At 43.0% G+C, this 131328-nt stretch overlaps 2 protein-coding genes across 3 annotated transcripts; both read left to right on the plus strand.

Annotated features, from left to right (window-relative positions):
* Positions 1 to 2779: 2779 nt before the first annotated feature.
* Positions 2780 to 50708, plus strand: TFE3 (transcription factor binding to IGHM enhancer 3). Its single transcript, XM_089484382.1, has 10 exons — positions 2780 to 3165; positions 26691 to 26804; positions 37416 to 37629; positions 38884 to 39165; positions 39301 to 39378; positions 40223 to 40340; positions 40471 to 40527; positions 45879 to 45954; positions 48253 to 48400; positions 48508 to 50708. Exons 1-10 carry the CDS (start codon positions 3056 to 3058, stop codon positions 48814 to 48816), a joined length of 1506 nt encoding a protein of 501 aa, XP_089340508.1. The 5' UTR covers positions 2780 to 3055; the 3' UTR covers positions 48817 to 50708.
* Positions 50709 to 55946: 5238 nt separating this feature from the next.
* Positions 55947 to 120573, plus strand: GRIPAP1 (GRIP1 associated protein 1). Of its 2 annotated transcripts, XM_089484396.1 has the most exons (26): positions 55947 to 56266; positions 59556 to 59622; positions 61327 to 61388; positions 62033 to 62059; positions 63139 to 63246; positions 65360 to 65525; positions 66402 to 66640; positions 67679 to 67726; positions 67842 to 67873; positions 69533 to 69580; positions 73127 to 73226; positions 74516 to 74593; positions 79806 to 79898; positions 80428 to 80562; positions 83739 to 83834; positions 84053 to 84265; positions 84474 to 84587; positions 84929 to 85006; positions 86219 to 86314; positions 88066 to 88122; positions 89529 to 89628; positions 99677 to 99804; positions 100938 to 101066; positions 102089 to 102182; positions 113675 to 113829; positions 119073 to 120573. In XM_089484396.1, the coding sequence occupies exons 1-26, from the start codon at positions 56225 to 56227 to the stop codon at positions 119163 to 119165; spliced, it is 2598 nt and encodes an 865-aa protein (XP_089340522.1). In that variant the 5' UTR covers positions 55947 to 56224; the 3' UTR covers positions 119166 to 120573. The 2 variants fall into 2 exon arrangements, with proteins under 2 accessions (XP_089340522.1, XP_089340531.1); XM_089484405.1 differs by lacking the exon at positions 79806 to 79898.
* Positions 120574 to 131328: the final 10755 nt, after the last annotated feature.

Consider the following 131328-nt stretch of genomic DNA (forward strand, 5'->3'; position numbering starts at 1 on the left):
TGAAGTCCTTTCAGATTTATGGCGACCCTTAGATGGCCCTATCATGGGGTTTTCTTGGCAAGATTTGTGCAGAGGAGGTTTGCCATGCCCTTTCCCTGAAACTGAGAGCATGTGTGACTTGCCCAAGGTAACTCCCTGGGTTTACATGGCTGAGCTGAGATTCAAACCCTGGTCTGCAGTCATAGTCCAAAGCTCAAACTGCTACATAAGTGATGTCCAAACTCTGGCTCTCCAGGTGTTGGACCTCAGCTCCCAGAATCCCAGACCATTGGCCAAGGTGGCTGGGGCTGGCTGGCTCCAAAATACATTTATACACATTGATATGTGTGTTTTTGAAAGTCATAGTCGAACGTTTAAACCACTATCCCATCCACGCTGGCTCTCACTTGTTGTTTACCTACATATTTACTTATATATCCCAGTTTCATAGTCGACCAGGTGTTACTAGCTGGAGTTTGTAACCATCAAACTGGAATTCCATCAAAAATTTAAGAATCTTTGGGCAATATGATGTGTTCCAAGTAGAGTCACTTTTTGTAACTCTGCTATTGTTGTATCTATGGGCTGGAGCAGACAGATGGGGAAAAGAAGCTCAATCTTGCATTTTCCGAAAGTGGGTCAAAACCCTGTTGTCCACATGGCCCACTCCCAAGCAGGCTGAAGACCCATGGGCTGTCTACACTGAGGGGCATCAAGCCATGTTGTGCGGTCATATATGGGGTTTTTTTGCCACCTGCTCACCCTTCATGCACACCATTGCACAAACACACTACCAGCGACTTCTAGTTACCTCCCTCTTCCCAACCAAATGCCATTCCATTCAACGTCTGTCCATATGATCTGTACAGTGCATCGGTGCACTGATGTGTCTAGTGATACATTGGCAAAGCACAATCATGGAGGCCCCCCGTACATACCCCTTTCAGCCCATGCCCCCCTGTTGGACTATCTGGTAGATCCATTGCACTACTGGCAATCTCCTTTTTGCTTTGCTGCAATCCTGCATATATCCCTGGCCGTTTATATGCCGGTATAAGGATGGTCAGACATTCAGAAAAAAACCATAAACTTAAAAGGGGAGAGGGTGGAATAAATTCAGGTTGGGAATTCTGCCCTTCCCTTATATTTCGGCAACATCTGGCCAAATGTTCCAAGCCTAAAAATGAGAAGAATCTAGCACAGTGGTTTGAGTGTTGAACTGGGACTCTGGAAGATTGGGGTTAAAATCCATGGAAGGCAAGTGGGTGATTTTGAACAAGTCACACTCTCAGCCTCCAAGGAATGCTATGGCAAACGTCTTGAGAAATCTTGCCAAGAAGAAAACCTTGGGTCAGGGTTGCGATAAATCAGAGTCAACGTGAAGGTACAATACATAGCACACAAGCACCAGCCAGGCTTGAAAGTGCTGCATCCTGAGACTCTGTAAAGCCTCAGGTATCTCTGGTGGCCATTCTGCATTGGCTCAGAGGCACCCTTGCAATGCACATCACATTCAAGACTACATCTACACTGTACAAATAGTATGGTTTGACACCACTTCTAAGTGCCATAGCTCCATCGTGGTGTAGTAGTTTGAGTACTGGACTGTGACTCTGGAGACCAGGGTTTGATTCCCAGGTTGGACATAAAACCTACAGGGTGACCTTTGACAGGTCACACTGTCTCAGCCTCAGAGGATGGCAATGGCAAACCTCCTCTGAACAAATCTTGTCAAGAAAAGTCTGTGATAAGTTTGCCTAAGGGGCTCTATAACTCGGAAACAACCTGGAGGTACACAACAAGATCAACCAAGATATATGTATGTTTATTATTTATACTTATTGCCATTTATTTCATTTTATAGAAGTAGATTCATAGTACATATATTGTGACAAGGTTGCCTTAGGGTCGCCATAAGTCGGAAATTGCTCGAAGACACAGAACACAGACACACACACACACAGAGCTCCATCCTAGGGAATAACAGGGTTTGTAGTTTCACAAGGTCTTTCCCCTTCTCTGCCAAAGGTCCTGTTGCCTCGCCAAACTACAAATCCTAGGATTACGGCAGATGGAGCCCTGGCTGTTAAAAGTGGTGTCTAACTGCATTATTTCTACAGTGTAGAAGAACAGTGAGAGATCAGAGGGTTGAAATATATGATATTTATTTATTTTAATGCTTTTTAAAAAAAATTTGGAAACAATAATAATTTTTTTTATTCAGTGCATCTTATAAAGATCATATATATATATATATATATATATAATAAAATTGTTTTAAAAACCACATTCAAATAAATACAGATCATATATTTCAACCCTATTATTGCTCCCAAAGCCCTCTTAGTCCCTCGTTTCCCCCTTGGCAATATTTTTAATATTATATATATATATATATATATATATATATATGCTCTTTATAAGAGGCATTTTGTAGAGTGCATCTTATAAAAACATATATATTAAAAAGGTTTTATATATATATATATATATATATTTAAAATATATGCTCTTTATAAAATGGCCTTTATGCAATGCATCTTATAAAGATCACACACACACATATATAAATTATTGTTTCCAAAAAAGAGACAAACATTGCAATAAATGCAGAGCACCTATCTCCACCCCTTTATACCTCCCTCCTCTGATGCCAGAGCCCTCCCAGTCCCTCCCAGTCTGCCCCTTGCCCCCTTCCCAGTCCTTCCCCAGTGGGTGGATCCCAGGCTGACGTCATTTCCCGTAGAGATCCCCCCTTTGCCTTCCTCCCCCCCCTTTGCCCCCCTCCTTGAGCCGGAAAATGAAGCAATCTCCCTTCTGGATGTTTTTCTCTCTGTGTCTCTCTGTTTCCCTGGGAGGAGGAGGAGAAGAAGAAGGGGCTCCTAGCAGCAGGGAGCCCTTCTGCTGCAACATTGCTTCCTCTCCTCCTTCCTCTCCTTCTTCCCAGTGAAAGAGAACATTGTTTCTTCTCTATTGCCACTCTTAGCCTCTCCAGCTGATCAAGGGAGCCAGCCCTCCATTGCAATCCAGGGAAAAGGGGGCTCCAGTGTTTTTTTTTTTGGGGGGGATCCTGGGGATGATGTCCCATGAGAGGAGTGAGAGACCCCCCAACCCTGAGCCACCCCCTGCTACTGTCTACGTCCTCCTGGAGGACCCAAGATCCTCAGAGGCCATCCAACTCCTCAGGTAGGGATGGGGGATCAAGGGAGGATTTGGGGGGATCAAGGCTTAAGGGCTGGTTGGGGGGTCTCCATTGGGGGAACAGAGACCCTCCTTTTCCCATATGTTTTGTGTGTGTATGTATATATATATATATATATATATATATATAAATATTTTGTAGCTTTTATTTGGTCATGTCTATGTTTGACTGGAGTGTCCTCCATTTTGAGCAGGGCCAAAAAGCATAGATTTATGTTTATATAAGTGTTTTGTAACTTTTGTTTGGTCAGGTCCTAAAATATATATTTTCTGTTTTGTAGCTTTTATTTAGTCATATCCAACTACGTTTTTTTTTTTTTTTTGGAGTGTCCTCCATTTTGAGCAGGACCAAAAAGCATGGATTTATATTTATGTAAGTGTTTTGTAACTTTTATTTCGTCATGTCCTACTATATTTTTCTGCCATTTTGAGCAGAACTAAGAAGCAGCATAAATTTATCTTTCTATTACGTGTGTTTAGCTTTTGTTTGGTCATGTCTTACTACATTTTTCCTGAATGTGCTCCATTTTGAGCAGGGATAAGAAGCAGCATAAATGTATCTTTCACTTATAGGTTTTCAGCTCTCATTTTGTCATGTCCTCTTACTACATTTTTCTTGAATGTTTTTCATTCTGAGCATGACTAAGAGCCCATACGCACTGCAGAAATAATCTGGTTTGACACCACTTTAACTGCCATTGCCCAGTGAAGTAGAATCCTGGGATTTGTAGTTTCTTGTGGCACCAGAGCTCTCTGACAGAGATGGCTCAATGTCTCATAAAACTACAGTTCCCAGAATTCCCTGGCATTGAGCCCTGACAATTAAAGTAGTGTCAAACTGGATTTGAAGCATGGATTTATATTTCTGTGAATGTTTTTTTTAAACATGTATTTGGGCATTTTCTATTTTTTTCTCTAGTGTCCTCCATTTTGAGAAGGACTAGGAAACATGGATTTATATTTATATAAGTGTTTTGTAACTTTTATTTGGTCATGCCGTACTATATTTGTCTTGAATGTCCTCCATTTTGAGCAGGACTAAGAAGCACGGATTTATATTTATATTAGTATTTCTAGCTTTTATTTTGTAATGTCCTTTATTTTTCTTGAATGTCCTATATTTTACAATGCCTTGTCCTTCTTTGTAGTGCTGACAACCTGTCACTCTGCCATGGCTCCATGCTGTGGAATCCTGTGATTTGTAGTTTAGTGAGCTACTTAGCCTTTTCTGGTGCCACAACAAACTGCAGATCCCAGAATTCCATAGGATGGAGCCATGGCAGGTAAAGAGATATCAAAGTGCATTAATTCTGCATTATGGCAGCAGCCCTAGTACACAATGCTTTGGCATTTTCACTAGTGTGTGAATGGCTGCAGTGGGGGATGTTCTTGTGCAGTGTGATAATCTGTGATAAAAGGATGGGGAAGGGGTAGAGCACAAATACCTCCCCCCTCCTTAAAAAAGCCTCCCTGGCTTCTATACCTCCAATAACAGTCTCCTATCTTTAGAGTTCAGTTTAGTGCCCTGGCACCTGTAAGTGAAACATTTTAATAATTCTGTATAAATGTGTGGAATGGCTGTTAAACTGTGCCTAGGTTTGCCTTAGAAACATCAGGGGTCCTGGTAGTCCTGGAAGTAATGCAAACAAGAAAGGAGACTGTGCCTCTGAGCATGTGCCAAGAGCATTTCTTTAAGCAGCCCTCGGACAGATGTGCCGGCAGCTCCAGTGTCCTGGCATTAACTGTCATCCCAGTTACATGATTCAATGCTTAAGATGAAATATACAGATAAGAGGAAGACTTGAGACTCTCCCCTGGGAAAAGTAGGAATTCCCCTACGGCAGAGGCCTAATTCCTGCTTGGTTTCAGAAGCCAAGTTCAACAGGGATTTGGAACAGGAGCACAAAAGCTCAGTGTGTCCCAACTCCTGGTGTTTTCCCAGCCCCGTGCTTTGCATTTGCAGAAAACCGCAACATCATCTGTGTGGATGGGGTGCTGAGAAGGGTGGTGGAAGGAGACATGCCTTCATGACTCAGTTTCCTTCTGTTTTTCTGACAGCTGTGCAGTTTTCACTTCTTTTTTCCCCTTGGTTTGCTTAACAAAACTTTTTGCTGAGCTCAACTTTTACCTGAATCCCTTACTTATGTTTTTTTGCCTTTCTTTGTTGATGATAAAATCCTTTCCTTCGGCTCCCTGGAAGACATTTTCTCTCTCTCTGGTTGGAATAGTGGACTTCTAAGATGTACATTTTGGATATTCTGGAGTTCGAGTGCTCCTCAATATAATGAGACCAGTTTTTCTGCTCCAACAATATACAGTGGGTCCTTGGTATCTGCTGGGGTTTGGTTTCAGGAACCCCTGTGGATACCAAAATCCATGGATGCTCAAGTCCCATTAAATACAATGGCAGAATAAAATAATGTCCCTTATATAAAATGGCAAAATCAAGGTTTTCTCTTTGGTATTTATATTTTTCAAAAATATTTTCAAGTTGTGGATGATTGAATCTGTGGATAAGGAACCTGTGGATATGGAGGGCCACCTGTATCATTCTAACCAGAGCTTTTTAAAGATTAGCCCAGCATGGCCACTAAGGATGTTGGCAGCTGTTTTTAAATATAATACAGTAACTCCCATTTTTGTTTCTAACTGAGGTCTCCATTGATTGAAACAAGAAAGGAGGATTAGTTTGGGAGAGTACCATTATATCCTCTCCCATTTTCTTATGCCAGGATGGTTTCCCCTGGATAAGCCTCAGGAATTTGTGAACACTCACTGATGTGTGGGAAGAAGGGGGGAAAGTATGGATTAGGACATATAGATATTGACAGCTGGGTGTGGAACTGTGAGTCATGGGTTCGAGCCTCATTTCTCTCACAGATGTATAGCCATGGAAAAGTCATTGGCTGCTGCCACACTGCAGAATTAATGCAGTTTGGCACCACTTTAACTGCCATGGCTCCATCCTGTGGAGTCCTGGGATTTGTAGTTTGTTGTGGCACCAGAGCTCTCTGACAAGGAAAGCTGAATATCTCACAACACTACAAATCCCAAAATTCCATAGCATTGAACCATGGCAGTCACATCAGTGTCAAGTTGCATTAATTCTGCAGTGTAGAAGCAGCCACTTTTACGTATTTTACAGGCAGTTTCTCCTGCCTGTAAAATAAGGATGGGCACATATCCTACTTCAGTGGGCCTTCCATATTCTTTAGGGTTAAGGATACAGAACCTCCCTCCATGAAAATGGAAAAAACACAAATAAAATACCACTATTTTTTTTTACTTGAGAGAACACCTCTCTAGGAATCTCTGTGTCCTCCTGAGCAACTCTATGCTTAACATCCACCAGACACTGATGGCGGACCTATAAATGCCTAGAAAAATATTTTCTCTAGGAATCTCTAAATCCTCCAGCTGCACTGGAGGCCTAGAAATTCCTAGAAAGAACATATTAATCAAATCCACAAATAATCTGTGAATACTCAAATGCACAAAAGTCAAGCCGCAAATGTGAAGGGCTGACTGTATTTATTTGATATTGGCACTTCATGGGGTGTTTTAGCTATGGGGGGAGATGGCACAAAATAAGATAGTGCCTTCCAAAAATAAGAATTCTGCCCACTCCAAATGAAGTTTTCTTTCAGTTCCCCAACTTTCCAGCATTGCTGGAAACTTAAAAACTTTATGTGAAGTCGAAGGCTTTCATGGCCGGCAAAAACTTTAATCGAGCATTGGCACCTCACTTGAATCCCAGTTTGGCCATGTAAACCCACTGGGTGGCCTTGGGCAAGTCACACTCTCAGCCTCCGAGGATGGTAACGGCAAACCCCCTCTGAAGAAATTTTACTAAGAAAACCAAATGATAGGGTCGCCATAAGTTGGAAACATCTTGAAGGCACACAACAACAATAAAGAAAGGGGCAGGCAAAATTACTAAGGGGATGCAAACATTAAATAGAAGAGTTCTGGATGTGGATGATTTTCCACACCTTGCTCTGCAATGGTAGAAATTTGGGGGTTGAAAGAAAATTTTATTAGAGGGGACAGAATTTGTGCTGGAGGAGCAATGCCCTCATTTTGCTCTCTCTGTAGCTATTGCCTTGTCATTCCCTTTAATAGCATACTCAGCAGGTGAAATGTGCAAGTGAAGTTGCTCCAGAGAAGGGTGCATGATGATGATGATGATGATGATAGTCTGAAAAGGGTTTGGGGTCTAGTCAGTGCCGGGATGTGAGATTGCTTCAAACCCGTCTCTGCCTACTTTGAGTCTCATGTCAGGAGAAATGTGTTAAATATATTGTAAAGCAGGATCAGGGGAAATGTGCTGTTGAACTGCAGTTCCCAACAGCCATAGTCAGTGTGGAATGATAGCTAGGAGTTGCAATTCCATAGCATCTGGAAGACCACAGAATTCCCACCCCAAGTAAAATGCACCTTATGGGTGAATGAACTGGATGGTTACCCTGGGTGCTGAGCAAAAGGGTGTGCTGTGCTCAATTTTTTTGGTGCCTTGTTGTTTTTGGAGTGCACTGTCTGCACAGTCAGCAATCCTCCCCATTCCCACCCCTACCTTAACTTGCTTTTCAAAGTTCAACATGTTGTTTGGGCAGAAACTACAAAAACAAACTTCCATTAGTTTAATTTAAACTATGCTTCAGTTCAGCTCCCAGCTAAATTTCATTTGCTTTTAATAAAAACCAGCAAAATAATTATTGACTGTGCAAAAATGTTGCTGTTCTTCACAAACCACACTGCTTGACCTGTTAAACAATTAAACGGACAGTGAAAGGGTTGTGAAAGCACACACTTTTAAAAATTCATCCATACAGAAGTAGGATAGCCTGGAATCAACCAGAATTTTTGTACAAAAATCTGAATACTTACGGCTTAAAGATGTGCCATCATATTGCTAGAATGTCATACCTGTGATGAACAAATTGATAGCTGAGAATATAAGAACCAGTCTTATTAAAGATTATTTCTTTAAAGGCCCTAAACCATTTGCTCAGAGAAGGAATAATAAGTCCTGTTCAACATAGGGGGAATTGTTTGATAAACATGCATAGGAATGGAGCACTGCTTGGCTCCAGTCCCAGACACATTTGCTTGGAAGCTTAATTAGAGAAGCTTCATCTGCACTGCACAATTCTGGGATGTATAGTTTTGTGAGATATTTAGTCTTTCTTGTCAGAAAGTTCTGGTGCCACAACAAAATGCACATCCTAGGATTCCATCACATGGAGTCTTGGCAGTTATAAAGTGGTATCAAACTGCTTTAATTCTGCAAAATCCATAAAAAGAGTGATACCTTTATTGATCAACCAAAATGCATGTTGCAAGCTTGCAAAGCTCCACTGGCTTCATCATCAGGCAAAGATGTTAAAAATCATACTGGAATACTCACATGATCAGAGAACTGGTCTGCATGAATGTCTCTCCAAAAACACCTGAACTGAGAACAGCAACATGTTTAAAAGGCAGGCTTGTGGCTAACATCATCATCATAATTATTTTCACCAGTATGATTTTTAACACCTTTGTCTGATGAAAAATCCGATGGAGCTTTGAAAGCTTGTAACATGCATTTTGGTTGATAAATAAAAGTATAACTCTTTTTGCAGAATTAGTGCAGTTTGGTACCACTTTATAAATGTCAAGACTCCATGTGATGGAATCCTGGGATTTGTAGTTTTGGTTGCATTTTGGTTGGTCCAACAAAGGTGTCACTGTTTTGTGGATTTTGGATGTTATTGTACTTTGATACATGGCCAACACGGCTACCCCTGGAATCAACCAGAATTTTTTTTTAAACAAATCTGAATAGTTATGGCTCAAAGATGGACAAAAATTATAGACAAGCATATAGGAATATGTATCATTAAAGATTATTTTGTTAAAAGCCTATCTAAACCATTTGCTCAGAGAAGGAATAACAAGTGTGGCAGCAACTGTTGGTCTTCATCTGTCTGAAGTTCCAACCAATGTTATTTTTATTTTTTGAGAGCTGAAGTACAAAGCATCTGGAGGCCTGGAGTCTAAGAACCACACATTTAGAGGTCTGGCTGCCCCAAACTGCAGCATCCTGATCTTTGGCAAGGAGTTTTGCAATCTAGAGTCACACAGAGTTTAGTGGGACTTCCTTCCTTCCTTCCAAGTAAGAATGTCTGAGATTGCAGCTTTCAATGGCTTATTGTGTACTCTCTTGCCTATGCAACCTAAGAATTATCTTGGGAATATTTAGCAATGCAATCAAGGCAGTGTCCACTCAGAAATAAGCCTCACTGGCGAGTGTGTAAACCATGGGATGGCTTTGTTGTTGTTGTGTGCACCTTCAAGTGCTTTCTGACTTATGGTGGTGCTAAGGTGAACCTGTCATGGGGTTTGCTTGGCAAGATTTATTCAGAGGAGGTTTGCCTTTGTCTTCCTTTGAGGTGGAGGGAGTGTGATGATATGAAATGAAACTGTTATAACTTGCGTCCTTCCACATAGTAATTGTATTATTTAGATCATGGTGGGCAAAGTGGGGCCCAAGGCATATATGTACCCTACTGGACAGCTTTCCTACCTACCCTTTAAGAGTCTGCCCTCCTGACTTTAGTTCTCTATTGAGGGCTGTTGTTGTTGTTGTTGTTGTTGTTGTTGTTGTTGTGTGCCTTCATGTCATTTCTGACTTATGACAGCCCTAATCATGGGGTTTTCTTGGCAAGATTTGTCTATGGGGGGCAGGTGCTGTTCTCATTCTCTGAGGCTGAGAGAGTGTGACTTGCTCAGGGTCACCCAGTGGGTTTCATGGCTGAGCCAGGAATCAAACCGTGGTCAGAATCCTAATCCAGCACTCTATCACTACGCCACACCGGACTAAATACCCAGAAGGCACCAAAATATATTTCAATCTTGGAAGCTAAACAAGGTCAGCCCTGATTAGTAATTGGATGGGAAACCCTGCTGTAGTCTCTCTTTCAGAGGAAGGAATTGGCCAAACCACCTCTGGGTATCCGTTAAGTAACCTCACAGGGTCAGATGGCTTGAAGGCACATAACACTCATCCAGGATGCAGCACGGGGATATTAAAAGAGCCAGTGTGGCATAGTGGTTTGAATGTTGGACTGTGACTTTGGAGACTACAGTTCGATTCCCAGCTCGACCATGAAATCTACTGGGTGACCTCGGGCAAGTCACACTCTCTCAGCCTCAGGGGAAGGCAATGGCAAACCACCTCTGAACAAATCTTGCCAAGAGAACACCATGATAGGTTCTCCTAAGGGTCGGCATAAGTCAGAAAAGACTTGAAGGCATACAAGCATCATCATCATCATCATCATCATCATCATCATCATCATCATCCAGATGTAGTTCCTTTAAGCAGTTTCACTTCTAGAGATGTATAGATGGGGGGAACACTAACAAATCAGTGCTGCCCCCTGGAGGTCAAGGAGATGCAATGCTCCGGAGCGCATCTTTCCTTCCTTTCTGCTCTGGCTATTAATAGCTTCAAAACAAGGGCGCCTTTCCTGATGTTCTCTGCGTTTTGCTTTTGCAAATCGAAGGAGATGTACACATAGAGAGCCATTGACTCATTTTCTGGAGAAGAACAATCAAGGGTTGTGAAGAAGAAGAAAAAGAAGAAGGAAAGAAGGGAGGAAGGAAGGAAGGAGGCGTGTGAATGCTTGCCAGTAATCCAGGGCAGCATTCAGTGATGCTGGGTTAAAATGCAGCTCCAGAACGGCCCACACTAGGAAATCCAAGCAGCCCAAGCCTAAAAGGGGACAAGGAACCGGATTCGCCTCCTATAGGAGCCAAAGCAACTAGGGTCCCTGTGGGACCCAGAGTCACGCACACCCTCCAAAAACACGCGTGTCGACCAGATTGGGACAAAAGTCCGGCTGGTGGTGTTGAGGAGAAGGAGGAGGAGGTGAGCCAGCTCTGGGCTTGATCTGACTTCTTTCCCACTTTTTAGGAAACTTTTCTCTTCCTTTCTTGTTGGGTGCCTTCAAGTCTTTCCAACTTAAAGCAACCTTAAGACAAAAGCCTGTCATCTTGAGGTTTTCTTGGCAAGTTTCTTCACAGGGGGTTGGGCATGGCTGTTCTCTGAGGCTAAGAGAGTGTGACTTGCCCAAGGTCACCCAGTGGATTTACATGGCCACATTGGCATCCCATCACCTAGTAACTCATGTTGTCATGGTGTCATCCCCTCCCCATTGGCCTCCTCCCATCCCACACCATACAGAATCTTTAGTCATGTTTTTTGGACGAATGTTACTCATCAATCCTAATTCTCATATATCACTGAATGTCATGGCAGTCATTGTGACGTAAACAACTAGTGCACCGAAAAATTATAGTTTTAATTTACAATATTGCACACATAGCCTAAATGTATATACATATCCATAGTTTCATGTGCTTAATTAAAGTGAACATTTGGTAAAATGTGATGTTTTAAAAGATTTTAAAAATATATATATTTTTAAAAAATTAATATTAATTTTTTGAAATTTTCATTAAAACAACTGGGGCTTCTCCTTTCTCCTCCTGCTGAGTCTGACTTTACCCACACCATTTCTTCAGCATTTAAATGGGACACAGGTGAATGCCACAGCAAATGTTTGAGGAGCAGTTATGGGTCACCCCCTCTTAGGTTGTCACCTGGTATATTATGCACCCTCAATGACGCCACTGCATGGCTGGAGTGGGATTCAAACCCCGGTCTTCAGAGTTGTAATCCAGTGCTCACGCCACTACACCAGGCTGTCTGGCTTTCTCTTTCCTCCACCCCCCCCCAAAAAAAAAACCCCAAAGCAAACACCCAGCCCTCTGTCTGTGTCTCTGTCCGGTCTTGTTTTGACTCCTTGGAAGGGAAAAGTCAACAATAGTCTTGAGTTGGAATTATGCTTTAAGACCAAATCTTTGACAACTGTCTTACAAAGAATCCCAGGAATAAAAACACTGAACTTTAAGAATTGGAAGGGACTGCCATCTAGAACATATAACCATCTTACATCTCCTAGCTGTCTGCCCCAAAAGTATAACTCAGCAAACAAAAAGTTAGGAAACATGTTCAGTATTTTTGTTTCTGCATCATGTATTTTGCTCATTTTGGTTGACTGAATAAAGATATCACTGTTTTTGTGGATTTTGGATGTTATTGTAAAATGGAAAGTTGGTGGTTTGTTTTGTGCCTTCAAGTAATTTCTGACTTACAGCGACCCTGTCCCAGGGTTTTCTGGGCAAGATTTGTTCAGAGGGTGTTTGCCATGGGCTTCCTCTGAGGCTGAGAGAATGTGACATACCCAAAGAAAGTTGCAGAGGGCATGGTGATCTCACAGCTTTGAGGTACCCTTAGAAATATAAGCAAGTATCAAGAATGATGGGAAAAGTAAAATAGGTTCTGTTTTACACAACACCCCCTCCATTGTTATTTGGGAAGTTCAGATTATTATTATTTTTAGTTAACGCTTTCTCCATTCATTCCAATAGGCTTTCCTTGTGCCAAGTTTGAAGGAGCCCCAAGCAGGAACTTCATGTTGCAAGTTTTCAGTTCTCTCCTCCCAGCTCTTGTGCATGGGTTGCATGTGTTGCTAGTCCTGTTCGGATGTTGTACAGGTGTGATCTCCGGCATGGAGGACTTTTGTAACTCCTTGGCACCCTGGGAAATGCACAGTTCAAATTCCCCTTTAGCTCCCAAACCACTTAAGCCTAATGCAATCCTGGGCCATTTACCTGGGAGTGGATTCAACAGAGGGTGCATCTGCACTATAGAAATATAGTCAGCCTTCCATATCCATGGATTTTTAGCCATGGATTTAGGCATCCAAATTTCCATTTTACAAAAACAATGATTTTGCCGCTTTATGTAAGGGACTCTATTTTATTAATGCATTATATTTAATGGGGCATGAGTAGCCACGGGTTCTGGTATCCACGGGGGATCCTGGTGCCAAACCCCAATGGATACCAAGAGCCCACTGTAATGCAGTTCGACACCACTTTAAGTACTGAAGGGTCATCCTATGGAATCCTAGAATTTGTAGTTTTACAGGATTTTTAGCCTTCTCTACCAAAGAGTGCTGGTGCCTTACAAAACTCGAAATCCCAGGTTGCTATAGGATGGAGCCACCATGTTAGTTAAAGTGGTGTCAAACTGCATTGTTTCTACAGTGTAGATGCACCCTGAGTTGAGTGGGACTTAGTTCTCAGTTAACTTCCATAGAATTGTAATAGTCTAACCTCTGGAGTATGGAGATGACAACTCATAGCACCTTAGTTGGACTACAGCTCCCATTATACCCACCCAACAGCTGCCCAAGTTAGCTGGGGTTGGTGGGAGGTAAAAGTCCAACAGGCAGCAGGTTGGGGAAGGCTACTTCACAGGGTTGTTGGAAGGAGTACACCAAGATAACATATACCAAAGATTGTGGCTTCTATAAAGTGCTGTGTTAATGTGGACTTTTATATGATGATGATGACTGTCATTATAGACTTCTAGTTACCTGCTTTTTAATAAGATGATTAACTGATGAGCATATTGCCAAAGCCTGGACATAGATCATGTTGCGCTGTTGTTGTTGTTGTTGTTGTTGTTCTCATTGCTGAATTTGCCTCTGCAGCTTTAATCAAACAAAAGCTATTGTTTATTACCAGTCACAAAGGCTACTTCTATTATCTTTTAAGTGCCTTCTTACCATCAGCTAACATGAACCTTGTTAATGTGTAGCCTCTGACATCTTCCATCCCTAAATTGAGGCATTCCATCCCTAAATATAGGCATATAGCAAAGCCTTTGGGAAAGAAGCTTCTTTTTATAAAGTCTTTTTGGTCTTCCCAGCCCCCTTCCTCCTTGTCCTTTGTTGAGCTGGAAGTTTTTTTATCAGCATTGGCTCAGGGAAGATGGTGAAAGAGGACTGGAGAAACAGACTTTTGACAGCAGCATGTTTGCAGTAAACAATGCAATAAACCTTGAAATGAGAAAGAATGGGATTCTACTCTACCTTATCTTACTATAGCTGGGTGTGTTGGCCTACAACAGGTAGCTGCCTCCAGAAACCTTTATTGAATGTGTGTGAATAGCAACATAGTGGGGAAAAGGGAAGAAGAGATAAGCCTGCCTCACTAGCTTTTTCCAACACACACAAAAAGGACAGATCTGTAAGTTTGGCCACCAAAATGTAAACCATAAGAAAAGTGAAGTTTGGTGAAAGAAAGAGAAGGAATGTTCCTGGATATAAGCTTTCATCTCTAGAAAATTCAATGTATTTCCGTTGACCTGATCTGGTTGTTTTGTTTCACATGTACTTATCTTTAGTTCTGAATAAAGAAAAATCTACTGAAACATGCTGAAGTTACTCGTCTTTTCTGTGATGCGATTCCTATTCTTTCCACATTTCTTTTGTTTTTGTTACCAAAGTTTCCTTTTACAGAAGTCATGCCCAGGGACATGTATACTTTGTTAACTGAAGTATACTTGTATTGCTATTATTAGCAAATACAAGTGATGAATAATTGTTTCAAAACTTGTGTGTCTGTGCATTGTGGCGCACCTCTTGTGAAGCACATTTCTCATAGAAACCAGTGAGATAATTTCAGGTAAGAATTTTGTAGGATTAGTGTCGAAGGGTTTTTTTATTTGTTGGGCTGTCTGGTGTGCTCTGGTATTTGTTTACAGGTCTGTATTTGTAGGAGTAGTAACCATGGGGATTTCCTTGGAGGTTTAGAGCTGCTGTTTAAACTTTGCATCAGAGGGAGGTAGTTAACTGTTTCATGTTTCGTGTTGCGTCTTTAGAATTTGTACGATGTCAATTAACAAATAACAGCTTGTGTTGTGTTAAGTGTAGGTGCTTGTGCCACTTTCACAGCCTCAAAAGAGACCAGGACCCTTTGACATTACACAGTTATGGTGTTATCATTCCAGTTTGATAGCAGTGGCTTCATCCTATGGATTTCTGGGAAGGTTGAAGGGGTACTTTGAATTCTCAGCCACAGAGCTCTAATGGTTTGTTGTTGTTGTGTTCCTCCAACTTGTTTCCAGCTTATGGCAATCCTAAGGTGCCACTGTGGCATAGTTGTTTGAGTGTTGGACTACAACTCTGGAAAACAGGGTTCAAATCCCTGCTGAGCCATGAAACCCACTGGCTGACCTTGGGCAAGTCATACTCTCTCAGCCTCAGAGGATGGCAACAGCAAACCTCTCTGAAGAAATTTGCCAAGAAAATCCCATGACAGGTTTGCCTTAGGGTCACCATGTTGTAGAGGCACACACCAACAAAAACAAAGTGAGGGGGTTTGCCTTCGCCTTCCTCTGAGGCTGAGAATACATGCTTTCAGCATCTCTCATCAGCATCTACCTCTAGCACACACTGATCCTTCAGATCTTTTGGTCTTCAGCACAGTATTGGGATCTGTCCATAGCAACTTGCCATAAGTTGGAAACTACTTCAAGGCACACAACAACAAACAACAGCCATAGCAATTCTTCTACAGCCCGTAGTTCTTTGGCTGATTGCATGAATACTAAAGAGTGGGCATTGGGTGCTGTGTGATGTGTGTTGGTGAAATTAGTTGTGCTGTTGAGACAGTTAATGAGCTGTATATCATATGGTCTGTGATGGCTATTCTTTTTTGTAGTGTTTTCAGTTGTATAACAAGTAACAAGACCAGCAACAAAATATCAGAATGGGGAGTGTGTCTTCTTAAGGGTTCCTTCCATCCAGCCATGTCCCTTTCCCAGATACTCAGTTTCATACCCCTTCTCATTTATTCATCATTCCCCTCACCCCCAGAATCTGTCCTCTGTGGGGTGCTTTTGCTCCATTTATTTTCCTAAATGGTTTTGGGGGAGGGATTTCTGAAATCCTTAATCCCCAGGACATGGTTTCAGGGCAAATGATGCAGCCACTTAGAGGTTTCCTCATGCCTGCTGATACTTCCCTGTTTTGTGGAGATGCTGCTGCCTAACTGGATGCTTTGATTGTGATTTCCTGCATGGTAGGGGGTTGGATTGGATGGCCCTTGCGGTCCCTTCCAACTCTATTATTCTATGATTCTATGATGAATAGAATGAACTTGCTATATAAAGGGTATACACAGAGCAGCGCATCTGAAGCTCTCTGATATGGCACACTGGCCATTATTTTTTCAAATTTGCCATTGACCAGCATCATATTTATGCCCATTGGCTACAAGTATTTGTTTCTTTTCAGTTATCAATGGTTTGGGGACCACCTCAGTCCATGGATCAGCCTTTGAGTAGCACTGATAAAAAGTTACTACACATCTGGTCCTCTTTATCCACGGATTCCTTACCTACTGATTAAACCATCCACGACTTGAAAATATTGTGTGTGTGTGTGTGTGTGTGTGTGTGTGTGTGTATTCCAAAAAGTAAAGTTTGATTTTGCCATTCCATATAAGGGACACCATTTGACCAGACCATTGTATTTAATGGAAGTTGAGCATCCATGGGTTTTGATATCCCCAAGGACTCTGGAACCAAATCCCAGTGGATAACAAGGGTCCACTGTACTAATAATACATAGTACTTTATGTTGCATTTCACAGAGGGCATGAAATACAGTACAACCCCTGTATCCATGGGGATTACATTCCAAGGCCTACCATGGATACCTCAAACTGCAGATAATAGGGAATCCTTTTATTTTCAGCGAGATGAACAACTTCTAGCCCAAGTGTACCATAGAATCACACTGGAGGCCCTAGAAATGCCTAGAGAGAACATTTCTGTAGGCATTTCTAGGTCTTCCATTGTGATTCTGTGGTATCCTTGGCCTGGACGTTGCCCATAGAATCACACTGGAGGATCTAGAAATGCCTGGAGAGAACATATTTTTTCAGACTTGGGTAAGTGAAACTGTGGGTACGGAGGTTGTACAATACTTCACTTATACTGCCTCCATAGTCTTTTCCAACATAACATATCAAGCAAGAGTGGGGACCCTTTGATCCTCCAGGAGATTTCAGTTATAACACTCACAATGCCTTATCAGTGGCTCTGCTGGTAAGGGTTTGTAATCCCAATTATCTGTTCCCCACCTGTGTTGTGAGATAAATCAGGAATTTTATTCCAGTATTCCAGCAGGTGAGAGCTACAGCTGTGAGGTGGTTGGCTTCTTGTTGTTGTCTGCTTTCAAGTCATTTCCAACTTATGGTAACCCTAAGATGAGCCTATCACAGGTTTATTTCTTTGGCAAGTTTCTTCAGAGGGGGTTTGCCATCCTCTGAAGCTGAAAGAGTGTGACTTGGCCTTGGTCACCCAGTTGGGCCCCCATGACTGAGTGGGGATTTAAATACAATTTGTAATGTACAGTGGCTTGTATTCTTATCCAAAGGGAGCTTTAAGGTTACTTCCCCTCACACAGTTCTCTTATGCTTCTGTACAGCTTCAAACCTCTCCCCAGAGTCATTGTCCAATGCTCAGATCACCACATCACACTAGTACTCAGATGTCTGGCTTACCCAGGGCCAACTGGGAATCTGTGCCAGAAGTCCTATGCAGTGCTGGACGGTGACCTCCCTTTGCAAGTGGGCTGGTGAACCAATTCCAGCTGTTAGCCCAGATGTGAAAGGAGTTATCCAAGGTGCTAAACCTATTTTGGGAATTTATGGCCAGTTTAGATAGCTCCTTTAATGGTAAGACCTGCTGGAATAGATCCACCAGCACCACTGTCATGGCAGCCACCTTCCACTGCTGCCGCTGCTTCCTGCTCAAGTCTCTGCCCTTTGTGTTATGCTGGAGTGTCCTTTTGTAGGTAGAGTTTGCTCTAGACACACTATGGTGAAAGCTTTGCAAGGGTATCTACAAGGAGATGGCCTTTTAGCTAATCTTATTTGGATGATTCACAAGTGTGTTGCCTCACACATACAGCCCATGGAAGTTTGTGTAGTCAGTTGCATATAGTGTAGTTAGTGTGAAGAATGGGCTACCTGTGAGAGCAGAAGTCTTTGGGAATCTCTTTTCTTTTTAATTCTTGCATTTTTGCAGGGGTTGTGTGATGCAGTGGTTCCCAAACTTTGGTCCTTCAGATGTTTTGGACTTCAGAATTCCTGATTGTTAACAAAATTGGCTGGGGCTTCTGGGAACTGAAGTCTAAAACACTTTGGGGACCAAAGTCTGGGAGCCACTGGCGTAGTGGAATCTCCCTAAGACAACATATCTTATCTTTTCTCCCACTCTGCTTTCCCCCATGGGTCATAGATTTTACTTCAGAAGAGTACATTAAGGGAGTCTTCTTGTCTCCCTCAGCATGCACTAAGATTACCAGAGTGATTACATTGTTAGTAATAGAGACAGAAGCATTTGACTAGCATTCTTCCTTAATGGAATTCATATCACAGATGATTTAAATCAATGGATCTCAGCATTTCAGATGTTTCAGACTTCAGCTCCCCGAAGCCCAGCCAGCATGGCCAATGGCAGGGGATTATGGGAGATGAGAGCCAAAGGCTGACAACCACCAATCGAGACTCCTTAATATCTAGGATAGGCATATTTGGGGTTGGAGACATGTGGTCCTCCAGATGTGGTTGGACTGTAACTGCCAGCATTCCTCACCAACAGCTGTGTTGATTAGGGCTGCTGTGAGTTGTAGGCCAACAATACCTGAGAGTGCACAATTCCCAGATGTATTACACAGGACCATGGGATAGGGCCTCCTCTGCTGTGGCACCAGTATTACTTTCTTTTAGCCACCATAGATTTTGGTTATTCTGTGGAGCTTAATCTCTCTGTTTGGTAAATGCACATTTACATGGTTTTAACTATAGTTTTTTGTGGGGTTTTGGGCTATATGGCCATATTCTAGAAGAGTTTCTTCCTGACGTTTCACCAGCATCTGTGGCTGGCATGTGTATTGCTCTGTGGCTAATGGCAGGCCTCAGGCTGGGAGGGTCTGCAAAAGAGGATTAGGGTCTGACTGATAGTGCTCATTGTTTGCTGGGAGATTTCTCATTTGTATTTGTTGAGTTTTAACTGTTTAAGTGGTTTTGGTTCTTTATAACTTGGTGGTTTGTTTAATGTGCCTTGGTGATTTGAGTGTTGGGCTAAGATTCTGGAGACTGGGACCGTGAAACCCATTGGATGGGCAAGTCACATGCTTTCAGCCTCAGGGGAAGGCAGTAGCAAACCTCCTTTAAACAAATATTGCCAGGAAAACCCAGTGGCCTTAGGGTCACCATAAGCTGGAAGAGACTTGAAGGCACATAACAACAACAATAATCCTATTTAAATTATTTTCTAGTTTTTATCTGGAATTGTTTTAAATTGTTTTAACTGTACACAGCCCTGAGGATGGGATGGAAATATTTTAATTAAATAAACAAATACATCCATAGTGCCATCACAATGTTGCTGTGTTGGATTTATTTGATGGAGCAGGGCCCATAGCCCATTGGCAGAGTCCTTGGTTTCAATCCTTCCTTGGACAAAGAAAGATTCAGTCCAGAGCAACTCCAGGTAGGATGTACTTGGGTGAGAGATTCCACTCTGAAACCTTGGAGAGCAGCAGCTGCTGCTGCTGGAATAAGGGTGGCCAACATGTGGCCTTCCAAATACTGTTGGACTGGAACTCCCATCATCCTTCATCAGTGACTGCTGGCTAGGGCTGATGAGAGTTAGACTGGAACAGCAACTGGAGGACTACCATTTGCCAATTCTGCTTTACTAGACAGGACTGAGATGGCTGGACCAATGGCCTTACTCAGCATGAAGTAGCTGGCTATGTCCTTACGGTGAAATTCTTCATTCTATGCAAGCCAATGTCCTTCTTGTCTCTGATGAATTAGACCAGCATTTCTCAATCTTGTTATATTGGAGGAACCCTTGAAATAATTTTCGGCTTTCAAGGAACACTGTAATAAAAATTATATCTGCGGCTCAAAAACAAAAAAAAGAGGTCCCTCCCAATTGCAAACTCATAGTTATATGTCCTGGAACTTTGGGATTCCATGGAATCCTGCTTGAGAAACCCTGAATTAGACCCTACCTAATTGTCTGTCCATAGTCTAACACTAGATATCATCTGAACTTGGAAGCTAAGCAGGATCAGCTCTGGTTAGTATTTTGATTGATTAATTAATAAATACCAGGTGCTATAGGCTACATTTCAGAGGAAAGAACTGGCAACACATCTCTGCATATTCCTTGCCTCCTGTGAAATTCATAGGGTCACCATAAGTTGACAGGTGACTTGAAGGCATGTACATACACAGTGTCATAAATAAATATTCCAGTTTTTAGGCTTTTCTTCAGCCATGGCTATTTGAGCCACATATAATGTAGAGCATAAAATAGAATCAATGTGATAAGTGTGATTAAAACAACAGTTTGCAACAAAATTTAAAACTCCAGCATAAAATCAAAACAAAAACTTAAAGGGGTCAGAAATAGGGAAGTTATCATCTGGAACAGTATTTGTGCTGGACTACAACTTTCATCATGCCTCTCCATTGCCCAAGCTGGGACTGATGGGAATTGCAGTACAGTAACATCTGGAGGGCTACAGGTGCCCCCAGATTTGGCTTTTGTGTATGTTAAATTCTTTGAAAGCTTGAAATATGCTTTTAAAATACTGAGAATTATTATTTGAAACATTGTTGATCTCCTCCTCTCCCACAAAAAAAGAAAAAAAAAAAGAAAAGAGACTTACCCTTTTAGTGTGATACGAAAACAGCAGGAAGCCAAAAGTGAAAGGCAATAACTGTATGTACTAAATGTAGAGCACAGAGAAACTGGCTTCTGAAAGGCCTAAAAAACCTACTAAAGTCCAGTGCAGTTTGGATGTTCTCTTTCCATTTATTAAGGTCCAGGGCACTTCCTAATTAGAAAAATGAAGTTTACTATAACCACTTTTTAATAATGCTGTATCCCTAAATTGGTCATTCTTACCAATAAACAGTTTTGCATCAGTTTCTAACATATTTCAAATGATTCAGCTTTTGTTTTGTTTGTCAAAGTCTATCTTTCTATACCTTCCTCTGAGGCTGAGAGAATATGACTTTCGTCAAGGCCACCCAGTCGGTTTCCATGGGTGAGCCGGGATTCGAACCCTGTTCTCCAGAGTCCTAGTCCAAAACTCAAAGGCAACCCCCCCTGAACAAATCTTGTGGCACGCAACACTACTTTTCTATGTGTTTTTATGCATTTTCATTAAAGGTTTTAGAATTTCCCCTGTGGAAGGAATTTTTTCCTAAGCACTTCAGGCTTTTTTAAAAGAATAAAATGGGTTTGTTAAATGGGCCTTGAGGAAGCTGGTAAGAAAAGGCCAAGCGTAGCCTTGTCGGCTAGGGAAGAGTGTCTGTACTCCCTTATTTGTCAGTTCCTTTGGGTGGATTTCTTCCTTTCTCCCAGGCTAAAGAACCTGAACAACTTAGTTCTCAGAGGTGTGCAATTTTTGCAGTCTCCTGGCAGTGAAAGCATGCCTTCCACTTCCTCGTAGTTGGGACACTGGTAGAAAAGTGTTCCTTCTTCTTTCCCAGCCCCTCACCTGGTCACATCAGTGACTTATTCTTTCTTCTCTGTGATAAGAATATTGCACTCACTTTCCCCATTGTTCATTCTTCCATTTTGGGCTGCCGGTTCCTGCAGCTTAAGGTTCCTCCTGTTGTTTTATGCTTTGCGGAGTCAGATGTCCCTCTGGCAGCGGAGTTTGTTCTCTAGCAGCTGGCTGTCGCTCGGCTTCTCCGGCTCTAACTTGGCTGCTGTCATTGTTGTGAGAGAAGGTGTTGTGGAAACCCTCTGGCTTTCCATGAAAGCTACTGAGATGTCAGACCAATCTAGAATGTAAGTGAATATGACATAGGTCTTAAACTGTGTGCATTCATTTCTGGTACCTTTGTCTGGAAACGCGGAGACTAATGAAAGGGTTTGCACTGACAGATTATTTATAATATATGATGACCTACATAATTTCCGTATTTTAGGAACCAGAACTTGGAAATGTTACTTTTTGGACTATGCTTCCCAGAATCTCACAGCCAGAATGCTGTTGGAAGATTCTAGGAGTCTGGGTCAAAAAAGTAATATTTTCAAGCATTGTTGTTATTATTGGGTTTGTGTGTGTGTGTGTGTGTGTGCCTTCAAGTAGTTTGCATCTTATGGCTATCCTAAGGAGAACCTATCATGGGATTTTATTGACATGATTTGTTCAGAGGAGATTTGCCCTTGCTTTCTGCTGAGGCTGAGAGCATGTAACTTGCCCAAGGTCACCCAGTGGGTTTCCATGGCCAATCTGGGAATCGAACCCTGGTCTCCAGAGTTGTAGTCTGTGATCTGTCAGATATTTCTTAGGAAGGATACAGAATGCATTAGGGGGGGGGGGAAACCCTCATATAATTCCTAGCAGTTTGAGATATACTAATGCTGAATATGGAGGCTTCATTAGCAGGTGTTATGTCTAGATAATATCAATATACACCTAAATGAAAGAAGGCCTCATCTGTTTTTAAAACTGCCTGAGTTAGGTTCCACGATTTTGTGACAATTAAATGAATTCCATAGGAAAGGAAATTAGTTTATGTCCTTTATCTACCATGGAATACCACTGGAGCACATATACATAATTGCTTATGTCCTTCTGTTCTGGTGTTCTGAGGTAGACTAATTCCTCATTGTTTCTTCTCTCTACACTGATCATAATCATATAAATCTTGGTTGTCATTTTTTTTGCCTCTTAGTCCAGAGGTGACAACCATGCAACCCTCCAGATGTTGAATTTCAGCTCCCAAAAGCCTTAGCCAAAATAACCAATGATGAGAAATTCTGAGTTTTAGTCCAACAAAACTGAAGCATGATTCTCACCTCTGTGTTAGTCTTTCTTACTCTCTAAATAAAATAGTTTCATCTGAGGAAGACAGTCTTCCCTCTATTCCTACCCATCAAATCATTTTACTATTTTATGCTATGTATTTTCCAGTTTTCTGTTATTTTTGTTTTGTTTTGGTTTTGTAGTGATAGGCTATCTGGAATGTAGAGATGCTGTAGGTTTATACAACACCAGTAGAATGCTTATCTTATTTTTAACCCCTCTTCTAATATTTCATGGCTCTTTTCAGTTTACCTGCTTACATCTGTGAAGGTGATGCTCGGTGAACTTTCCACTATGATCTTTCTGATCAAAACAATGTTTTTCCCTCTCCTTTCCTCCCTATACCAGTGTACACCATTTTACATTAGATTTATAAAAGAGTCTGGTATGTAGTGATGTCTGTAATTGCCAGGTTTTCTGTTCCTGTTTTAAGAGCAGCTTGGAGGCCAAGTTGCTCTAGTCACAGAGCTGTAATTATCTGGACAATCTCTGACATGATGCCAAGACAGTAATGGAAGATTATTAGGGAGATGCAATAGGAGTGCTTTAGTTAAAGACAGGTTTTCTTTTTATAACGTGCTCAATCAATATGAACTTGGTCATGAATGATCTCCTTGTTACGCTGTGGATAAACTAACCAAACTAGCATGGATTGTTGTTACCAGGTCAGCTTTGACTTATGGCAACACCATGAATAAGAGACCCCCAAGAGCCCCATTTATCAACCTAGCTGCTCAGGTCTTGCAAACTCACGGCTGTGGCTCCCTTGATTGAATCAATCCTTCCCTAATGCAGTCTTCCTCTTTTCCTACTCCTTTTTACAATGCTGAATTAAAAACTGCCCAAATGAGCAACTATCCTTGCTTTTGACCATTGAACATTGCTGATAAATAACATACTTCCCCTTCCCAATCAATGTTGTGTTCAAACCTGTAAACCTTTTCTCCACAGCTTCAGATCTGTGGAATAAATGAGTTGGGCTCAGGGTAGCATTTCGATCTGGCATTTACTAGGGGTTATTTGAATGATCTCTTACCCCAACACCTGATCATTGGAGGTGTAATGCATTTGTCTGTGATGATTTCATTCCTATCTCTTAGGTCTGCATCAGCTGAAAAGCTTTATTCAGTTTGCCCTCTTGCTGTTGTTTGCATTCAAGCTATTCTCATTTTATGGCAACACTTAAACAAACCTATCATGGGGTTTTCTTGGCAAGATTTGTTCAGAAAAGGTTTGCCCTTGCCTTCCTCTGAGGCTGAGAGTGTGTGACTTGCCCAAGGTCACTCAAGCTTGGTTTTGTGGCTGAGCTGGGAATCAAACCCTGATCTCCAGAGTCATAGGCCAACACTAAACCACTATGCCACGCTGGCTCTCACCAAGAGATTGATAAAATTATTTTTGCAATGAAGGGGCAATCTTCCTAGTGACAAGGTATGCTTTATCTGTTAATATAAGTTACCCCTTATGGCATCAGAACTATGTCTACAGTAGGGATATAAACGTTTACTTATGAATCATTTAAAACGTTTTCTCCCCACTCAGTGAGATCATTGGAGGAGGAGGGTAGATTTTGATTGAATGTTAGAAGGACCTTCTTATTCCCTAGAGAGATGGTGGGGTCTTTTTCTATGGATAACTTCAAAAAGAGGCAGGGATTCTCTTGCTGGAGGTTCTGCAGGGGGTGGACTTGGTGGCCGTCTATGAGACCTCTTCCAACTCCATGTTTCTATGATTCTGTTTGATGATGCTTAGGACAATTTAACAACACAATTTTTTTCAAAGAGCTTACAATGCTTGAACCCCTTCCCCTCTTCCCTATTCATGTTTTATTTGTGCAAAAATGGTGAAGTAGGTTAACCTGAAAGATGGCCCAGTCCCAGTCCGAGTCAATGAGCTTTATGGTTGAGTCTGGGTTTGCACTCAGGTTTCAAGGGCTCCAAGGATGTAGCCCTGGGTGGCGTGGGGAATGAAGACACTGGCTCCCTCAAGAATCTCCCCCCCCCCCATTAGACTTGAAATCTTCTGACTTGGAAATCCACAGAGGGGTGACTGCCATTAACCTTAATGCAAGCCTATGGGGCTTTGAATATATGTGAGATTTGGAAATCATGGGGTGGGTGGGTCCAGAACAGATCCCCCGCAAGTTCCAAGGGGCGACTGTAGTATCACTTTAAAAATTAACATAATAACCTGTATTATCATTTTTCCTACTGCAATATGAAGCATTTACTCATTCCTTCAAAATGTTACTTTGGGGGGGGCATTCTCAGGTAATTCTTGGAAATGTATGAATATTTAATCATTTTTTAAAAATAAGATTAAAAAAACCCCCAAACTACAAAGTAACTTGCTATAATCACATTAGCTAAACCCACATGGGTGTAGCATCAGTTTGTGAAATGGCCTTCTGCAGACAAAATCTGTAACTTATGCTTAAGTTACAGATATAAGGAAGAAGTTTTATTCTGAATGTGCAGCCCACAGTATGAGGTAAGATGCTGTGTCAAGGAAGTCAAGAGGAATTGTGTTTAATGTAGCATATAAACAATAGTTACTCATGAGGTCTGGTGGTTTCCCAAATAAATCAACAGCAGCTAACTACATTAAAATCAACATCCAAAACAATAGTCATTGATTCTCAAAGCAGGCAATAAGTAAAATGGCAAGGAATGTTTTAAAGAAGCAATCACATGGAAGTCATAGTTCAAGTCCATCAAAATAATAAGTGAGTATAGCTCAGATGGTGTCACTCTGTCATGGATTAGTCAGAAAAAGAAAAATTAAAACAAGTACAGGTGGTACCAAATGCCTCTGAAAATCAGTATTTTGGGATGCATCTGCACTGGAGAAATAATGCAGTTTGACAATACTTTAAGTGTTGTAGGTCTATCCTATGAAATTTTGGTATTTTTAGTTTTAAAAGGTCTTCAGTCTTTTCTTTTAGAGTGCTGGTGCCTCACAAAACTACAAAATTCCCAAGATTCTGTAGGATGGAGCCATAACAGTTGAATTGCTGTCATAGTGCAGTATTTTTACAGTGTAGATGCACCCTAAGTGCATCTTCCTGTGAAGGTTTTTACATAAGGATGGAACCATAGCTGAGAAGGTCTTGCTCACTGTTCATAACTCTATGAACCTAAGTTAGTGGGAGAATACAGAGTAGACCTCTGTTGTTGAATGGAGCACATGGTAGGAGAAGTTGGGTACAGTATATGTAATATGCGAATCCCAAGTCAGAAATGGCTTTCAGCATAAGACCTGAAATTGGTAACAGAGATAAACCAGTATAGATTTCATCTGAGCTATACTCACTTTTTAAATAATTCTGCCTCTACTTTTATGAATAAGACTAAAACGTGTCTTCTAAATTGCCCTGTCCCAGGTGACAGTCTTGCAGTAGCACTTGCTACCAGTTAAAGTATTAAGGTATCACTTCCAGACAGCCCCATGTACAGCCTGTAATGGTAGTCCAGTCTACAGGCTATGACAGCATACATGAACATGAGAGGTTTGATTTTTCCAAGGAAAGGGAATGCTGGTATGGTTGTTGATGATGACGAAAGTTATGTCTTCTGTTGTCTTGAGAGAGGCTTAGAGGGGCTTAGTCTTGCTTTATCAACTGAGATAACAGCTTGTAGAATTGAAAGATAATAGAGCATTGTGACTCAATCCTTTATGTGTTTCTTCAAACAGCCTCAACTCCGTGCTTCCAGAGTCTGGGATTGTGGCCGACATTGACTTGGAGAATATTCTCTCACTGAACAGCGACAGCTTCTACGAACTCAAGAGCCAGCCCATTGGTGTCAGGTAGGGAAGCAGAGGAGTAGCCATCTTGTAAGTGTGAGCAACTATTTTGTGAGGAACCATCTTATCAGCTACCTGTGAGTGGTCTGGAAGAGATTTTCTGGTCATCCCAGTATCTGAGGAGGGCCTTAGGATTACTTTCCTCAACTGTTTCTTCCTCTTTTTGTGCCAGTTAACAAGGAATGAAAGAACAATAATTCCTTCAGTAGTTTTTTTCTTAAAGGATTCCAGTAAATTAGCATTCAGAGACCTAGCTGTTAGTCTGAAAAACCAGTATGCAAAGGGATCTTGCAGCACCTTTGAGACTAACTGAAAGAGAGAAGTTGGTAGCATGAGCTTTCATAGCCTTGAGCCTACTTTCTCAGACACATTTACAAATAGGCTCAAGTCTACAAAAGCTCATGCTACTACTATCTTTCAGTTAGTCCCAAAGATGCTGCAAGTTCTCTTTGAAATAAATCAGTATATTCTGTTCTGTCTGTTGGAGATGACAGATACATTCTGCAATACATCAAGAACTAAGTGGTGGTAATTTCAGCCTCACAGATGGAGCGTTTCTACTACTTTTCATTGCAGGCAGGTCAGAGACCCTGGGATAATGATAGGTGTAGGTGTCTTGTTTGCTTATTACATAGGTGAGCCTTGGCCTCTGATTGTTAGGATAGTGCTATGCCCCATTTGAGGGCTGTGACCTTGTAGGGAGAGGAAGAGAGGTAAGACAAGATTTAGATTGGACTTAGAGTCATAGTTCTTCTTTACTGCTTTAGTTCCTTTCTGCAGTGAGTACTCCTATTTTCCTCACAGGGCAAAGGCGCAGACACAACTAAAGTTTCTTTCTATTTACACAAAGAGACAAATGCACAGAGTGTTCAAGGAAATGATTGACACTTCTGCTGGCACAGCAGCTTTTAATGCATGTTTGTTAAGGTCAGAATATGAGCTATATCTCCTCCTTTATTTGTGATAACCTTGGCATTTTTTTCAAGGCTGCTGTGGTAAATACTGATGGTAACTCATTGTTTATTTGGATCGTGGATATTTATTTATTTATTTATTGCATTTTCAAACTCCCTCCTTTGCATCGGTGGGCTGACAGTAATGCTTTGAATCGTGTCCCTCATTTGCTTATCCCTGCTCTCTCTTCCCCCTTCTCAAGCCCTGTCCACGTCTCAGACTTTTTATACAAATGTCTTTCAAGACAGCAGGACTAGAGAACTGGTAGCACTCCAGATGATTTGGATTTCAACTTTACAGAAGTCCAGCTAGAATGGCTTGTGAGAGGAGATTCTGGGAATTGAAGTGTAAAATGTCTGAGAGGACAACGGTTGGCAGTCACTTGTGTAGATCACAGCTTAAACATTCCAAAAAGCAAACCTTGATTTTTCCATTTTATATAAGGGGCATCATTTCCCTCTACCATTGTATAAAATGGAACTTGAATATCCACAGAATTTGTTATCCACGGGGGTGGGATGGGCGGTTATCCTGGAACCAAACCTCAGCAGATGTCAAAGGCCCATTGTACTAAAACCTGGAGTAGATTCACTGCCTCATAGCCTGGGGTCAGCTAGCTGTACTAGTAGCTCATGGTTTTTAATGAATAGTTTTTATGAATGTTAATGCTGTTACTGCTTTATTCTTTCAGCTGTTGTTTATTGTATCTATCTGTATTGTGAACTGCTTAAAAGATTTAAGATTTAACTTCCTTCAGACTTAGCCAATGGCCAAGTAGTCCAACAACATCTGAAAGGCTATATGTTCCTTACTATTGTTGTACAAGAGAGGTGGGCAGAATGTAGCTTGCCCGTTGCTGTTGACCTGCAACTTCCATCGTTCCTTATAATTAATTCTGCTGGCTGGGTATAGGCCTGATGGGAGTTGCAGTCCAGCAAAGCACCGCACTCTCTCCACCCCTGCAGCAGAAGCTATCTACTGATCTCTGATGGATGTTAACCTTTGGACTTTGCAAGTCAGCCAGTTATCTAATTCATTACAAACAATGGGAAGCAAAGCAAAAGAGGCAAGGGGAAATTCCCATTCTCTATGAATCCATTGCCGTCTCCTGCATCCAATTCCTTCAGGTGTTTAGGGCCTGATACTGGGTTCACCCAAATGATTTCCCTGTAACATAGGGTGCCTTCATACTGAAGGCTGGGCAACCTGGTGTTCATGAAGTTTGCCATGCATAAAATATGTGTGTTGGTATATTCTGGGTGACCACAGCATTCTAGGACATAACATGCATGCAGTGTGACTGTCCCTGTGTTGGAGTTGATGCAAAATTCCCCACTCAGCTCCATTTTTTCCCCTGCAGTCAGCAAATAATTGTTTTTGCATCATTTCCAGTCACAGAGTAACATAATAAAAAGACAGGTCTCTGCCCCAAGGTGGTTACAGTTGAAATTTAAAGAGGAAGAAGAAAGAGGTAATGGGGCAGGTACAGCCACAAAACATGAATGTGAACCAGTGAAGCAATTTGTGCTCAGATATCATTTTAGTTGGAGGGTAAATATGATTCCAGTCCTGCAGATGGAAGAATGTTTAACTCTTAGGGCAATTCTACATCCTCTTTTTATCAGCAGATAGGAGATATGTGCTTATAAAGAAAAACTGAGTTTATTTGCTACGGATCTGGGAAAGAGTATGCTATAGGGCAGGTATGGAGAACTTCTGGCCTTCAGGGGTTCCCTGCCCTTCCTGCAAAGTTCTTCTGCTCTTATCTCCCATTGGTGATTTGAGATAAGAGGCCATTTAAAGCTTGGAAAGCTCTTTTATAGAACTAGTTCTCAGTGCCAGGGAGCCCATTGCATTGTTAGTGGATTAGAAGTGTAGAAGGAGCAGGATTTGGTTGCTTTAGTAAAAGGACAGTGATCAATGAGTGAAGATATCTCCTTAAACAAAGGAATCTGCCTCCTAAGCCATTCTTGCTCAGTGTGTTTGGGTGTTGACTGCATTTTTAATCCACTCACTAATAAAGTTCTCTGGGAAGTGTACAGCCTCAGCCTCAGAGGATGGAAATGGCAAATTTGTTCTGAAAACACTTGTAAAGAAAACTCTGTGATAGGTTCGCCTTTGGGTTGCCATAAGTTGGAAACAACCTGAAGGCACACAACACACACACACACCAGTGACTAAACTCTGTTAAAAGGGAAAGGAAAAAGTAGTCTTGTGAAACTTTTAAGAATAACTAATTGATTTTAGCCTAAAAGTATGTGTACCACAGCACACATTTTGCATCTGAAGAAGCAGGCTGTAGGCCAGGAAAGCTCCTGCTGCAATAAATGGGTTAATGTTAAAGGTGCCACAAGACTCCTTTTTGCTTCCCATTTTTAATTCTAAAGCAGTGCAAATCTTTTCAAAAACAGATGAAAGTATACTTAGCAGAAACTGCTGACCATACATGCTAATTTTGAGCATGCATAGGGAGTACATTGAGTCCTTTTCCCCTCCAAGAAACAAACATGCCCTGAGCTCTGGGAGCAAGTCTTCTCTACTATTGCTGCTGATCTTAGGGGAAAAACCTATTCATATTATTGTTTCTAGCTTTTATTATGCAATGCTCTACATTTTTCTTCAATGTCCTCCATTTTGTGGTGCCTTGTCCTCCTTTGCAGTTATGACATCTCGTCACCCTTCACTGGGGTATTGAAAATTCGGTCAACAGTGTCTGGCCCGGATACAGGTCGGACTCAGAACAACCATATAACATACATCCCTTGGTAATATTTGCAAGTAATGATAAATGAAGAATGTTGGCTTAAGAAATCAAAATGTGAAACTGTTTGTGTGCACAGCCTATTTGCTTCTTTGTTCCCAAAGTTGGGTTCCTAGGGGTTGCTGTACTCTCTCTCCCAAAAATCCTAGCCAGTGATGGTCAGGACATCTGGGAGTTGTAGTCCAACAGTTTCTGGAGATCCAGGTTTGGGATAACTTGTACAAGCCCCTGTGAAAAATATGGCAGTGTTGATACCAAATGGGAAATCCTGTTGGGAAATTCCTCCTTTATATGTTATGTTCCTTAGAGCAGTTCTTCTCAGGCTAACTGATATGGGGACTCACAGTTACTGTTTTGCAGTATGCCAGGGACTGGCACTAAAATTGTGCCCATTGGTTATTTTTTTTCCTTTCCTGGAAATTTACCAGGGACTGGCACTGGCCCACAAATCAGTCCCTTGAGTAGCAGTGTCATAGAGAGGGCCATGTAACGATACTACCACCTGCTGGTGGTTATTAAATGGACTATCATTTATTGAAAAGTTTGTATGTGCCTTCAAGCCATCTGTGGACTTATGGTGACCCCATAATGTCATAGTGTTTTCTTAGGGCCGGAATACTCAGAAATGGTTTTCCCAGGTCCTTCCTCTGAAAAAAATACCCTACAGCACTGAGTATTAGTTGGCAGATTTCCATCCAGGTATAACCAGGACTATCCTTGCTTAGCATCCAAGATCAGACAGGATCTGGTGCCTTAGGGTATGTAGGTCTCATCTGATACTATACTGACATTGAATTTATAGCAGTGGTTTAATCTCAGGTGGCAGTTTAGTCCAGTTCTATTTACTTACATTATATACAGTATTTAGTTTCATCAAGTGCAGTTTGTCAGTGACCACCCCGCATCTTGATTCTGATACTTTCCTAAATTAATCTGAAATGCTACAAAACAAGTTTCACATCAGTTCGTTCAACCTCACATTTAAGATTTTTATAAACTAACATTTATAAATTAAAAATTAAAATTAACAGGCCTTTTTATTAAAAAAAAAATAAAGCCACCCAACATGATTGTACACTTAGTAATGATCAAAGCCTGATTATACAATATCAGATGGCACAGTCTGCTGCTTTTTCCTAACAAAGAGAGTCAAGGCTCTTCCCATTTTTGTTACTTTCAATGAAACCTCCCCCTCCAAATATTAGACTTGCCATCTGATTTCCCCTGGCTTGAGTGTAAAGCTGCTGTCCTATATGTGCTCACTTAGAAGAAGGCATTCGTAAACCTAACTGAACTAAGATGGATATCTATCTGGACTAAATAGTATGATCTATACCAAGTTGAACATGTTGGTTAAATGCTATCAGCAGGGGTAGGCAACCTGCGGCCCGCGGGCCGGATGCGGCCCGGCGAGGCCTTGGGACCGGCCCCAGCCTGGTCCTGCCGCCGATTGCCGCCGGGGCCTTTGGCCTCTCGTGCGCAGGGGCAAGGGGGGCAATTGTCTATAGATGCCTCAGAAACATGCATTTATATTAACATTTTTTAAAAAAATCAGCAATTTTTTTTTGCGTGTCCTCCACATTTTTTTAAAAAGTGTCCACCATTTGAAAAATGTTGTCCTACATTTGTCCCGGTTTATTTATTTATTTAAATTTTTTTAAAATTGTTTCATTATTTATTTTTTGGTTTCGGCCCCCCAGTTGTCTGAGGGACAGCAACCCGGCCCCCGGCTCAAAAAGGTTGCCTAGCCCTGGCTATCAGTGTCGATATCAGACTCGAAACAGGTGCTTAGTTTTCTCCTTGTGTGTTTGGGGAAGGTCATGAAGCATAGATTATAATAAAGTTGTTGCATTACCACTCCCATCATTCCTCACTATTGGCTGTGCTGGTTGCAGTTGCTTGGATCTGTAGTCCAATAGCATCTGGGGGAATGCATTATACCGCCTGTGATTTCAAAGCAAAAAGCTAGTCTCTAGTCTTCATAGATCTGAAGACAGGAAAATGCACAACTGCTATTGGCATTGGTTTGCTTCGTGAGTCATTGGCTGTTGCCAGCTTTCCATGTTTATAGTGTTCAAATAAAGTCATAATCATGACTAACGTTTCCACTTTCTGGAGGATTAACTTTCTGTTCATTTTTAAAGTAGGGACAGGATTCCTTAATGGGAAAGTATTGCTGATCTGTTGAAAAATGAGAAATTCAGGATTTTACCACAGGTATACTTCAGCTAATGAAGTAGATACATTTCAGGGTAGGGCCGTCATTAGGATGTACTGGGTGTACAGATCACACCACATGATACTTTATCTATTTTATTGTTTGTATGTACAGTGCTTTGTAAATCTACAGCGCTATATAAATAAAGCATAATAATAAATAATAATAACATGATACCCTAAGGGGTGTGTGACACCACTGCTTCCCAAACATCTGTCTTTTGGCAGAAATGGGATTTGGCATTTGCCTGCATCCCTTTAAAACTTTGGAGCTCAGTGAAAGCAATGGCATGAGTGGGGCAACACTCAGTGGGAGGAGAAGGGAGAGGTACCAGGATTTAATTTTTTTACATTATTTTTTAAATTAAATTCTTTTATTTTTTTCTTTAAAAACATCACATCTTACCAAATTTTCACTTTAACCACATGAAACGATGTACATGTAAATTTTGTATGGTGCGATATGGGAGAAGGTCAATGGTGGGAGGGGTGGTGGTGGGATGACACCATGGATTACAGCACCGGGAATGCCAACTCTAGTGACACCACTGTTTTAGGGCATTGCTTCTTTAACAGAAAATGTGTTGGCAGAGGTAGAAACAACATGGAAAGAATAGGAGTATGTTACTACATGAATCAGTTCATGTTTCAGAAAATGTTTTATTCAAAATGTGTAATACAGTATGCACATATGCAATGAAATGACTAAATCAGGTAAACCTTATATAAGTAAACAAAAGACATTCTGAATCTTTTAAAGACCACTTGAAGACTTCTTCCAATTGCATTCTTTCCCAGCTCAAGCTTTTATTGCATTGCTTACTGCAGACATGCTGCTACCACCCAACATTGAACATCTGTGTTTCTCTACTCCTCCTTCACTATCCTCTTAATGCTGCTAAAAAATGTCCAGCTTGACAGAGGATGAGGAAGAAATGGGAGGTGTAAACAGACTGTAAAAAAGAGATCCACTTTCAGAGGATTTGTTAAGTGTAGTATGCCTGCGTGGCTGTGATTGGGTAATCATGTGTTTGTCCCAAAGCAAAATGTACCAGCAAAGAATGGGGTTCTTGAACTCAAGTAGTATTTGAAACCAAAATCCTATTTAATAATGTGTGTGTGTGTGTGTGTTGGGGGAGGGTTCCTGAACTTGTAAATATTTTAAAATTACCCTTACAATCCTATGGATAAAATTCTTTAATTGTATATACCCATATTGCAGGGAGCACTGCTGCAGCTGACATGGATGCAAAGAATACTCACAGATTTTCTCATCCTTGGTGAGAAGGTGTGGCTCAACACACTGAGAAAATGGTTCACTTCTACAACAGCCTTTGTTGTGAAAAATTCATTTATGCCCAAAATGGTCTTGTACGGGAAAAAATATTTATGCACAGAAAGCTGTATTTTACACAAAATACAGTTTTTGCACAGAACATTTGTGTGTTTGTGTGTGCAAACAAGATAGGTCTGGGGCTGTTTTTTGTCTGGTTTTTATTTTTGTGTGTGCAGTTGAGTTTTCCATGGAGTCCTATAGTGTGAAAAATATATATTTTTAAAAATGCACAGAGCTCTTACACTCACACCCAGTGTGTGTGTGTGTGTGTGTGGGGAAATCCTTTGAAATCATTTGGTCTTGTGTGTGAGGTTTACGTAATTGAAGGTTTACCTCCCTTGTGATTCAGAGAGTGTGGGTTATTTCTGCAATCATATCTTCCAACATTTCTCAGATAAAAACTGGGATATGTGTGATATAGCAAAATCAGAGTGTAATAAAGATGGCAGATGTTATTAATTAGGAAGGACAAACAACCTAGGAGATTCTGCAGCGGTTTGCTTTTGCTTGAGGCTACTGGAAAGGTCAAGAGTCCATTCCCTTTCCCCTTGCTGAGTCAACTGAGTGCAAACTACTTTTTCATTCTGAACTCAGTTTGCAGCAACTGAAGTAAGCTGAAGACAAAGGGGGAAGTGGGAGATGGAGAGAGAAATGGGGACATTTTAAAAGCAGCTGGCAAACTGGGATGTACACAGGATTGATCGGGACTGTCCCTGCTAAACTGGGACACTGGAGGCTATATGCAATATCTTACTGTACTGTTATGGCCATTTTTCTAGTGAAAGCAGAGCAGTGTGTGACAACTTTGCAGTAAATGAAGTGTAGCAACTGTACCATTTTGTGAGTACTGTATTAGAGAGGGTTGTGGTGCATGTTATTTGTGAATATAGCTTTAAGAGAGCGTACAGGTTTTTAGTTTCTCTTCCTTCTAGAGATCTGGGAGAGTATTCTTCCTCTCCTTGTGCCTGGGTGCTGAGCTAGTATGTCACACAGCTCTTCAGAAATTAGTGTTTTGCTCCTGTATTGTAGAAAAAAAGGACTCTGTTGTGAAGGCACCTGAGTCTCTCGCATGTTATTGCCAGGAAAGCAAAGCATTGGAGTGGACAGCAAGTTGAGCAGGTAATGTCACTTCCGATATTATCCCAGCTCAGGGCCCCATACAGGGGAGCCATAGAAAGAACAGAAGGAGTATGGATGCGAGAGGACAGGTGTTGTCCAAACACTAGATCTATCCATTGAGGAACAATAGTGGGGTATATGTAATATAGAGGCCATGTCTATCTATCCCGGAGATACTTATCTGAGATACCTGTTTCAGGTATCTTGTTACAGCCCAGTCACTGGATCTACAGGAATGCCCAGCGATGTCTGGTGGTATTGGAGTTTTTTTAATATATGCACCAGACACAAAAGGTGCAGTTTCGGGGGGGGGGGGGAGTACATTCATCCCCCCACATTTGCAACTTTGACTTTTGCAGATTTTGGTTATTCATGGATTTCATTAATATGTTCTCTCAGGGAATATCTGAATCCTCCAGTGCAACTCTGTGGTCGACTTTAACCAAAAATTGCACTGAAAGACCTAGAGATTCCTAGAGAGAAGACCCCATGAGGCATCTGTAGCTCCTCCAGTGCAATTCTGTGCTTAATGTCTGGCAGATGTTGACTACAGAGTTGCCCTGGAGGACCTAGAGTTTCCTAGAGAGGTGTTCTCTCAGGTAAAAACATAGTGTTTTTGTTATTTCTGGTTTTTTTCCCCACATTGACAGGGGTCCTGTGCTAAGCCCAGCAAATATGGAAGGACGAATGTAGCCATGAAGGAAGCACTTCAGAATCAAAATAATGACAAAATTGTCTAAGATTAGCAGGTGTAAACATTGGTAGCAATTTGAGAGGTAAACCAAAGAGTCCAGGCCACTCTAGAAACTACAATCATGGTCATCTATAGCTATTTTGCCTTCTCTCTACAAAGGATATCCCTGTAAAAAATATCCCTGTAAATGTAACAGTTAACTCTCTACAATACAGTGTTCACCAATGTTTTTCTGTCTCATTCACAGAATATTATTGTGAGTTAGGGTGGGAGGTCCAGATGACGACATTTCCCATTTGTAACCTCCTGTGGTTTCCTTCTGCTCCTTTTCATTTGGGTGTGTGTGCCTGTCTATATGTACCTTCAAGTTGCCTATTGACTGTGGCAACTCCATGAATTTCATAGAGTTTACTTAGGCAAGGAATACTCAGAGGTGGTTTTGCCAGTTCCCTCCTCTGAAATAAGCCTATGGCTTCTGGCATTCGTTGGTGGTCTAGCATTGGTGATCTACCAGCAGCTTCTTAGCTTTACTTCCTACAAAAACCCATTAAGAAGGATCAACCAGAGTGACTACATAATGCCTTTTGAGTGGCTGCACTAGGAGCCTTCTGCCTGGAAGCATCCGTCAACTGACCATACCCCAATATATTGTTATGCCTATTTTATACCCTTAAAGGCTTTTCTTGAAAGGAAGCCTGAATGCTGAATTCTAGCTCTAGGTGCAGGTTTTCAACCTGACTCACATGCATGTTGGAAATGGTAATGACTTCTTTAACTGAAAGTACTGTCACTCTGCACAGTGATGTAGTTAGCTTATTTTAGATTCTGGATGTCATAGTCTTGCCATTCTGTGTGTGAGTGGTGCATGCATGTGTATTTAGGAACTACTTTGATGTGTCTTATTTTGCTTTGATGCAGGAAGCCTTCTGTACTTGAGAAGCCCTTCTGCTTTTAGGTCCCAAATTCCTGCCCTGACTGCATCATTGGATGCTGAAACTCTGCATTCTCACAGCAATGTTAAACAGGTCCCTAGCCACTATTCAAACTAAAATATTTTTTTTATTCCTTGCTGGTCTCCAGCCTTCTGTGACAACCATCATCATCATAGTACTTTGAATATCTGGAAGTGATTTGCTATTTATCCAACTACATGCTCTGAGCTAATGAGAAATTATAGTACCACCGACCTGTCTGGTTAGTTGACCTCACCAAGTCTTTACATCCCTTTAAAAAATGTGTAGCTGCTTGTTACTGAAAAGAGAACTCTACATAAATTTAATCTCTATTCTAATAATAATCAATGTTATTGCTATAAATAACAGTCAAAGTAATCCAAAGCTTGCCTTATGATGTTGTTTGATGATGAAATAAATACATTTTTAAATAACCAAGGAATTACCCATTTTGCTGACCTATCCAGATTGGATTCAGGGGCTGGTGTTTATGTTATTCCTACTTGCACTGCACTTGGCTCTGCGTGTGAGGTAGGATAACCCTGATGGTTGCTGATCTCCCTATTCTGTGTTGCTACAGCCCGCCGAGTGCCCCAGCCCAAGGTCCCAGCATGTCGTCCCGGGTGCTTCTTCGCCAGCAGCTGATGCGGGCACAGACTCAAGAGCAAGAGCGCCGGGAGCAACAGCAGGCTGCTCAGTTCACTTCCACACCCCCTGCACCTTCCACACCTGCAATTTCTGTGAGCCCACTGGCTCGTCCTGCACCTGCCCAGGTCCCGGTGGAAGTACTGAAGGTGAGACACACACACACACACACACACACACACAGAGAGAGAGAGAGAGGTAGTAAGCCTCAGTCTAGGGAAGAAAGAGTATTGCTTTTGAGATGGGAGGGAAAGGAATGGTTCTGATGAGGGACACCAAACTGATGTTGGGATTTGAATTGGCTGGAGCAGGTCAGATGGGGTCCTTGAAGTCTCTTTCTGCTGCTTCTTTATGGCACTTATTGCTCTCATGTCCCACTTGTGGACCTCTTGTTGATGCATCCTGGGGTGGACAACTGGAAGAGGCTAGGGGGCTACTCTAGCCCCCCAACAAACGTATACATGAGATTGACTTATAGTCGAATATATATGGTAGCTCTTCTAAAAGTTTAACTCTGGCACATGCATAGGAAGATCATTTTGGTGGAACAGTGATTCCACGTTGTGGCAGAGATAGAGCTGAATCACTGTTTGTCTTCGCTTTGAAATATGACAACAAATATACATCACAATAAATTTGTCGGTCTTTTGGGTTCCGCCAGTAGACTAGCTGCAATAGACTAGCTTGGTTGTCCTTCTGATATCCAGATTCTGATATTAAGAGAAGTGATTAAGTGGACAAGTGAGTCTAGAATCCAAGCTCTTAACAGAGATACATCTTGGCCTCGCTCCCTTAATTCCCAGGGCTGGTCATGCTATTAGGCAGAGTGAGGCATCTGCCTCAGGCAGCAGATTTTAGAAATCATGAAAAAGCAGCAAGTTGTTACACATGTGTTTGCTATTACTGGGGCCCCTTTCATACTATACAATTATAGTGCTGTGATTCCACATTAGCTGCCATGGGAATATCCCATGGAACTCTGGGATTTGCAGTTGAGGGAAAGACATTGGGAATCCTCAGTCAGGAAGCTCTTCTGACACCCCTGACCAAGATTACAAACCCCAGAGATTCATAGGATGCAGCTTTGGCAATTAAAGTGGAATAATAGCACTATAATTGTGCAGTGGGAAAGATCCCTGGATTTCTATTCCTAGGGATGGAGAGTGGTTATCATGGGACTTTCTGCTTGGCAGCCTTTTGGTACTACAAACTCTGCATTTGGTGGGTTCTGAAAGGTGCCATTTACTGCTCTGCCTCAGATAGTATAGGTATAGGATCTTGGGCTGATCCTGTTGAAGCCTTAAATTTAGAAATGCATCTTCTTTCTTCTGTGACTGCAAAGACAGGAATCCCACCACTTGACTTACCTGACTAAAACTCTTTTTCTACCCCACCTTGCTTAGGTTCAGACTCACTTGGAGAACCCCACAAAGTACCACATCCAGCAAGCACAGAGGCAACAGGTCAAGCAGTACCTGTCCACTGCCATGGGCAACAAGATGGCAACCCAGGCCTTAGCTGGGGCTAGCCCAGGAGCACCATCCTGCTCCCCACAGGCAGCATCAGCTCCTGAGTCCCAGCATGGCTTGGCTCAGCAGCAGCAGCAGGGAGTGGCAGGTGGGACAGGGAGTGCCCCCAATAGTCCCATGGCTATGCTGAACATTGGCTCCAGCTCTGAGAAAGAGGTGAGTAACCTCCCATTCGGTCCCCAGATTTATTTGGTTTTATCCTGCTCTCCAAAGTATTTCTACTAGCCTGTATTTTTCTGTCTGGTTTAAGTCATCTGCCCTTTTTTCTTCTTATTATTCATTTTTTTTCAGATTGATGATGTCATTGATGAAATCATCAGCCTAGAATCCAGCTACAATGATTACAGTGGTCTGCAGATGCCCAGCACAGTGAGTATTGTTCCTCCTGTTCTTGTGAAAGGGAAAGGGAAAAGTGACTTCAAGGGGAGTTGGGGCCCTTTCACACTTCACATTTAAAACACTATGAACTCACTTCAGCTTCCGTGGCTGCATCCTATGCAATGAATGCCTGGAGGAGGTCATGGGCTGGATGAGAAAAAAAGAAGTAGAAGCTGAATCCAGACATGACAGAGGTGCTTACTGTCAGAGGTCCTAACCTGGGTTTGTGGTGTATCAGTCACTCCTGGATAGACTTACACTCCTCCTGAAAGACTATGTTCACAGTTTTGGGGGTGCTTCTGGAGTTATTGCTTCAAATGACAGCTCAGAAAATGTGATAGCCAGGAGTGCTTACTATCAACTTCAGCTGTTACACCAGCTGTGCTACTACGTAGAGTTGGAGGACCTAAAGATGATAGTGTACATGTCTGTAACCTCAAGGCTGGACTTGTGGCGTGTCTAAGAAGCAAATTTCCAGAGTTTGGGGGCAGCCACCAAGAAGAATTTTTCTTATGTTCTCACCAACCATGCTTGTTTTGATGGTGGGACTAAGAGAAGGGTCTCTCCTGACGATCTCAGGGCCTCAGCTGGTTTATATAGGGACAGAGGTGGGAATCATGTGGTCCACCAGATGATGTTGGACAACATTCCTCATCACTGGCCATGCTGGGTAAGGTTTCTGGGAGGTTTAGTCCAACAATGTTTGGTAAGTCCACATGGTCCCCACCACTGGTCTGAGCTGTAGCTTAGTTGTACATAAATCTGGGAACTGGCCTTATTGCTTGTCTAGGCATGGAAGTAGACTGAATTTTTCTTTTTCTCCTCTTGCACCCAGCTGCCTGTCTCTGGAAACCTCCTGGATGTATACAGCAACCAAGGAATGATGGAGCCAGTTGTCACTGTCAGCAACTCTTGTCCGGCTGACTTGCCCAATATCAAGAGAGAGATGTCAGGTACAGGATTATAGAGATCCAAGCAACACCAAGAGATGTTATAGTGCCAGGAAGTGGTGGCAGCTTCTGAGTCAATGCTGACTGGTGTTCTTTAATTCTCTATTTATTTATTTTTGATTCTGCTCTGTAGAAAATGAAGCCAAAGCATTTCTGAAGGAGAGACAGAAGAAGGATAACCATAATCTCAGTGAGTATAAAGTGTGGCTGACTTCATTTTAAGGGTTTGGATTGGTTGTTCCATTATTGAGGATAGTGAATGGAGCTTTCAGTTTAAGATTTCAACTTGAAGCTGAGATCCTTAAAATAAATCCCAGTAGTTGAACAGGTATCTGCCTCATCTCAGACCAAATGGTGGGTTGGATCCGGACCTGGTCATATTTAAAGGACACCCATTGACTTCCTAAGTTCCCTTGACAGCAGGGATGGATAGGTTCTTCTCCTCAACATCCCTATCTTCTGTAAACCAGAGATAAAATTACAGGCTACTAGAAATACTTGGGAGAGCAAAGAGCAAAGTATAAAACCAAAAGGGAAAAAAACAGTTTCCCTAATCTCTAATCAGCATATTTAATGGTGAGGGATAATGGATGTTATGGATTGACAACCCCAGGAGAAAAATATGTAGCTTACCCCTTTGGTCAGAGGGTTGGACTTGGAGGTTGAGGTGCCAGCCTTAGCTGAAGTGAAAACTGGAAGATTCGGCCCATTTGCTCACTATGAACCTGACCTGCCTCAGACGACTGTTGTGAGATTAAAATGGAAGAGGAGGAGATACAGTACCTTTACGCCACACTGAGCTCACTTGGGGAAAGGTGGAATAGGCTTGTTTGTTGTTTCTGTTGTTTTGTGCCTTCAAATCATTTCTGACTTATGGTGACCCTAAGGTAAATCTGTCATGAGGTTTTCTTGGTAAGATTTGTTCAGAAGAGGTTTGCCATTGCCCTCTCCTGTGCTGAAAGTAAATAAAAATAAATAAAAATCAAATTAACCCAGTCTGTTCACATGAATCAATATTGTCTACTCTTGCCTGGCTGCTGTTTTTCCAAGGTCTCAGGCAAAGGGCCTTTCTATTTAGCTCATCTGATTATTTTAACTGCAGATGCCAGGAGTCTGAGAACTGTCTTCCTGAAAATCAAGAGCTTGACCCACCCAGTGTAGTTTTCATTTGAAATCTCTGGGGCTTTCCTCTGAGGAAGGGTGATTAGAATCAGGCTGCACATGCTTCATTCTCTCCCTAAGGACCAAGGTTGAGAAAGCAGATTGCTAACCTCCTCTCATCCAGTCATATATCCATCATGCAGGCTTGGTAGTGATTTCTTCCATTTTTGCATGTAGAGCATACTGTGGGAAAGTGACCTTTTGCTTCATTGGCCATGCCCTGTGTTGGGTTCTGGGAACTGTTGTTCAAAAAAGTAGTTTTCCAACCTGTTATGTGGAAGTATCTGGAGCTAAAGCTGCATCTATACTGCAGAATTAATGCAGTTTGAAAAAGCTCTGCTCTAAGGAATTCTGAGCTTTGTAATTTATTGTGGCATCAGAACTCTTTAAGGCTAAACAGCCTCAAACCTGCACATCCCAGAATTCCATAGCATTGAGCCGTGGTAATTAAAATGGTGTCAAACTGCATTAATTCTGCAGTATAGATGCAGCTTGAGAGAAGAGCAACTTATTCAAGGTTATCAATGTGGTGTCCTTTTTGCCCCTCTTAAATCTAAGATACTTCTTTGGAGGGCAGTAGGTATTCTTGAAATCATGATCAAAGATAGACTGTACCTGTGGGATGATATAAATGTGGTCCTCCAGATGTTGCTGGGCTTCAGTTCCCATCATTCCTTACCATCACCTATGTTAGTTGGGGCTGATAGGAGTTGCAATCTGACCATTTCTGACAAGTGACATATTTGCCACCCTTGAACTTAAGGAAAGTCCATTGGTTTTGTTTTGTTCAGAAAGAACCATTGTATGGAAGTCCATTTTGGTATTTTAGGGCAAAGATATCGCTTATACTTTATCCTTACTCTAAGTAATGCCCTTCTTATAAAATGTTTTCTGGAATACTTGTTTGCTTGTCTTCTATTTATTGTGCTTGTATTCCCTTGGGAATTTTGGCTGCCCCTTTTCTTTGGATGCTTAAATGTGGCCCCATAGAAACAGGCCAAAATAAAGCTGCTTTGGGTAACTTTGGAGGGATGCTGTTTAAATGCTGCATGCATCCTAAGAGTCCGGAAGCCACCCCAAAGCTACGCTCTAGTCCTAAGGACTGGAGAGAAGCTTTGGCGCAGCTTCTGGCCTCTTAAGATACATGTGTCATTTAAACAGCATTCCTCTGAAGTGACTCGAAGCAGCTTTATTTTGGCCTGTCTGTATGGGCCCTGAATTTCTGAACGCTAGGCAGAGGTTTTAAATAACGGCAATGCTAGAAATTTGGGGACTGAAGAAAAAAAATATTGGGAAGGGCAGAATTATTTTATGAGGGCAGTGCCCTCATTTTGCCCCTCTTACATAGTTACATTTCTAGACTGATCCAAGAGAAGAAAAAACTGTTAGGGCTAGTTGACTTTAAAGCATTTCGTCCTCATGCTGGGAGAGAAAGGAGAATTACAAGGCTGCTCAGCCTGTTGATCTGATCAGTTACAGCAGAGAAAAAACAGGCTGAGCCAGCTTGTAGAAGCTGCCCTGGGAAGGTCTAATGTGCGTGGGTGGCGGGAACTGGATTGCCTGACTCTCTTGGCTTAGTTGAGGTCATGTAACCTCCCCATCCGTCTCAGTCTTTTCCTCCCTCCTTTCCTGCCTCTTTGTGCCCCATTTTTGTCATGTGTTTTTGTGCCACACAGGTCCTGTAACTCAGCTGTATTTGGGTAATCTCAGATATTGCCCAAGCACCGAGGGCTGGGAGGGGGAAGTGTTGCACTTAATTGCTTCTTGATTTTATTAATAGGAAAAGAAGAAGGGCTGAAACTTTTGTGGTGCTCTAGTATGAGAGACAGCTGAATGCAAATCATAGGACTAAAATCCAGTGTTGTGCTGGAAGCTTCCAGTGGAACTTTCTTCCCTTCCCTCCTGCAGCTCTCCATGCTGCCTGAAAACTGGCTTCAGAGTGCTAAGTAGTCCCCCACAAGCCAAGCTGGGTTTGGGGTGCATGAGAGAATTCAGCAAGGTTACCCAGACCACCATGTGAACAGAATGCTGGACTAGAGAGGCGGTCTGATCCAGCACAGCTCTTCTCTGGTTCTTAATATTAGAGAAGACCAAACTAAAACAAGGGCCTAAATACCCAAAGAACACCAGCCATGATTAGTACTTGACAGGGAGACTGCAAATGAATACCAGGTGCAATAGACTATACAGTGTGCCCACATTATACATGGGTGCACTATACGTGGCTTTGAGCATATGGGGCGCAAGGGGTGGTGCGTTCCATTCAGATGAATGGGGTGCGTGCTGCCGCATGCACAAGGTCCATTCAAGTGAATGGGGCTCAAGCATAGGCGGAATTTGCCTTACGCAGGGGAGTCCGGAACGGATTCCCCGCCTAAGGCAAGGGCCCACTGTATTTCAGAGAAAGGAACGGCCAAAACCACTCCTGAGTATTCCTTGTCTGAGAAAACCCTATGAAATCCAAGGGGTTGCCGTAAGTCGACAGGCAATTTGAAGGCACATAAACACACAGCTTAAAACCCCACAAGTACAAAATAACAATGAAATATTCCATTGTTTATTTGGGACTTTACTCCTCAAACGTTGGTTTTATTCACCGTGTGGAACTCATACACATGTTACGTTATAATATGCATACACACACAAAAGCACGAATAAATAAATATGTATTAATGTCATCTATAAAATGTATGAAAATCAGCATGGTGTAGTGTTATGAACATTGGGTTATGACTCTGGAGACCAGGGTTTGAATCCCAGCTCAGTAATGGAAGCTCCTTGGATGACCTTGGGCAAGTCACACACTTTCAGCCTCAGAGGATGGCAATAGCAAACCTTCTTTGAAGAAACTTGCCAAGAAAACCCCATGATAGGGTTGCCGTAAGTCAGGAGTGATGTGAAATCACACAAGAAAAAAATTAAAACAAAAAACTTACATAATATTTCATCATATTGTAATATACAGATATAATGTAAATGTTTCAGATGTGGTCATAGTATAGAGTGTGAGGCAATAGTAGTATCAGCATTATGCACCAAGGAAGCTTCTGTGCCAAGAAGGAGTGAACTGTGTGCCCCATGTATGTTACAGACCTTACATTTTTTAATTCGATTCTCTTTCATATAATTCAGTTTCTACCAGTTATGTAACAGAATCAAATAGTTGATTGACCTTTTGTGTTTTCTAATTGCTAGAAATAATATTTTGTAAGCCCCTTTGGCTCTTACTCTAGACATTTGTGTGTCATCCTTAATCCTATGTAGGATTCCAGGCAGTATACAACCATAGTACAGATACCTTTATATATTAAAAAAAAATAACCTAAATAGGACTGGTTCAAAATGGTTTATTGCCTGAGGCAGAGCAGCAAATAGCACCCCAACCCACACAGCTCTGTACTCAAGGTGTATCATACATAAAGCCAGTGAAATTATGGAGGCTAAAAATCGAGCAAAGCCTTCTCTCCAAAGCTAGTACTAAAATACAACAATAAGAAATTAACTGGACATTTTTTTGTTTTTTCTTGACATCCCAAATATGCAGCCAGAGGCAGTTACTATGCTCTTGCACAATGACAAGAGTGGCCCTGTAGTTAAAATTTATGAGGAGCGACAGTGTCTGGGCAAATGAGAACACTTATGCCTGGCACAAAGCAATATTTCAGGGCAGGTGCCAGGTAACCTTCTTTACCTGTAATAAAGAATGTATCTGGAGAACAGCCTTGGCAGAAAATTGTGAGACATAGGTAGATTGATGGGGGAAAAGGTTTTGAGAAGCCAGTGGCTGTTTTACAATTTCAATCATACTTTTACAGCCCTAAGATTTAGACATTTTGGTTTGTAAAGAAAGCTGAGGTTCTCAGGAAGATGAATTCAGTGCTCAGTCCCAGCCAAGCTCCAGCCCTAGTTGTAGCTCTGATCCAGGCAAGTATGGTGCAGTGTTGAGACTTTCGATACACAACAGGCCCCTGGTATCTGTTGGGACTTGGTTCCAGGACCCCCTGTGGATACCAAAATCTATGGATGATCAAGTCCCATAATGAAATGGCATCCCTTATATAGAATGGCAAAATCAAGGCTTGCTTTTTGGAATTTATATATTTTTTTAAATATATATTTTCAAGCGGTGGATGGTTAAATCCATGGATAAAGAATGGATACAGAGGGCTGATTGTATTGTCTAGCCTTGAGCAAGACACTCTGTCTTTGCCTCGTCTACGTTTTCAAGGCTATTGGGAGGTTCTATAAGATGAAATAATGGAAAAAACAATTTCCTTGCTGAAATGTGTTCCAAAAATCCATTGTTTCTAGTTATTAATAACAGTAAATGCATCTAGACCTCCTGCAGTGCCACCTTAACATTCCTTTCTTTCTTTGCAGTTGAGCGGCGGCGAAGGTTCAACATTAATGACAGAATCAAAGAACTGGGGACCCTCATTCCAAAATCAAATGATCCGTAAGTCTGGCAGATGATTTCTCGACAAAATGGGGCAAAGTCTAGTTTTGTGGGATAGGGATGTGCAAGAAAGCTTTGATTTTCACCTTTCCCATAGTTGTGGTTGCATTCAAATTCCACTTGCTGGTGTTTGCTAAATACAGGCATAGTTCGCTTAACAAAGGGGAAGTGTTCCTGGACATTACTTCTTTAACAGAAACTTTGGAACCAAAAACAATACTAACAGGGAAAGAATAGGAATAGGTGCCATCATCCCAAAAATGTAGGGTCAGTTCCAAATATTGCAGCAAACATTTTATGTAAAACTCTCAACATACACATGCAAAATGAAACAACCAAGTCATATAAATCTTGCCTAAGTAAACAAAAACCTTTTGAACTTTCTAGCACCATGATTTCCCCCCATTCCTAGCCTCTATTTTTTCTTATGGTTTTTATTTTGCTGGCCAAACTTGCAGTGCCATGCTTTTTTAACATGCTGATGATAACTGGGAATGCTGGTTTATTTGCTCTCCCCATTTCTCCTCGTTTTGCTGTTCGTGCATGGTCAGCAAAGGACTCTAGAGGCAGCTGCTGTTTTCCAAAACGATTTTATCTGTGAGCCGCCTTGGGTCCCCTTCTGGGAGAAAGGTGGCATATAAATGAAATTTACTTTCCCTGTTGTAGGCAGGTAGGCACAACTACAGTAGGATGAGCTAAAGTTCCTTTCCAGCTCAAACTTTATTGCATTGTTTGCTGGAGACATGTTACTGCACCTGACACTGTTGTTCTGTGTTTATCGTGTCCTCCGTCACCATCTTCCCCAATACAGCTGGAAAAAATCTTCCAGCTAGACAGAGGACAAGAAGGAAAAGGCGGGCTGGGCAGGTGTAACAAGTCTTTGTAAAAAGAAGCTTCACTGTCAGAGGCTTTGTTAATGGAGGTATGCCCATGGAGTATACTTTCAGTGCTGATCATTTTTATCAGTTTGGAGGGCAGACTTACCTTTAGATCATTCCTGGTAGCTTTTATTTAGTAAGACTGAAGACACTTAGCTTTCCATGTGTTTTGGACGTCACTCCCAGTCCCAGACGCCCCAACCATTATGGGCAGTGTTAAGGGATTATGGTGTGGGGTGGTGTGGTACGGTTAGACCAAAAGGTTGGGAGGGTTCAAGGTTCCCCACCCCCAGTATACAGAGGACAGAGCACAATATATTATCAGCCCTGTTGTAGCACAGTTATCCTCCAGATTTGTTTGAATGCAATTCTTACTGTTCCCCAGCTTGCTGTAGGACACCTGGAGGAAAGTCTAGTTGGGGAAGACTGATAAAGTATTTCTTAAAGACTGGTAGTTAAATGGGGAGCTTGCTTTAGGCACTCTGGTTGGCTGTGGTTGCAAAGAGGATGATGCCTAAGATCACAACTGGGGAACTTGTGACGCTCCACATGTTTTGGATGCCAGTCTCCATAAGCCAGCTGACATAGCAAATGCTAAAGGATTATGGCTGTTGAAGTCCAAATCATCCGGAGACCCATAGGTAGAGAATTCTGCTACACTAGAGCAGGAGACATTTTGGCTTTCCAGATGCTGTTGATGAACTGCTGCTCCCATTATCCCTCACTGTTGGCCAGGTTGGCAGGAGCTGATAGGTATAAAACTCTCTGTGATCTGATTCCAGACTAGATACCATGTCTCCCCATTTGAACCTGCTTGAAGCTTAACATCTTTGGGGGAGGGCTTTCTCAGTGTCCCTCCAACATCATAGTATGGTTGGGATGATATGGAAAAAGCTTTCTTGGTGGTTGCTCCCACACTGTGGAAATGTGTGGTTTGCCATTGTCTTTCCAAGGCTGAGAGCATGTGACTTGTCATCCAGTGGGTTTCATGGCTGAGCTGGGAATCAAACCCTAGTCTCCAGAGTCATAATTCAACATCCAAACCACTATGCTATGCAACACTCACATCACTATGCTATCGTGGCTCCCTTTGAGAAAAAGGCAGGATATCAACCAAAAACAAACAAGCAAGCAATGGTTTAGCCTTACAGGTTCTCAAATGGTGGTCCTCCAGATGCGTTGGACTTCATCTTCCCAAGTCTCAGCTGGTATGGCCACTGCTGAAGAATTCTGGGATGTGAAGTTCCAAGGACTAGAGTTTGAGAACTACTGCTCTCACTAACATTTGGAAGGCTACAGGTTCCTCACTGCTCTGCTAGTTAGGTAGACCCTAGTTCTGATCCTACAAGGCAGTCATCTCAGGGTGGGATGGGGAATGACAGGATTTTGCATGCCAAGTGTTTATCGTTTCTTTCTGCAGGGAGATGCGTTGGAACAAAGGAACCATCCTGAAGGCTTCAGTGGACTATATCCGGAAGCTGCAGAAAGAGCAGCAGCGCTCCAAGGAGATGGAGATCCGACAGCGGAAGCTGGAGCAGGCCAACCGCAGTCTTCAGCTGCGAGTGCAGGTAACAAAGAGGATGCTGTGCTGTTGCGAGGGTGGAGCAAAGCAGGCATACACCCAGTTCAGGTGTGCTGCTGGGTCTCACTCGCTGGCCTCTGCTCTCTTCTGCAGGAGCTGGAACTCCAGGTCCAGATGCATGGCTTGCCTTTGACATCAACACAGGGACTGCTGACACAGTCCTTGGGTGGAGACACAGTTCCCCCCTTCACAGATACATTGGATCTGCCCTTCTCAGCTGAAGAACTAGGGCTAGGCCTCGCACTGGGATCAGACGTGGCTGGTCTCCAGGATGTTCTCATGGACGATGGGACTGCTCTATCCCCGCTTGGCGCTTCTGACCCACTACTTTCCTCTGTCTCACCTGGTGCCTCCAAAGGCAGCAGCCGCCGTTCCAGTTTCAGCATGGAAGACGATTCGTGATGGCAGCACATGGGACTTTGGCAGTCGGAAAGGAGGAGCCGCTAAAGCTCCGGTCCTTACACACCTGGCTCCTACTCTGCCCAGACTTCCCCTCTGGTCCCAAAGGGTCTCAAATAGGGGAGGCTCATCCCTTCTGCTGGTATAGGCTCATGCCCCTTCTGAAGTACCACCTCTTTCCCTAACATTCTGTATTTTAAAGTGTTAACCCTCTGCCCCTTCAATCAGGGGGCAGAAGGGATAGTGTGGATTCAATTTCCTCCCATGGGAAAGTTGGCTTGCCGAGCTGTTGGATACCAAATCTCCCCGGAAAGCACCAGAAATAGGTTATCCCTTAACAAAGTGTGTGGCCCTAAACCATTTATAGTCAGCAAGGTTCAGAGATGTTAGGAAGAGTTAGATCTCTATGCATTTCCCTAACCCTGCCCTGTTTTAAAACTAGTAGGGTGTTCCTGTATCACTGTGTGAGGAGTGTATTGCCACCTGCTTTGGTTTGCTCACTCCAGCCCTTGCTTTATATATTCTTGCACCTTCACTGTATATAATTTGGGAAGTTGGCATGAGTGGGGAAGGAGGAAAGTAGCCTCTTTTTAAGAGCTTTTGCATAGTACAGAGCCTTGTCCTCCTCTTCCTCCTTCCTTTTTTTTTTAAAAAAAAAGAGCTTTATTTTATAGATATTGGACTTTTTAAAAATATTGTAAATCTAACCCTTCTACTGCTCTCATTTTAAATATAAGGGTTCACCAAACTGATGCTTAAACATTTGGTGAAGCCTTCATGTTTTAATTTTGGTTCCCCCCCCCCCCCCCCCAGATTTTGTTTAGATCTGGCTGAAAGAAAACCTGATTTATGTCTCTCGTGTTTTTTTTGTGGGCAAAGGAATAAGGGAGAGGAAAATAGATATAATTCTCTTGCACTTGCTTTTATATTCATTTAAATCTTAAGAGTCATAACTGCTCAATAGGATTTAACTGTCACCTCTCCTTTGTTTTTTTTTATAAATTAAATATCTCTTTCTTTTTAATATATATATGATGTTATAATCAATTTTTAAATAGCATTTTTTGCATATTACATGGACCTGAAGAGAAAAATGCTGTACTGACTGTATTGTTTATTGAATCTACTAGCCTTCTATTGGACCTGAGCTTTGTTTGGTATTAGGAGGGTGTTGTAATTGCTGCAAAGACAATCATTTGGTCTCTACTGTAGGCCTTGCCACTTTGTGTGAATGCTGTCAGACAGAAATGGGCATCTGGAAGCAGTTTGTTTTTCTTGCAAAAGGTTACATGAAACTCAAATTCTTTAAGAACTGAGTGCTGTTGGATGTTCACACATCTCTGTTGTTGGATGTCTACACTGGGTTAGAGCGAAGGGAAAGATAATTGGCCTCTGCCCTTCAGGTCGTATAATTTGAATCTGCAAATTGCTGCCAGGAGGTGGTTGAGCTAGGATGGTACAACTTCACCCTATTTGACCACATGATAATGTAGGTTTGTAATTGGAAAGATGTGGAGAATCTCACTCTTACCTGGATGCCTGTTGAGCAGGAAGTGAGAAGATGGGAGTGGGTATCAATCATGTTGTTTCAGCATGTCTTGCTATTAAGAAGAAAGGATTGCGAGTTGAAAAAAGAAAGGTTAGGCAAGTGGTTGTAGATCTTGAAGTACTAGGACCAGGCTTCATTAATAAAGCATTGTATCAATGTAGTGTTCAGGGGATGATAGGGGGGAGCATTTCAGAATGAGGGAAAGGACTGGTTTTCCTGTTTTGGATTCTATGCCCTCATGACCCAGACACCACTTTCTGTCCTTTTTACTTTGTATGTTTAAACATTCCCATTACTGATAATAGAAGCTTCTGAACAAATAAACCCACGATGATCATTTTCTATAGCCACGGTGGCACCTGTTTCTTTTATTATGTTTTCCAAAGAGTTAAATCATATTGGCATATGGAAGTTAGCAGAGGTGTTGATAGCCACATTTGTTGGTTAGTGGCTGTAAGATCGTGGTGCTGAAAAGGCTGGTAGAAACAGGCACCTGGAAAGATATGTTGAGAGTTTGGCAAAAATAATTATTTTTGGATCACAACTGCCTGCCTAATTTTCCCAAACTTTGGCTTCCTTTAGACCAGTGATGATCAATTGCTGTATTCTCAAGAGCCGACTATGAAACTGGATGGTATTTTTTCTTAATACCTAAGTAGAAATTTGGTACAGATGTTGAGATGCCGTGTGTGTGTGTCAGTTGTCCACTAGTGTTTTAAATACTTCAGTGAAATCCATGCAACATAAAGTCTACTCAAGGTCCACAGGAAGAGGAATACATCTGTTTTATCCGTGCTTCTCTGGAGGTTGGGAGTGCAACTCTCAGCATTCTTCTTCATTATCTATGCTGGCTGTTGGTACTGGGATCTGCAGTTTAACAACGTCTGGTGGACCACATGGTCCCCACTAGTTTCTGACTGAAGGCCCAGCAAAATTAAAGTGTCTAATGATAATCCATTGTGGGCTCAGATAATGAATTCTGATACTGAACTTTATTTTTGTTACTTTTTCCTTCAAGTATTCACAAATGTGGATATTCTCATTCATAGAATATTTTGTATGGAAACACTGCAAGCTATAGGGCTTTTACCAAAGTCACGGTCATGATTTGTGATGTTGAAGGCTTTCATGGCCGGCATCCATAAATCTGTGTGTTGGTCTGTTGATGAATGGCAAGGTCTCAGGGTGGGAGGATACGCAAGGAGGATTTGTGTCTATTAGAAGTCAGACACAAATCCTCCTCACATATCCTCTCACCCTGAGGCCTTGCCATTCGTCAGTAGACCAACATAGAGATTGACATATAAATCACTTCCCCCTAACCAAGGGTCACATAGTATATATACCCCACTCACTTCCATGCCACAATTCTCTGAAGATGCCAGCCACAGATGCAGGCGAAACGTTGGGAATAAATCCTTCCAGAACACAGCCACATAGCCCAAAAACCCACACAAAACTATGATCATGATATTTAGTACTGAGATCTGGAAACCCAGAGATAAGAACAGGGTGGTATTAAAACCTCAGGGAGAAACTGCATAAGGGAAGAATTGTAAGGTTTATATGCTACACACACTTAAGCCATGTTGGGGGACTTAAGCTTTTACTAACAAGCAAATGAATGGTTTTACAATAAGCTCAACCGTAGGAAAGCAGAGCTTAATGCCTTTTAGCCCTATACCATGCCGAGTTTGATTAAGTTGATATTATTATTATTATTATTATTATTATTATTATTCCTTCCATTTGCACAGCATTCGGAGTCAAAGCAGCTTACAGAAATTAAAAAAGATACAGATCAAAGCACATCTGTATAATGAAACTGTAAATAGAAATAAAAGCAATGAAAAGCATAGCAGTTATACTGCAGCAAGTACTGTAAAGTACAATATTAAAAGCCCTTTTCTTATAGAGTTTCCAGAGACCTTTTAAAAAAAAAAGTCTTCACCTGTTAATGGAAGGACACCAAGGATGGGAATATCAGACAGACAGTGGCTAAAGGGCACATACTTCTTGCTCCAGTGTTATGCCAAGATGACAATGTTCTTTCATTAGTGTTGTATTATCACGCTTTGATCTTTGTGATGTTGAGGTTTCAGCTAAAATAGTGTGGCTCTTCCAGATAGGTTATTAGTCTCTGAGACAAAACCCAAAGGATACTGTGACACCTTAAAAGACGACCTGACTTGTGTGCTAAAGTTCATCATCAGATAAATGACTGAAGTGCTGGCCTAGTTAATTATCCAAAGTGGAAGGAAAGAGTGGGAGGAAAATGAGTTGAGGCATTGCAGCGGATGGAATTCAGTTTCTTTCTTTATGAGATCTCTGCCTGTTCTCTATAATTGGATTTAGCAAGGTGGGGACTGTCTAGCACTCTCATCCCATTTTGTTATTGCAAAGTGTAATGTGGAAGGAATGATGGCTAAATAATTGTACCCTCCCAACTGTCTGGATTTGGCAGGGACACACATGATTAATCTTGTCATTCCATTTTTTTCAGCGGCTTTTAAAATGTCCCCATTTCCATCTCTTCTGTCCCACTTTTCCCCGGTGCCCTTGGTTTCCTTCAACTGCTGCAAAAGAAAGCACAAAGATAGTTGGGACCCTACTAACTTAGGAGAAGGGGAGGATCAGTCTTGCCCTTCCCAGAAGGCTTAAGGAAAAGCAAACTGCTGCAGCCCCTCTAAGCTTGACTTGTTATTCCTCATTAAAAACTTTTGTCATCCTTGAACATACGTTGAACATGGAAATAAACTGGGAAAATGGTTAGCCTGGAAACTGAAAAAACAAAAAGAGAAAATATTATTCACAGCAGTAAATCAGGGAAAGAAAATGTATACAGAGCAAAACAGAACAAAGAAGATCATTTCAGAATATTTTTGAAATCTATTTAGAGATACAAAAGAACAAAGGTCATGTGGTAGAATTAAAAGAATATTTGAATAATCAAGATATTCCGATATTCACAAAAGAGCAAAGGAAAATACTTAACCAACTGATGACCATTGCAGAGATTACACAATTCAGAAATTTAACAAAAGGGAAAACACCAGGACCTGACAGATTCATAATTGAATATTACTGTTTTGTTAGAAATACGTATTGGATGTTATACTGTATAATATTGTTAAGTGTTTTTGTTTGGTCCTGATGTGTTATATTTGCTATGTTGTGGAAATATTGTGTGATCCTGACCACACTCTGATGTTGTTTAGCCATGTGTCCTGGTTTTAATCTGTGGAACAGTGTTTGATCATTGGATTGTGAATCTGGAGTAGGGATGCCATATCCTGCCTGTAGGCAGGGCAATCTCGCTTTTGGCGGTGCTAGCTCGGTCCCGGTCCGGTTTCGCGCCAAAACTGGGACTGCCCCGCCCACGGCCACCTCTGCCCCCGCACGCGCCTTCTTTGTGGCCGCGGGGTCCTCCAAGGCCTCACTGAGGCCTGGCAGGGCTGTCCGTTGTTGGGGCTCTGGCTGCAGAGACGCTCCCTCCCGGGCCCCGGCGAGGCCTTGGAGGCGGCTCCACGGTCGGAGGTCCGGCCGTGGGGTCCTCCAAGGCCTCGCTGAGGCCTGGGAGGGCTCTCTGCAGTCTGAGCGCTGGCTGTGGAGATGCTCCCTCCCGGGCCCCGGCAAGGCCTACATATCAAAATGTAGGACTTTAAAAAAAAAAGTCCTACATTTTGATATGTTGTCCTACATTTTTCCCCGGTTTGGAGGTCTTCGCTTATGGCAACCCTACTCTGGAGACTAACCCCAGCCTGGCCATAAACCCACTGGGTGACCTTGGACAAGTCACACTCTCAGCCTCAGAGGATGGCCATGGCCAACCTCCTCTGAACAAAGCTTACCAAGATGACCCCATGATAGGTTTGCCTTAGGGTTGCCAGGAAGCACACAACAACAGCCGCAGCAACAAAGGCAATAACCAGACTTGCTCTTAGAAAGGGGAGGCTTCAAACTCTGTCCTTGTAAGGTCCCACCCAAAGTGTGGAAAATGTGCATAAAGATGATGGGCGCATCTACACTAGAAATAACGCAGTTTGACATCACTTTAACTGTCATGGCTCCATCCTACCGAATCCTGGGATTGGTAGTTTGATGAGACACAACCACTCATTGGCAGGGAAGGCTAAACTACAAAACCCTTGATTCCACAGCACAAAGCAGTTTCAAACTGCACTGTTTCTACAGTGAAGATGCACCCAAGGTTGAGCTAGGAGGACCACCAATGTTTGGCACAATGAGGCAGTTCCCTGCTCCCTAAATAAACACCAGTGGGAAACGTGCACAGCCCTCCAGATGCCGAGAACGCAAGTCCCATCAGCCATGGTCACTCTAAAGTGAGGGATGATAGACGTTGCTGTCCAGCATCCAAAGGGTGAGGATGGAGCACTCAAACCTCAACAATGGAAGGGCCCTCAACAAACGCTGGAAGCTGGTCTAGGAATTGGGCGCGGCCTCCTCTCTCTGGTATTAAGTCACCCTAATGGCCAGAACCGTATTTCTGTTTTAACAGACATCGCAGACGTAGGCTTTAATATATATGTATATAAATATATATATATACACACACACAAATTATTATTATTATTAATATATTAAAGCCTCCATCTGTGGCACATACACTAGTACTTTGAATCTTATGGAGGATATATATATATATGTATACACATATACACTTTATATGTGTGTATGTGTACATATTTATGTGTGTGTGTGAGAGTGTATATATATATATATATATATATGATATATCCTCCATAAGATTCAACTAGTATTATTATATATGTCGTAGACATAGGCTTTAATATATATATTTTATGGTATTTATACCCCACCCTTCAGCCCTAAAGGCTCTCAGTGGCTTTACAATTATTATTATTTAGACGGTTTCCTGCCCTCAGGCTTACAATCTAATATATATTAATATATATATATATATATATATATATATACACACACACACACACACACACATATAAGCCTACGTCTGTGACATATATAGTAGTACTATTTGAATCATATGGAGGAGATATATATATATATAGTTTCACATTGTGCCGCTTCATTTTTTGACCAAAAGTGACAGTCTGTGATGATTAACGACTCTATATTTTAGTATCTCTGTGGTCTCCCAAACGGGCCTCCTTAACGAGTTCCACGGACCGTCACATCTCGCCTCTCTTCTTGGGGCAGAGAGCCGCCTGATCTTTAACGTCACTTCCTGCATCTCTATGATTTCCCCCTATAATGAACACGAACGGGGGCGTTCCTCCTAGACCGCCCTCATCTTAATATGCTTCCGGCAGCTCCTTCCTCGCAACTCTATGCCCCCTGCCAGCCCCCCCTAATCATAATGCAGTAGTCCTGTATTTTAGTCCTCCAGGTGTTTCCGACTCCAGCTCCCAGAAATCCTGTCTGTTAGTCAGGTTGGCTAGGGCTTCTGGGAGTTGAGGTTTGGGAACCACGGTCATAATATTATAATAATATACAGTATTCCGATGCCCCTGTCAGAGGTCTAATTCCTCTTACTTCCGGATCGCCGCTCTTTGGGGACCCTTCTCCCTCTCTATGCTCTGCACTTCCGGCCTCTGACGTCATCCTCTAATTTCCCCCTTCTCCTCTCTGAGCCGAGGAGGAGAGAGAGAAAGGCAGAGAGAAGGGGAGAAAGGAAGCCCCTTCCTCTTTCCTCTCTATGGTATTCTCTTAAAGGGCCAGAACCAGGCGGGGGCGGGGTCTTTCCTCCCCCTTCCAGCGTTCATTTATTTTTCGTCCTCCGACTCCCTCTGCCCCCCTCGCCTCGCTTTCTCTCTTGGGTCAAACCAAGCCTAAGGGGGGGGCGGAGGGGGGAGGAAGAAGATGGCGCAGGCCTTGTCTGGAGAGGAGTTCGAGCGCATGCAGGTGCGTGGATGCGTGTCAGGCCGGGAGTGAACGTCGGAATGCCCGCAAACACCCGTGTCGGGGCGCGGGAAGGGTGGGGGCACGTTATGGGGATCGAGAGGGTGGGTCTTGAGCCCAGAGGGGGGATTTGGGGAGTTGGAGGACACACAATGGTCCCCTCCAGAGGGTGTGTGTGTGGCCGGACTGCAACTCCCATCAGCCCCAGCCAGTGGTGAGGTAGTGGACCATAGGAGCTGTGATTCAGCTTCCCTCTGGACCACAGCTTCTGCCAGCCCCATCCATTGCTGAGGCGGGGGACCAAGGAAGCTGTGTTCAGCTTTCCTTTGGACTGCAGCTTCCATCAGCCCCAGTTAGTGGTGGATCACGGGAGCTATGGTCTACCTTTCATCAGCCCCATCCATTGGTGAGGTGGGTGGGGGACCATGGGAGCTGTGGTCTAACTTCTCTCTGGACCACAGTATCCATCAGCCCCAGCAAGTGGTGAGATGGTGGACTATGGGAGCTGGAATTCACCTTCCCTCTGGACCACAGCCTCCATCAGCCCCAGCCAGGTATGAGGCAGTGACCATGGGAGCTGTGGTCTGTTTTCCCTCTGGATTGCAGTTCCATCAGCCCCAGCCAGGGGTGAGTCAGGGACCATGGGAGTTGTGGTCCATCTTCTTTCTGGGATCCACCTGTGATCCAGCTTCCATCAGTCCAACCATTACTGAGCTGGGGGACCATGGGAGCTGTGGTCCAGCATCATCTCTATATTTTTTGTGGGTTTTTCAAGCTATGTGACCATGTTCTAGAACAGTTTCTTCCTGACGTTTCGCTCTAGAACATGGCCAGATAGCCCGAAAAACCCACAAAAAACTATGGATGCTGGCCATGAAAGCCTTCGACTTCACATCCTCTGTATTGGCCATAAAGTCCCACTCCTCTGTTTTAGGTGCATGTTTAAAGCTCCTTCAGGGGTGTTAGTAAAACTGTAGAATGTGAGGAATGGTCCTTTGCCCACAGCCCAGCTTTTGCCCTCTGGCCCTTCTTTAGGCTTCATGTGTATATTTAGGGAGAAGAAAATGGAGCTTTGGTTGTTTAGGGAAAGAAATTCAGACTGGTGTTGCTCTCTTCACCCTCAGGGTGACAAACCTGATCACTTTTGTGTTGTCACTTTACGATGTACCCAGAAAAATAGTTGGTCCTCTGTATCCATGGATTCCTTATCCACAGAGTTAATCGTTCACACTTTGAAAATATTGACAAAATATATAAATTCCAAAAAGCAAGCCTTGATTTTGCCATTTTATATAAGGGTCGCCCTCTATTTTGCTGTGCCATTGTATATAATGGGGCTTGAGCATCCACAGATTTTGATATCCATGGGGAATCCTGGATCCAGACTCCAGCAGATGCAAAAGGCCCACTGTATTCCCATCCCTGGTTGAGCAGCATCATTCACACCATTTCCTAGTATTTTTTGGTACAGATGATCATCTTATGTCCTCCTTTGTTTGCTTCCTCTCTTGCCCCGGATGGCTGCTTTCTTCTGAGAGGGTTGGCCCTGAAGGGCTTCTTCAGTGATGAAAAACATTTGCAGCATTGCCTTGCTAGCTTTTCTGTTGCGAATGCTGTTTCCATTCTCCACATTGAAGCCCATTTCTTTGATAAAGGAGCGATCAGGCATCTTCTCTCTTGATTTTCTCTTTCTGTTACAGCATCCACACGAGAGCATCCCAGTTGTTGCGGCCACACTGCAGATATACTTTTCCAGAGGGCAAAAAGCTGACTGTTTTCTTATTTAAACACATTCTCAGCAGAGTCAAGGGTTGGGTTAGTTGCTTAAATGAACGGCCTTTGCAGCAGCTGGGTTTCTGGAACAATGATATATGCTGCTGAAAGCCTGGAGGAGGGCTGTTTGGTGTCAGGAGGAATGAAAGGAGTGATGGTGGGACCTGTCATGTGATGAACACAAGGCATCTTTCTGACACTGTTTCTTTCTTTTTTAAATGAATAACTGCCTGTGGCAAATTTGTGATACCTTGCAGTTGTCAGTGTACGTTGTCGGTTGTTTTATTTGATGCTGAGAAACAGCCGTCTCTCCTAGGGCAAGCGAATGAGATTTGTTCATGGATTGAGTCTGCTGCCACCCTACAGAAATAAAGCAGTTTGATACCACTTTAACTGCCATGGCTCAATGCTGTGTGTTTCTGGGATTTGTACTTTGGTGGGATGCCAGAGCCCTCTGACAAGTAAAGCTAAATCTCTCACAAAACTACAAGTTTCATAGCATTGAGTCACAGCAGTTAAAGCAGATTTTTTTCAGTTTTATTTCTGCAGTGTGGCAGCAGCCTGAAATACTTGTGGGATCAAATAGAAAGGGAACAGAGTTCAGTTAGGAGATGAGCGAATGGACACTTCTGGGATAAATCTGGCCCTGGCCCTGGCCCTGGCCCTGGGGGCTAGCATTTGGCTGGCTCACTAGCTACCATCTTAGAAGCAAAAGGGGGTTCTATAGATAGTACTGGTAATCACCAGGAGGCCTTGGGAAGTAGGTTTTCAATCCTGATCAAGCCAAATTATTTCTAAGTGTCCAGAAAAGTCACCCGTCTTAGACTGAGGGTACACAGCTGGTGGCCCTCCAAAAATTGTTGGACTTCATCTTCCAACATTTCTAGTGCTGGCTAGGGCTAGTGAGAGTTGCACTTCAACATCATGAGGAGGGCTACATATTCTCCATCAAAGCACGTTTCCACAACTTGGAAGGTTCCCCTGGTGGGTTTGGTCTGCCGAATGGGATGGTGGGAGAGGTAGTTACGCTGTGTTATCCTGTAGCTGTGTTATGGTAGAGAAAAGCAAATGGAAGGAACACTCCTCTCCAGTCTCTTTAGTAGTATTTGAAGGATCAGTGGAAGCCTTTCAGTTTTTCCCTTTTGGCTGCACCCTTATCCTATCACTCTCAACCTGCAGTGCAGAGAACCACAGTGCTTCAGTGTGTGACATTTTTGTGGCCAGATTTCAAGTTTTAACTCCATGGTGGCCTTGAATTAGCCTGTTTCTTGTTCGCAATATGTAAAAAATGGGAATTGTGTATACATATTTTTTAAAGGCTAAGGAAAGATGGGGAAAGGTGCTGAATAGCACTGTCCATAGTCTGAGAAACCCTGTGTGAATCGTATCCCAATAAGCCCATATTCCAGTGCAGAGCTGTGGGTAGATTTTTGCTGGAGTCTTGGCCCTGACCACAGTCAGGTTTTTGATTCCTTTGGGCTTTCCAGTCTTTTTCATCTGCTGCTGTTTCTGTTGCTAGGCCCAACTGCTGGAACTTCGGACACAGAATTACCAGCTTTCTGACGAACTTCGCAAGAACACTACTGGTAAGAAGGAAGCCTTTAATCTGGTTACCCTCTTTGAACTTCCCAGTTTCTCTTCCTGTGAGATACAGCCTTGTTGCTCTGCTTTCTTTGGCCTGGGCACTTGGCATTGTGCACTTAATGCGAAAGCATCAGAATCCCCTTTCTCTGATAGATATTTATAACAGTGCAAATTCATCCCCCCCCCTCCCATTTGCCTTAGTTCTGTATCCAGTAACAGTACTGCTGTAGATCCTGGAATATTAAGGAGAGAAGCAATTGTGGGAGGAAGATTCTGGGTAGGCGTGATGCTTGAACTCCACAGGAAGCTACCTGTATGTTAAGCATTTTCAGGAGCTCTCCCCCAAAAAGAAGTATATGCAGAGAATATGATATTGACCACAGAATTTGGCTTTCATTAAAAAAATCCACATGGCTTTGTAGTCTGAATCATTACAAAGATATGCTTGAACTATATGGGCAATGCCTGATGAAATCTTAGAAGCCAGGCAAGTTGCCAAAGAGGCTTTCCTGTGGTTAGAGGATAGATTGGTGGTGCCCTCTACTCCTTCCCCTTCTTCTCTGTGACTAGCAAAAGCAGAATAAATTATGCAAAGGACCAAGGGCTTCCCAATTCCCCACCCTGATTTGACAACAAGGGAGGGAAAGGTTGCAAAAATATTTGTCTCTGTCTCACCTTCTCCTTTAAAACCTCTCTACCTAGGCACTCAGAGAGGAGGTGGGATTCCACATTAGCCTTTGTCCACTGGCATCCTCAGTTGGTCTTTCCTCTTCTTTCAGCTGCTTCTTCTTCTGAAGAAGAAGCTGCTGCTTCTCTGAGCATGTTTAGATGGCTTGAAATCTTTTGCCTCTCTACTTTGAAGTATTTATCTTGGCAGTTCTGTTGTTTGTCTGTGTGTGTTACTACCACAGTCCCCCCCAAAGCAGTACTTATCCTTTTGTTTAAGTACAGGAAAGCCTTTCCCATCACAGCAAAGCATAAATACTTGGCTTCTTAAATATATTTGCTTTTGGCAGAGACCAATCACTTTGAGGACTAGAACTGTACATATATATATTCCCAAGAGTCATGTGTTAGATGCCATGTTTCATGCGATTGTTCTACATATATAGAATTGCTAAATACTAATGTCTTTGTCTATAAGAGCCAGAAGGTATAGTGGTTTGAGTGCTGGACTACAACTCTGGAGACCAGAGTTCGATTCTCCACTTGGCCATGAAAACCCACTGGGTGACCTTGTGTAAGTCACACGCTCTAAGAGGAAGACAAGGGTAAATGTCCTCTGAACAAATCTTGCCCAGAAAACCCCATGATAGGTTTGCCTTAGGGTCTCCATAAGTCAGAAATGACTTGAAAGCACACCACAACAATAACTCTAAAATATTTTCTCATTTCTGATTCTTAATCTTGTATCTGCATTCAGGTAGATGTTCCCATCATGTGTCTTCCAGTTGACTGTGACCTATGGCAATCCTGTCCTTCTTGGCAAGAAAAGGTTTGCCACTGCCATACTGTAAAACTTCCCAAGCTCACACAGTGGGTTTCCATAGCTGAGTCTCTTGGTCTCCTGGAGTCATAGTCACACACTCATACTACTATATCATGCTGGCTCATCATTGTTCTCCATACCTAAAATTGTAAAAGAGTAATGGCTGTGTCTCTAAACTATTTTGTCAGTTCTAATTCCTTTTTCTCTTTGTTTTTAGAATTAAATGGTCTTCGGCAACGGGTGGCATATTTGGATAAGGAATTTGCCAAAGCTCAGAAGGTGAAGTGATATTAGAGTTGGAAGTATGTGTGCGCGTGCGCATATAGAGAAACTAGATAATATACCTTTCTTTTTACACCAGAGAGGGGCCGTAGAACTTAATTTGCTGGGTACCACACATAACTTCTACCCAGGAAGTAGTTGTCCCCTCCCAATTAGAGTTGAAAGCTGAGGTGGCACCAGATTGGCTCTTCTGGATTTGAGATTCAGTGATTTTTCAAGCATGGGTGCAATCCTTTCCCACCTGACTGACATTTCCTATTCTTGCACTGAAGAGAGGTAAGAAAAGAATTAAGCTTCTGTTCATTGTAAGTGGTATGCTGAAGAGGTCTAATGCTACTACAGTGGATGGTTCTGAGAAATCTGCTTCTGATGCTCCCTGTGAGCCATTAGGATTGTAAGAAACAGTCCCCTTAGATTAGGAATGAAGAACATGTAGCTCTAAATGTTGCTGGACAGCAAATCCCTTTGCTCTAGTCAGCATTGCCAGTAGTGCTGGTTGTGGGGAGTAGTTATTCATCAACGTCTAAAGGGTCAAACATTTAAACACAGCAGACTCTGATATGTAGCAGCAAGTAGTTTTTCCCTCTCCTACTCTGCCTCTGTTGTTGGTACATTATTATTTTTTCCTCTTTCTTTTGCAGGCTCTGAGCAAGAGCAAAAAGGCCCAGGTAAGGCTTCTTGTACAGTGTCAGTTGCTCTAGTCTAAGTGATCCTGATGGCCACCCAGCCCAGATGCATCTCATTTGTCTACATGTTGCTTCCTTCATTTTTCACCTCCCATTTGTCAACAGGGCTTCCTTCTCTTTCCCCCCCATGGTGATCCATTTCCTCACACCCAGAAAGTATCACTAATTTACAATGCAGCTAGGGCTGTCCTTTCTTAGTCCATCTCCAGTCCAGATTTTTTTTTAAATTAAAAAATGAATAAATATTTAAAAGAAGTGAGATCTGTTTCATAATCAAGGATATAGTGATGCCATTGTTTTTGTGCATCTGTAGTTTGTAAGTATGAATTAGGGAATAGAGGTATTTGAAGAAATCTATTCTCCCATGAACCAGCCTGGGTTCTGAGATCTGCTGGGGAAGCCCTTCTCTCTGTTCTGCCTCCCTCACAGGTACAGCCCCAAATTGCTGCAAAACATGGCAGTTTTGCTCCCATGACCCTGAAGGTGCATCTAGAATGTAGAAACAACGCAGTTTGACACAAATTTAAGTGCTATAGCTGCATCCTATGGGAATCCTGGGATTTGTAGTTTTACACTTTTTAGCCTTCTCTGCTAAAAGGGGTGTGGGTGCCTTACAAAAGTACAAATCCCAGGATTCTGCATGATGGAGGCATGGCAGTTAAAGTGGTGTCAAATTGCATCATTTCTACAGTGTAGATGCACCCAGAAACAGACACATACACAAATCCCAGCAAGAAACAAAATGGGAAGTGATGTGATGTCACTTCTGGTCTTGTGAAGAGTGCCAGTGCTGCTAGGGGCAGAGCGGGAATGGCCCTACTCTCTTTGTAGTTGACTACCTCTGCCATAGAGTGATCTATATCTTAGTGGGAAAATGGTAGGATGTGATTGTGGGAGTGGATTCTCTAGCCTTTGGAGGAGATTGACAGAGGAGCTCTGCAGTGCTTGTTGTTTGATACTGCCCAATGTGGAAGAAAGCGAGTCTTGTAGTATGTCGGTCTTTCAGATCTTGTCACGTGACATCACTGATGTTTCTCTCTCTCTCTGTCTCTTTCTTCCAGGAAGTGGATGCTTTGCTTAGTGAAAATGAAATGCTTCAGGGAAAACTACACAGCCAGGAGGATGACTTCAGGCTGCAAAACAGCACCCTTATGCAGGAGCTCTCCAAGGTACTGGGCTGCTGGGTCTGTCTGTGCAGTAACACAAGGAGCCTGCTAGAGGGCACTGTGCTGTAGCACATGGCAGCCACACTAGTGGAGGGCTGTCTTTGGTCATTGTTATTGTACGCCTTCAGGTCATTTCTGACTTATCTTGACCCTATGGCAAACTTATCATGAGGTTTTGTTGGCCATATTTGTTCAGAGGGTATTTGCATCCATCTGAGCCAGAGAGAGTGTGATTTATCCCATAAGGTCACCCAGTTGGTCTCCATGGCTGAGTATGGTACGAACCCTGGTTTCCCAGTGTCCTAGTCCAACACTAAAGCCATTCATGCAGAATTCTGATGTGGTCTTCAAAGAACCATCTTTCTGTCCTCTAAGCTCTTTACCACCTATTTAAGATCAGTCTCTCTCTCTCTCTCTCTCTCTCTCTTTGGTGGGTGAAATCTTTTCCCCCTCTTCCTCTTCTTTTTCTCAGAAACACAGCAATGCTGTGAAGGAAAACCCAGTCTTGATTTTTCTGAGTTTCTCCAAATCACACCTACACTGCTCTAATTTTGTCCTTCATATCAGCCTTTGGTTTTTTTTTTTTCCTCTCCTCCTGGTGAGAAATTTGTATATATGTTCCTGGGATATGTAATCTTGTTTGCCTTTCTCCTATTGAATAAAGCAGGAACAGACAAAATGAAGTCTAGGGGATGCTTGTGTGGTTTCCCCCAATGCTCATTTTGCAGCTCCTGGCGTCTCTAGACTCCCTGAATTATATCACAACTGTGTAGTGTGAACAGGCCCTACTTTAATAGTCATGGTTCTTTCCTGTGGCATCCTGGGATTTGCAGTTTACAGAGGGGTGCTTAGAATTCTCAGCCAGAGAGTTCCTCCAGTGCGTTTGACCAAACTACAAATCCCAGGAGTCCATAGCAAGCAGATGTGGCAGCTAGAATTGGATCATAGTGTTATAAACAAGTAGTATGAAAAGGCCCCTGATGTACAGCAGGATAGGTTTGTTGAGGAGGGGACAAATTCCAGATTATTTTCTAAGGGACAGCATTGCTTTTGGAGTGTGATAGCGGTTGTGAAGGAACTGTTTCCTTATCCACCCTACTTGGTTAGTCATATTAGCTGGTGCCATCACTGTGAGGGTCATCCCCTTTCCTCCATGCCTTTTGCTCCTCCCCCCACTTCCTTGTTCCCAGGAATAATTGGACTGAATCATCAATATGGTGTTTCAAGGGCTGTTTCCTGGGTGGGAGACCCCTTCTTAGTAGTTGCTTTATGTGCTCCCATTGTAGTGGTGTCAATGGAGGCTGAGCAATGTGGGCTGGATCCCTTCCACAGGCAGTTGGTATGATCCTTGAATTCCTTCCAGCTTTATCACTGTGAAGTTACTGCAAGCGAGGGAGGGTGGTATTCTTTATTGCTGCCCTCCAAAGACAAATCATGGGGAGACAAGTGTTGCATGGATGTTCAAATAGAATGGATTCCTGTGACTGCTTCTTAAGGAGTTATGGGCAGGGCAGAGGTGGAGAGGGAGCAGCCCTCTGGATGTTGTTGGGACTACAGCTCCTATCAGCCATAGCCAGCATAGCCCAGGGAAAGGAATACTTTCTCTTGGAAGAAAATCTTTTCTGCACAAATGGCTTTCCTTTCCTTTCCTTTCCTTTCCTTTCCTTTTCTTTTTGCATTTCTCCCCACCACTGTTAACTCTCTGTGTGTAAAGGGATCTTGTAGCACTTTTGAGATTAACGGTGTGAAAGATGTTGTAGCATAAGCTTTTGTAGACTTAGTCTGCTTCCTCAGATGCATGGAGTTAATGGATGCCCAGGAAAGATCTTTATAATCAGACTGTATGAATAGCCATAAAAATGCAAAACTTATGTGTATGGTGCTGAAGTGACAAGCTCAGTTTTAACTATGGTTGCTGAAGGACAAAGGCAGACTAGGAAGCAGACATAAACACTTATGCTACAACGTCTTTCACACAGTTAATCTCAGAGGTGCTACAAGAGGACTTTGCATACTGATATTCCAGGCTATATGGCCATGTCTCTGAATTCTACCTCTGTGTGTGTGTGTCCTGATGCTAAACAGTAACCCTCTGAGCTATCCCTGTCCCTTCCAGCTGTGTTCCCAAATTGAGCAGCTGGAGAAGGAGAACAAGAGCCTACGGGAAGAAGGAGTAGTGCCAGGAGCAGGAGCCACAGAAGGAACTTCCCCAGCCAGCCCAGTGGATGGGGAACTGCTGCGGCTGCAGGCAGAGAACTCAGCACTACAGAAGAACATGGCAGGTACTGTGCTTAGCGAAAGTGGACTTGGAATAATTGGGATAAAGACAGGGAAGTCCCAGAAATGTTTGGGGGTGGGGGTGGAGATGGAGGGAGACAACCGAAGTGGCAGAGAGACTTCACTACTGAAAGATGATGAACCGTTGTTCTGGCCAAGCAGTTGTCTGGCAAGTTTTCCTTCTATGGTTGTGCCATGGGGCCTTGTAATAGCCTTGCCCATGTGCCACACTGAGTCAGTATTATATTGCTCACATCAAGGGCAAGCTAGGATGTGTGTAGATCATAGATGGGAAACCTATGCCATGGCCATCCAGGTGGTGTTGTATTTCCAGTTCTTATCAGTGATGGCCAACCTAGTGAACAGTGAGGCATGATGGAAATAATTAATCAGCATTTGGAGGGTCCAAAGTTCCTCTACCTATGATGTAGATGTGGGTAGAGGGATTTGATGAAGGGCCATGGCAAATGAGTGATGGAATAGCAGAAACAGCAGGTCTGGTTAAAGGACAAAAGAGCAGGAAAGCAGAAGGCATCATAGGTCACAAAAATATCCCCCCTTCCCTGGTATTGTTGCTGGGAAAAGTGGGAAAATGGAGAGTAAAGTGTCTTGTTTTTTTTCTTCCAGGAGGTGGTGAAATAGTTCTGATTTTTTTGTGGGAGATCCAGCCCTGCAATCAGACCATTTATCTCATTGGTGGGATGGTAGTGACAAAGTGCTCACTGCAGTTTCAAACTGGGATTCAAAATAATGACTTGGCAGGGCAAAGAGGGGTTGGTGGAGACAGAGATTGGACATTAGGGGAGCCCACTGTATGCTGAATAGGAACTCAGAAGCAGGACATTCACAGGACAAGTTTGGAACCCACTCTGGCTCTTCAGCTTTACAGGAGCGCTATGAGAAGGAAGTGGCCCGGCAAGCAGAAAACCGAAGTGGTGGGAAGGGGGATGCTTCCATGGATCCTCTACCTGCTGGGCAAGAGGGTGCAGAGCCTCAGTCATCTGACAGTGCTGGTGGCAGCAATAGCGGATCCCAGCAGCTGCTCTCGGAGGTGGAGCTGAAGTGGCAGACAGAGAGGGAAGAGAAGATTCTTTTGAAAGAGCAGCTGCAAAGCCTCGAGGTAAAAGGCCACCTGGGACACTGCCCTTCTCCCCAGGGACTGTTGGTTCTTAGCCATGGCTAGGAGTCTTGGCTGATAGGAAGAGTGTTTGATGGGTTTTCTGCACCTTTTTGATGCATTGTTGTTGTCTGCTATTATTATTTGATTATTATTATATTTATTTGTATCCTGCTCTTTTCCCAGAACTGGGACCCAAAGCCGCTCACAGTGTTAAGACAACAGTACAATTAAAAACGTAGAAAAGTGATACATTAAAATAGAATTATAAGATTACAATGTTAAAATAGATTGCTTTGTTAAAAGAATCAAATACAGTTCAAAAAGACAAAATTGTTTAAAACACTTCAAAACAATACAACACCCCAGGCCGTTCTTTAAAAACAAATGTGTGATAAGCCTTGTCAATAATATGGCAGTCACTACTACTACTACTGTTATAATTTATATAGTTGTGATAAGGTTTAGTGAAAATGTGTATGGAGTGTCTAGGAAATGTGCTGTGTGTAGCATCTATCAAAATACTTAAAAGGGGCAGGCAATAACTCATGAAAATAAGTTTCAGGTCCCTGGGTTCCCTTTTGCATTTGTGCTGCAGAAGAACTAGTACCCCTCAACCTCCCAATGTGCAGCATTGTGGGTGTGTTATTTGTTTGCCCAGAACAGTGAGTGACACCTATTTGTTTGAGTCAGGGAAAGTTGAAGAATCCTGAGATGTGGGTACTCCATTACTTCCAGTTTCTTTGCTTTACTTCCAGAGGGAAGTACTCACTAGAACACTAAACCAGCTTGTACCTTATTCTAAGGAAGAAAACCTTTAGTCCTCTGGATGTTTGCAGTCACAAACTCCACAATTCCTTACCATTGGTTATGTTTACTAAGGCTCCTGGGAGTTCAAAGTCCAAAATTCCTGTAGGGTCAAAAAGTCTCAGCCCTCTTTTATGGAGGGGGGGGGGGGACTGAAGAAATTTCTCAAAGAATGTATCTGAGGCATTTTGACCACTAGAGAATATCTCTCTTTTTTGTGTCCTCCTGGTGCAGGCATCCAAGACAACAGAAATGTCCCGTTTGCAGCAAGAACTCAGCAAGGTGAGAAGAAAACTGTGTCTCTGTGTCTCAGGGGACAGGGGGGCAGTAGGGTTGACAGTTTAATGGGTGATCACTGCTACTGGTGGGAACTCACAGCTCCTTCTTTCCTGTACAGCTTGCAGAGAAGCTAAAGAAGAAGCAGGAGAGGTAAGTCTGGGATGGGAGAGGGTCTCTGCTAAAGTAGGGAGTGGGATTTATTTTCACTAGTGGGCCAGAATTCTCCTGTCTGGCATACTGTAACTATTTAGCTTTAGTTTTTAAATTTAAAAAAAAGCACATTACTCAGCCTTATAACTTGGAAGGATTTTAAAAATAGTTGATGAAATGCCCTTTTGGATAAATGTTCATTCAAGTTATAGTAAATAACTCAAAGAACATTATTATAGAACCATATAGTGCCTGCTTCTTGGCAAATACCATAAATTAGAAGGTGAGAAAGCTTGACAGGAAGGACAGAAAGAGTTGGAAGGCTAACTGGGAGGGATAGGATAGTTCTAGTCAGTTTTCCCAGGTGGGTCCAGTTTTCCTGAGCCTAGAGGGGGACTGGAGAGTTGGGCTTTACTCAGAAGCAAAGCAATAAATCAGATCCCATTTTAAAGCTATCCAAGTGAATGACCATCTTGTGATAACAAATTATACAGTTTGACTGTGTGAAAAAGTATTGATCTTTGCATAGATTCTACTTCCACCATCTGGCCCACTAGTTCAGCTTGAGTTCAATGGTACTTGCATATTTAGAAAACAATGTTTCATCTCACCTAGTTTACTGTTGCTCAGACTGACATTTAGCTTGTTGGCCAAAAAAATCTGGCTGCAGTCTGAAGAATCATGAACCGAGGCCTAGTGTTGTTACTAGTCCAAGAAATGTTTTTGGTCATTTTAACCCCTTGGCTGTCTTCCCTTCCACACCCTCATACTTAAGAGAAACTGTGTCTACAGCAGACAGGAGCCAATTATTTTGTTATTTCAGGAGAGTCACATGCTTTAAAAAAATGGGGGGGGGGGGGAAATAAAACTACACCAGACTAATGTTACTCATTTGCATGAACTAGAGCCAAGGTGAGGTGGTGGCTAGGATGTTGAACAGGGATCGGTGAGGACCCAGTAAGTCTGTCTCCCTCCCTCCCTCTGTTTTTCTCTCTCTTTTCTAATTATTGTGAGGATGAAGCAAGGAGTAGACAGTTTATGTAAACTTCATGGAGCTCAGTGAAGGAAAGGAGCAATTGGCTAATTAATACCTTAATTATTTATTGATTTGATTGTTCTATACATTTATATTGCATTTTTCTTTACTAAATGTCCACTTGTAGATAGTTCTTCCCACTCCTGCTGTATTTTATCTTCCCACCAACAAGACCAGTTAGACAGAATGAGTGACCTGAGCAAGGTCATTCAGTGAGCTCCATGACTTGAGGCAGGATTTGAGACGGGGCCTTCCCAATCCTAATCCAGTTTTCAGGTCACCACACCATTCTGAAACCAGAAGCAGCTCTATACATCTCTGACCTTTTTAACTTGCTATGTTTGTCTGCATATTAGAAGAGGAAAGTTATCCATCAAACTTGAGAAAGTTACTGTTTGGAACTGCAACTCTCCCTGACAGCATAGCTAGTGCCTATGTTGATTGATATAATTTGCATCCCTTTTATAAAGTCAGGTGTGACTATATGCTTCTTTTTCCATCAGCAAGGACACATCAGTATGTTTGGCAGAATTTGTATTTTTGAGAGGGGAGGGAAATCTACTTTTTGCTTCTGTCCTACTTATGAGCCTTAATTTTTCCCATCTCTTGTTCCCTCTTGTTAGCTTTCTGCGGCTTCAGGCAGAAAAAGAAGCTCTCTACAATGACAGCAGGTATGGGACCGCGTATTGAAAACGTAAACCTCTGTACTGACTCATGGCTGTATTTGATTTAGAATTCAGACAAGCCTGTAGTACAAATATGGGGCACGGAGATACTTTGCTCTTTTCATGTTGCTGCACTACATCTCCTATCATTCCTCTGGCTCTGGGCTGATGGAAGTTGCAGTTCAGCAACTGATCTGGAGAGAGCTACACATTTCCCATTCCAGCTGTACAAGAAATCATCTCTGGGCATGGGTGGGTGGGTGGGTGGGGGGTAGAGCTTTTCACAGTTAGCTGCATCTCCTGTGAGTGACATTGTAGAGGAGGAATTGAGAGAAGCAGCAGCAGTAAAGCGACCATCTAGAAGTCATTGCCAGTGCTTCAGTCTCAGCAAGAATGTCATGGCAGCTTGGCAAGACATTACGTAAAGCCTGCGGAATGGACCCCAGGGGGCCGAGCTGAGTTGGCCAGTTGATGGCTGAGAACAAGCTGCATCTCATGCTCGGCTGGGCTGGGCTGGGCTGGAGTGAAGGCAGCTAGTTGGGAAAGTGGAAAGCCAAAGAGCTTTGCCTTGCCTTGTGCCACACCTGGGGAATTCAGGCCCTCTTTCCAGCCTACTTGAAGAGCAGCTGTGGAGATATTATCACCTGTCTTTATTAGTTTACCTTTGGATCTGGACTTTTGATGGGAATGCTACAGGCAGTTTACAACTATATTGAAGCAGAAAACTAAGGATACAGTCAAATCCATAATGCAGTGTCAAAGTAAACCACAGCAGAGCAAAACAGTATAGTAGGCAGTAAATACAGCAACATCAGCTGTTCACCTAAATAAAATTTGGTTTTCAAAGCCAGATGTCCACAGGAGGCCATAAGAGGAAATGAAAGGTGAATCTCTCAGGGTACAAAGTAGTTTAGGCTGGATGCTGCCAAAGAGGAGGCTCATTCTTTTGTGAGCTGGAGATAGATTGTGGATTACTGGCCAATTTCTGAGTGCCTGTTTATTTACTTAAACTATTTTTACTCCTCTCATTGGTGTTGACTCTACACTTGTGAACACAGCTCAGTTTACAGATCAATGAAAAAACAAGATAGTTCCTGGTCTCAGGTTTCCATTGTAGAAGACAACACAAAATAAAATGCTTTGGGGAGGGAAAAGGGGGGAAAGTTCATGCTTTGAATTTTATTGTTGTGTAGTTCTAAGAATAACGTCATGCATAGAGGTCTAGTCCCTCCTGAAAGCTAAACTGAGAAGACATGAATCATGATCAGAAATACACTTACTGTGCTCCTCAGGAAGAGGGAGTGCTTGGGCTCACTTGACACTGTTAAGTTGTGCCTTAACAATTAAAGAGATTCTCAGACTCTGAGCATTCTCACTTTCTAGGGCAATTTTACACTGCGTCTTCTCTGTAGGTTCTAGTGAGGCACAAACAGATACTGGAAGACTTCTGTCAGCTCACTTCTGCTATACAGTCTCTTCCTTGTTGGCTCATAGCCATGACTACTCATAATGAAAAGGGTTTGGGTGGGAAGCATGGGTATTTTGTGCATTTTACCGACTGATAATTTGTTATGGCATCTACATTGATGCTTTTGTTTTGGAATCATCACTTCTCTTTTGTCTGGCTCTACCCTCTTCTGAGGATGTGAGAATAATGTTTCTGTGAGAGAGTGAGAAAGAAGAAGCCTCTACTATTCCTTCTCTGTTGCTTTGATCTATAGACGGTTAAAACGAGAGAACACGTAGGTTTTCAGTTGGCAAGTGTGAATAAAATAGAGTGTGGGGGCAGAATAATTTGGTGAATGAGGTTTTCATTGGATGCATTGGGGCAGGGGAATCATGGCAATCCCTGGGAAAGCAATGATGGCCAAGAAGTGATAGATCGGCAAATAATCCCTCCCCCTTAAAAACAAAATCAAAGACTAAGAAGATGGGCTTGAAGGTATGTGGGTAGTGGTTGGTGAAAGAAGCTGCTGAATCTGCTGAATAATGTCTAGAATTGCTGTGATTACTCATGTAGGTTGTCCTGTCTTTATGGAGCAGCAGCTGCAGTGAAGCCAGATTTAGATCAGGGAACTGTTGAGCTGAATGGTACCAGGACCGTAGCTGAGCTCCAAGCCTATTTCACAGCTGCTGTGGCTGCTGGTTGAATAAACAGAAGGATGGAGAAGAACTCCCTGTCTTGCTGGTGGTGTTTGTTTTTTTTAAACGATGTTAAATGCATTGATTTTTCATGGGCGCTTTAGATTTTCAGAGGGATCTGGGGTTGGCCTTCAGCTTTCTTTGTGGCCCTTCTCCAATATAAAGCACAGATTAGCAAACACAGAATAGGTTTATGTACAGCAGTAAAACTTGCAGGATAACCTAATATCTCAAATATGTATGCATACATGTGTGAATGTGTGTATAGTGTGTGTATTACAATCCAACCTTCTTTCGGCAACATTGGAAGTACAGTCAGCCCTCCATATTCATGTTTTTTTTATCCATAGTCAACCATCCATGGCTCAGAATATATATATATATATATATATATATGATAAAATCCAAAAAGCAAACCTTGATTTTTCCATTTTATATGAGACACCATCTTACGATGCCATTGTATATAATGGGAGCATCAGCAGATTTTGGTAGCCACAGTGAGTCTTGGAACCAAACCCCAGCAGATACCAAAGATAGGGATCTACATTTCTCTATTGAAGAGTGCAGCTGGAAGAAGCTGTCATTACAAATATAATTAGTCTCAGTCTCACCTTCAGTCAAGGAGCATATTATATGGATGGCATTGACAGACAGCTCTGTATCAAGTAGTGGACTCTCATTTTTGTTCTGTTTGGTCTTATGCTTTGTTTTGTTTAATATTTTCTTTCTTTTATTCATATTTATGACATTGTCAGCTTTTTCTGCATGTTTGCCTATGACTATGTATGGAATTCTGATACAACACTGAATAAAATTGTGCTTTTAAAAAAATTGTGGAATACATCATGGAAACACAAACAAATCTTGAATGTAGGAGAGAAACCTTTTAGATTCGGGTTTTAATTATTTCTGTTCCAGTGGACATTTGAGTCTACATAAGGAGCTAGAGGAAAAATATGCAATTGGTGATCCTCCAGATATTGTGGGACTCCAACTCCCATTGACTGTGATGGCTGGGGCTGGTGGGAGTGACAGTCCAAAATAATTTGGGGGGGCCTGCATGCTTCCTTGTTGGAATGTCAAAAGAGAGATGTTAGGGGTTGCTGTAAAAGGTCTATGAAACATGGAGCACGAAGTGTTTATTAACCACTATTTGGGGCATATGAAAAAGTAAAGTCAAAAACATGGCTAGCTGAGATGTGAAGACTTTCAGGAGAAGTAAGGAGACTGAAGAGAGGAAACATCAAGAGGAATAACCATAAGGAGGGAGAGTTTGAAATAGATGTGAGAGTGACAAAGATGCACTTCAAGGGTACAAGGAGAAAGGTGACTTAAGAAGGGTAGTGGTGTGCCACCTCACCTTGATGGCCCATTCTCTGTAAATAAACCCTCATTCTCACCTTTTAGGACCAAAATTGACGAGATTCAACAGCGGAAAGAGGACGAGCTCAAGTCCCTTCAGATTCGCAATCAGAAGCTACAGCAGGAACTCCAGACTGTAAACCAGGTACATGTCACCTTTCTCTACGTTTAGAAAGAACATTAGCCTTTTATTTGTTCTTTGGCTGAAAAATGTGTTTCCGAGCATTTGGGAAACCTAGTCAGGAAGAATAACATAGTAGTTAGAATGCTGCATAGTTTTCTTCCATTATTGGTACATCCCAAAGTGTTTCAGGAAATTATTTTGCACCTAAATGCAAGTGGCTTTTTTTGGGGGTGGGTGGAGGACAACAATTGTGGGGTTTGTGTAGAAAACAGCTTACAGATAGGCACGTGGTTTTTCTGCATGATTATAGTTTTTTCGCAGAAAGCAGCAATCTTGTGCAAAAAAAATGCCACATAACTATCTGGAAACAGTGGTTTGTGTATGAACACCACATAATCTTGTCACACACAACTCATCTGTATTTCTGCACTGAATAAAGCACTTCAGGATGTGAGAATACTGGGTAAAAACTGGGCAGAAATACTCATTTTTTTCCTACAGCAAAGAGAAAACTGCTGAAATTATCCACCCTTATTTGAAAGGGTTCAATTGTCAAATTGTTACATCCCTGCTATTTTGAAGGATTCTGATTCTAGGCTGAGCCTCATTCAAGCTATATAGGGACTATGTTGATCCTTGGAGTCAAAGAACTTTCCCCCCTTATTAGGGAAACTATTTGATAAAGTCTTCAGTACTTCAAACTCAGCTCTTCACCCTTGACCCCTTCAGTTTCAGTTCTCTAATCTGCACAGTGGGAAGAACTGTGGCCTGTCTTCATTGCTGGGGTTAGCTGCAAGGAATTCTGAGACGCATGGTTCTTCTGAGATCTTGTAGCACCTTTGAGACTAACTGAAAGAAAGAAATTGGCAGCATGAGCTTTTGTAGACTTCAGGTGCTACAAGATCTCACTACATACTGATTCTACAGACTAACATGGCTATATCTTTCAATTCTACCACGTAGTTCTGTGAGGGTACGGCATCTCTCTAGCAGAGAACTTTCAGTACCTCACAAAATTACTGGTCCCAGAGTTCTCAGGGAAAAGCCATTGCAGCTAAATTAAATATAGCATAGATGTTCCCAGCGACAATGAGCCAGAAGGCAGAAAAGCCTTTTTCTTTAAAAGGAGATGCTGCATTCTGTGTTCTTCATGTCTTCCTATTAATCAGGTCCTGCTGACATCATTTTTCTCTCTGCCTCAGCATGTAACTGGTGGAATACCCTGGCTAGAGGGTGTTGTGCCAGTGAAATACCCCCCCCCCCCCCCCGTCTGCTCCACTCCCTAATTTAATCTATTCTTTCCTTCACAGGGCTTCTCGGAATTAAAGGACCAACTGCAGAGTCGTCGGAAAGAGCATGAGGTGGCCCTGCAAGCTCTACAGGACCAAGTGAGTGCACCCAGGAACACTTTCCCCAACAAATAAGAGCTCATTAGTTAAGAAACTCTAGTCTGTATCAAGCAGTAATGTAATGGTACAGCATGCATCCCTCTAGTATTGTGGATTTGTGTGGCACAATGAATCATTCCATTTGAAAACATATATGTTGCCTTCCAGTTAGGTTTGTGAGAACTCCAAGTAATAAAAGAAAGAAAAGAAAAACTCCCATGTAACCCATATTTGGTACTAAGAAAAGGGCAGTTCTCTAGCCTTTGTTGATTATGAATATTTGCATTTTAGCTGTGCTGTATAATTCTGATTCTGTTTTCTTTAGATGGGGCAAAGAAATCTCCCCCTAATTGGTGAAGTCTTTATTTTGGCCAGTCCTTTTTTTGATAGTTCAGTAGGTCTTTCCCTCACAGAAGTACATATTCATAGTAATAAGGATTAGAAACTTGTGGCTTCTTGAATAGTATTCTGTGACCACTAGCACATTTGATTTTTTTTTAGTACTTCCATGCATATGGAGTCATCTGATTAATGGGAATGTCAAACTGAATCCACCCACATTGTTCTTTGAGACACCTGAATGAAGATTCATCTTGTTGACTTGGAAATAAAAAAGTATTTCTTTCTACAAATTATTCTTCTTCTGTTCCCTTCTTTTTATTCTCTACATTACACACTGGTTTTCTCTTTCTGTTCATCCCCCATTCTAATTTTCCCTGCTTATATTCGTCCCATGGATCTCTCATGTTTTACGTTGACCCATTTTTTCCAGGTGTGGCCTACTATGCATTTCATTTTTAAAAAAAAAAAACTGGCTTCAATTTGCCTTCAATGTGTTTGTGTTCAGGTCCTGTGCTCATTCTGCTGGAGGTTGAGCACAAAGGGACTTATTTTGGGTAAACACCCACAGAAATTGCACTGTCATGCTTCTCAGTATCTGAAAATTAGAAAAGTGACTTGTTAAAAGGACCTCAGGAATCTAGGTGTTAAAATGTCCACTTTTCTTTAAAATAATAGGTTCTGGCAGCATATTGAATATGTTGAGCAAAACTCTGCATGCTAGAAGAACTTTTGGTGTGCCCAGTAAATAAACTATTTGAAGGCCAAAGTACCCATAGAGGAGACTACTCACTGTATCTCTGTGTGATACAGTACTCTGGCTATATCTTCTTCCAGTCAGCCTCAGCTGTAGATAGGCAGTCCTACCTTTGTCAGGTTAGTTTGGCTCATGCATGTACTCCCAAGACAAAGACATAAAACATTTTTCCATATTCAGAAGAGACTGTACTTCTCTGCATAACACTCTAGGCTTCCATCCTTCCAGTTGGAAGCTCTGACTTGCACAAAAGTAGAAAGACAAGCCTCTTAGTGTGGCAGTGCCTGTGCATTCATACTCCCTTTTTTGGACCCATCAATGAAGCATGTCTCCCAGTTTTATTTATGTTCCTTATCAATCAGAAGTAAGTCTGAAACACATTTTGAAACATATTCCAGCAACATGTGGAAGGCCACACCTTCTCTACCTCTGGTTAGTGAGATCTTCTGATTGGTTTCAATCTGGCTGAATTGTTGTGAGTATTTCACCAGCATATGCACAGCAATGCCATCCACAATGTCAAACCACCTTTTTCACACCGCATTGTTTTTCTCTGCTGGTGGAGATCAAAATATCACCTTTTGGGCCATTCTGGCTGTGGGATTTGGTAATATTGTTTGGTCCAAAATAGTAATTTCCCCATGTTTTGGTGGAGACATACCAACATATCATCCTAATTCTCTTCAGCCATCAATACTGAGAGGGTTAAGGTTGCTCATTTATTGTTCAAACCACATAGTATACTTCCTAGTAAAAAGTAATTCTGCAAAAGGGAGGTTTGAATAAATGAAACAACTCTATTAATTGGTCTAGCTAATATTGGACTAGGACACTGGCAGACCAGGATTTGAATTCCCGCTTGGCCATGGAAACTTACTGGGTGGCCTTGGGCATGTCACACATGCTCATCCTCAGAGGAAGGCAAGGGCAAACACTCTCTCAACAAATTCTGCCAAGAAAACCGTGTGATGCATTTGCTTTAGGGTCTCCATAAACCAGAAATGACTTGAAGGCACACAGCAAATTGATTCTGATTAGAGGAGGAGATTGTGTTTCCAGTTGTGTGGTTTTAGTTTGCTTCTGGTTACTGCTTGCTGATCCATAAACCCCTTGGGTTTGCTCACATACTCAATGCTGAGTTTCACATTCTCTCCTTTGCATATTGTTTCTTCTTCAAAATATGTGTCAGGTGTACTTTTTTAAAAAATTAAAAACACAGTTATTTGGTGTTTTTCATAGTTCCATCTGTACCTTTATTGATCTAAAACCCGGAATTAGAACAGTTAAGGTACATTTATTATTATTAACCTTTATTTATAAAGCGCTGTAAATGTACCCAGCGCTGTACATACAATCTTTTTAATTAGATGGTTCCCTGCCCTCAGGCTTACAATCTAAAAAGACATGACATAAAAGGAGAAGGGAAAGGGTTGAGGAGGAGGGACCAAGATGAAATTACAGTCGCCCTAACCCGTGGATCTGAGATCCACGACCTCGATTATGCGCAGAGGGGTGACCTCCGTTATTTCTAATGTTGTGTGTGCCCGGGGTGCGCATATGAGAGCGCGCCCTATTCATACGCGTGAGCCTCCGTTTTCATGGGGAGTCTGGAACGGATCCCCGCACAAACGGGGTGCCAACTGTATATACATTTAAACAAACAAGCTTCATTTATATACCACTTCATACCACCTAAGCAGTGTCTAAGCGGTTTACAACTGTAAGCTAATTTGCCCCCAACAATCTGGGTACTCATTTTAGCAACCTCGGAAGGATGCAAGCCTGAATCGAGCCTGGGCCCTTTTGCTGGTCTTGAACTCACCACCTTATGGTTTTGAGTGAGTGGCTGCAGTACAGGCATTTAACCACTGCACCACCAGGGCTCATTTAGAGTACCTTGTTGCTGTTGTTTAAAGCTTGTGCTTTGCTGAAATCGGTAAAGGTTTCTAGTTTTTTTCCTGTAACCCACCCACCATACAGGGTGTGTGTTGTCCTTCATTTATTTGAATTACAAGCAAGGCTTGACATATTTTGAGCAAAAATGCATAATCAGTTTCCGTGCCAAGAACTGCAAACAAATTATGCAGATTTACAAAGTGGTTCACCTCAACTCCACGGTTGGTTCGTTGGTTCCCCTTTCTCATGGTCCCCCTTCACCCTCCAAGTGTGTGGGTGCAGAGATGTAAATCCATATTGCTTGAACATGTTGAGGTCTAACAAGGATGTAGTTATGCGAGGGTGGGGATTTTCCCCCAAATAAAAATTCTGACCCCCCCCCCATGAAATTTTCCTTCATGAGGATAGATATGTTTTGCCACTCTAGATGTCTTGCTTAGAATGAAATCTTTCCTTTAAAGTACGTCTCTCCTTTCATACTCCTTTCACCGACCTTCACTCAGTCTGTGCACGTTTACCTAGAAGCTTACAAATCAAAATGTTTTTTCTTTACTTATGCAAGACCTACCTGACTTGGTTGTTTCATTCCACGTGAGGATATTACTAGTTTTGAATTAAAAGTTTGCTGAAACATGTAGACCTCTTTTTTTTTTTTTTTTTTTTTTTGAGGCATTGGAGGTTATCCCTGTCCTTTCCATGATAACTCTGATTCTGGTATTAAATTTTCTGATAATGAAGTAATGTCCAGGAATGAATTGACTTTACTAAGTGATAGGTTTACCTGTATGTTAAATCATTCTTCAAAGAGAGGTTACCTCTTGCCTTTTAGCCCAAAAAAGTGCAGTCCAGTAGGAAGTTATAGGGGTTGAGAGTTGTCAAGGACCACAAAAATGGCCATTGTTATTATTACTATAATTATTTATATCTTGCCCTTTCCCCAAAACTGGGACTTATGGCAACCTTGGGACCATACTTTGCCCACTCCAGCATCACAAGCTGTCCCAGCTTCCTGCCATCTGCCAGTCATACTCTGTTTAGGACTTAAGATGGCTCTGGTTCCTGAATACCACACAGTCTTGGGGAGTTTCCTTGGTTTAAATTAAAGGTCTCAGCCAGACAATGGGGTTCCTATTTTAATATCTGTTTCCCTGGCTGCTTTAACACCATCTCATTTGAAAGCACTGCAAGGAATGTGAGTGAATTTGTTTGTGGCAGGGCCTCCCTCTGGCCTTGAGGTTTATTTGCATGATCTTCAGGTTGTAGTGGTTGTTAGGTGCCTTCAAGTTGACTCTGACCTGTAGTGCCCCTATCCTGGGGTTTTCTTGGCAAGATTTCTTCAAATGAAATTTCCCTTGCCTCCCTTTTGGTCTGAGAAAATGTAACTTGCCTAAGATCATTCAGTGGGTTTCCATGGCCCAGTGCAGATTTCAACTCTGGTCTCTTGGACTCAGAGCACTGCACACCATTGCTAAACCCCTGGATTTAATGGTTTAGCTGCCCCACCTCTCAATTTGTTAGTTTATGTCAGAGCTTGGTAAATTCTATATTTTTGGACAAAAACTCTCAGACCTCCGTGTTCAGTGCTTGTGCTTACTGGAGGATTCTGGGAGCTGTAGTCTACAGAAGTAACATTTCCAGGATACTACTGCACTTACTTCAAAGTGACTGTGGTCAGCGAGTCCCGATACATTAGAGAGGCCCTATAATCATTCTTTTCAATGGGATCTTCAGCAGCTCCCCGCAAAGTCCTGCTGCTGCCTTAATACTGCTTTTGCCATTAGAACTTTTGCATTCCTGTTTGTCTTTCACATTTCTTAGGAAGATAAGAGATTGCTTTAGACCTCTTGTCTTTCTCAGCAGCCGCCTCTCCCTCTTCATCACTCATGTGTTGCCACCCTTTCCTTTCCGCTATGTACAGTCTGTGATTATTTTAAATCTGCAATAGTCATGTCTTAATAACTGTGTGTATTAAATGCATTTGTTTAGTCTTTTTTTACTGCCATTTATGTTGCTCTTTTCCTCAAGCAAAATAAGTCTGACTTTCCTTTAAACAAACAAAAACTAGTACAGAGCTAACACTGCCTCCATGTTCTGCTCTGTATTTATAATCTTTTCTCTCTTCTTTTTATCCTGCTTTGTCCTTTCTCTTTTCCCCCACCTCTTTCTCTCTCTCTTTGTGCTTTCTTTCCTTCCCCCATCTTTTACCTTTTGGGGCATCAGGTTGCTTGTCAAAGTGCGGAGAGCCAGGAGCAGGTTGAGACCATTCTGTCTGAAAACGATGCTCTGAGAACCAATCTGGCAGCATTAGAACAGGTACCATGCCCCTCCATGGGAGCAAAGTGCTCAGAGGGCTGCTCAGGGGTGGAGGTGGTGATGGAAACCAGGGTGCACATCTAGAACATTTGAAGGGCCATAGTTGCCCACCTGAAAGAGATGGCCTCTTTTGCTGCCCATATTCTGAAAGAGGGACCTCAAGAGCTCATTAGGCCCATCTTGGTTGGGTCAAATTTTTATTAACAGATTTGTTTTGTATGTAGAGGACCTTCATAACCTGAGGCCCTAAGCAGTTGCTCACTTAGCTTGTGCAAGAATCTAGCACTTTTCCCAGAACATGCATCTGAGAAAAGGCATTTTTGCAGTGAATTCAAAAGTTTAATGAAAATGCTAACAAGGCTGGTCTCTTGGATGTCACAGTGAAGTATAGTTGGATATAGCCCTTTATAGATCTGTTGGATTCCAGTACACCATGCATAACTTGAAGGTCTACAGAAGCCCACATGTTTTCTTTGTATGGCTCCCAGACCTTTTTCTTCCATTCCTGTCCTTTGTTCTTTACCTGTAGATCCAGACGTCGAAGACCCAAGAGATGAATCTAATGCGGGATCAGGTGGCAGCCTTGGGATCAGAGCTGCAGCAGTGTCAGAATGAAAAGGAGGCACTAGCTGCCCAGCGCGATGACCTCAACACACAGCTCCAAGTAGGTCAAGGTGTCAGCACACAGGCCTGAAATGGCCCCTAAGCTGATGGCATTGCAATTGCTACTGCTGCTGTTGCATGCAGGGTCTAGCTGGCCACTTTGCATAATCTGGAGGGGAGGGAAGGGGAGAAGGGAAGCACTTTTCAGAAGAGTAAGTTTCCTTCTCTGCACCACTCTTGGGCACAGTATGCAAAATGGCTAGTTTGGGGACCTTTCCTGCTCAGAGAGCCAGGAGCAGTCAGAAGGTAAAATTCTAACCTTATTTCATTTCTCACAGACCCTCTCTTTGATTTCTTCCTTTCCTATGTGCCTTGATGTTCTCTAGGTCTCTGTCTCCTTTTCAGTGTGTTGACAAGATGCTGCCCTGCTTCAGTTTATTCCAGGAGCTCTCTTGGCCCTGGACTTCCTCTTTGTTGTGGGCCTTCAAATTGTTCCTTACTTATGGAGACCCTGGTTTTCTTGGCAAGATTTGTTCAGAGAAGGTTTACCTTTGCCTTCTTTTGAATCTGAGGGAGTATAACTTGCTCAAGTTCATCCAGTGTATTTCCATGGCTGAGTGGGGATTCAAACCCTAGTCTCCAGAGTCATAGTCCAACCCCAACACCATGTTTGCTGTCTCACAATGCTGGCTCTCTGGTTGGACTTCCTCTACACTAATCTTTTCCCAACCTAGTTCTTGCCTGATGTGATGGACTTTGCCTCCCATCAGTCTTTGCATGGTCAGTGGTCAAGTATCTGAGAGTTGTTGTCCAAAACATCTGGAGGGGAACAAGTTGGAGAAGACTGTTCTAGACTGGTTTTTAACTACATAGTGTGGATGGGACGCTAAAGTGTATTAAGGAATATGTGCTATTTATACTAAAGTTGCCAAAATTGAAGAAGTCCACACTTTTACAGCTCTGACTTTGAACAGGAATAGTTTAAAAAGTTAAATGGAGTTTAAAATACTTAGCATGGAAGTTGAAGTGTCCAAAGCATTTCATGTGATATTGACACTGTACTTGATCTCATGAATCCTTATATCAGCCTGACCTACCTCACAGTCTTGTTGTGATGGCAAATGGAGAAACATTTAAGCCACCTTTAGAACTTCTTGGAGGAAAAGAGTGGTATAAATCCTAATTTTAAATATCATAGGGGAGATGCTATAGTCAGAAATACACAAAGAGAGGGGAATTTATGCTGTATGGGAGTTCCTTAAAAGTGAGATTTTGAAGGCACAATCAACAGCAGTTCCAATTAGACAGAAAGGTATGAATGAAATTTATTACAGTCAGTGACTAATACAGACAGAAAGGTAGGAGGCACCACAGAAACCAGAGTGTGTACATAAGGACCATTCAGATGTGCTGAGATTTAAAAGGGACATGTGTAGGGGATGGTGGTTGGGCCAATCACCAAAGAAGGGTACAGAGAATCAGTCAGTATTTGTAGGAAGAAGGCCAGGAAGACTGAAGCTCAGAACAGGTTCAAGTTTACAAGAGAAGCTAAGGATAATATAAAAGGGAGGATGGATTAACTATAAGAGAAAGAACAAGGAAATGTAGGTCTCTTCCATGCTCAAATAAAGAAATAGTAATAGGTGATGGAGAGAAAGCAGAAGTACTCAGCACCTACTTTTTTTTAATTTATTTATGTTTTATTTATTTAGGTATTTATATCCCGCCCTTCAGCCCTAATGGCTCTCAGGGCGGCTTACATTCATTATTTTTTAACCAGACAGTTACCTGCCCTCAGGCTTACAATCTAAAAGACACGACACAAAAGGAGAAGGGAATGGTGAGGGGGAGGGGATCAGGTCCAGCATTCTTCTCTCCCTCTGAGGCCTGGACCAAGGCAGATGGACCGGAGGGAGGGCTCTGCTTCTTCCAGGCAGGCCTGGTGGAGCTCGCCTGCCTCTCTCGCCCAGATGGTGGCTGAAGGGAGGGCTGAAATAGAAATAGAAACTTTGTTTCTCTTTGTGCCCCCTCTCCCCCCAGGCAGCACTCAGCCTGGTAAAAATAGAATGAAGGATGTAGTGAGGGCCTGAAGCCTAAAAGAGATAAAGAGGTGATAAGGAGACATATAGTTACTTTGAATTATTTCAAATCTCAAAAGCCTCCAGGGGTACTAAAGGAACTTGTAAGTGTAATCTCAGAATTATTGAATTTTGAAAACTTTAAAGAAAAAGTTAGGTACTTGAAGACTTGAGGTAAATAAATGTAGTTCCATCTTTAATTAGGAGGAAAAGAGGACCTGAGCAACTGTCAGCCACTCATCTTGATGTCAGTACCAATAATAATAATTCTTGAATAGGTAACAATCTGTGAGGATTTAGAAGAGAATGCTGTGAATCTCAAAAATAAATCACGCCAAGCTAATCCTGTCTTTTTATTTGATAGAGTGGTAAGCTTTGTAGATCAGGGGAGCACTGTGCATGTAGTGTATCTTGATTTCAGTAAGGCTTTCTAATAAGGTTCTCATTATATTCTTGCTGATATACAAGTAGGGACAAGGCAGTTCTGCTTTTAAGTGGATTTGTAGTTGGCCTATGAACATGGATTACTGTGTCCTTTTTTGGGCACAATTGAAATATGTGCACAGGAGGGCAAGCAAGATGGTAAAGTGCCCACAAACAAAACCCTCAACAGTTGAGGGATTTGGGTATATTATGCTGTAGAGAGAAGACTGAGAAGTGATATGATAGCCATTTTCAAATATCTGTTGGAGTGTATAGTGGAAGATGAAGCTACCATATTTTCTGTTTCTCCAAATAGTTGAGTCAGATTACAAGAAAGGAGACTGTTACTGAACATTAGAAGGAATTTCCTTATTGTAAGAGCTATTCAGTAGTGGAAAAGAGTACCTTGGAAAGTGGTGAGCTTTCCTCACTGGTGTTTTTTAAACAGAATTAGACAGAAATGTAGTAAGACAACTTCCTTTCAGGGATGCTGTGGATTTCTGTATTGCCAGGGGCTTGGGCTACATGATCCTTGTATTACTTTCCACAATTTTATAATTTTAATATATAAATAAGTGTGTTACGGGAAGTTATGGGTCTCCGTTTGTATGCTCCTGAGTGTTCCCAGCTGTCCATCAGAGATGCTCTTACAGAGAACTTGGTTGTGGAGGGAGGGGCAGGGCTTGTCCTAAAGGACAGTACAGTACTTTAGCCCATCTTCACTTTTGTCTCTTAGGAGTCACTCCGGGCCAATACTCGTCTCCTGGAGCAGCTACAAGAACTTGGGCAGGAAAAAGAGAGGTTGTTACAAGACCTTGAGGAGACTCGGAAGGTAAGTGAGGGCAAGAGCAGGGGCAGGTAGAGAATTAAGTCTCACTTCTCTCCAAAAACTTCTGGTAAAGTTTGACTAGGCTTCATGAACCAGAATAATTTTGGTTCTACACTGTGGTCTGTGGTAGGTGAGGAACTCTGCATTTGGTTTGTCAGTGTCAGGGCTACGCCATTCTTCTTGATGCAAGGCGATCACTGTGATGCGGCTCTGCTTTCCAGACAGCAGAGAAGCGCAAAGGCATGCTCGATGAGATGGCCATTGAGACCCTCCAGGAAAAAGGACGCCATAAGGAAGAGATTAGTAACCTCCGTCTGCAGCATGAGAAAGAGGTGTTGGCTGTGCGGGCACGCTATGAGCGAGAGCTGCGGGAACTGCACGAGCACAAGAAGCGGCAAGAAGATGAGCTGCGTGGCCAGCTTAAGGAGGAGAAGGTATTGGTCAAAAAACTGCAATCCCAAATTACATCTCCTGAGAATTGAGCTTATCCAAACCTTAAGGCCTGGAAATTTGATCTTTGTTTCTTTTAATGAAAGCTGAGAGCTTTAGGATGCTGGATCCTGTGTCCTGCAAGACCTAACTTATGTCTTGACCTGCATTCCTGGAGCACCTGCATTTCTACCTTTTCTCTTGCACTTCTAGGGTCGTAGCCAGGAGCTGGAATCCATGCAGCAAACAGTGGAGGAGCTGCGCCTGCAAATACAGTCTATGGATGGCACAAAAGGCTGGTTCGAGCGGCGACTTAAAGAGGCTGAGGTGACATTCTAGATAAGAAACATATGGCACAGAGGCTTCTCTGATCCCGGTTGTGCAAATCTCTAATCCTGATCACTACTCTACTGACTGCTTGCTCTTTCACAATAGGACACACACATCAGAGGTGGCGTCATTTATCCCTGGGGCTCCAGATATTTTGGACTTCGGCTGCTTGAAATTCTAGCTAGCCTGACCACAGCCATTGACCATGGGAGTTGTTTTCCAAGACCTCTAGAGAGCCCAAGGTTCCCTATTAGAAGAGCCCCTAAGGCCTCATAGGCCTGGTCAACTTCAGGTCTTGTTCTAAAGGTATCTGTTGGTTTCTTCTCCCTCTTCTCCAGGAGCTGATAGAAAAGCACCAGCTGGAACATGCAGAAGCCCTGCAAGCCTGTAAGGAGCAGCATGTGACTGACCTGCAGGTATGGAGAGGGTGGGTGTTGTGATGTCCTCCTTATCAGGAGAAAAGGCAAAAGTCTCCTTTTAGCACCCTGCACAGTGAGCATCCTCCCACATGCCATCCAGCAGGGACGTAGCTAGGATTTTAGGAGGGGAGGGTCCAGACTAAGTGCCACCATTATAATGGAGCTTGAGTGCAGCGGTGCAGCAGCACACACCATTCATTTTTCTAATGGAAGGGGGGGGTCTGGACCCCAAGAACCCCCCCCCCCCCTTGGCTACGTCCCTGCATCCAGCACTCAACAAGCACTACTGGTTGGCAGGACTTGCTTGCTTATTGCTGGTGATGGCTTGCTACAGCCTATGTGAGTTAATCTGGAGGCTGCACCAAAAGAAAGGAGCATCCTGACTTGGGATACTGATTCAGACATGGTCAATTTCAGATCCCATCTAGCTATGCCCATGATTAATTCTGGCAAAAGAATCCTCTGGCTAGGTAACTCAACTAGGACCACATCCCACAGTGGAGTTATTTTGTTTTTATTTGTTTATGTTAAAATATTTTTATTTCATTGTTTATCAAAATGTATTACAGAGTGGTTTACAACAGTGAAAGAACACTCCCTTAAAAAAGATCAAACAGAGATGAGAAGTGTTTGCCTCTCAACATGTATGGGTTTCATCTCCCAGTAGCCGGAGCCAGCATGACAGTTGGGTGGGATGATGGGAGATGAGGTCTGGCAAATACCCTCCCCCCTTCTAATCTTTGAACTAAATTAGGCCTCTCAATCCTACATCTTTTTGGATGTGAAGAGGTGGCCGGTGCTGATTGTGACTTTGGAACTGCAAGGGATTCCCAGTTACCAGCATGAAATGCAGTGCAGGATCAGTTGCCAAGAGAAGTGCTAGACAGGAGAGGAAGCACTGAACTCTCCCACAACACACCGCTCTCCTATTCTATATTTCTTCTTTACCTCCCAGCCCCACCCAGCCTTTTGAGATGTGTTTGTTGATCAGGTGGGGGGGGGGGGGGAGAAACTGCTGGGGTAAAAATGTATCCCTCTCCACTTTCTGCTTCTCCCCTACTTCTCCCCACCCCATCCCAATCCTCTGGAATTTTCTACATGAGGAACATATACAGAATTGGAAATCTAATAATTGCTGCCCAATATGTAGTTCTATCTTCTGAACACCTTATTTGCAACCAATCTGTTATTGGGTTGTTTCCTGTGCAGTTGAAGGACCAAGAAGTGGAAGCAACCAAGGAGAAGTTGCGAGAGATCGAAAGAGCCAGGGATGAACACATGGATACAATCAACCGCCTGAAACAGGTGTGCATGTGCTGCTGCCTGCCAGCTTCCCCTGGGAACTGGTGCTTGGCAGCGTGAGGTTCCTAGGTCCATCTGTTCCCTTTCTTTTTGCCAGGATTGCCCATCTGCCAGAGTATGTCTCTTTCCCCAGGGTGCTTGTAATGCTTGACATAGATAGACAGGTGGCGCCATTTCTCCCCAATTCAAATATTCAGATATGGACTTGGGCATTTAATTCCCAGACAGGAGCCCTAGTCTCTTATGTGGGTGCCTCTCCAGGTCAGTTGCAAGAAGTGAAAACTGTGTGTAGCCAGGGTTGCACTGAGAGAGGACCATAATGTCACCATCAGTATTGACATTAGCATTTCCCCTACTGCTCCAGCCAAGTAGAGCTCCCAGTATAGCTTACAAATACAGATGTTCTTCCATATCCATGGATTCTGCATCCACAGATTCCCGTATCCATCGCTTGAAAATATTCCCCTCTCCAAAAATAATAATTCCAAAATGCAAGTCACAATTTCCCCATTGTATAGAAAAAACCCCACACCATTTTACTAAACCATTGTATATAATGGAATTTAAACATCCACAGATTTGGTAATCCATGGCGAGGGGGGTCCAGGAGCCTACCTCAGCAGCTACCAAGGGCCCACTGTATCAGTAACAACAGTCTTTTTTCTCTGCTTTATGGTCTAAAAGACACCAAACAAAAGGTGAAGGTGGGGAAAAGCAGAGGAAACAAACATTAAACTCTAACGCTTAGTTACAAAAAAAATCTAGGGGTAGCTGTGTTGGCCTTATAGCAAATCCTAGAACATCCAAACAGTGATACCTTTATGGGGTGAACCAAAATGCACAATTATATGTTGCAAGCTTTCGAAGTCACACTGGCTTCTTCATCAGGCAAACAGGAGACAAAAATTGAACATGTTAGTTATAGGCCTGCATTTTCTGTTTCTGGTCTTCTTTAAGGAGGGCTATCTGCAGGCTGACACAAGGTTGTTATGAATGTTCCTTCCCATGCAAGTTGGTGGGGAGAGAAAAATACAATCTGCAACTGTTACTTCTCTGGCTGATAAATGGGACCAAGCTAGACTTTGCCATTATATTCTTCCTGGAAGGCAGCGGAGCAGCCTCCCTGGGCTGCTTGGTGCCAGCTGTTCTGCTTGTTGAAGCCAAAGAATGCCATCCTTCAGCTTTCCAACCTCCCCAAATAACCTTCCCCTTCCACCTCATTTTATCAGATTGTAGATTGAAGGTCTGGAGATGCTTACCCACATTGTGGGAGATTTACTTCTCCTTTCTGCTGAATAGAACAACAACAGAGAGGATGTTAAAGGAGCTCCTGCATGCTGGTGGGTGGTAGAGGATTTAGCAGTGAACTCTAGCAGCAGAAATAAAGTGTGCAGAGTGTAAAGATTTAACTGCCTGGGTTTTAAAAAAAAGATAATTTATGCTCCTATGAGGATCAGAACCTTGCTTGCTTCTTAAAAGAAGAAAAGGAAAAAAGCCATTTCCACCACCTCCCAGGAATATGAGGATGGGAGTCACATTCCACAACTTACAGAACAGTTGTGACCCAACAGTTAAATTTGTGATCCTTGAATAATAGCAATTCTGCTGCTCAGAATGAAGTGATTATATGGATGAGGTGAGCAGAGGGGAATGTTGCCCAGTGTGTTATCAGTGTGATAGAAATGTAACCTGACACCTCTGGGCCTAGCAGAGTCATTGAGAGTGGATCTGTGACTTCCTTGTCACCCTGACAGGAGGTGAAGGACACAGTAGATGGACAGCGGATCCTGGAGAAGAAAGGCAGTGCAGCGGTAAGCTGGGGAATCCTGATGAGGGACATGGGGAGGGGGGTGAGATAACAGCAAAGGCAAACAGGCCCTGTTGAACTGACCCTTGAATTCAAGGATGCCTCTCCTGTTTGTTCCAACCATTTGCTACCTTTCACCCACTAGAACTGAGAGTTGAGCCTCTCAGTCTCCCTCTCTATTCCCCCATCCCATAAGGAAATTTTTAGATTTTTTTTGTGGATTGAAGGCAAAATATCCTAAATTCCTCTCCCTTTCTGTCTCTCTCCCCCTCTCTCAAACACACACACACACCCTGCGAAAAGAGAACATCAGGAACAAGGAGTTCCCCTGCACCACCGCACTTGGACACTGCAATGCGCCATTTGACATTCCCAGTGGGGGGAACCAGGGCCATAGGCCTGGAGAGAAGGATCAGGGACTGCTGTGAACTGCCAAGGTGCAGCCACTGTGCTCCCCTGATGTTCCGCTTTGCCTGGGGGCTTATAAGTGCATTAAACTCTCAGCTGCTTCAGTGGTGCCCCCTTCCTCCCTCGTTCCATACCGAGTGGTGTCTCATGCATATCCTTGAATTGCCAGGCTTGCCTTCTCACCACTGGCAGGTTATCTGAACAACCAGAAATACGAGGGAATGTTAAAATTGTAGAATCAACCCCCCCCCCCTCCGATGTTGGGGTTTGCAGCCACATGTCCCTTTATGGACCATACCTCTGTGGTCCTGGTGCTGCTTTTCCAATACCTTCCCCCCAACCCATCCTGAACATTTCAGCTCTGCAGCTAAGATGTTGAGCTGCCTTCCAACTTAAGTGCCTTCCAATCCTAGGCTCCCTGTGGTCTTTAGCCAATGTATCTGTTTAATGACATGGAGATTGTCTTGTCTGTCTTAATTTGCAGAGATATGTTTAGGTCAGAGTTTGGAACCCCTTTGACAACCCCTCAAATCCCCCAGCCAGTGACCATGTTGGCTGGGGAATTTGGAGAGCTCTCAACCACAAAGGTATATGTGTGTTACATTTCCAAGTTCTGGTTTGAATCAAGAGGACACAGTTACATTGGCATTAGATAAACACTACCTGTTTCCAAGAGAAGGCAGCTGTTTGGATAACTGCCATAGTGATGAGGGTGCTTGAGAGAAGGTTGCCTTCTTCTTGTCATGTCACTGTTTACATCAAGGTATTGTCAAATGGAATTACGTTTTTCTGTAGCAATGGCCTTTTCTTTTCTGGGGAGGATGGCTGTAGTTCCTCACTGGTGTCTGAATGAGAGATTTTGGCAGGTGTGCTTGGATTTCTTATTTCAGCATTTTAACAATTTAGATTTGACACTAAAACTGGAGTATTGTGTGGTTAAGCTTTGGGGAGTCCTGCCACTAGCCCTGATTTCCCTCTCCACCATTTCTGCCCCCACAAAAGTTGAAAGACCTGAAGCGGCAGCTCCACCTGGAACGGAAGCGAGCAGACAAACTCCAGGAACGCCTCCAGGAGATCTTGACTAACAGCAAAAGCAGGACAGGTGAGAGGTGGCTGTCAGCAGGGGGATGATATAGCTTTGGTTTTTCCTTTGTTTTCCATTCTAAACCGTGTTGTGATCAGGAAGATGGCATAACCTTCGAAGGAGCAGAGGTTATGACCATTTCCTATGGTAAATCAGTAAATAGGGCCGACTCTGTCATTAGTTAGAATGATCCAACTACCTCTTGTCGAAGATGCAGGGAGACATGGTGATCTTCCTCCCAGCTATTCCTCTTTTTTGTCAGAAAGATGCCTGTGCCACACAGCCTGCCCTACCCTACCAGATATGGTGGACGACACTGTCACATCCTCAGTGCTGTGGTAAAATTAGATTATGTTTGTGAGTCCTTCCAACTTTATGATTCTATAGCAGTGGATTCTCTGCATCAGCAGAGAATTGGACTACATGACTTCTGGCAGTGCCTTTCAACACTACAGTTCAGGGATTATTTATTTATTTATTTATTTATTTTAAAGCCACATATACCAAATACTGGTCCAGTCACCATGTTTAGGTGGGAATAGAAAGGGGGAATCTTCTTGTTTGCAGCTATAAAGGACTTGACTTTTACTTCAAATAATAAAGCACCTTGATATTCTCAGAGACTTAAATGCTGTATCTTAACCAAATTATGATTCTCCCCCTTCTCATTTTCATGCAGAATTACAGTGCAGACAACCATCCCTGATTGTTTAATGTTCCCAGCAAGGCACATGTCTCTCTCTTTTAATCTTCTGTTCACTCTGAAAATACATGGTGGGGAGAGGAACCAGTTGTGGCTCACTTTTGAAAGACAATATAAGTGTATAAAATAGTGCATGTAGGCATTTTCTAAAAGTACACTTTCAGCAGGCCAGTTGTGTTGAGTTTCCACTCAATCTGGAGGATTTCCTTGACTGTTGCTGGACTCTGGATACGGGCTCCAACTGTAGGTGTGTGGTTTAGTATCTCAACCAGTTTAGTTTGTTACTAAACCCCTGATATCCAGCAGCCAGAGTCAAGCGGAAAAGAAATACCATTGGGATTAAAGAATTCTCAGCTCAGCCTGGGAACTGGTTTTAAGTGTTAGAACAAACTAAGCTCAAACTGCTTTCATGCCAAAAATCCACTCCATGTTGTCCTTAACATTTTCCATTTCTGAATTATTAAGGGGGAGTTAGTTTGTTGTCCTTTTTAAGCTGTTGTTAAAAAACTAAGAATTGGAAGTCTCTGCCAATCTATGGCATATCCCCCAGAGATCTACCAACTGGATCCTGGTCTATTTTCTGCTCCACTCAAGCACTAAAGGGCTCCCACAACAAGCCTTTCTGAAATGAGATGTTGGAGTCATACCAGGTTCCTACCCCAAATGTAGCATTGAGTCTAGAATAAATGATACATTTTGTGGTAGAGTTGTATCTGCTTCCCACTATTCCTCTGAATTTGCTCAGCTTTCTAAGCTCCTGGCTCAACAGTACTGGGAAACACCAGATGCATTCTTGGGTGCTGGCATAAAAAGGACACTTCTTACAGTCCCCAGGCCCCCCTGGAAGTAGGAAGCCAGCTGCTTTCTGGTGCTGTAGTCAGTCAGACACCTGGCCATCTCAGCTGTGCGGTCCAGAGAGTGTGGGGAATGGTGCAGCTTGGAGGCACCTTGCAGGGATGTCAGCATTTTTAAAAAAGCTGATTTCATTAAATAAGCCATCTGCTTGAGACCTGCAAGGGTGAGGAGGCTGGAGAAAGAGGATATGGGTGCAAAATTAGGGTCTTTTTATGCTGCACTGTGATGTGTGTGAAAGGAGGCCTGCTGGTTTGGAGCTAGGGCAGGCCCCCAAGTGAGGAGGGCATGTCAGGCCTCAGATCTTTGGTGTTATTAAAGGATAGCAAGATATATATATATATATATATAAAATTTTATGTATATTAACTGTCAGAGTGTGGAAAGGTCCCTGTGGGATTTTTCTGACTTATAAACAAAAATAATGTGTCTAGCTTTGGATAGTGTGTGACTTGGAGGTTGTGAGGGCAGAATTTGTGGCTCTGTCTCGGGTAGAAAAAAGGCTTCTGACAACACTGTTTGCGACAGAATTGTATTTGTTATATCTATTTCACACTTTTCTTTCATTGGACTCAAAGCAATGTATATGGCTCTCCTTCTCCCCATTTTTGTTCTTACAACAACGCTGTGAGGTCAGCTAGGCAAAGAGACAGTGTAACTGGCCCAGGGTCACCCAGGAAGTTTTCTGCTTCCACCTACTCATCCCAAGCTTCAGTCCAGTACCTCACAACTACATTCCAACTCAGTCCAGAAATCCCACCACACACGCTTCCATCATGACATTTCTGCAGGTCATTGGAAGAAGGAAGTTGAAATGTTTGTTGTTTAACATAGCCACAAGGACCTGGAGAATATTGACAAGATGCAAGCAGTGGTGAAGTTAGTGAAAATATTCCCAACTCTGCAGAAGGGGAAATGTTTCCCTTTCATTGCTGCAGATCAGGGGTAGGCAATCTTTTTGAGCCAGGGGCCGGGTTGCTGTCCCTCAGAGAACTGGGGGGCCGAAGCAAAAAAATAAATAATTAAATAAATTTTTTAAAAAATAAATAAATAAATAAATAAACCGGGGCAAATGTGGGACAAAATTTTCAAATGGAGGACACTTTTTTAAAAAAATGGAGGACATGCAAAAAATTTGCTGATTTTTTAAAAAAAATGTTAATATAAATGCATGTTTCAGAGGCTTCTATAGACAATTGCCCCCCCTTGCCTGCCTCCTCCTGATAGGCCAAAGGCCCCACACCCTCACGCGAGAGGCCAAAGGCTCTGGTGGCAATCGGCGGCAGGACCAGGCTGGGGCTGGTCCCAAGGCCTTGCCGGGCCGCATCCGGCCCGCGGGCCGCAGGTTGCCTACCCCTGCTGCAGATAAAATGCATCACATATCTTCTCATCACCCAGATTTTTCCTCTCACTAGTTCAATGGCATTGAGGTGGCTTTTTGGTATATGTAGTTTTAAAGCTACCGGTAATCTTATTCTATACAGGACTGAACTTGGATTTTTACAAGAACACACAGATGTACAGTATATTCACTTTAGTTTGCTTTTTTTAACATTCACTTCTGTTTGGTTCTTTAACAAGGCTTCAGTATCTACTTTGACCCAACAACAAAAACAAAAGGTATGGCCAGCCAGTAAAATGGCTCCATAGGGCATTGCCGTTGCCCATTCCTGCTTTAGTAGCTTTGTGCATTCTTAGAATTCCAGTATAGAAGTGAGCTCTGTATAGGAATTTCATCAAGTAAACAGCAACTCTTTGGCATTTAATTAAACAAATCTTCCCCAACATTTGACTCTCCAAATAGGTTGGACTGCAGCTCTCATCATCTCTGAGTATACCAACTGGAAATGGTAGCAGTTTTATCCAACATGGCTGAAGCTGTCACTTCTCGCAGCAGATTATCTCCTGGGAGCCCATAATGTGGGCAAGAGCATAGGTTGTATTGTGTGGTGGTTGGGAAACTTAGTAACATCAGTTTATGCTAGGAATGGGCAGGTTGGGGCTCTCCGGGAGTTGGTGAGCTGTCTTCCCATTACCTCTCAACATTGGCTGGCTGATCCCACCCTCATCCTGCCCATTATGTAACATGCCAGTAAAACTATGCAGGCTTGCAGAATTCAATATTTTCAACCTCTATTTCTTTTCTGGTAAAATCTGTTTATCCCTCAGATGTTGCAGTGTCCCCCCTTTTCTTGACTTTGAACCTCTTGGGTTTCATGGTCTCTGGCACATGTTCTTGTGCTAGTAATCGTTCATCTATCTTCTTTTTAATTGTAGGTTGCATCCACACTGCAGAAATAATACAGATTGACACCACTTAAACTACCATGGTTCAATACTATGGAATGCTAGGATTTGTAGTGTCTTGTGGCACCAGAGCTCTCTGATAGGGCCAAATGTTTCACAGAGCTACAATTCTTCGAATTCCATAGCATTGAGCCATGGCAGTTAAAACAGGGTCAAACTGGATTATTTTTGCTATGTGGATATAGCCTTAGCAATAGCACTTTACATTTCTATACCACTTCATAGTGATCTAAGCACTCTCTAAGCAGTTTACAATGTGTAAACCAATTGCTGGGTACTCATTTTACCGACCTATGAAAGGATGGAGGGCTGAGTCAACCTGGAGCCCTGCGGAATCGAACTCATAACATTGTGGCAGCGTTTCACCACTGCCCCACCAGGGCTCTTAGACACATTTTGAAAGATCTTGAAGAAGAGGGGAAGTGACTTTTCACTGTACGGTAGTTTTAAGGGCAATAGTGTGCTTGAAAGGGTATTTTTAAAAAGGGGACAGTTAACCCACATTAAGGGGTTTTCAGTATGCATTTGAATGAGCTTCTATGTCACCAGCAGTGGCTGAAAAAGTGATTCTTGCCTGAATGGCTGGCTGGCTGGCAGCTGCTGCTGTTGCTATTAAAGCAACACACACACACACATTCTTTAAAGTAGGCCTTGAAGTGTGAAGTACTTCTTCCGGGGCCCCAGGGGGGGGCTGTCATTTGGCCCCTGGCAAATTGCAGGCCAGAGATGCCTTTTCATCTTGCTGCTTTGATCTCATAGCTCCTCAGAATGCAAAGGGACTTCTGATTTCTGCCTTTTTAAAGCAGTGGCACTTCCTCCCCTCTCGGCAGTCTGCACAAAGAAGTCCTTCACTCTCTGCAGGGCTTTTCTTTTCCCAGCATGGAGTTGAGGCTTGAAAGCCATCCTCTTACACCTCCTCCTTTTTCTTTTCTTTTTCCTGACAAAAGGGGCCACCGACCTCCAGCTTGGCTTGTCGCTTTGGAAGTAAAAGAAAAGATAATTGAGCCTAGGAGTCTCAGGTGGAGGCTGGTGTTTGAATGAACAGGTAGAACTTCTGAAAAGGATACAAGGCACGTGGAGGGTTAGCGGGGTGGCTGTCCTTGGCAGCACCAGGCTCCCAGCAATGAATGGCTCTCGTTTTTCACCCGCTGGATTAAAAATTAAGCAGCCAGCCTAGGCAGCTGCAGTGCTAGCTCATAGGATTTCTCACTTCCTACGCAGCCACCACTCTCCCTCCATCAAGCTCTCTCCACATCCCAATGCCAGCGTGCTGGCAGCACGATTGCTAGTGATGGCATGTCAGGACTCAGGGAATAGACTGGAAACATGAAGTGCTGCAGAACATCTGAAGCAAAGTGGAGCCATGACCATTCATGTAGTGTCAAACTGCTTTATTTCTACAATGTCAATGCATCCAGTCTGGCTTGGAGGTTTGTGTACACCGGTCCTGAAGCTCTGTCCCTCCCATACCCTGACCAAATGAAGAGTCTTTAAAACAAGGAGCGGACAATATATGTATTGTAAGCCACCTTGGATCCCATTTTGGGGAAGAGGCAGGATACATATTCAGTAATAAAAAGGTGTGTAGGCCACATGTGTCTCCAGCCCATTTTTACAGGTCCCAAACCCTCCCAGACAACCCTCTTATTTTATATTATTTTATTTTGCTCCAAGAGGTGGGTTGCCATTCCTGAAATTCTCCAAGAGCAGCAAGGTACTATAGAGCAAGGAGCTGTGTTTTTCTGCAGTTCCACCCTCACCCCACCACCCCCGGCGAAGTGAACTTCTAAATCTAGAAGAACGTGAGCAAACCACCTTTTTAGGGAGCCCAATCTGCCTGCTGAGGGAGACAAAACTGACCCTCTGTATCTTCTTCTGAAGGACAGGCCTTGGACCTCGCACCTAGCATTCATCACCTTCTCTCTAAGAGCTCATACCCAGCACACTTCTGAGGTCAGCTCACCAGCTCTGTGGACTGTGGAGGTCTTGAGTTGGGTGTGTTGGGCAAGTGTTGAAGCTAGTTACTTAGGGTAACTAAGGATAGAAAAACGAAGAACCTCTGGAACTCTTTTGGACAATCTGGTGTAGAGCCTCCTTTCTTCTTGATTCCCTCCTCCCCTTTTAGAATTTGCTGTCAGATTTGCTAGAACTGCTGTTTATAAAAACAATAGAAAAGAAAATTAGCACATTTGTTTAGAGCTTTGGTGGATGCACCATATGGTATGTTCTGGAAGCTAACTTCTGCAATTTGCTGGTGGAGTTGTGTCCTTTGTCTTTAGGGGCTGAATATTTTATAAACTGGACTCAGTCTACTCTTCTTCCTGAAGAGTTCAGGGAAGAGTACATAAATTTCGTGGTCCTTTGTATCATCACAGCTACAGTGTGAAATAGGTGAGAAGCTACATTTGGGGACAAACACAGTTTATCTGTAGGAGAATGAACCCACTCCACGTTTATTCTCCAAACTAACTCATGAACTCCCTCTGATCCTCTAGTTCTGCTCTGGTCTTTCTTTCTCTCTGTTTCCTTTTCTGGATTAACTGTAGCTTAGCATGTCTTTTGAACCTAAGCCTTAACTTTGGTTTGTTGATACATGCCTGCTTTATTGACCATGATTTGGCTCTGATCCCCACCCATCTACATGGCTGAGAAGAAATCTTCAGAGTAACTGCTAGGTGTGGGCTAAATATTGGTCTCTCTAATAAACCACTGACCAATTTTTGTTGGTTTTCGTTGTGTCTGAAAGAAATGCTATTCTTAATAGTTCTTGAGTTGATCTTGCAAGGTAGTGCTTGTGCTTCTTCAGCAATCATATGTGTTCAGATTTACTTAATACAGATTAGTTATTCTTTGATTGATACAGAGCCTAAGTGTATCTTGCTTTATACATTTTAAAATATATTGGCAGACGATGGGGCTTGCAGCTTTTTGTGGAAAAAAAGTTGACTATAGAAATAATGATTTATTCTTCCTTAGACGTCTTTGTAGATTTTAATGTTTAGGGCAATTCTCTAGTTCTATCTTCTGGAAAACTTCAATTAATCATAATAGTAAGAAGCCACTGGCCATGACAGCTGAGAGTTTCTTGGAGCTGTTGTCAAAAAATAATGTTTTCAAGCTCTGTTGTTGTTGTTGTTGTTGTTGTTATATAATGTTATATAATAATAATAATAATAATAACAATAACAACAACAACAATAATAATCAGATCAAGCACTTAGGGCAGAAAAATGAAATGCACAGATGTGGCATGGGTGACACCTGGCTGAACAAGACTATGTGTGAAAGGGATCTGGGAGTCCAAGTAGACCACAAATTGAACATGAGTCAACAGTGCGATGCGGCAGCTAACAACCCAATGTGATTTTAGGCTGCATCAATAAAAGTATAGTGTCTAGATCAAGGGAAGTAATAGTGCCACTCTATTCTGCTCTGGTCAGGCCCCACCTAGAATATTGTGTCCAGTTCTGGGCACCACAATTCAAAAAGGATGTTGAGAAACGAGCGTGTCCAAAGGAGGGCAACTAAAATGGTGAAGGGTCTGTAAACCATGCCCTATGAGGAACGACTTACGGAGCTGTGGATGTTTAGCCTGGAGAAGAGAAGGTTAAGAGGTGATATGATAGCCCTGTTTAAATATTTGAAGGGATGTCACATTGAGGAGGCAGCAAGCTTTTTTCTGCTGCTCCAGAGAACAGGATCCGGAACAATGGATGCAAGCTGCAGGAAAGGGGATTTCACCTCAACATTAGGAGGAACTTCCTGACAGTAAGAGCTGTTTGACAGTGGAACAAATTCCCTCGGAGTGTAGTGGAGTCTCCTTCCTTAGAGCTCTTTAAGCAGAGGCTGGATGGCCATCTGTCAGGGATGCTTTGATTGAGAGTTCCTGCATGGCAGGGGGCTGGTCTGGATGGCCCTTGTGGTCTCATCCAACTCTATGATTCTATGATTCTATGAAACTTCAAATTTCCCTAGAAGCAAAGATAAGTTGAGGTTGTCATACTTTCTCTACATCATGAGAAGGCACGATTTACTCAAAGGGACAATAATGCTAGGAAAGATAGAGGGAAGTAGAAAGAGAGGAAGGCCACATGCTAGATGGATGGTCTCTTATTAAGGAGGTCATGGATATGAATTTGCAGGACCTAAGCAAAGCAGAGGAGCATAGGGAGTTTTGGAGATGTCTCATGCACAGGGTCGCTGTGCGTTGGGATTGACTCGAAGGTATTAACAATAACAAATAATAATATAGTTAATCTTATAATAATAAGTTGCTGTTGTTATTTAAATTGTTCTCTTCTACTGACAGAACCTAGAACAGCATAAAATATGGTAACATGACAGGAAGAAGTATCATGAATCTGGCTCATTGACTGTACCAGAAGCATTCAGGCGAAAGCACAGATAATGTCAAAGCTTAAAACTGAGAATTCAACCCAAGCTATCATTCTATGGTGGTGACTCAGGAGACTTTCATGTAGATAAATAACTTGAGCCTTTGCAATTATAATGTTGAGCTTTCTCTTTTGATGAGCTCCTGACTTAAGAGTGGATTGTCACACCAGTCCTAACCGTATTGCTAGTGAGGCCTCTTTTTAACCAGCAGTGCAGAGAGCCAGTCTAACCACAGCTTAGGGATCAACAAGAGACTGGAAGATCCCACCCTTCCCCAGGTTCTGCCTTCACATGCATGGATTAATCGTGTTCCTTCTTCTGGCCTTAATTATGGTTAATTTCAGCCAGGATTTGCCTTTAACTATGGTTAAAGCCACTAGAGGGAGTATGAGGAACTTGTGCAGGAGAAGCCAAAACTTGGGGGAAGGGTAGGATCCTGCAGCCTGGCTGATAGATCGGGAGCATTTCCCTCTGCTCAGGACTCTTGCGCATTCCTGATTATGTAAACAAGATCTTTGCTGCCTGGTTTCTGTAGGCCTCTTGAGGTTCCTGCATTTGCAGAGAGAGCTAGGTGCTCCAGAGGAAAGGAGTTAGTTAAGGGGGCGGGGGGGGGGGGGAGAGATGTGAGCACAGGGATCGATTTAAGACAGAATGCGGACTTGGAGCATTCACACAGAATAGGAACTTGGGCACATGAGGACAGGTAAATTCTACTAGGAACAAATAGTCTATCTCAGCTACTGCCATCATTTTTCACACCTCAAGCTCTCCTTGTGTGTTGAACATGCAGAAAAGTAGAATCTGCCAGCAGACAGAACCCCTAAGGAACAATTCCAACCACCAGATAGTTCTTTGTATTCAGCTATTTTGAGAGCTAGGAAATAACAAAGGGACCCTAATCAGTGTTTAATCTGAGTGGAGCTTGTTGGGGTCGTAATCTGCCTTCAAAGCAGACCCATTTGAGAAGCAGATACCAACATGTGTGTTCTTCTATCATTTATTACTTGAAAGTGGGGTTGTATTATTTGTGTATGCAGTCTAGCTGGTAAAGAAACTGTTTCTGAGCATACAGAAAGAGCCTTTTTTTTCCTCCCAGTAAAGTACTTTGCAAGCATTCACCTGCTCACATGAGGCTAAATTTCAGGTGGGTATATGGGAGTGCATGTGAGCTCCACTCCCAAACATTGCTCTGCACCCCTCATCTTCACAAGACTTCATCCATTGATCAACCCCAGTCCTGATCACACAAAACTGTTTGTTGAACTTTTCACTCAAGTCACAAAGAGAAGCAGCTGAGCGCCTGGCATTGTTCAGGGCTGTGGTTTACATGTGTGTCTACATTCACACACCCTTGTTTAGCCTACATGTATACAGATGAAGGCTTCACTTACTAAATCTAGCCACAACACATCTGGACATTGTAAGGCAGGAGATCTAGAGAAAGGATGTACCTTCCAAATTGATCCGGGCCTTGTTCAGAACCATCCATACTATTAGATATTGTGAGGCATTTTGCTTTAGGCAGCAAATTTTGGGTGTCATGGGAGGAGAACTATTTTTGTTGTTGTTGTTGTTGTTGTTGTTGTTGTTAAATAGCTATTTAAAAGCTATTTAAGCTTTATTTATTTATATTGCCAAGGATGGGGAGAGGTATTTGTGGGACTTTCCCTGTGTACCAAAATGACTTGACTGGCTATGGGTCCTGTGCTCCTTGACTTGGGCTGATTTTGGGCTACATTTGCTGCAATAAAATGTTTAGAGTCAGACATTTGGCCTCCTTGGTGTTCTAACATGCCTGCTTCCTTCCAGGGATAGAAGATCTTGTCCTGGCAGATATCAGCTCACCAAGCCGGGCACAGACAGGGGACAGCAGTAGCATCTCATCCTTCAGCTATCGTGAAATCATGAAAGAGGGATCTGGACCCGGTAGTAATAAGGTGAGGAGGCCCTGAGGCAGAAAAGCTGACCTAGGTTTGGCAGTAGAAACCAAGAAGGCTGGGGGTATTGAATGGGTGAGGTTCACTTCCTGAGTCTGAGTGGGCCTTCCCATGCAAGACAGAGGTTTCTCTGAAAGAAGCAATATCCTAAGGTATTTTTTTTTTTGGGGGGGGGGGGGGGACTGGCTTCTATGAAACCAAAAGAATAAACAGAAGTTGGTCCTTTAAAGGAAATTGGGCATAGTGACAGAAAGAGTTTGTGATATTTGTAAGCTGCATTTCACCAAAGAACAGAACCTGCAGAAACTTACAATGGTCAGTGTATATATAAAAACACTTTCAAATCTTCTGTTAAAATATGTCAGTTGGCTAAAAGTAAAGCTTCATAAAAGCTGGTACAGCCACCTAATACAAAACTCTTAGCTCTTCATGCTGTAATCTTTTTCAAGGGTTTATAAGACTTGTGAGAATGCAGCAGACAAGATGTTTAGTGTAGCAAGCTGTGACTTGGACAGTTCCCAGTCCATACTTTGCATCTAATACTCAACTCAGTACATTAAACTAGTTTTTATCAGGTATAAGGATGCATTGTTATCATTTTAAGCTTATATGGGCACTTGTAATATTTCCCAAACAAAATGTTGAAATTTGAAATGAAAGTATATAGCTTGGAGAGTACTTTGCCTCACATGAGCCCATCCATTTGTACTGAATTTATCAGTTGGTTCTCTGGGAACTGAGACTGCCTGCTGCATAAAGTTGTCCTGGTACAGTATTATGAGTTGATTTGTCTCTGTGGAGGTGTACTATAAATCACTGCCCCCCAATACACAATCCCATGCCCACTTCTCCTGAACTTTAGATATCAGTGTAAAGAGACATCTGTTTTCAGATGTCTTAGGTAAACAGAGAGAACCATGGGTATGTAAGTATTGTTTCTAAACCTCTTGGTGTAAATGATTGTTTGACCATTCACCCAGTAAGGCTTCTTGTAAAAGCGGAGAAGAAAATTTTGATTATTTGGAGGCAAAATCAGAATGCTCTCATAATGCTGTTTGGAGACAGGATTATAGATAGAGCAAATGACTTATCCAGCTGTCATCATTTCCTCCTCTGTGTTATTTTTTCCTCAGTCAACCACAGGCAGTCCACAGTCCCAGTCGCAACCCCCACGTCCAGCGGACCTCTCAGATGAAGAAATCTCTGAGCTGTTCCAGCGTCTGGCTGAAGTTCAGCAGGAGAAGTGGTTACTAGAGGAGAAGGTATCAAAATTCCAAAACCTGGTTTTGGAAGGGCAGGCAAGGGTTTAGTGGAGTCCAGTCACTGGGGGGTGGGGGTTGACTTCTGACATTGGGAAAGTATTGCCACCACTTGACTTCATTGGCTGCAAACAGGCCTAGGAAAACCAGGAAACCAGTCCCAGGAGAAACCTCCATGTAGGAGCTCATTCTGAAATTTGATGGATATGTCCAAAAGCCAGCTTATGAGATGAGCCCTGAGAGCGAGACTCATAATGTAGGGAGGGAAATGAGACCCAAAAAGCTGCCTTCTGGGCAGAGTCAGCATAAAACATTGGTGCTGGGGATGAAGAACAAGATGGCATCTCTCCACCCCTGTTGAATTGCCTGTTGAATCTGCAATGGAAGACTGCAGATACAGTAGGACAGAAGTCCTTCATTGCATCTCAGGACTAGTTTAGAGGACCGAAGACAGATGGTAAGATCAGGCAAAGCCTTCAGAAAGAAAAGCTGGGATGCTATCACTGCCAGCTTCTGGCGAGCAGTTGTTTTCATTCTATCTTATGGTAAGGCTGGCTGGAGTAAGGGATCATGACTGGCCTGTCTCACATTTTAAGAGACACTAACACAAATAGGATGTGTGGTTTAGTGGTTAAGATGCCAATTCTGATGGTTGGAAGGTTGGCTGTTCAAGGCCCAAATGCCATATGATGGTGTGAGCTCCCATCACTAGTTCAAGCTTCTGCCAACCTAGCAGTTTGAAAGCATGCCAATGCAAGTGCAGGTAGAAAACCTTTACTTCAGTGGGAAGTTAACAGCATTCCATGCAGTCATGCTGGCCATATGACCACCGGAGTCATCTTCAGACAGTGCTGGCTCTTTGGCTTAGTAACAGAGATGATCACCGCCCCCTACAACTAGACATTCATGTCAAGGGAAAACCATTACCTTTAATACAAATAGTAGATCCCAAGACTTGGGAGATTGCATTGGGCTCTGGGTAAGATGGACCAAGAATGAGGAATGATATTATCTTTCCTTGGTAGGTGAAGCACCTGGAGGTCAGCAGCGCTTCCATGGCTGAAGACCTGTGCCGGAAAAGTGCCATCATTGAGACCTATGTGATGGACAGCCGCATTGGTGAGGAGTCTGGCATTCAGAAGAGAACTAGCTTGGCCAAGCCAGGCTTTGGGGAGTTGTGACTTTAGTGTAAGGAACAAAGAAGGAGGAAGAGAAGGCTGAAGGCAAAGACAGCACTGCTAGTGCATTTAATTTCAGTCTAATTAGGCCACTCAAGGGTACCTAATAGTTCTTTTTCTGAACCCATAGGGTAGTGGGTTAAATTTGTTGAAACGATGAAGCTTTCTAGGGTGCCATATTGTTAGAAAGGGGTGGTGGTTAATGAATGGATGGATGGATGGAGTGAGTAGTGGTTCTAAACATCTGGTCTTTCAGATGTTTTAGACTTCAGATTGCAGAATCTCCAGTTATTCATCATGCTGTCTCAGCTTCTGGGAGTTTAATTCAAAAGCTACTAGAAGATTCTAGCTTGAGAACCACTGTTTCAGGGAACCCCAGGGTTTCTGTGAATACTGGCATATTTCTGGCTGAAGAGATATTTGAGAATGGAGTCTTCTTACCACACACATTTCTTTGGGGTTGTTCCCAGTAGGTGGTGCCTGGTTGTTCAAGGTGTAGTTCTGCCTTTGCTCACACTGAGATTTCATCAGTTGGTCCAAAGTATTCTGTGTGAGTATAGACTGTATTTTAATTAAATGAGACTGAGGGCTGTCTTGGAAATATATACATATATTTAGGAATATAAAGCCATTTTTAAAAATACAATTCTGAATCAAAATGCATAATCATCAAGAATTCTACACCCAGTTGGCTAATCCAGTCTCTTAATTTTAAAGAAAAGCAAATACCACAACTGCAAAGAAGTTTTTGCAAGTGTGTGGCTAACACAGTCTGAAACCTGTGGAAAGGAAGTGCATCTCCCGAGATCTAGACTCTTCACATTCCCCTTGTACATGAAGGGAAAGATAGTAAAAATATGACTCCCCTGAGTGCAAGTCAGATGTTCTCTTTAAAAATTACACTGAAGTATCACCATAGGGAGAAATGCTTCTTTAGGTTCATCCCCTGGCATTTATGTGGCTTGTAAAGACTAGTCATATGGGTAAGGCCAATCACATGTGCCTTCCCCACAGACTTGCTACAGGAAAACTAATTCCATGGGAACAATCTGTTGCCTTCAGTCTCTCCCTCACCTGTTAAGCAATTATCATTTCTACATAAACCTAGGAAGACAAGGAAAAGGGTGGGGATCAAATAATTAGAAAATAAATTATTCAGAAATTGCGCAGTTCAGTTGAGCTGAAAAATCATGACAATCTGAGAATGGGGAGTGGCAATGCTACATAACCATTTTCATAACCTCCTCTCCTTCTCAAGGTGTTATATTGAACCACAGGAAAGGCATGTGGATTCTGAAGCTGAGAAAGAAACAGCAGTGGAGCTGGGCCCAGTGTGTGTGTGTATGTGTAGGAAGGTTGTGGCAGTATCTCCTTCCCGCTCCGTCTGCCCCAGGACCTAGCGTCCTTGCTCCCCACCCCCGCATTGCTTCCGTGACAGGCCTGGCTTGCGAAGGGGACCTTTTTGTGTCTTCAGTGAAGCCGGGGGTGGGGGGGTGGGATGACAGGGCCTTCTCCTGCAGCAGCCGACGTGACAGCCTCCATGGGGACCTGCTGTCAAAACCTGTTAGCACCATCTCCCATCACAGGGCTCAGACAGAAGCCAGAGAAAGGGGCTGTTTCTACTCAACCTCACTGCAGTACAAAGGGAAGCACACGCCCGTGTTCAGGCGCAGCCATTCCAGATCTTGCCTCTTTGGCTGTCTTCCTTCGTTTGTCCTTCCAGCTAGCCATTGTCCTGCTTGTTTGGCTCTGGTTTGGTATCCAAAAGCATTTGAATATCCCTAAGAATTGGTGTTTTTTTTCCTGGCACAGGGAGATCCAAATATACAGTACCATCTCCCTCCCTCCCTCCCTCCCTCCCTCTATCCCTCTGTATGTCTGTTTAGCCCTTCACTTCTGCAGATAGCGCCCATGCTTTTGTGAAATTACAAAAGGCTTTTAGAAAAACTTTCCCTAGTTGAAAAAGTCTTTTGTGATAGGAAACTGCCTGTCAAGCAAAGGAGAAGGCCTTGCTACCTGTGTGGAATATGGTTCTCTGAATTACAGCCACCATTTTTGTTTTTATTTTTAAAGCTTGTAGACATTATGGTGTAAAGTTAAGCTTGAAAAGCAAAGGTTTCTGCTGAAAGCTTTGAGAGTAGAGGCTATTTGGGACTTTCAGTAGTCATGGGCTTCATTAGCTCTGTCCCAAACCATCAGCCATCAGTCCAGCAAAATGGTGTGAAGGCACATGGTAAAGCTAAACTGGTCAGGAGATAGTCAGGAAGGTGGGAGACTCCTTGGGAATCTCTGATCATAACTCTTGAGTTCTATATGGATAAAAGAAAAAAATAAAATATTGGGCTACCCACTCATTCTCTTCCATTTATCTCTCTTATTGAATAACATTATTTGAATGAGACGTCTTAATGTTGTCTGGGTATGAAACTGTGCTCAATGTTAAGGTACAAGAGGGATTTTATCCATCACACTTGACTATCATACATGGAAACAAGGTCTCAAATAAGTGGCTTCTGCTCAGTGCTAAACAGAACTGATCTCAAACCAGCAGAGAGTGGAAATCTTACTTAAAAAACAGCCACAGCCAACAACTTTCAGAATCTCCCAACCAGCTATGGTCCAAAAAAGGAAAATTTCCATTCTCAGTTTTACCAATCAAGTACTAGTATTTAAGTAATTCTTGTTTTGTGTTCTATTTCAAATCACTGAATTTTAGTTCGTGGCACTTAACCGCCTTTGGACTGGGGCCATTTCCTTTTCCCTTGTGGCAGAGGTGGGGTAAATTGTGAAGATGCAGGCTACGACCTGTTTCCATGGGCAGAAAGAGACAGTGTAGGAGAGGCACTGCTTATGCAACATCAGTGTCCAAGTGAATGTAGACTTTGCATTTTCATTAGGAACCTGTTTGAAGCATTAAACCTTGTGCATGAAAACACCCTTGATCTGTAAGAAGGCTGACATGGTGAAGAATTGGAGCCCCTCCCTCCTTCCAAACAGAAAGAAGACAGGCTTCATATTCTCAGCAGGTTTTGATGCATTGGTCTTCTTATTCCTTGCTCACAGTCACTGTGCCCCCTCCCCAGCATGGCCTTATGTGTGTTCATACAGTTTGAAGCATTCATTCCAAGACGTACAGAATATCTCATTGGTTGAATCTTGGGCATGCGAGGGGTCTTCAACTGATTCTTGCCTTTTGCAGTTACTCTTAAGCAGGACTCTGTGTACACTATGCTTTCTCAGAAGGGAAATTAAAATTCCCCAGGAGAAGCACAGTTCTGCAACCTGCATAAATTGAACTAATAGGAGCAGAAATGCCTATACTTATTTGCATGAGTTTTGTTTGTTTGTTTTGGATTGGTTTTTTGCTCACATGGGGGAGAAACCAGGAATCACATAGGAAAGCAAAATCTCAATTTCTGTATGGTGAAGAGCCTCTTCAGCCCTTCCCTCCAAAACTGAACCTAGCTTGGCACAGATAATTGGCTTTACAAACTTAAGGACTAGAAAGTTGATTCTATTTTTTAGGATGAGAAAAAGGGAAGGCTGAGAATCTCAATTTACCAATATCTTCATCTAATACCAAATTCCATACTTGTGTAGTGCCTTTGCAGAAGGTTGGCCTGTACACAACCACAACTGTAACATTGGGGGAAAGTGCTCTTACAGGCATGGGTCCTACCCCAAACTGCAATTCCTGAGGTTTAATACCTTCTGTTAGAGAAACAGGAATTCTGCAGCTTTTGGGGTGCAGAAGAAAAGAGAACCATTCATGATTACCAGCTGTAGGGCTTCCAGCTTTGTTTTGAAAGAAGCAGGGAGATTCTAAGCCCCAAATCTTAAAATAGTGGCTTTTCTGCAGGCACTGGTTTCCTGCTCAGCAAAGGTAGAAGAGGTAGAGAAGGAAAGTGGAGTAATCAGTTGATCAGAATTCTGTAGTCCTCCCTTTTTAAGGGATGGGGTGAAATTGCCACATTTCTATACCATTTTGGTTGAAGGAGCAGGGCGTTGTTTCACACAGGGATGCTTGTCTCTGGAATTTACAAAAGGTTAGAAGTACAGGTAGCGGTCAACTTTTTTGCTCTTGGCATGAAAAAATGTCAGGCTCAGCAAATCATTTGGCAAGTCAATCGGAGCAAGAAGCTGGGACACCAGGCCAGAGGGAGAAGACTCTCTATCCCACTCATCAGACTGTTTTCCTGATGTTCCTGCCAGGCATTCTCTCTGCAGTCTGTTCCCAATCCCACCCCACCCTTCACCATCCATCTCTGCACTGTGTGAAGCGAAGCAGCTAGTTCTTGACTCTCATGTGCTGCTTTTCTTTACCCTGGCTTGGGTCTCTCTTGTAACCTTCCTCCCTCTTGCCCCACACCTCGCCTGTAATTGTTCTCCTGCTCCCAGTGGATCTTCACCATTCTTAACCCATTTGTGATCTGGTTGGTGTGCTTTTGTTTGATGGAAATTGCAGAGAAAACAAAACCCTTTAATAGAAGTACAGAGTGGGAGGCATGTTTATAGCACTCCTAAAAAGCCTGGTGGAAAGAGCTTTTGTGTGCAAAGGGTTAACAGCTGAGTATTAGGGGGCAGCAAGGGAAGGATCCTCTGGAGTAGTTGTGGATAAGTTTTCCATACTTCCATGCAGAACCGTGCCGCGGGCAGGGAACAGGAGCTAGTTATAAATAGCTTGTGCAGGGTCGCCTTCGCCTCAGCTTGGCAACACACAGCCCAGCCAGTGAATATTTCATGAACGCTAAAAATACAAACCTCCTCCTCCTCCTGCATCTTGTGCTGCTTCCTTGTGCCTTTGCCTGTCATTCTCTGTCTGTTTTGTCCTCCAGATCTTTGTAACTGAATCCAGGAGTAGCTGCTGGCCCTCTGCTGTAACTACTTGACCCAACTGCCCTAAGAGTACTCAGAGACAGTGAGGGATGTGCTTTTTAAAAAATGAACTCTACTTTTCCCAGTGTTGCAATTGGAACTTGGTTTACTTAGTCTATGGCTGTTTCCATAGTTTTCCTTAAGTGACCTAGACTTAATTACTTCTTTTTGGTGCAGGGCTGGGAAGGAAGCAAGGTCTAGTGGATGAGCCATTGGAGTTTGTGGTGCAAAGAGCACAGAGTTTGATATGCAATGCCTAGATCAGGGAGGCAAGGAGAAGTCTAGGTGATGGCACTAAGAGTGTCCTAGTCTCTCTATCAGAGCTGAGAATCATGTGGGTCCAGATGTTAGATTGCATTTCCCAGAATTTGTCACTATTTTGCTGGCTATAACAGATTTGACTTGCAGTCCAACAGGGCAGCATAATTCCCATCCTTGTTCTAGACTTTATTCCTGAAGATAGAATGAGTTTGTGAATTTCTAGGACATGGTGGAGAGTCAGGGGCTTCATAAGTTCATAAATGTCTTGTGTCTGTCCACACATGATCTGAAAGGGAGATGTGGTAACAGAACTACCACAGACCTCTGTGTGTGTTGCTTTATCATCCCGCTGCAAAACTTACATATCGGCTGTTGAGGATAAGCATACCCAAGAAGTGTCAAGTTTTAAAACATCACCCTGAGAGCCTTTCTTTTAAAATTTAGAAAAAGTCTCCTGATTGTGTGCACAAGTGCTGCAACATCACCTGTCATGTGCAACTGTGTATCAGGCCTGAATCCTTCCTGATACCTATGCTTTCAAATGGTAGAGTATGTGTTTCAGCCTAAATACACAGACAGTGCACTGCAAGGATTCAGATTTCGGTTGAGGAAGTCTCCCATCTGCTCTTTTAAGATAAGTGTCCAAACATGCAGTGGCAGCATGTGGAGAAGACATGAGCATCAAGCCAAGAAAAAGGAAAGGGAGAGGCCCAGTGCTGGCCAGCTGAATGGGAGAACATTTTAGGCTATTCATTGCAGTGAGTGGCTGGGGATGGTTCTAGAGACTGTGGCCTTTGGGGGTAGTATCCAGTTCATTGAGGAGAGCTTGGAGGTCTCCAGGACAATGCTTTTCATCAGAAATAGTGAAATACAGCACTGAGTGTGATGGGAGACAATGAAGAGCTTAGAAATTAGGAACCTGGTCCTGGGATCCCCAGCCATCTCTCTGGTTTTCTCCAGGTGGTCCTGCCACCAATCCCCAATTTTTCTGCAGTCCTCCCCCGACACCCCAATTCCAAAAGGTTGAAATGCCTCTCCTATGGCTTAGGGGTCTTTCACTCTACACAGTTATTTCATTGTGATTCCACTTTAACGGTAATGGCTGCCTCCTATGGAGTCCTGTGGATTGTAAGCTTTAAGGGCTTGAACAGACAGGTCAAAATAAAGCTGCTTCAGGTCACTTTGGAGGTATGCTGTTTAAATGATGCATGTGTCCTAAGAGGCCAAAGCTGCGCTCCAGTCCTTAGGACTCAAGCATGGCTTTGGCACAGCTTCTGGCCTCTTAGGATGTATGCATCATTTAAACAGCATACCTCCAAAGTGACCCGAAGCAGCTTTATTTTGGTCTGTCTGTTCAGGCCCAAAAATATGCTGGGATTTGAGGTCACAACCTTTTGCCTTTGTTTCTTCCCTGCAAAATGTCCAAAATTGAATGTGGCTGTTAGGCTGAATGCGGTTCTCCATCCTTGAATTTTTAATTGGAGGTGTCTTGGGCCATATCATACAACCCTCTGCCTGGCACAGGAAATTCAGAGCTCAAGCATCTCCAATCCATGGGTGACCAGCTTCTGCTTTTTAAGACCTGGGCAGGAGGAAAGAGAAAGCAAGAGGCCAACCCTCTCTTTTAAGCAACTAGGTCCATTGTCAAGCTGGTCTTATTCTGAATATTTCTCCTAATCATCAGCCAAAATTTACTACTCTGTAATTAGATTTAGTTTTGTACTCTCAGGGGCAGCAGAGAATAAGTCTTTGCTTTCCTCTGTTGAAGTTACAGAGCCTTTCATCAGGCAACAGGACCAGCACTCTTATGCCTCTGAAAACCCATTAGATAATGGTACAAACTTCAAAGTTTTACTCAGCTGAATGTGAAAGGCATGCCCTTTTAACAATTCCATCATAATTCCAAATAAGGGTGGTGAAAATCATGGATATTTTCCTCCCTTTTCATTTAACAGGCTGAGCTGAGTATGTCCCTCCCAATTATATATGATCATGTTGTACAAATGCTTACTGGGTAGGGCTCATAAGAGTTATTTTATTTTTGGACTACAGTTACCAGACTCCCACAGCCAGCATGATTACTAGTGATGCTGGCTGGTGGGATTCTGAGAATTGTAATTTTAAAAAATCCATGCTGTGTTACTGGGTTCCATATTCAATATTATGAGAAATCTGCTTTCCATTTTCTACGAGGTAAAACCACATTTCTAGCTTTTATAGCTGTCAAGATAGTTTCAAGCTGATAAGACAATATTTGTTATAATCAAAAAAGTTGTGGATGAAGAAGTAGCATTTTATTATCAAGTGGAGTTCTAATGCCCCAGGACAAAAAGGAGGAATAAAAAAGTGATGTCAGAATGGATGAATTCAGCATCTTATGGTGGAGAATGTTCATGTTAGATTATATATATTCAGTCCAACTGTTAAGGCACCAGATCATATCTGATCTTGGATGTAAAGCTGGGTCAGGCCTGGTTAGTACTTCATGGGGGACCACCAAAGAATCCCAGGTGCTGTAGGCTATATTTCAGAGTAAGACAATGGCAGACCACCTCTGAGCCTTTCTCACATAAGACCGCTATGAACTTGAAGGGGTCACCATATGTTGATAGGATACTTGAAGGAACATGGATACACATTACAGGGGTTGGAACTTGTGTTGATGATAATGAAAAAAATTACAGCGCTTTATAAATAAAGGCTAATAATAATAATAATAATAATAATAATAGTAGTAGTAGTTCTGGCTAGTGTTTTGAACACTGGACTATGACCCCAGAGACCAGGGTTCAGTTCCCCTCTCAGCCATGGAAACCCACTGGGTGATTTTGGACAAGTCACATAACTTCAGTCCAAGAAAACCCTGAAAGGTTTGCCTTAGGGTCCCCATAAATCAGAAATTATTTGAAGGCAAACAGCAACAAGATCCAGCCAGTTTGGCCATTGGTAAGGGATTCTGGGAGTTGTAGTCCAAAGTCTCTGAAGGGCCAGTGGTTTCCCATCGCTGCCATAAGATGTAGTCTAGCCTATGTGATGGCACTGGGGAGAGCTTCAGTTCTATTGAGTCCATTGGTCAGCCAGTGAACGTGTGTTTGTGTGTGTATCTGTTAAATGGGCTGGTGCTCACTGGTGCAGCCGAAGGGCAGGAAGGATTTCTGTCTTGAGAGACAGCTGGGCTGATGAGGGCTGAAGTTTGGGAGCAAGGAGAGCAGGTGGAATCGATCAGTGTGTCAGGGATGCTTTAGCCCAACATCAGTCTGGGGAATCAAGAGAGCGAAACGCAACCAACAGCAGTAAGAGGGAGGGCAGGGGATGCTTTGCTCTGCCTCACCCCCAGCCTTCTGCAAGACAGAAGCTGAGAATCCCACTGCTCAGTTTCAGCCTTTCACTGCTACTTTTTTCAGCACGGAGAGTCAGTATTAAAACGTGCAGACAGTGCTGCCAACCCAGGGTTCATGCAGTGGAAGGAACTTGGGAGGAAGAGGTGGTAAAGAGCAGGGCCAGAGGCTCCAAATCAAGAAGGGAGACTAAAGCCAACCTGGAAGCTGGAAAAGCATGGGTGGAGTCTGGGGAAACACTTTGGATTTTGGTTTCTTGAAGTCTCCTTTTGGTTATCCTGATCATGGTTTGAGGGGGCAGGCTGGCTGTCCACTTGGACACTCTAGATAAGAGGCTGGGGTGGGGAACCTTTGATCTTCCACATGTTGTTGGGCTGCAGCTCCTATTAGTCCCAGCCACCGCAGCCCAGTGTCAAGGGAAGGCCAAACATTGTCCAGTGGGCCTTAGAGCAGGAGGAACATCTGCAGCAGATTCCAGGAGCCAGTTTTCTGTCCCGGGCCTCCTGGTAAATGACATGGACAGCCAAAATGCAAAAAAGTGCAGGGTGGGGAGTTGGGATCAGTCTTCCTTACAAGTTGACTGGAGGTATACTTCTGTTTTTGAAAGCCAAGTACTTTTTGATGTTAAACAAGGCCTGGGTGTCGTGGGAGAGACATTCCCAACATTTAAAACTTCAGTTGCTGTTCTGGAGGTTTCCAGGAGAGGCAGTCCTCCCTTTTGGGGTGGGTTATACGAAGGGTGGTCTAGAGAGCCTGGAAGGATCAAAGGCTGAAAAACAAAACAAAAAACCCTGTTTTGCCCCAGTCCTTTCGTTTGCCCATCCCTGCCCTACAGGTTCAGACTTACCTGAATTTGGCAGCTAACCTGAAGTTTTCCCCTTCTAGCTGTATAAAATGTGGAGCCTTATTGTGGTTAATCAGTGCTGAAGAGGAACACTGCATAGGCTCAGATGTAGCTCTTATTCCATTCCAAGCACAGCTGAAAATGGATTCCATGGGTTGCTTTACTAAGCATTGGGTCTGGTGATATTTGATGCATATTGGCAGCTTCTTTCTCCCAGTCCAAACAACAGGTCATACTGTCATGGGGCCATGTAGCATCCACTTCAACAGCAATCACAGTGTGAATTTGTTTCTCTGCTCACAGTGGTCATGAAATTGTGGGAGGCCTCTTGGTTTTTCCTTCTAATGTGGAAGTTTTAAAAATCTCATTTAATTCTTTTTCCAGATCTTTCCTTTTCGAAGCCAATTTCTCAGAGTGGGATTGAGGATGGGCTATTGCTGTTATCTGTTTCCTGCTGTTTTGCTAATTTCATGGCTGAGCAGATTTTCAGCCTTCCTGCAGGGAAAGACCCCAAATTTATGTCAGCCTCCTGATGAAATTAGATCCATCCTAAGCTTTGGAAAGGAGAGCAGTGAGTAATGGTTAGAGGGAAATGGACGTGGGAACGCAGACATATGAAATGCCAATCTTGTTAGGAAACAGAGCCAATGAAGTGTTGGGGTTTTACTTATTTATCATATTGAAATGGAACACCCACTAGGACTGAGCTGAAAGGGGGAAAGGCATGTGTATGTGTGGATGTCTGTGTTCCACAAAACATTTTCCCCAAAGGGAATTGTTTTAGTCAGTTGCAGCTGAAACAACAGAATCCTGTGGCACTTTAAAGATGAACAAGTTTATTACAGCACCAGCTTTTGTGGATTATAGTAATTAACTATAACAATAATTGCTCCTTCTGCAAAATACCCTACTAGCCATTTTTTCTAGTAGCTTGGGAATAAGAGTGAAAAGATTTGCGATGCAGGTTGCTCCCTAATGCTTACTCAGATTCATATCTCATGCCATACTTCTGAACTGGCTTCTTCATGTTGTCTCATGGTTAAATCTGATCAGCTGAAAAGCATTGTGTTTGCTGCCTGATCACAGATTGCTTAGAATCATTCAGAGAACAGGGCCACCTGAAAGATGTATGACAGTATTCCTCAGGGTTTTTTAATATATATATATGCTCTTCATTTCTCACGTTTCTACTTTTCCTCATGATCAGTGAGCCCCTTAGGACAGCTTGCAATATGAATACACAATAAACAAGTCCATACGAAAATGGTAAAAAACAACAACAGCCAACATCTGTAAAAGCAAAAGACAATCCATTTAGTTCAGCAGCTTGGGAGAGGATGTCCTCCATCCACCTACCTACCTTCAAAGGTCTTTGGAAATAACACCATTTGTTTATACACTTTCTAAAGGTTGCTTAGGGAGGGGTGCCATAAGTGCAGTATCCTTGTTCTGTATGTGACTACCAGTCTCTTCTCTGCTGAGGATGGGATATTGAGGCAGACATGGTCTAAAGGCCTTAATGTGGTGCATGGTTCATACCAGAGCACAGTCTCCTTCTGAGGCCTGTATTTCACTGTATTCACTGTGGTGGCAAATATGTGTCTGCATTGTACCACCTTGAATAGAAGTGGGAATGCTGTCAGGTCAACAGACACTTGCTTAATTCTCAGATATCTTGGGTTTTGTGTAGAGGGAACTGTTTTGTTTAAAGGACCATACAGAGTTGTGTAGCAGCATGAGTTCTGGAATAGGACTCTGAGGGCTGAGGTTCAAGTTCCCACTCAGGCATGGAAACCCATTGGGTAACTGGACAAGTCACACTTCTTTACCTTCAGAGAAAAGCAATGACAAATCCCCTTTGAACAAGTCTTGCCAAGAAAACCCAGTGATAGGGTTGCCTTAGGGTTGCCATAGGTTAGAAATGACTTGAAGGCACATAAGGACAATGACAATCATGCACCCCCTCCTTTCTGCCTCTGAAATGGTCCAGCATTGGTTGGCTAACTCAGTTGAAACTAGCCCGAGACTCCCTTGAAATCTCAAGTTTTGTCTCTGTGACTGACTGTCATACACGCTCAACCTCTCCTTTTCTTTCCCACCCCTTCTTTGGGACAGATGTGTCAGGAGCCCACGGGCAGGTTGACCGGAGCAGCCTGAGCAGCGTCTTGCGGGACCTGGTGAAGCCGGGAGATGAGAACCTCCGTGAGATGAACAAAAAGCTACAAAACATGCTGGAGGAACAGCTCACCAAAAACATGCACTTACAGAAGGTTTGTGGGTTGAGCCTGGAGAAAATGGGCCTTTTGGTGGTGAAAGTGAGTCAGATGGAGCACAGGAGGGTGAGAAAGACGAGTGAGAAGAGTTGTCTACTTCCGGGAGAATCACAGAGCTAAGAAAAATAAAAACAGCACTGAACTTCTATTACCAAATTGAAACTTGCTATTTATGTCATGGGTAGGGAAAGTTTTGACCCTACAGATGTTTGGGGCAAAAACTCCTCCCAGAGTCTTTACCACTGGCTATGCATGATTGGGGCTTCTGGGAAATGCAATCCAAAATGTCTGGAAGACCAGCGCTTTCCCGTTCATAATTCAGATGGTATAGGATTCTGGTAAAAGAAAAATAAGTTGACACCCCTCTCCTGGTACACACACCTTTTTGGGCCAAACCCTATTTGAATAGCAACACCTACCAACTGAATAGTTTGTTCAGATGAAACCTAGAGGTTATTTTAAAAGATGGTGGCATAAGCTACTGAAGAAAGTGGGTAAGGGTCAGGGCTGGGGAAAATGTGAGCCCTTAGGTGTTGGTAGACTGCAATTCCCATCAGTTTTAGCCAACATGGACAAATGATAAGGGATGGTGGAAGCTGCAGTCCAGTAATATCTGAAGGACCACACAGTTTCTAGGATTGATTTATTGATGGGGAAATCTTAGAGCAGGTAGGAATTACATAGAGAAGCCTGGAAAACACACACACACCCCGCAGCACAATAAATACTGTCAAACCTCAGGGGTTAGGGAGATAATAGGTAATGTTGTTAACTCTTCTCCTATCTGGCTTCCAGAAATCATACAGTTAAAGTTGGCAAGGTTGGTTTTTATTCTCAGAGCACATGTGTTAGCATGCCATAGACACTTGTGTCTTACACTATTATGTAAAACCAGACTGCATGTTAAAAGAGTGCACCTTCATAACAGTGGCTGCAGGGTGTCACCAGGGGGTGTTCCAACCCTTGATGTAGAGGTGGCAGGGCAGCACATTGCAGAGTGCCTTCTGAGGAGTAGAGTAGGGTGCGGTGCTTATGCAGGGGTACCAATCTGAGTAAAGGAATGCCTGAAAAATGCCTGCTCAGTTGCATGACTACCCACCATCTTATCTTGAGCACTCCCTTACCAGCAACTCTAGAAACAAGGGTATGTTTGCGTACACGTGGACCTTTAGGGTGCCTATCAATTTATGGCAACATTATGAATTTCATAGGATTTTCTTAGGCAAGGAGTATCCAGAGGTAGTTATGCCAGTTCCTTCCTCTGCAAATATAGCCTACAGAACTTAGTATTCATTGGTGGTCTCCCATCCAAGTACTAACAACGGTTGATTCTGCTTAGCTTCCAAGATCAGATGAGATCAGGCACCTTTAGAGCACAAAATCCCTGACAAAAGACAGGCAAGTTGTTTTATATGTGTTCATGAGCCCATTACCTTAAATCTCCTTTTCAAAAAATAACACTAGTAATACGTTGTTATCAGTGCTGGTCCTTGAGGGTAAAATGATATGCTCAGAAATAATGTATCCAAAGCTGCTTTATTTTATTTTACTTTAAAGTTTGGGAACTGTAAAATAGGCAGCGTGGTGTATAGCATTGGACTATGACTCTGGAGATCAGGGTTCAATTCCCAGATCTAGCTAAAAACCTACTGGGTGACCTTGGGCAAGTCACACACACTCAGCCTTAGAGGAGGACAATGGCCTCTGAAGAAACCTGCCAAGAAAACCATATGATAGTCTTAGGGTCACCATAAGTCAAAAATGACTGGAGGCACACAACAAAGTACATGTGGACTCAAGAGAAGAAACTGTTCTGAGGGAGCTGCCCAGGAACCAGTTGTGCCAAAAGCTGGAACTAAAGAACAGCTGGAGATGGTGGCTTCAGTGTGGAGTGTGTTTTTACACATCCTGCAGCTTCCAAAGACCAGTCATGACTGTCTTAGGGTTTCTCTAGAAGTCTTTTCTCAAACGTGAATACCACAGGTGATTGTATACTGTAGTTCCTAACCACATTGCACAACTCACATACATCATACAACTCCCATTGTTGTCTGGGGGTGATGGGATTCACCTGTGGATCCAGAAGATGGGAAAGATGGCAAAGGGAAGGACAGGAGGAACAGGGGTGGGGAAGGACCAGAGCAAGTAGCCATTACTGTCGACAAGAGAGCCCTCTCAGGGTGCCTGCATAGCAACATTCAGATAGAGGGAAAGGGGTTGAGGAGAGGTAGCACTTTCTCCTAGGAACATGTGGCTGTGGTGAGTGAATAAGAAGAGGCAGCTTCCCCCTGGGAAGAGGGACAGGCTGCTGGCATGGATGCTGCTTTTGTGGGTACTCCTGGCCCAGGGCAAGTGGAAGTGGAACTTCTGCCACTGCCCAGCCTTTTGTCTTGTTTCTGTGCGTGGTCTCAGCATGCTGCAGGTCAAGGTGACTGCTGGGGAAAGAGAGGCAGAGTGAGCCCAGCTCTGGCTCCAAACGGCAGCTGAGGGAGTAGCAGGTTTCCTTCCAAGCTCTGGCTGTGGTGACCTTGAGTGGAAAGCAACTGCTACCTCATGCCAAGGAGCTGATCATGCTCGATCCATCTTCCTGTGCCACAAACGAGTGACCAGCCCAAAGCTAGAGAAGAAATCTTGTCACCCATGCAGCTGTGTAGCTGCCTCTCAGGTTCAAGAGCCAAAGGGAACAATTGAAGGCAGACATCCCACACCTCTCATGTGCGTCAGGAGCTGCCTCTGTTCTGCTGGGACATTTCAGTAAGGTGTTTACTTTGTGGCTGTTGTCCATGTTGGAGACCCTACTGGTTGTACAAAGAAGGGGGAGAGGAGGCAGGAGTCCTCTCCTTTGTGTTCTTACACCACAAAATGGACTGCTATTCTAGGATTTTGAAGATCATAAGAGGCCTTTTCCCAACACACAGTTACAGCACTATGATCCCACTTTAACAACCATGGGTCTGTCCCATGGAATCTTGAGATTTGTAGCACAACTCCTCTAGTGCTACCACAAACTACAAACTCCAGGGATACATAGGAAGCAGCAACAGTAGTTAAAAGTGGAAGCATAGTGCTGTCATTGTGTAAACTGAGAAACCCCCAGGCAATGGTCTGTCTGTCTGTCTGTCTGTCTATCTATCTATCTATCTATCTATCTATCTATCTATTTATTATATTTATTTGTATCTCACTCTTTAGCCAGGATTGGGACTCAGAGCAGCTTCACAGCATTAAAAAGAGTACAATTAAAAACATTTTTTAAAAAGTACATTAAAAAGGAATTAAAGTATTACGGTATTAAAACAGATAGTTATTAAAAGAATAAAACATATTTTAAAAAGATAAAACTATATATAGAGAAAAAAATCTAGGGAGAAAATGACTCTGAATTCCTAGGAACAGGGCCAGGGGATTGGTTGTTAGCCCTTCATATGTTTTGGGCTATAATTCCTATGGTTCCATGCTTTTGTCTGTAATGGATGGGGATAATGGGGACTGCAGTCAAGAACATCTGGGGTTCAAAATTTCTATGCTCTGAGCTTTCCAAAAAAATATGTGAGGTTTAAATATTCAAGAAGGAGAGAAGGCAAACACTTTGTATCCATATAGGTGATAATTGTGTGCCCCCCCCCCCCATTCTTTTAAAAGGATTCATGGAATCTAGGTGTGCTATCACCTGCAATGCCTCCGTATTCAGTGACAGTATACTTCTGAATCAAAAGCTGGAATAATGACATCTCCAAGATCCTCTAGCTGGAAGGTTTTAGGGAATCAATCCCCCCCCCCCCCCCCAAATTCTACTTTGTTGTTGGGAACAGTCAGTAGGGGAAAGCCATCCTGTGCTCTCCTGTGTTTTGTGAGTTTCCCAAAGGCTCTTGGCTGCTGTTAGTAAAAGATTTCTAGATTTCTGGACCTAGAGAGACCTTTAGTGTGATCCAGGGAGGCAGTTATTCTGCTTGCCTGCTTTAATGGCTGGAGCACACACTGAGGCAAAAGGGAGAGAGTCAGAGAGAGAGAGAGTGCCTGCCCCAATGAAAGACTTTGCAGTATACTGTGTGGTGTGTGTCCCCCCCCCCCTCCCCCCAATTAGCTTGATGTAGAATCTGATCCTTCCAGTGTCCTAATGGAACAAGGGGACGAAAGAGTGATGTCAGCGGAAAGAGGAGGCTATTTATAGCTGCATCTGAATGGGGAGGGAATGGGGGTTGAAGCTGCTCCAGAGGACGGACTTCAAGGTTGGGGCTGCAAAGGATTGGTTAGTCTGGGACAGAGAGAGGATGCTGTCCTGGTGGAGGAAGGTTGCATTGGGTCTCAAGGCTGAGGGGTGATCTATGTTATGCAGTCAGTGCAGGGATGTGCTGAGGAAGTAGAGGAGAAGAGGCAGTGTGGGGTTGGAGGGTAAATTAAGTATGGTGTGGCTGGGCTTGGCAGCAGCCTCTAAGGGGCACTGTGGAGCTGGGAAAGGACACTGTGCATGTTGAGGTGCTGCAGCAGGCATGCTGGGGTTGTGAGAGGTGCCATTCAGTGGTTGCGTGTGAGGCAGGCAGGGAAGCTGAGCTCTCCACGGCTTGGCCACACCGAAAGGAGAGTGTGATCTTGAGGGGCTTTAGATAAGGACCCCAGGTGTGCAAGGTGGGAGAGAGGGTCACTTGCATTCAGGATGTTTGCTACCAGAATATTGGCTCATTCTTTCCTTCCTTTAAGTCTCATTGATTGTGATTGGTGCGTTATCTGTTCCTTTCCAGACTTTTCCTTTGATGTGAAGCCCAGTGGTGATCAATGAGCAATTTTTAATTGGATAATGAATTGTTCTGTGTGGATGATCACCGGCTTGGAACAGTGTGTGTGTGTGTGTGTGTGTGTCTGTCTGTCTGTCTGTCTGTCTGTCTGTCTGTCTGTCTGTCTGTGTCCCTGCTTAGAGAAGAGAGTCAGTCCTTTCTGTTAGCTACATCAATTACTTTCCCAAAAAGCAGAGCTGGGAAAATTGATTTTGGAGGGACTACAGCTTCCAGACTCCCCCAGCCAACATGGCCAGAAGCTGTGCTGACTGTCACATTGTGGGATCTGTAGTCCCCTGAAGTTCCCCCCCCCAAACTCTGTTTGGCAACCCTGTGGGATACTGTCAGTGAGAGCAGAGAATAAGCCTGAGCAGTATCAGTCATTCTCATTGTAACACCATGTCTCTTCTCTCTTTTTGGCTTTTTCCTTTCCCTGGTCCCTTCTTCTCCCTCCCTCCTTCCCCCCAGGATTTGGAAGTTCTGTCCCAGGAGATTGTCCGTCTCAGCAAGGAGTGTGTACCGTCCCCGGATGCTGAGCCTGCCTTGGATGATGCTGTCTGAGCTCAGTTCCGTCCTAGGACACCAACCCCTTTTGCTGTGCCCACGTCTGCATTGCTGGCATTGGGGGCTGGGGAAATAGTGGCATTTTCTGCCTCTTCCCCACCCACCCCTTGCACCCCTCCATTGGATCACTTCTTGTTTTATTTTGTGGAGGTGTTTTTAAGCCTCCCATCCTTTCTGTCTTTCCCCTTTCTTAATGCAACAAACGGTTTCTCCCTAAACCACTCCTCTTTGTTGGCTGCCTGGCTCAGACCTTACCTGAGACAGATTTCTTTCTGCCAGGTCACACGCATGCTGGTTATGCTTTTGTTGGTTTCCTCTTGGGGCTCTCATGCCTGGCCCTTTAAGAAGTACTGGTTGAAGCAGCCTTCCTGCTCTGGTGCACCTGGTGGGATGGAAGGCAAACTGCAACCTGGTTCTTAAGGTGGTCGCTTTCAAAATTCAAACCAGCACTGAATAACAGTGTTCCAATCTGGAAAAGCTGAGGATCCCTCCTGATGTTATTGGACTGCAGCTCCCATCATTCCTCACCACTGTCTGTCTTGGGTCAGGACTATAGGAGTTACGTCCAGCAAGAGATGGAGGTACCACACATTCCCCAGCTGCTCGAGGCCTCTCTCCCTTCATTTCTAGCCCTACAGGCTATAACTGTGATCCTTGTGTTTCATTCATTGCACCTCACTGCTGGTCTCTTGTTCTCCCACAGGCCTCATTTTGCATGCTTGGTCGGTCCCAGCTGTTGCTGCTGTTAATAAAGAGTTAAATATTATAGAGAAATATATATATATAAATATATATTTGCGATGATTCCCTCCCTCTGGGTAGGACTGAACCCAAGCAGTGCAAACTCCTGTGTACATGCAGGAGGAGGAATTCCTGAGCTTTTACAAGGTTCCAGCTGCACTTTTTGTTGAGGGTGGTGGCGTGGGTGGGGGTGTTTATTTAACATTATCAATGACTTATACAAGGCTGTAATTATTGAGCAACTGATAATGCAAACAGTGATTTTGGGGGAGGGGGGATTGGCTCTACCTCTGTGTTGTCCTTGCTTTGAGAAGATGGGGTGAAATGGGATTAAACGTCCATCTTTTGAAGTCTGTGCCAGGCTTCTGGCCTCTGAATTCATGGTGAATGAATACACAGATGTACTGCTGAGTGAGAGAGAGAGAGAATGTATGAGAGAGAGAGATTAATGATCCAAAGTTGGAAAGCTTAGATCCTTCCTTCCTTCCTTCCTTCCTTCCTTTGGTAGTACTGCTCCCAGGTCTTCCAGCCAGTATGGGCAATGGCTGGTGTGTTTGAGAAATGTTGAAAAACACCTTCCCAGATTTTTCTATTATTGTATTTCATTATGTTTATTTATGTCCCACTTTTTCCTTAAAATTGGGACTCAGGGCATTTTACAATTTCAGAGAACAGTACAATTAAAATTGTACCAGAGAATATTAAATAAAATTAAACTATTACAATATTAAAACAGACCACTCGTTAAAAAAATAAAATACAGTTTAAAAAGATAAAAGCACTTAAACACAATACACTGAACACCCCCAGCCCATTCTTTAAAAACTCTTAATTCTCCCTACAATGTAAGAATGATGAAGATTCTTGTTCTTGGGCCCACATGCAAATACCCACAGCTTGCCTGCCTTGCAAGCCAACGCTGACACACTGAATTACACTTCCACACACACACATACACACAGTGCTTTTCTTTAGGAAGGAACTCGGAACATCTCAGATCATGGATTGTCACACTTCACAGCAGCCAGCCCAGCCTGACTGAAACAAAGCCACAGTGGTGTTTTGCTCATGGTCTCTTCCAGTTCTTTTGAACTGGAAGGATGGAAGCTGGGCCTTCCAAGTGTGTTTGTGTGCTATTCCCTAATGGGAACTGCTCCATAAAAATACAAAGCCTTTTGACCCTGGTGTGAAAGAAGGAAGGTGAGACTTGAGCCCCACAACTGCACAGTTTCAGGGCAACCCTCTTAGCTCAACTGCTTTGCCATTGGGGAAAAACATATTTTGCTTCTTAGAAGCAGGTTTCCAGTAAAAAAAAAAAAAAAAATCCTTTGAAAAGTAGGATGAATAGAGGAGAATTGGGTTTAAAGCTAAATTGGCTACTTATTTGTTTTACTAGTGTTCGGATAGGGAGCAGCTCTTCATTTTTGTTATTTCCAGAATCAAGATCGTATGCAACAAGAGTCCCTCTGACCATGTGCAGGTTATATATTTTTTCCAAAAACCTTTCGTAACTAACCCCAACACTGATGTCTACAGAGTATGGGCTATTTGTGCAGTCTTGAGGTCTCTTCTTGTCTAATTAGAAATGAATGGCTAGGAAAGTAGTTACGGAGAAGTGAATGAGCTATGTATTCTCAGTCATTTGAAGCTTTCCCCAGTCCTTCTCTGACAGTTGAGTTTACATCAACCAGTCCTAATGCTGTCATGTATTCTTTTGAACCATGAGAGCTAGCATCTTGCTTGGTTTCTCATAGATCAGGAGAGGAACGGGAAGAGAGATTGTCAGTTTCCAGCAGTGACAGACGTAGGTTACCCACCAGTACTTTAACTGGTGTTCAGAATCCAGTCCTTCTTTCAAGGGCCAAATGCATTTCAGCCTCCCTTCACCCACAAACTCTGGCTTTCACATGATGAAACCCAAGTGCTTGAGTGTTCTCTGATTCTCTCCTTCGTGCTTTTTTCCCCCTTCCACTGCTTAAGACGCCCCCGAGAATCTAAATAAAACTGGGCCTTTGATGTGGGGGAACAATAACAATGAAATATTTATCTGTGCATCAGGGATGTAGTGACATTCCAACAAGCGGTGTTGCCAGCTGCACTTGAGACAAAAATTGTACTGGTTGTATGCTTCCCTTCTCACTGTGCACACAAACAAAATACTAATTTTCACTGTTAGGTTATTGTTAAAACACACGCGCACACACCTCTGTTCATTATGTTCTTTTACCACTGTACCACCCTAAATATAACCTCATTTGATTTGGGAAGCTCATTGGTTAGTACATGGATGGGGAGACCACCAACGAGTGAACCATATGCCTTCAAATTGCCTTATGGTGACCCCATGAATTTCATAGAGCTTTCTTAGGCAAAGAATACTCAGAGGTGGTTTTGTCAGCTGCTTCCTTTGAAATGTCTACTGGCCTCCCATTCAAGTTCCAACCAGACTTTATCTTGCTTAGCTTCTGACATCAGGGTATGCCTTCAGGGTATTTTTTGTTATTAACTGCCCTCAAGTTGACCATGATGCATGGCGACCCTGTGGATGAGACATCTCAAGACCCTCTGATATTCACTGCTCTGATTAGGTCCTGCAAACTCAGGCTTCTGGTTTCCCTGATTGAGTCCATCCATCTGATGTGCAGCCTTCCTCTCTTTCTACTACCCCCCTGTCTTTCCCAGCTTTATTGTCTTTTCTAGTGAGTCCTGTTTTCTCATGAGATGGCCAAATACAGCAGCCTCATCCCTGCCACCTGAGCCCTGGTGGTGCAGTGGTTAAATGCCTGTACTGCCGCCACTCACTCACAAACCATAATGTTGCGAGTTCAGTACCAGCCAGGGCTCAAGCTCGACTCAGGCTTGCATCCTTCTGAAGACGCTAAAATGAATACCCAGCTTGTTGGGGGCAATTAGTTTACAGTTGTAAACCACTTAGATACTGCTTCGGTGGTATTAAGTGGTGTATAACAGAAGCTGATATAGCTGCTATTGCTCAATTTAGTCATCTTGGCTTCCAGGGAGAGTTCAGGCCTGATTTATTCTAGGACCGATTTGTTGGTCTCAGTGCAAGATTTGTTAGTCGTCATGAAAGTCACAGGGTTCTGCTATTTTGTTTGGTTTGTTTGCTTTTGCTGGAGAATATGCACTACTTGCGAGTTGCACAGGATTACAAGTTATAGAGAAGTGGTTCATAGCTAGTGGTCCATGGACCCCCAGGGGGCTGTGATATTCTCAGGGGAGGTCTATGATGGATTGGAGGCTGCTCAGTCACTTTCTCCCCACAATGGAGCAGCTACATGACAGAAGTCAAGGCAAACTTTGGCTGGCAGGACCTGCACATTGCTGTTCAATCTACTCTAGCCAAAAATTGGAAGCTGGAGAAAAGTCTTGCCTCTCCCGCCGGTACCTCTGAGGTAAGGCTTAATGGATGGTATAATTGTTAATGATTCAGTGTTCAGGTGTTGTTGTTGTTATGGTTGTTTTAAATCTTGAGTTAAGTCTTGAGGTTCCACAGTAACAAAAGATATTTTAAAAGGCTCCCTGGTAAAGAAAAGGTTAAGAACCACTTTTTGAGCAACCACACACAAATCAGGATTGAGCATATAGACCCTGCTGATTCCCCCCCCCCCTCATCCATCATCAGGAATTGCCAATTAACCAAAGGGGGGGAAACTCACACAAAGTGACAGAAGCCAAATCCATACTGGTACTTTTTTAACAGGAATGGGATAGGCAGAAATCAGCAGGAGAAGTCTTTCATAACACAGCAGGAAAACTGCTGATTTCTCTAGCTCAAGCTACTGGGAACAGAAATGGATGAGGCAAAATTGCTGTCTTACTGATCACCTTCACGTGGTGCGCTACCATTCTTTCTGCCAGGATCCCTGCCTTTTTTTCAAGCATATGCTGAAATTCAACACATGAGGTTTCTTCCTTTCCTCCCTTCTCTGGTGTGGAGATCTATAACTTCCAAAGTTTTCATAATTTAATAACTCTAGGGAATTTTGGGAGTTGGAGTCCAAAAACAATTTTTCCACGCTTGGGAAATTTTTGCGCATCTGGCTGTTGTTATGTATGTCCCTTCAATGCTGAATTATGGTCATCCTATCCTAGTGTGGTGGTTTTTTTAATAAGAAATATTTCTTTAGAGGAGATTTGCCACTGCCTTCATTTCAGGCTGAGAGAGTGTGGCCTGCCCAAGGCTACCCAGTGGATCTCCATGGCTGAGCTGGAACTCTTCCAGAGGCACAGTCCAGCACTCAAAATGACTACGCCACACTAGCCAGTGTGCTCTGGTAGTTCTGAGTGTTTGAATAGGACTTTGGGAGACCAGGGTTCAAATCCTCACTCAGCCGTGTAAACCCATTGGACTATGTATCCAAAAAAAAGCAGCAGCCTTAAAAGTGATGAAGCTGTAGGCCTCTTCACAATTAGCTAGGGATCCAGATTAAAAAGAGAGAATAAAGGCTGCTATGATGAGATGAGAAATTCCAGCTTTCTATGCAGAACCTAGGAATGTCAGCTTTCCCCTGGTCCAGGAACTACCGAACCACAGGCAGAAGTTTGACAGTTTAAATTATGGGGATGCCATAACATCAGAGATTTGTCTTGGTGTCCAACATCTCTCCCACAATGTACTGCACCAATGGGAAATGTAATATACTGTTGTATTGTATCCGGCCTAGTCATTATAGCCAATGGTGAAAAAAGTCCAGAGTCCAACAGTGTGGTAGGACTCAAACATATTCTCCCCTCCAGGTACAGGAGCCAGAGGAAAACTGGCTGGCATGCAACCACCCCCTTTACAAAGGCCAAACATCCCCTCTTTGAACTTCAAATATGGAGGTTTTGAACCCCCTCACCTTACCTTGAGTTATCAACAACTGGGAGGAAGATGTGGGAAGGCTGCCCTTGGGTGTATATGCCTTCAGGTTGCTTGCTAACCTATGTTGACCCCATAGGCAATGAATACTCAGAATTGGTGTTTCCAGTTCTTTACATTGAAATTGTAGCTTACAGCACCTCATGCTTAGCTTCCAAGACCATTCAGGGTATTTAGGACTTAATGTTTTTTTTACTCACAAATATATTAAGTGCTGCTGAGAAAGGCACGGTTCCTGCCTTTTCTTGCCTCTAGATGGTCTATCGATTGTGCCAAGATGTCAATCAACCTGTCAGAAAAGGTGGGACACAAGCAGGTTACTGAAAAGAGAGACTGCTGTTGGGAAAAAAAACCTGGCAAAACAACCTCCTAAGTATTCCTTGCCTAATAAAACCTATGACATTCAGGGGGCTGCCATAAGTCGGAAAGTGATTTGAAGGCATGGACACACACGCTATTGAAGGAAACTTCTGACCTGGGCATTTGAAGGAGTTACTCCCTGCAGACTGAAGGCTGGCAGCTACTAACACAAGGTAAAGGCAAAAGGGCGACACATGTCCTCAGGTTAAATGAGGGTGGCTAGACTGAGATTTCCCTGTGAACATCCTAGATGAGATGAGATTTTAATTCCGTCCCTCACATTAATGCTTTAAAATCACCCCCTCTACACAAACAAGAGAGGGAGATCTTAGCTACTATTTCAAAAATAATGGTTGGTGACATTGTGGCCTTCCACACCTTGTTGGGCTACGGTTCCCATCAACCTGGTGAAGGATGGATACAAGCCAACTAACTTGATTTGACAGAGAAACTTCTATTAATCTTCTGATGTCCCAGTTTTGCAGCTGTTTTTACAATGGCCTGGTTTGTCTCCACCTCCCACTTTCCCCCTTTTGTCCTCAGCTTACTTCAATTGTTGGTTTAATACATAATACTTTAAGCTTGCAAGATTTGGTTTTTTTATTGATGAGGACAGTTATTGTTTTGACTTTGTAATATAAAGTCATCATATTTTCCTTGCAGGTCAGCTATTATTTATTAATTGTATATCCCACCTTTCTCCCATGGGACTCAAGGTGACTACCAACATGAGTTAAAACCAATTGTAGTTTAAACTACGGCAAAGGCAAACATTAAAAAACAAACCAACACATCAAAGGTATTAACTTAAAACAGTTTTAAAAGGCAGCTATAATATGAAAAGAATAATGAAAGTTCAAATATAAATCCTAGATTATCTGCTCTAGTTATTGCTCAATGATCTGGATAAACAGAAATAATTTTTGGGACAAAAAGAAAGACTTAGGACTGCATCTGCACTGCAGAAATAACCCAGTTTGACACCACTTTAACTGCCATGACTCAATGCTATGAAATTCTGGGAATGGTAGCTTGCAGTGGTACTAGAGCCCTCTGACAGAGAAGGTTAAATGTCTCATGAAACTACAACTCCCCGAATTCAATAGCATTGAGCCAGGGCAGTTAAAATGGTGTCATAATCTATAAAGTGAATTATTTTTATAGTGTGGATACAGCCCAAAGCTCCATCCACACTGCAGAAATAATCCAGTTTGACACCACCCTGGCTCAATGCTATGGGATTCTGGGAACTGTAGTTTTGTAAGACATTTAGCCTTCCCTGTCAGAGAGCTCTGGTGCCACAGCAAACTACAATTCACAGAATTCCATAGCATGGAGCTAGGTCTTCCATCTCCTGGTAGCCTTCCCACAATACATTTCATAGCAATGGAGGGAGAGAAAATGTAGCAGAAGCAACAGACTCTGAGATGGTCTTGGCTGGCCACTCTTCCTCTCTCTTTTTTTTCTCTTGTGAGAAAAATGGCCATTTTCACTGGACCTTGGTTGGAATTGAGACTCGGTGAGCTAAGAGGTCCTTTGAAGGAGAGGCTAACTTTTGGAAACGCTCTCCATAGCCTGTTTCTCCTTGATGTTTTGAGGGGGCGCACTCTAGAGGTCATTCATGCTATACAATTGTAACACCGTGTCTCTCTTGGGCTAATGCTGGAACCCCAGGATCCTTCTGGGTCCCCTTTAGGAATGGGGTATTGTGGGTATAGTGGTGCCAATGTAACCCCCAGGGCAGCTTTCCTATCCACTCTTCCAATTTTAAGAGTCTCCCCTTCTCACTTTGGTTCCCTATCCAGGGTGGTTGTTGTGGTGGTGTGCCTTCAAGCCATTTCTGACTTGCCACAAAACTATCAAAAGGGGGATTTCTTGGGATGGACCCTTCTAATCTTTGTCAATAAGTAAACCAGTCCTTAGCTGGTTGAGGGTCAGCCTACAATGTCTTGCTGTTGTTGCATGGGGGACCCTCCAAGCACTACCAAGTGCTTCAGGCTCTATTTCAGAGGAAGGAACTGGCCAAACCACCTCTGAGTATTCCTTGCCTTAAGAAAGCTCATGGGGCCAAGTGACTGGAAGGCACATATCACACATCCAGGGTATAGGGCAGGGATAATAAGAACTAGCATGACATAGTGGTTTGAGCATCGAACTACAACTCTGGAGACCAGTGTTCGATTCCCCATTTGGCCCTGAAATGCACTGGGTGATGATGGGCAAGTCACACTCTCAGAGAATATGGTAATGGCAAACCCCCTCTTAAGACATTTGCCAGGAAACCCTGTGATAGGTTTGCCCTAGGGTTGCCATAAATTGGAAATGACTTGAAGGTGCACAACAACAACAACACATTGTGGGTAGATCCTTAACCAGAAAAGGAGTGGTTTACTTACAGTTAAAGATTACTGCTTGGAGGCCCTTCCAAGAGAAGCACAAAGACACCAGAGCTGGTTGTTCGCAAGAGGGACCACTTCATTGATTACAGTAAAGGTTTTATAACTTTGGTTCAGTGTGAGCTCATGGTAATTGACAGTGCATGAGCATTAAAAGTTTTTGATTGACAATATGGTTACAGTCAGTATTCTGGTCAGCAGAGAAAACTGAAGAGCAAGCTAGAAATGTTGCTGTTTTTAAGAATAGGGGTGTGTAGAACTAGACTGACGAGGGACATTTGCAACAACAGGGTACGCCAAATACCTTCCCACAGCTGCCGTCTGCAAAACATGTTCTTGTAAGTAGGCTGTATTCGCACTGCAGAAATAATCCAGGTTGACACCACTTTACCTGCTATGGTTCAGTGCGGTGGAATTCTGAGAACTATAGCTCTGTGAGACATTAAGCCTTCTTGGTCAGAACTCTGTGGCGCCACAACAAACTACAATGCCCAGAATTCCATAGCATTGAGCTATGGGAGTTAAAGTATAGTTAACCTGGATTATTTCTACAGTGCGGATGCTGCCTTGTTTCAGGATTTAGGCCGAGAAGGGGGGAGGAAATGAGGGTAAGACCAGTCTTAAAGATGGCTATGGTTCACCCTGTCTGGGTCTGGCTGTAAATTCTGTATAACAAATGTAAGTAAACAGGAAGATGCAAATCTAGATTCAGTTTTTAGGGTTGCTGTCCAGGGTTCTGATTTCAAGCCATTGGTTAACGTGGAAAGGAGGCTGTATAACTCCTCAATTCTTCCTGTCATGTCAATTCCACTTCTGCTGCCTTGGTTCTATTTTGGGGAATCCTGGGATTTGTAGTCCTGCAAGTTCTTTGAAATCACTCCCTGAGAGCTCTGGTACATCATCCAATTACAAACCCCAAAATTCCATAGCATGGAACCATGGCAATTAAAGTAGAATTATAACATTATAACTGTTTAATGTGACAGGGGCCACGGTGGAGTCAGGATTTATTAGAGGCCAGCACTCAACTAAGGACATATGATCCAGCTGTGGCCAGAGTAAATCTGAGCATGTAGTCAAATTTTTTACTGCCTCTCAACCTAGGTTTGCAAAGGACATTGAGGAGAGCTTCTATGGTGGAAGTAAAGACACAGACCCTCCGGAGAGTCTTTGCAAGTTTCTACAAGAAATCAATTAAGCCTAGAAGACTGTAGCAAGCTGCTGTTGCAACAGCTGACCTGGAGATTTGTACATAGTCTTTTATTCTTACCTGGGGCTGAGCCCACCAAAACTGAAGAATTTGCACCCTCATCTCCTGCTTGGCGATGGCCTGTGAAAACTGGAGACCAAGGAGTGGGCCCTGAGATCTAGCAACCCTTGTAAGCTGGTTGTGACTAATTTTGTTTTCCAGCAGGGACTCATCAAGAGAGGGCAATTTACTTTTCTCTTCCATCATCACTCAACATCCTTATACCATATATCAAGATTCTTAGAAGCACAATGTGTACAGAGAAGTGCCCTCCATGGGTTCAATGTAGCTTAGTATGTCTAGGATAGGCCTTATTCCAGCACATCAACAATACATGTCTTAATATTTCTTAATGCTTGATCATTTAGTATACTTTGGATTGATCATTCCTGAGGAATCTAAACAGCAACAGTGTCTTGGAAAGCAAAGGAAAAAAAAGACATTTTTTTCTAGGACATGGGACTTAGACTCTCTCCCTCTTGCCTAGAATTAAGGGAGGCTTCAGTCCCCTTCCCCTCTATTATGGCTGGGGATTCTGGAGCTGTAGTCCAAAAAGCAACTTTTTAGTCCTCTCAGCCCTTGGAAAAGGGACCAGTAATCAATCACTACAGTTTTTTGTTTCAATCACACAGGGCCATTTTCATATGTTTTTGGAGGATGGTTGAGCAAGATACTAATGCCGCTCCTCCTTCCCCAGGGAACCAACAAAAAGCTACTTCTCTAGCTCCTCTAAGGGGGACCACCAGCTTCCCAGGCAGACAGAGAACCCCAGATGAGCCAGTCCTCAATGGTATCAAATGCTCATCACCATCATCACCATTTTCTTAATAATCATTTTAACAGAAACAAAGGAGTGAGCAAGTTACTTTACAATTTCAACATAATGAGGAGTAACTACACTTCTTTTGTGATGTAACTGCAACATTTACTTATTCATACCCTCCAACTACATTATTTGGCAAGGAGAATCCTGGTTAATCCACTGCCTTCCTATTTTTTCAGCTACTCTTAAGATGTCCCAGTTTGTCTTTGCTCTTCGCACTCTTCCCCTTTGTCCCCAGTTTACGTCAATTGCTGCAAACAGAGTTCAAAATGCAAGAGCAGATTTGACTCAGGCTCAAAACACAGGCAAAATAAAGTGCCCTTCTGGGCACTTTTGGGGTGTGGTGTTCAAATGGCACATACCCTGAAGCCACCCGGAAGTTGCTCCAAGGACCGAGGCCACCCAAGGCAGCCCGAAGCTGGCTCAAAAAAGAGCATCAAAATCCACTCTAGCCAGCATCACTGTCACATGGGACTGTGACAGTGGCTGGCTTCAGGATAGTGGTGTCCAGTCACTGTAGTCCCAGAGCAATTGGGGCTGGAGCAGCCTCTGGTCACTCCTTTGGCCCCATCTGCTTCACCCCTCAGTTAACTCAGTAGCAGAGAGAAGAGAGGATTCCCAGTCGGTTAGGCAAAAGCAAACTGCTGCAGCCATTCCTAGCTTGTGTGTCCTTTCCTCATTAATAACTTTTGCCATCTTGACTACACTCTTATCTACCACATGGGTCCCAGCTTTCATCTGTGAAATGTTGGAGGGTGCACTTATTTTTGCCAATACAGGGGCCTCATAAATTATCTATATTTTGTACCAAAAGCCGGTGGCTCATGATATTCTGGTGTTCCCCCCCCCCCCTAAAAAGTAATTGTTTTAGGTACTTCTAAATAAAAAGGAAAGAGCAACGTGAAAATGTGAAATGCCAACAAATTATTGTTGGTGCACAACTAATTACTGTAACCATTTACTTTTAAAAAGTAATTCCCCATCCTGTGATTGAAAAAGCGATTTACAATGGTAAAGAGATAGATCAGGTCCTGCAGACTCTTATCAATGGATGGCCTTTTGTGCCATCCTTGCACTCTGTGTCTGGTTTTGCCCTCAGAAGAACTTGGATTTCTGGCCTTACTCTCACTGATTTTTCTGTATGCATCAAGTGACTGTTATAAACAATGTAAATGGGCCTATGTTGCTAGCTCTTCCTGTCAAAAGGCATACATCTTTTTTGCTTAAAAAGAGGTTGTTTTGATTTGTGTTGATAGCCTTGCTATAGTTATTACAGAGGTATTTTTAAAAAGCGATGACAGCCCTGCTTTTTCCCTCCCTTCTTCTTTTCAGTGTAATCTTGAGCATATCCTTTAATCTTTCTCGAGACTCTTGCCCTCCCCTGGAAATCTCTATTTCCTGCATCCTTCCTTATTTTACACCTCCGGAGGGGAACTTAATGGTGAAGAGCCCCTAGGAATGTCAATTATATCAGCAGATATTGAATATAGAGTCTTACCTATCTCTGTGTGTATGCTCATGCAGCTTCAAGTTGCCTGCCAACTTACAGCCACTCCATGAATTGTATAGTTTTTTCTTAGGTAAGGAATACTCAGAGGTGTTTTGGAATTGCCTTCCTCTGAAATACAATATGTGGTATTCTCTGACAGTCCCCCCATCCAAATACTACTAACAAGGCCTGATGCTAATTAGTTTCTAAGATCAGAAAG

This window comes from Sceloporus occidentalis, unplaced genomic scaffold (genome assembly GCF_023333645.1).
Source record: "Sceloporus occidentalis isolate IW3139 unplaced genomic scaffold, rSceOcc1.0.p SCAF_1, whole genome shotgun sequence".
Taxonomy (NCBI): Eukaryota; Metazoa; Chordata; class Lepidosauria; order Squamata; family Phrynosomatidae; genus Sceloporus; species Sceloporus occidentalis.

Coding starts and splice junctions, on each gene's coding strand:
- TFE3 (XM_089484382.1), top strand. CDS start 3,056: ATGATGTCCCATGAGAGGAGTGAGAGACCCCCCAACCCTGAGCCACCC. Junction 3,166..26,690: donor GAGGCCATCCAACTCCTCAG/GTAGGGATGGGG, acceptor TTCTTCAAACAG/CCTCAACTCCGTGCTTCCAG. Junction 40,341..40,470: donor TATCAAGAGAGAGATGTCAG/GTACAGGATTAT, acceptor TCTGCTCTGTAG/AAAATGAAGCCAAAGCATTT.
- GRIPAP1 (XM_089484396.1), top strand. CDS start 56,225: ATGGCGCAGGCCTTGTCTGGAGAGGAGTTCGAGCGCATGCAG. Junction 84,588..84,928: donor GGCGACTTAAAGAGGCTGAG/GTGACATTCTAG, acceptor CCTCTTCTCCAG/GAGCTGATAGAAAAGCACCA. Junction 102,183..113,674: donor TGTGATGGACAGCCGCATTG/GTGAGGAGTCTG, acceptor TCTTTGGGACAG/ATGTGTCAGGAGCCCACGGG.